General features: G+C 39.0%; 5 protein-coding genes and 1 long non-coding RNA gene across 18 annotated transcripts; 3 read left to right on the forward strand and 3 right to left on the reverse strand.

Moving 5' to 3' along the window:
• Positions 1–31,206: 31,206 nt before the first annotated feature.
• Positions 31,207–37,728, reverse strand: TEX36 (testis expressed 36). 3 transcript variants are annotated; one of them, XM_083844480.1, is made up of 4 exons: positions 37,012–37,728; positions 36,088–36,219; positions 33,413–33,493; positions 31,207–32,071 (listed from the first exon to the last, which is right to left on the reverse strand). In XM_083844480.1, the coding sequence occupies exons 1-4, from the start codon at positions 37,384–37,386 to the stop codon at positions 31,823–31,825; spliced, it is 837 nt and encodes a 278-aa protein (XP_083700606.1). In that variant the 5' UTR covers positions 37,387–37,728; the 3' UTR covers positions 31,207–31,822. The 3 variants fall into 3 exon arrangements, with proteins under 3 accessions (XP_083700606.1, XP_083700607.1, XP_083700608.1); XM_083844481.1 differs by lacking the exon at positions 37,012–37,728 and adding an exon at positions 36,396–36,995; XM_083844482.1 differs by lacking the exon at positions 37,012–37,728 and adding an exon at positions 36,474–36,993.
• A 2,921-nt stretch (positions 37,729–40,649) lies between these two features.
• On the forward strand, positions 40,650–72,036 carry EDRF1 (erythroid differentiation regulatory factor 1). 7 transcript variants are annotated; one of them, XM_083844587.1, is made up of 27 exons: positions 40,650–40,829; positions 40,947–41,155; positions 42,186–42,252; positions 42,579–42,704; positions 43,222–43,346; positions 43,748–43,907; positions 45,138–45,239; positions 45,544–45,665; positions 46,638–46,749; positions 47,412–47,559; positions 47,643–47,751; positions 47,862–47,973; positions 48,734–48,994; positions 50,465–50,536; positions 50,649–50,799; positions 52,744–52,932; positions 53,969–54,169; positions 54,499–54,717; positions 55,641–55,864; positions 56,871–57,029; positions 57,287–57,436; positions 58,431–58,584; positions 58,833–58,948; positions 59,754–59,917; positions 62,740–62,903; positions 63,618–63,676; positions 71,826–72,036. In XM_083844587.1, the coding sequence occupies exons 1-27, from the start codon at positions 40,761–40,763 to the stop codon at positions 72,012–72,014; spliced, it is 3,933 nt and encodes a 1,310-aa protein (XP_083700713.1). In that variant the 5' UTR covers positions 40,650–40,760; the 3' UTR covers positions 72,015–72,036. The 7 variants fall into 7 exon arrangements, with proteins under 7 accessions (XP_083700713.1, XP_083700716.1, XP_083700717.1 ...); XM_083844590.1 differs by lacking the exon at positions 71,826–72,036 and adding an exon at positions 68,108–69,404; XM_083844591.1 differs by lacking the exon at positions 71,826–72,036 and adding an exon at positions 63,962–64,676.
• On the reverse strand, positions 66,875–86,043 carry UROS (uroporphyrinogen III synthase). Of its 4 annotated transcripts, XM_083844602.1 has the most exons (11): positions 85,861–86,043; positions 84,894–84,985; positions 80,168–80,257; positions 79,339–79,422; positions 78,303–78,399; positions 76,355–76,429; positions 75,039–75,113; positions 72,043–72,126; positions 71,469–71,554; positions 69,452–69,550; positions 66,875–67,677 (listed from the first exon to the last, which is right to left on the reverse strand). In XM_083844602.1, exons 3-11 carry the CDS (start codon positions 80,228–80,230, stop codon positions 67,510–67,512), a joined length of 831 nt encoding a protein of 276 aa, XP_083700728.1. In that variant the 5' UTR covers positions 80,231–80,257; positions 84,894–84,985; positions 85,861–86,043; the 3' UTR covers positions 66,875–67,509. The 4 variants fall into 4 exon arrangements, with proteins under 4 accessions (XP_083700728.1, XP_083700729.1, XP_083700726.1 ...); XM_083844603.1 differs by lacking the exon at positions 85,861–86,043 and having other exon boundaries at positions 84,894–85,004; XM_083844600.1 differs by lacking the exon at positions 85,861–86,043 and having other exon boundaries at positions 84,859–84,985.
• On the forward strand, positions 84,861–95,749 carry BCCIP (BRCA2 and CDKN1A interacting protein). Of its 2 annotated transcripts, XM_083844598.1 has the most exons (9): positions 84,861–85,001; positions 85,594–85,783; positions 85,900–85,938; positions 87,692–87,766; positions 88,397–88,477; positions 89,639–89,731; positions 90,206–90,393; positions 91,749–91,929; positions 95,344–95,749. In XM_083844598.1, exons 1-9 carry the CDS (start codon positions 84,988–84,990, stop codon positions 95,512–95,514), a joined length of 1,032 nt encoding a protein of 343 aa, XP_083700724.1. In that variant the 5' UTR covers positions 84,861–84,987; the 3' UTR covers positions 95,515–95,749. The 2 variants fall into 2 exon arrangements, with proteins under 2 accessions (XP_083700724.1, XP_083700725.1); XM_083844599.1 differs by lacking the exon at positions 85,900–85,938.
• DHX32 (DEAH-box helicase 32 (putative)) lies at positions 95,409–120,210 on the reverse strand. Its single transcript, XM_083844604.1, has 11 exons — positions 119,213–120,210; positions 116,350–116,543; positions 114,628–115,000; positions 111,885–112,130; positions 109,672–109,771; positions 109,415–109,573; positions 100,331–100,522; positions 99,363–99,512; positions 98,109–98,299; positions 97,055–97,236; positions 95,409–96,166 (listed from the first exon to the last, which is right to left on the reverse strand). Exons 1-11 carry the CDS (start codon positions 119,480–119,482, stop codon positions 95,974–95,976), a joined length of 2,250 nt encoding a protein of 749 aa, XP_083700730.1. The 5' UTR covers positions 119,483–120,210; the 3' UTR covers positions 95,409–95,973.
• On the forward strand, positions 100,519–104,970 carry LOC310902686. Its single transcript, XR_014586898.1, has 2 exons — positions 100,519–102,834; positions 103,559–104,970. It is a non-coding gene; the product is annotated as an uncharacterized lncRNA (long non-coding RNA).
• Positions 120,211–121,896: the final 1,686 nt, after the last annotated feature.

The following is a 121,896-nucleotide window of genomic DNA, read 5'->3' on the forward strand; positions in this document are numbered from 1 at the left end:
TGTCAGTCAATTTGACATCTACATGTTGGAGTATTTTCTCAAAGTTTTCTCCATGTGACCTGCAAGTTAAAGATCAGGGAGGTTACCTTCATCCAGCCCATCCATGTGTCAATCATCCCCACCTAAAAATGAAAGTTACAAATAAACTGCAGCTACTATTTATACTCTGCTGCCTGTCCCATCTTTTACATGTCAATCTTGCCGTTTCTCATTACAGCTACATCATGCCTCCCCCCAGCACTTCTTCTTTGTGTATCCCAGATTAAGTTTCTTTGTTTTTCTGCTGCTGTCCTTTTGAGCATGTAAAGTCCTTAATGCCTTAGCTCTCTATTTTTTCCCCCTATGATAACTTTGAAAGGAAACTTAGGAAGATATTAGCAGCGGTCTTTTAAAGAAATGCACGGCTGCAAATCAGATGCAAACTCTTTCCTTTGCAAGGACCCCCAGGGTGCCGGGGAAGAAAATAGGGAACACTCTGCTGCCACCTGAACCCTCTTTTCTGTGCAAAGACGCAAAGCCTGTGGACAGAGCAAGCTGAGAGCCCTGCCAAAATAAGGAGCCAGGACCTGTCTATCGTCACCATCCGGGACACCCATGGGTGACCTGACGAGTTGTGGGGACGGGACTGCCAACTGCGTTTCATGAGGTACTTCTCCCACTGCCCTGTGGGTCCCCACGGTAATATCCACTCAGGAAGGCTTCATCTGCAAGGGACCTGAGAAGGAAAGGGCTTACTGCTGTATTTGGGGGGATGAGCTCGAACTTGACCTTACGTGAGGAGACAAACAGCTCAATATTTTGAGATCCCTGAGGCTTAAATTCCCTGCCTTTTGAGGTGCTAAAGCAAAAAGGTGTTTGCCTACACCATTGGTGCATTATTGTCGCTGCCCATTAGAAATGAGGCCTTTCATACATGCAGAAAGTTACAACTCAAACAGAATTACACCAAGGAAAAGAAAATATTACTGAAAATCTGCTCCCTGAGGGATATTTTATACAGCTTTGTCCAGTCTAATGCTAAGCAGCTTGCTGTCAGTGAAGTTTCCTTCTCTTCCCTTAGGAGGCTGCTCCAGTTTATTGCTCAACACTGCTAGAAAACCTTGCCCAACATTCAAATAACTTCTCATACTTAAAAACAAACAAACTAACAAAAAATTTATAAAAACATGACCTCTTCTTAATTAACGTAGTCAACTACGTCCCCAGCCTCTGATTACTGAACTCAAGAATATCCTAGGATCTCCACAAGGAATCCTCAAAACCTTCAGCTAGACTAAAACCTGATGGGAATGTAAGGGGTCACTCCTTTACTCCCAATGGCTAGGGATCAAATTCCTTGTACTACCTAAGATCTACTCATCTGAAATGCTCCCTAAATTGCAATCTAGATGAGAAAGACTTTAGAGCTAGGAAACAGCTCCCTGTTGATTACAGAATGGGACTGTATGATTATTTTACTTAGTGTTACCAAACATCTCACTTGAGTGGAGTCCCCATCCCTGGAGGTGTCTAAGAGATGAGTGGACGTGGTGCTTAGGGACCTGGCTTAGCGGTGGACTCGGTAGGTCAGGCTGAGTATTGAGTATTGCACTGAGTATTGAGTATGGAGTATTGTGTCCAGTTCTGGGCTCCCCGGTAGAAGAGGGACATAAAACTACTACTACAGTAGTTGGGGTAGTTTTCCTTAACGGTGGGAAATGCATACTCCTTCTTCTCAGGCAGAGAAGGGTGCTGAAACTGTGTCTGCTTCTTTCTTTACAAGCACTTCATGAGAAACTTCAGTAAGCGGGCTGGAACCACCACTTCCCCAGTTTCTTCTTTGCTTTCACAGATTTCATTTGAAAAGGGGGAAAAAGACCCCCACTAAAAAAAAAGGGGTGGAAGGGGGTTGATCAAACCTTTTATTCCCCTCCACCATTTTAGTCTGGCTGCCAAACTGGGGGCAGGGAGGAGGTCACCCAGGCAGAAGCACAATATGTTCGCTCTGCAGAGCTGTGCTGCGGCTCCCAGGGGATAAGTGCCTTTGGGCCTGCCAGATGGAGCTCCACACCCTGTGCTGAAGACCCTCAGGCCATATGCCAGGGCTGACCCTGTAGCTGTGCACAGCCCCAGTTCTGCTCTTCATCATAATCAATAGAAACATTTTTGTCTTTTATTTTGGGGCACCCATAGAGAGGTTCTTCTAACTTGTCCCTTACCCCAGAGCACGAAACAGTCGCAGACGTCCTCTGTCCTCTCACAGGCCGTGCTCAGCACAAAGCTGAAATGTGTCTATTCCACTCTTACTGACCCCACAAGGACAGGTTGCAAGGAGCACAGCCTGATTAATCCTTAAATTTCATGTTCACATAGCCACACCATGTAGCAATAAACTCCGCAGATCAAGTTGTCATTCTTTCTTTGGTCATTCCCACCTAGGTCAATGGCCTATGGCTTGCAAAGCCATCCCAAGAGCTAGGTGTCCTGAACCCACTCCCAGCCTTCAGGAAACATCTTTCTGGAATACGTGCACACAGCAGGCACCTAATGCCTGCCGATCTGCCGCTCCTGTGGTAGCCCCTCACCACTTCAGTCTGCTCCCAGAAATGCAGAGGGAGGTGAAATGCCCTCCCTGCTTGATCTTGCTTTTGTTGAGGGCAAATTCCTTGGGATCAAATTCCTTGTACTACCCAAGATCTACTAATCTGAAATGCCCCCTAAACTGCAATCTAGATGAGGAAGACTTTAGAGCAAGGCTTTAGAGCTACAGAACCTGAGGAATTCCTTCTCTTTTCTGATACAGCTATCCACCGAGGATGGTATTTTCGTAAGGTGGTTTGTAGAAACCGTGGCTGTATGAAATGACGTAGTTTACAGATATTTTCACCGCCTTGCTGTTTACACTTCAGACTTTCAAACCTACATGAAATGGACTAAGTTTTTCGTTCAGATAAAGAATGGCTCCTGGAAATCTTGATTTAGGAAACCCAGAATCAGCGCTTACCTTTGCAGCCCAGGCTTGCTGAGTGGGACTGGCTGATGTACGCTCCCAGGAGGGTTCAGGCCCAGCACTCCCTGACACACCGACTGCCCTCCTCGTTTGCTTGTGCCTCAGATGGAGCACAGAGGAATGCACCGAGAAACAGGAGGAGTAAAATATTGCAGTGAACTTTTAAACTAAAATAGCAATGGTGAGTTAGATAATTAAATGGGAAACCAGACCCAAATGTCAAATAAGGAGGGAGACATCAAAGAGAAACAGCAATCTCTGATAAAGATCAAGAGAGAAAACTAAAATTTTTATGGCATATGCTGACAAATGGCTGAAATAAAATATAACAAAGTAACTTGGTTTAGCAATATTCCTACAGATTGTCTGAACTACACTGCTGCAGAGATCAAAGGATAGAGCTGGAAACAAAATACCAAAAGAAATGACACACTCCCATTCTACCTTCCCCCCCTTTTTAAATTCATATTTCAAACCTAAGACTCAGAGGTTGGAAATTTGTAAAAGTTTCTGGAAAGGTCACTCCATCAGCTGAACAAGTAGGAACATTTTATTTGAATTTTTTTTTAATTTTTTTTTTTTCCATTAGAAAGGTGTTCAGAAGGCAGGTCCAGCCTGTTGCTAGCTCAGATCTCCTCTCAGCTGAATACCAGATTGCTCTACAGGATGCACAGTTCTCTTTGGGATTTTTGTGTATGACTCAGTCACACGTCCTCAGCAGATGGGTTTTCTGCATTTCTCCCAACAATACTCCCATTGTTGTTACTGAAACTTTTCCTCATGCGTTGAGCATAGTCCTCATTAGGTGCAGATTAATTTGTTAGTTCTGATGACCAAGTGCCCCTATCAACAGTTGCAATTTGTCTGCATCCCATGCAAAAGGAATAATCTCTTTTTTTTTTGCTTTGTTGACTTTTTCGCTTTATCATGTATTCTAACAATATATTTGTCAGATGAGGCGTTTTGAACATTTTGATAATACAAAAGCTACCTGTAATGCATTTGAAGATTATTTGCGGTGGTCATAAGTGCATGACCTCCTCCAATTAAATTTTTGCCTGTATTTTCTAATTACCTGAAAATTAAAAGTTAGATTACATGAAGGAAAGAACACTATTTTTTTTTTCATTCTAGTTGTAAGTGAGGCCTCATGATAGCTACTCTTCCGTAATATCAAGAGAATGAGAGATAAAGATTATCTTTGACTGTATATCCTCCTCCTACATGAGAACAAGGGCTGTTTTAATAAATGGAACTCTGATTCTTCCTTCTAAATGAAAAAGAAAAATTAATGCACTCAAAAATAAGATAGCCAGGTGAAATCCTGCAGTGTTTGTTATATGCAAGACTAAACTAGCAGGGTCTAATGACCCTTTCTGGCTTAAATGAAGCAACAGATTTGCCGGAAGTAGCATATGGGCCATCTACTTTCCACAAACGCCTGATAGTTAAAAGGAAATTGCAAATACATTGGAGGGCAAGGTTTAGCCATTTGACAGGAGGCACAAATGTTGACAGATAAAGTGGTTTAGCCACTTTAAAATGTCTACTTAGTTTAAATACAAAATTACTCTTCAGTCAGTACTTGAAAGCTGGAATAGAGTAAAACACCATTCTGCACCATAAATGTGTACAAAATGCTGCAATGTCTGCGGTGGAGCTTTTGTCATTTTCTGTTGGATCTCTGTGTTTCACCTTGTCTGCGGAGTTAGTAAATACCAATTCCCATCACAAGCTACACGAGAGTAAGACAGCTACAAGCTGAAGACAGATCACAGGGCCAAACTCTTGATAGCAGGAAGAGGATGTTTATTGCTATCAAAGCACCTCCGTTGGCAAGAGATGTATTATGTGTAACTCAGTTTAAGATTAAAAAAACACAACATTATTCACATTAAGGGGGCTGTTCTGAACCACACGTGTTAATTGCTGTGGTTTAGAAAATGCATGCATGTGAAAGAAGAGGTAAATAATTGCACTGGTGGAAACTCACCATAATATTCACCAATTCAATCTTTATTATCGATGCTAACAGAGATGAAGTGCATCCTAACTCTTTCCGATCCTTTAACTTACATGCCAGCAGTGAACAAAGTTCAGCAAAATAAACTATTGATTTTAAAAAGCTATTAGTCTCTATGTAGAATATATGCTGACATTTTCTTCCCGTTCTTTTGCCATTCATTATACTCATCCATGGTGTCTTTGCTCTGATATTTCTATATTCAGAGTGCCACATCTTCTATTTTTTTCCTAGTCTCTTAAGACTGAGGAGTCAAAAATCAAACATGGGGACGGAAGAGACAACTGCAATTAGATTTTTCTAGGCCTTCCTAATTTGCTTTTCGATTCTTTTCACTGCTTGTCTAAACAGCCCCTCATTCCTTGAGAGGCATAATTCCAAAACACAGCACAATGTACATGTCTTATGTGAATTTGAAAGGACTTCATAACTGGTTCCTGTAACTGCTTGCGATAACACTTTGCCTTACCTGGATTACTTCACCTTCCCACAAGCAAGCTGCCTGGTACACACCTCTTTTGCTTTCAAGAGAAGCTGTCTTCTCTCTAATTTACTGTTTCTATAAGATCAGTGGTAATTAAATACTGCTGCTGAGCCTACTTAGGCTGATGAAACACCCTGGTATAAACCCTTATCTTACTTGAGAGGTATGAGCTTCAGTTTATACAAGATATGCATGAGATCAAACTTTGATGAGTTACTGCTTAATCACAAAATAACAGAATTTTGAAGGACCCTTCAGGGTCATTTAGTTCTTCCCAAACCACAGACAGAATCATGATACCTAATAACTTCTGAAGCCAACTAGTTCCACAGATGGATACACCACAACCTCTTCACAAAATCAGTTCCAAGGCCTTGAGTCCTTTATAAAGTCCTTTATATTTAAAATGACTTATAATGAAGCTTCATGTGAAACTGTGCATTCCAAAATAGACAAAACTCCCACTAATTAAAAAATAAAAAAAACGCTTTGGTCTGTGAAGAAACTCTTCACTCATGGTTGTCTAGTGGAAGAGATTTTCAAAACTCTAAAAGCGAGAATCTATTTTTACTAATGTAAAGTAATGAGCATCCTTGGCTAGACAGTACTGATTTTTATTTTAATTCCCTGTGACTTCAAGACACACTGTATCAAGTGTTTTTGGTTTCATACTTCACTACCATAGCTTATTTGAAATAGAAGAGGCTGCATATAAAAATACGCAATATTTCAGGATGTTCTTCATGAACAGGCAAATCCAAAATACCTGTCTGGAACTCCGTAGAAAGTTTCCTACTTAATTTCTACACTGAACATGGAGCTTAGTACATGTGTTGTGTTAGAGAAGGACAAGTGGTGGGATATTGTTGCTCAGTGGTAGCAATTAATGGTAGTAATTAAATTTCCAGATTATAAGGCAAATGATTATGAAGTGTGGATTGTTGCAGATGAAAGAATGAGTGTGGCACTGTACCCAAAGGAGAGTTACGTACCTGAAGCTCTAACAAACACAAAAATTCATATATTTTTTTTCCTGTTCTTCTTTTCCACTTAAAACAACTCAAAGAGAAACAAGATTGAAACAGATACCGATCTCAGTTCCATCATCATTGAATAACTTTAATACATAATTAAATCATTTTAAACCAGTTTTAGTCATTTTATTCAGTTTAAATCAGTTTAAAACAGTATGAGTAAATTGAAGACTGGTCATTAATCTTGTTTTCTGATCAAATTAATCACTGATGAGTGCCCATCTACAAAGTTACTCATTCAATTCATCATTGACCAACACTGTATTCTTTCCTCAGCTTTACCCATTTTATATTTCAGCCAGAACAAAGATTTTCACATGCTGGCTACTCTTTGGCTACATAGGGATTTGTGATTCCAATGTCCTTCAACACCCAAGCTAACATTTGCAGGAATTATATGAAGTTTCAGAAAGGAGAAATACCCCAAAATGAGCAACTCTCAAAAGTTTACGGGAAAAATAGAAGTGGGAGAATGGACGAGAGAAGAGGAAAACAATAAATTGACTCTAGGAGATTTCAAAAAGCCTGATCTAGGGCTTTAAATTTCCTTCCCAAAGGAGAAAATTGCACCGTGCCCCAACACACCAGTGTAACCACAACGGCAGCCCGCTGGCAGAACGGACCCTTGCACACAGCTGCCTTCCCAGGGGTGAGCCCCAGGAGCTCTGGGCAAGGAGCAGGACATGGAGTGCACACCCGGCTTTGGACCCCGACCTTTGGAAGCTGCTTTTAGGGGCAGGGGAGAAGAGATGGAAAGGCTGAACCATACCATGCACAGAGGCACAGGAGCAACCTGCCGCCTTGGCTGCTACGTGACCCCTCTGGGGCTTAAATCACCACCACCTCAGGACTGGGTTTCTGGTACCACCTGGATCAGTCCATCAAAGATGTGCAGACAGCAGAAAGGAAGAAGAAAAAATTGCACAGAAAATGTTGCACTTGAGTTTAAGCAACGCTTTTGCTGGTTAACTCTCCCTTTTAGTCGCCACAGTCGATGATAGAGCAGTCCCTGCCTGACATCGGAGCGCAAGGAGAGCTGCTTATCCAAGCAGGCAGACCGCCTCTGCAGAGAGCCCTCCTGCCACAGGTCACCAGCGAGGGAGGCTGGGGGACTTCTCCACCTTTTGTGACGCTTGTGTCTATTCAAAGCCAGATAATGAGAAGGTTGAGTCTCATGCTCCGGGCCGTAAGGTGATCGCCTGCAGGTCTCATGGAGGAATTTTCCCACAGAGGCATCCGCGAGCAGCGCTGGTGAACAGTCGGAGCACTGCGGTCTGCTTGCTCTCAATTTCAGATGTTGAATGGTAACTCCTCCCAGGGACTGGTTTGCAAACTGGAGGGATCTCCAGTCCCTTCCAGCGTAGCCACTGAAGCCCTACAGTGACTATACAGTACATTGCAGTCGGGGATCACAGCCGATGTCAGTTATTCCTAAAAATAACTCTGCGAAGAAGCCACAGAACAGCTGTTACATATTAATTACTGATTTGATAAACTCGGTACATCAGGAAATCAGCATATACATGCACTAAGGAGTTATAATTAATCTCCAGCAACTGTTACCTGAACCACTAACCAAGGGGCTGTTTAGGGCAGAGGACCTGGACACACTTGTTCAAAGATGGTGAAAGAGGAAAAGCCTTTGCAAGAGCCTATGTGTTCTCGTACACACATGCAATGCCCTTTTTAACCATTACCTTCTGTAAACCAAATGTCAAGATACTTAGCTGTAAATATTCAAAACTTCTGCAACAGCTCTGCACAAATACAGGATTGATCTGAAGTTCTTTTTTTTTCCCCCCTCTGTTTTATAGACCTTCACAGTAGACTTTTCTTCATAGACACAAAGACTTTATTTCCTCTTACTTTATTAAACAGAAGCTGAGACTCTCAGAAATAAAGCAGGAATTTAAAAACCTGGAATGTGAGCAATGCAGCAAATAGAGCGAGGCTTGCAATGAAAAGTGTTAGCACTGCCAGTAGCATGATTGTCTTTGAAGACATAAAGGCAGGCTGCTATGCAATGAAGAGGGCACTGAGGCAAACTCAAAGAACACATTCCCCGTGGAAAAAAAATCTCAAAAAACAACAATACAAATTTTAGGTCAAGAACTTCATCTAAAAATACAGAAAACAGTTCACAAGGAGAAAAAACAAGAGATATTAAGAGGAAACCTACAGAGGAATGTAGCCTACAGTAGGATTATAGGCTTTTGACTCTGATTCTTACCATGGGTAAGGATTAGCTTTGATTACACAACAGCTCTGTTACTATTAGCGACTTGCTCACTTGCCAGTTTCAATAAAAGCAATGTACAATATATTTAGTTAATTTTGACACCAGAAATGCAGCCACAGGGCAGGTATTTAACCACAACTATGGCGAAAGAGTCCCATTTTTTGTCACCTTCCAGAAGGAGATGCAGAGTTCAGCTTGTACGAAAATCAATATCATTATTCATGTATTGCTATCCCTTCTAAAATCCCTATCCCCACCTCAGATAAATAGCAACAACCAACTCTCTAGCCTCCACCTTTTAAGCAATGCTTCCAAAGCACAGTTGGTCTCAAAAAGTCCCTGTTCAGATTGAACCAAACCCTCTTTCTACAGAATCAACCAACCCCATTTTTGTACATGTACTTCTCACATGGGAGTGCCTGAAACTTGAGATTTCCAGCCGTCTACTGTCCTGGTAGGTGGCTAATTCAGCTGCAGTGCAAACACACACACACAGCAGCAGGAAGTTAACCGACAGCATTCATTCTATCCACGGGCTTGCTGTATTCCTGGTCTGACCGTATCACTGCCAAGGATCATAAGAAGACAGAGCTCTAGATTGAAAATAGTATGAAACTCAGATAAATGCACAAGTTGTGATCCCTCAATAAATACTTTAAGATCTGATGTAAGGATTAATAGGATTTGATATCTTTCCAGAGATACAGAAACTCAATATATAATAGGTTTTAGACTGCCTTTAGATCATCTCTCCTCTGTATATTGAGCCAAACAGTCACTGAATTTAAGACAGATCCCATTCAGCCCTTTCCAACCAAGTGTCCTACATACGGAGTTGGACTCCTATTAGTGTTCACTGGACTAAAGGTTCTTGAAAAGGAAAGCTGAGTAGTACTCCTGGCCCATCCCTCTACAACTCAAATAATTCACGAGAGAGAAGAGATCTGAATTTCCCTATCCAAAGGAGGAAATGGAATATACATCACTCGCTATTTATGTAACACATTACATTTATTTATACAAGTACTTTTTATTTGTAAAAGTACTCTAATCACAGCTATTTGCAAGACATTTTGGTGTTCAGGTCACTTCCCTCCTTCTTCTGTCTCTCCATCCTTCCCCAGCTACAGCTCTAAATCTTTTTGAGGGATCACATTTGAGTTATGCTTGGAGCTTTTTACTTGGTCTTGCCAAACCTAATACTCAGCTCGAGGAGGATTCTCAGGCAGTTAGTAAACAAAGATAAGAAACAAGCGTTTAAAGACCTGGGCATCTTCAAGTCGATATAGCCAGAAGTTTCTTTCACTAACTCCATTTTGGAGTTAGTCAATAAATTTTACTTGAGAATAATTTTTAGATGCTTGCGGGTACAGTGTGACAGCCCGTGGAAGCACACTTAAGACCACGTTATCTGTGAAAGGGGTGGTCTTGACCTTCCTTCAGTCCTGAGCATGCATCTCTGGTGCTTCCTTAGTTTCAGCTTCAGTGGTCCATGCAAGAAACTAACCTTTCCTTCTCCCTTCTCACACTTGTGTTTGCAGCAGCAAATTGCATCTTGCAATTCCTCAAGCACTGCTGCCAGCGCTAGATAGGCCGGGACCACAGGCCTGCAAACCAGGAGAGAGTCCCGACCGCTCCTCTTGGCAGCCTCACGGACAAACCATTTTAATCCAGCTGCAAAATACATCATTAACTACATCTGTAATATTGGCCCGATCCCATCAAAGATAACGAGGAGATGTATACGGAAGTCTCCCTTCGGTGTGTTGGCTCTGCCTGTCTCTGGGTTACTCGATGCAGGCAGGCCTCTGCTCCCAGGTCTTGGTGGCACTCAGCACAAAGTCTCCCACTCCCCATGGAAAGAACGCAGAACTCTGTATCAGGAAGAAGGCGGTGAAAATTGTATCATGGCTTTTGCTTTTTGCTTCATTGCCCTTGTTGCAATAGGCATTTCAGCAGGGAGGTGAAAGTCCAATTCAGTTTCTGATAGGAGGTTTGTTTGATGTGATGTACAACAGGACCTTATTAGTTTTCATTTAAAATCAACATATCGTGCTAACTTTATCTACAATAATTGTTAAAGTCTGATGTAGATGACACTTTAATATCTACTTTTATATACTTTGCAGTTCCAAACCCATCATGCTTCGAAGCCCTTAGGAGGAACTGGATTACGTGCTCCTGGTGGTTGAGGGCAGTGCTAACATCTCCCTTGACTGTCCTGGATTTTAAGAGAAAGATTTAGATACTGAACTGAAAGTTTAACTCTTGAACCAGTATTGTAGAACTTCTTCCTTCTTGTGTGGCCAAGATAAAATTCTTAATTACCAAGTAAAGTTCCAGAGAAAAAGAATTCAGGATGAGAGCTTGGTCTAATATCATGAACCTCATGTTTTTTCTTAGCCTGGAAGCCTGGAATCACAGGCTAAGAGAAAGACATGGGGTTCATCGCAGAAGAACTGTAAATAATTACCTTTACAGAATCAGACATAAGGATTGCAAGGACAGATGCTCTTCAATCCCTCTATTTTTTTTTACTTTTTTTTGTACACCATACTATAAAGGTAATCTGATCCCATAACTAAGTGAAAGGAAGCTTACAGTATCTTTTTTTTTTTTTTTTTCCCTGATGAACTACTACAGATTTATGAATAGTTTGTTTATATTGATTTAGTTCTTTTTTTTAATGGAACTTCCTTCCGTCCTTCGTTCCTTCCAGCAAAGGAAGTGTTTATTTGAAAGCATCAAGATATATGTCTTTCTGATCTTAAATCATGGAGCCTGTATATTGCTGAGTAACTTTTGCGCCGCTTTACCTATTAATTGGCATGGGTAGCTATAATTACAGTGCTCAAAGCATGCTATGCTATGCTAAGTAAAAGTACATTTTTTTTATTTCCATTTTTTTTCCTGGAGTCTTTTCAGCTTGAAAGCCCTCCTTGGGAAAGTCGTGATAAACACTCACATCCTACGGCTGTGTGCACATGCACAAACCGCCCTCTTTGTACCCACCGAGGGATGAGTTAGACAACAGTTTACAGCAGCACCATCTAGTGGAAAACTTGTAAAAGTTTGTCCTGCACTAGATTTACTCTGCATATCAAAAAAGGAAAGAATGGAAAAGTTGTGACAACAGTTTCAAGGGGTAGACATTGTCCACTGTTGTAAGCAGTGCTCAGAGCAGATCTCATGAAGTCAGTGCAACACAGGGAACTCCTCTCTTCTTAGGCTACTGCACATCACTGCACTCCCCCTTGGTCCTTCAGGTTACAAGAAAGGGAAAGACAAGCAACACAGTCTCCTTTCACTGCAAGCAGGTGGCAGAGAAAATCCTTGCTTTAACTACAAGCTGATGTAGGCTGAGGCAGATGCAGTATCTGTGTGTTTGTGGCAGGAGAGGGGGAAGCGTGGCTGCATCAGGAGATGTAGGAACATCCAGCCCAGATGCTGGGACTAATAGCTGGCAGCTTTGGTTCTTGAAGAGTTCGTGTTCTGTGGAGAGAGATTGGGAACAAGCAACAGATTTGGGCTCTGCTCTGAACACACATTTTTTGAGCTCTGAACAGTCACTGAAATGCTGTGCCTAAAAATTTGTCTTATATAAAGGAGCAAAGACAGTAGAATGTAGATCTCCAAACACTGAAACCTCACAGCTTTACTAGATAAAGCAAGTCAATAAAACAATAGTCTCTTGATCCAAAGGATCAGTCAAATAATTAAGATAGACTAAGGAATGTGGATTGGAGATAGAATACAGATATATTAAAAGTTCTTAAGATGTATACCTACAAATGTATCACTATTACCTAATTTAAGGGATTGAGTTCTGCTGGAAATGAACTTGCGTCTTCTAGGATGAACTGTCCTCCACTTCCTCTATATCTCTACCATTAAATTCCAAGGCAGGAAGGCTGCTCTTTAATGGCATTAATCTATTTATATCTCTGTTCTTAAATAACTGCAGAAATCTTTTCTGTGTAAGTAGGAGCAGACTACAGAATATTTGTAAATGCTTGCAAGCAATACAATGCCTAATTTGGTTCTGTGCTTTCTGAAAGTGTCATCCTCTCAGGTGGAATTAGTGGGATTAATTTAAGGACCATTAAAGGACAAAGCCCTCCTTAAAAATGGAACCAGACCAATTTGCCTTTTGGTTGCCAAGAAATACATTTAGGAAAAATCAGCTACTTTGCATTTAGAATACGAGATAATTTAGTAATGTCAACATCCAGCAAAATGGACTGAAGTGCTGAAGTGATTACTGCCATTGTGTAATTAAGACTCCAGTCTTAAAGGTTATAAAGCAGATATACCTGTACTCCACTGGGGTTGACTCCACTACACAGCCTAATTATTTCCTACAAACAATGGCAAACCATGTCAGACATCTTGCTGCTGATTTAATAACATTAAGCATCTAGGAGACAAACTTTATCTTTCAGTTAAATCTGAAATAGCAAACGAGGTATTTAAAGAAAGAAAAGAAAAAATTGTAGCTATTCGCCTTTCCTTACACAAACACCTCAAAGCACATAATACAATCCACAAAACATCAAAGAATCAATTTGAAGAAGTTTAAATATGTGTACACCCACACAGGAAAATGTCATGAAAATTGCATGGTTGTTTTACTAAATTTAACAGGTTTTGTTCGAATTATTTTTGAAAGCTTTTTGCTTACTTGAGTTTATGTACTACTGAAATTCTTTGGGGAAGTTTTCCCACAGCTGTAATAGTACATGTTAGATGTTCTATTTCCACAAAATCTTTTCTGATACGGGTTGATCAGAAACTAGTAGAGTAATTCAGGTTATGCTGTGCACAGAAGGCGGCATTGTAACAGCTCAGCTTTACTTTTATGCATTTCTTCAGACAGCCTTATATTTAACTGCTGAAAGTTATCCTTCTGAATGGTTATCTGTTATTCTTCCTGCAGGGACTTCTGGGTCTTTCTCCAGAGGGTTTAAAAACTGTGTGGTTAGTTCTAATGATTTCTTAAAATGTACTTTAATGCACCACCTAATTTAATTTCTTTTATGATGTTCAAACACTGATATATGTTGTTTTCCCCAAAGTTTCATCAACCTCTCCAGCCTTTAGGAATTGGGCAATTTGTTTCATCATACCTTATCCTGAATGTTAAGAGATTGAATGAGATGTAATATGAATCTCTGGGATCTCCCTCCACCCCTCTCTTTCTTACTTTTTTTTAATAGATACTTTAGAAGTTGACTGTTGCTGTGAATATTTTTTTTTCTCCAGATAAGAAAGTAGTTATGGAATTGAAAAAAAAAAAAAAAAAAAGAAAGAAAAGCTCAAAGAAAAGCTCTCTCCCTGATAATTTAGTTGTTCTAGCAGCTTGTCATGCCCATTACAAAGTCTAAGTGCATTGTTTTAAGTAGGTAACCATAACAAGAAAAATTCTACTAGACCAGAAAAGAATTATTTCCAAAGAAGCTGTATTTTTCCCCAAATGTTTTCTGGTGCAGTTAGGATTACTTCTGGTTGGAAACAGGATTTTTTCCCCAAGAACATCTTAACAATTTTTTAAGACTGAAATGTGAATTTTTCATCCCAAACCCAAACATTAAATTTTCCAAGGAGAGGACCTTGATGGGGCTATTGGAAAGGCTGGCAAGAGTTGAAATTTTCCAGTGGAATACAAACTGCTTTGGCACACATACAGATAAGACTTAGTCAAACAAAAAAAAAAAAAAAAAAAAGGAGGGGGGCAGTTGAAGGTGGAAAGCAATTTTTTGTTAGCTGAAAAAGTTGTATCATTCCTATTTATCATTTCAAGTGACATCCATGTACAAAGATAGGCTTACTTAATCACTTGGGTATTTTACTTAAAGGTGCGCACAATTTTTATTGAACTCTCATCACACAGCAAGGTAACCAGCAGGTAGGAAGGTCTGCATGTTTTATTTAACAGTTCAAACATTTAAATGTTGAAGTCCATCTAGTTCAGTTTACTTGTTGTTTTTCATTTTTGTGGTTTATTTCAGCTCTGTCATGTTTTTGATATCAATATCCAGCACTGCCTTTGTATCTTACTCCCTGCTACTCTTACTTTTGGTGTATTTGAAGTCATTCTTGTTTATCTTTCTGTCTTCAGTTATTTGCTCTTCAATTTCCTTCCTAGGCCTGCTTGACTTTTTCCTGTAATAGTTTGTTCCTTCTATTGGATCCATTTGGGCAGGATTTTCGTTTTCTCTGTTTGGCTTGAATAACCTCTTAAACTTTACCAGCAGAGGAAAAATCTGCTATTCTGATTGAGCAATTAAGATTCTTTAGGCATGTTAATGAAAGGACACTGACAAGTGACTGAGCTATATATTATCATGGCCTTTTAGAAAGTGTCACCAGAAATCCAGGAAAATAAATTCACTAATACTAGGTCTTTTAAACCCCATTAGAGAGCAAAGTCTATGAGATAGTCTGAACATCTCATCAGGTCGCCCAGGTTCTTTCCTGGTTTTATCTTCATGATGAGCTTCTCATTGCCACATGTGAACTTTCCAGATGAGATTCACTCATCTGATTATTTCCCTGGGGGATGGGAAGAGCACAGCCCTAATTAGTACTCTGCTTTGATATGAAATAAATATTAATTGCCTTTTTTAATACGAAGGTGTCTGCAACCCTTGCCTTACGCTATTAACCAGAACCACATTCTTTTCACTTACTTTTAATCTCAGATGTTTGTTTTGCTTTCACTATTAAATAGGCCTTCAACTTGCCCAGGCAACATCTCACAGATAAAGGCTTGTCTTGTGCTATTATTGAGAAGGCATGGGGTTTTTTAGTTTATTCCAAGGCTGTTTCAATGTGGCTGAGCAATATTATGTCTCAACCTATATAACCGGGCATTATATTGTATTGTTATATCCTCCTTACCCATTAGGTTTACTAGGTTTCCATTAAAGAGAGCTTATCTAGCAATGATAACTGCTTTGGTTAGAAACAGATGCAAAGCTTGGAGGTATTTGGACTCACGGCATCTCTCAGCCTACTGTTCTGATCATTAATTCCAGATCCCCAAATTCACCATATACTTCACACTCTTACTTTCAGTACACATTATGTGGTTTATTTGCCTGGTGAGTACATTTCAGGTAAAAAGAATGAATAAATACATAAATAAATAAGGGCGTGTAACAAAGACTGCACCAATTCAAAGTGTGAAGTCCATAGGAAGAGATAAGAAAACTCTGACAGGTGTCAGCTATCTCATTAAGGTATGACTCAAAAACACTCACTGTGGTAATAAGGACGTTAGAAAAATCACCAATAAACAGAAAGTCAATTTGTATCCTCGACTTTGTTCAACTAATATTTTCAACTAACTCTTTGTGGTGAATATCTGTTACTCACTATTGAACAGGAAAAGAAGACCGAGAAACTCTCTAACAGACTAAGGTTCCTCCCCAACTCCCCCTTATTCCTATTCTGAAACTACCTTAACATGGAATGATATTTATCCTATACTTTCCAATCTTCTGATTTCCAGAAATAGCTGTAGGATAATACTTCTAAAATAATAACCACATGTAAACATTCACTTGAACTCTTTGAAGGCAGACCAACAACAGCAAATATTAGATATAATATCTGTTTCTGACAGTGTTTTTAAATGCTTATTAAAATTTAAGAAACTTGGCTTTACCCTAGCGAAATACATATCTGGAATTAATCTAACAAGTGGCTGTTGCAACTGCTCAACATTTAAGTGATAAGGCCCCACTTATCGGGAAGTCAGATGGCTTTCTAGGAAAGCAGTGAGAAGCTCTCGGTGCAGAGGAATGATTAATTCTGAGGACAGGAAACGGACCATGGGACTTTGCCTTGGTGTGGGGAGCGGGGCCAGGAGACAAAAAACATGCTGCAGAGAGAAAATGGAAGGACTCAGTGCCGAGCTTGTGCTGTTTTTCCTAACGTGACCCTTTTGTGTGCGTGGGCGCGCGCCTTGCTTTCCTTTTTAAAACAGTAGAGAGGCTTCTTTACACAGCATCCATGGAAATTATCTTCCCACGAGAAGCAGGAATACAGTGTTAGATTTGCAACTTTCCCTCTTCAGTAACAGCAACCTGGCAGAAGTAAGAGGCAGGCAGGAAATCCTGGAGAGGATTTTTTTGTTGTTTTTATCACACCGTCGCATCTGAAATAATTCCAGGATTCAAGCCAAGATCTTTGACACAAGTATTTGTAGCGCTGAGCTGAAATACCAAACCAAAATGCAGTCAAGCTCTATTTGCTCAGTCAGAAATCTTCCTGTGGGGTTTCCAGAAAAAAAAAAAAGAAGAAATCCAGAAGTTTTTCTGAGCTGATACAGCTTCAGGTTTCAATGTGATCTGTAGACAGAGCATTTTGCAAGGTTTTTTTATCCCTGCCATTGCAGCCATTTCACTTGAATGTTCTATTTATATAGCCATGGGGGATTTTTAAGTTTGCTAAAACAACTGAACGCATTCTTCAAAACAATACAGTGGGTCTTTCTTGTGAAAGCAAAGCTAATGAAGTACAGCATCCTGTGCTATTGATGTCGGCCAGCAAGCCACTCATGGCACTACTAGATTCTCTGCTTTTAGGCCAACAGGCGTATTACAGACTGCTTTCTCCATCTGTTCTCAAAGCAAATGCCAAGATGGTCAAGGTGTGAGAACTTCCCGCTGAACACGGGATCAAAGAAGTGACCTGAGTTGCCTTGCCAGGACCAGAGCCTTTGCAGACACAGAATCTCTAGAAATTAAAAACAGCAGCTGATCTAGAAAACATTTATAAGATACTTCACTAAGCAAAATTCTGGGTGGACTTTGAGGCTTTCAAGCAGAGTTTGCAGCCCATATGAATCAATAAAAGTAAAAACAAACAGCAAAATGAGCTAATCCTTTTACAAGGCAAAGTCGAAAGCAGAAACCGTGTGCTTATCTGTGCTGATTAGTAAACCTGAGTTCTTAAAACACATCTTTTAGAGATGGTGTTGGTCTACTGCAGCAATTTTGCCTCAGTGAATAAGTGCGGAGCACTGCATGGAAAACAGCACAATGTCTGTGACTCCGTCCCTCTTACTCACCCAAGAAGCCCCAAAAGCCCTACCCCAAACACAAACGGCGTGGTTAATAAAATCAGTGCTGTGATCAGAAAGTGCTGGTGATTTCTTTGAGAGGTATGTTAGTTTTCCACATGGCTGCAGTTGGCTCATTCTAACATCAAAGATTTTCTCATTACAGAAACGAGAAGAAAGCTGGAAGGAGAACTATGGACAGCATGGGTCAGTGAGGTGATCCACACCTTGAGAGGATGCAAGAAGAGAAAAGGAGAGGGAGGGTAAAGGTGGGGGTGGCTGAGATGGATACGGTACTAGAAAGAAAGGAGAAATCTGGCAAAGAGCTCCATTTCTTTGAAGCAAAATTCACTTCCCACAAAACAAGGACTGGGTTTTGAATAAAATCTCTTCTGGAGATTTCTTAGAGGATGGAGGAAATTATACTTTGGTAAGAACAAATACCTGAATGTGGAAACCAGGAAAGAACGACGAGATGGACACCTACGTGGCTGTGCGTGCGTACCCTTGCCCTCTGTTTGTGCTCACGTTGTAGAGGCCCCTTGCCAGCTCTGGGATGCACAACGCTCTTCACCCGGCCCCGAGGACACCGCACACAGAGCACAGCGGGTGATGTGCAGAGAGCACAGCTCAACACCGAGTGCTCACGCTTCCATCTCACGTCCCACCTTTACGGAACTGGGAACAGAGTATGTCCTGGCGAGGGCTTGTTTCCCTGGGGAGCCCAAGCAGCCCAGCCGAGGCTGCCAGAACAGGGCCCATCTTCCCCCGAGCCCCAGTCCCAGGAACGTCAGACTGGCACAAGCAGGAGCCAGCAGCCCAGGCCTCAGCCAGCCGCACCGACGTGACTCCGGCGCCGTCGGTGGCTCAGCGGGGAGGGGACCCCCCCTTCCAGCAGGGGCAGGCGCTCCCACGCCGCTCCCGCTCCACTGGCGATGCCAAGAGCAGCACATCCACACGTGTAGGTCTGCCATCTCCCTGCTGCCCTCCTTTCGCTGCCCTAACCCCAGCAGGAGGGGGCAGACCCCGGCACCTCATCACCCCACGTTGAGTTTTAGCGGTGCTGCTGAGAGACCTGGACCACAGTGCCCACAGAGAAATTAAGCTGGCTGCAAAGTCATCATCTCCCAGGGAAACTCTGAACTTTTTGGTTAGTTTTCTTCTGTAGAGATAGTCAGAAAGCGCCTGTGCGTTCAAAACTCCCATTTAAATGTAAAGCACCGCATTTCCCTGACTGACCGGAATAGGCTATTACGATATGTGTATTAAAGCCTTGTGTTTTCCACCTATCGAGTGCATAAACAACAGTTTAACCTTTATCCCAAGGCATGTACACCCTTCTACTCCTAGAAAAATGAATTCATGTTAAGCAGTCAAATCAGTATCAACCTGACCTTTAAACACATCAGTGTTTCTTGGAAAAATATTATGGCTGAGATGCCTACTGTGGTAAACAATATTAGCTGCTCCAACCCATTGTTGAGCCATGCTGTGCAGAGCCTTATCAAAATAAGGGGGTGGAAATCAGCGGGGACCACAGATCTTCTGACAAACTCCACAGGATATGAAGAACAATGTAAATGTAACAGTACTGGCAGATATATTTCTATATTACTGTTCCAGAGATAACAGCTAAGGTGAATCATTTCCCACCACCTACAGTACTGAATTATTTCAAATTCTGAAGGGACCATATTTATTTCATTGGTAGGTAGCAATTTACTTAGCTGAAGATCATTATATTTATGTGTCTGTGAAATCCTCACAATAATTATATATTTGAGCTGTCTCAGAAGTGCTATATATATTCTCATTAGTCATGTACTTCCAAGGATATTATCATTTTTTTTTCCTTCAACAACCTTTGCAATCTGAGTGTGAAGTACTGCACTGCATATGAACCTCGATTCTTATAGTTTTCTTAAACTCCAGTTTAATCAAACAGCAGGGTGGCCTATATTCAAATGCAAATGCAAGGCGTGCTATGAAATATCTTCATTTCCTTAAATGACTGCACTGTAGAGCTTATTTAAAACAGACCACACTGCGCAACAAAACTGAGGATGTGAAAAAAAAAAAAAAAGATATTACTTTTGCAAAACTTTTCCAAAAAAGGTCACGAAGATGCTCAGAGTGGGGCGAGGACATAAAGGCAAGGGGGATTCCTTGGTTCCAATCCTATCCCTGCCAAGTGGTTAATTATACCTCTCCAGGGTGAGGAGAGGTCCATTTATTCTCTACAATGCACTTCAGAAGTCTCACATGAAAAATATTTTCAAAACACAAAACGCCGTGTTTGTCTAAATATAAATGGCGTTCCATGTAGCTAGAGATTAATAACCCCCTGAATATCAGTCCTCTGAGCTGCAGTACACACTGATGTTCAGACTTACAGCCCTCATACCTGGATGAGAAGATCATGTTTTCTGTTACCCTACAGCTTTTTCTCAGGATCACCAGGAAATTTCTTTTCGAATTCTCCCCTTTTCAAGTGCAACGATGAGAAGAGGTGCTTGGCTGACAGTCCTGGAGACTGAAGATCCTTGCTTGTGATTAATGGTAATACGCCGCCCTTTTTCAGAAAGTGTGAGCCAAAGAAACCCCAGAGCTTTAAAAATATGAATCACTCGAATCACAACTCTCATTATGTCTAATTTCTTATTTATTTGAATACCTTCCACAAGCAATAAGAAAATGGCCTCAGTTTTATTTTCCTCTACCATCCTTGCCAAAACCAGATAGGCTTTGTAGCTTGTTTTTCCTGGTTTGGCTGATGAATTTTTAACTTTTGAAAATAAAAGAGTGCGAAAAGATGTAGCATAGAAGTGCAAAGTGCGTCAGGTCATAACAATTACTCATTAGCCTTGGACCTGTATAAATAACAAATTACAATTAAAATCAACAACAAAGGTGTAGAAGACTACACATCTTATCTCATGCACATAATGCAAGAAGCAACACAGGAGCAGCAGTGCTGCACTACAGTCACCAAGATGAGGAAGGCAAAGGTCAGGGGCTAAGTCCCACCTCAGACTGTATAAGCAATGGGCAAAACAAACAGAAACAGCTCCCACTCCTTTTTCTGTCTCAGGAAATTGAGTAGGGAGGGGGATGCTGAGGACTGCCTTGCCATGCTCTTTGGAGTGCTGGTAGCACACACAGCGATCCTGGCGGGGCGCGCTGCTGCCTCTGAACAGCAGTGTGGTTAAAGCACAGGCAGGTAGGCAAACCCGTATTGAGCACTGTGCAGCAGCAGTAAAGCAATTTAAGTGAAGAAAGCAAGCTTCTCCACGTCACGAGGTGTTCCGGCCTTAAGCATTTGATCCTCTCGGTCATCATCCCATTGCTGCAGTTACCTTTATTCATCCCTTTGCCAAATACGCTCTGTAGCACAGGCAACTGCCATAACAATTTAAACTCTATCCTATTACAAAAGGAAAAGTTTTGGATCAGACCACTAAAGAGTCAATAAAAAAAATAATAATACCTACAAAAATTTCCCTTAAACCATTCTCGTAACAAACTGAAGTCAGCAAGCACCCGCCCTGAGGAGCTCCCTGCACCCCTCGGCTTTACGCGGTTTATCCATAACACCCCGTTGCCTTCTCTGCTCTGCTTCCACCCATGAGGAGAGCACCTACAGGTAAGATCCACCTATTTGTTTCACGTGAGCACCCATTTCTATCAAAGGCATAGGAAATTATCGTACACCACAGTTGTGAAAACAAGCCGTGAGCAAATATAAATAAGCATGGCTTGGCAAACAGACGTACCCATTGTGAAACCTATCCGCAGCAAATTAACAAGCCTAAAAGACTCTCGAAAGTTTGAAACCACGCTTCCTAATCTATGATCGCTGCCACATTTATTTTATTATGATATAAAATAAACTTCACACCTTTAAGCTTTTCACATTGTTAATAAATCAGCTCAGAGGGGATGACTCACGAGAGGATCGTGCCTGCGGTTAGCAGAGTCCCACAGATACACAAGAGATGCAATTATGCTCGAATAGAAAATTCTACAGCTCTGACACGGCTTATTATTTGACTAGCAAACAAGGAACTTTTTCAACTTAATTGCAGCCTGGCTTTTCTACCACTGATCTTTTTTGCCCTTCTTTTCCTTTAGCTTTGGCCTTCACAGAATTTTGTTTTATTTTTATCCTTTCATTACTGGTGCTCTTGTTTCCTGGGTCCGTGGTTTGCACTTGCTGTGGATTTGTGCAGCTTCAGAACTAGGTAAGCAGAGTTGCTGATATGATTTACCCCATTACAGCTCACCCATTTGAGGTTTGTGATTCAGATTAAAGGAACTTGCAGCATTAATTTGAGCCATGCATTGAAACGAGTTCTTAGCTATAGTGGGGCAACACCCCCAAAACCTATGAAGTTAGCGAGTCTTCTGTTAAGTATTGGTTTTTGGGTGCATCTGCAGACAGTAATGTTCCTTGTATCACAACAGACATATGTTTGATAAAGAATTCAAAACTATATAGGGCAGCGCTCAGTGTAGAGCAATAATCATGTGCATGATTTGTTAGAGAAGAAGATCTGAGCCTCGACCAGTTTGAGCACTGGAGGTCTGCACCTCACCTGGGCCATGCCCATAAATATCTCAGCTGCACGCCAAGGATGCCAACCTGTCCCAACTGAACAGCACTTCTGTCCCCTTGTTATTCAAAATTTCCATTGCCCTGCACATAAGAAAAAACTGATTTCCGCAAAGTGAAGAAGTGAATGGACCCGACTGCCTGAGCTCTGGTGCCAGCAAGAATGCGCACAGCAGAGCAATGGCTTTTGCCAAGTGCAGGATTGGGCCCTGAAAGGTCGAATAATTATCAGCCTTTCAGATGCCTAAACTGCCTTTAAAGTCAACAAAGTGAAAAAAAGTATTAGGAGATTCATCCAGCATTTATCTTTTAACTTGTTATCTCTGATACATGAACTCATTCTTACACTGTTTGCATAGCAATGCATAAAATATTAAAATTAAAGGGCTCAGGGACTCCTGAGAGGAAAAAAGAGCAAAACTATTTTAGATTCAGAAACATTTCATCAATATGTAGTGTATTTGCATATGGGAATCAGAGAGTCTTGATTATGCATGTTTATTGATTTTGGCTTTGTTTTGATTAATGATAAAACTACGACATGTCTTGTGAGGTAGCAAGGCTTGAGGGAGCTTAACAACATATGAATGGTTTATATTTTAAGAAATCCCAGCTATGCAAATAAGAGGACATTCACATGCATTTTGCTCAACCGTGGTTGTAACAAAGCTCTAAAAACATTCTCTTTTATACTCAGGATAATTTGGGGAGGCATGCTTAATACAAAAATGCTGCATAACAATTACTTTTTTCTTCATTATGAATGACTTCCATTATATCACCTTGGACAAAAGAACAAGCTTAAATTCCCACAGCGTCTAATTTATTATTACTGCTGGAGATATTGTTTTGTGTCAGAGTGCATACAGTATTTCTAGAACGTATTGCAAAAATCCTACTGGGGGGAGTTAAAGGGGAGTGGGGAGAAGTAGGGAAGAAATAGCAAAACATAGCTGCCTATAATAGTTTTTCCATCTCTGTCGGCATGTTAGCATACAGTAATGCCATTCAGAAAAATGGGAGAGAGGTTTCCATTACAAAAAAAAAAAAAAAAGCTTTAAATAGTCTTTATTACAGCGCAAAGAAAATCTGAAGACAGACTTCCTACACATGGTGCAACCAGCAGACCAACAGTTGCGACAGACTTTATTCACATTAGATGCCAACATTTAGAGTACACCGGAGACCAGGATGAGATTATTCAAAGTTTATCCAAAGTGATAGACATCTGCATACCAGGATAAGTGAAATTATCAAATGGGCAGGGTTCTGACCCAGGACTTTTACTGACAGATTTCAGCAGCATCTTTGCATGTGTAACAGCTTCCATATTGACTTTTCATTTTTATTTTGGCAGCAAGATCAGAACCAAGATACTAAGACAACAGCAACCAGAGAACAGGGGAGAATGAAGGTGAGGAGGATCTTGCTCCCTGAGGTACATTCACAAAACGTAGCTTTGGGAGATGCCGATAGTCTGAAGCAACACCGGAATAGAAGGAGCAACTGTTAGCAAGGGCTTCCCAAAAAATGTTAGCAGAGGGAAATGGACCTCGGTAGGGTTTGCCTTCTGTGGGCTGGTGTGGCTGTGGACAAGGGAGTAGCACTGTGCCACATCATCCTCCCACGACCTCAGCATATTTCCTTTAGAGGTGCTTGATGCTGCCACGAATCGGGCTGAATCCCGCCTGCAGCCGTTACGGTGTATTTGCACAGAGACTCGGCCAGTCTCAGGGGGAAGAGGTGGGGTTAGCCGAGCAGCAAGAAAGGGTCAGGGTGCCTGGCAGTTATTCCTGCATCTGAAAGGCTGGATTTGGCTTAGAAATTGTGCCTCTTAATGTCTTCACCGCTTAATAAGCCTGCTTCTACTTCAGGGACTTCATTATAGAGACAGACAAAATGTTCATCTCACTCTTTGAGTGCGAGGTGGTGTGTGTTTTTCTCCATTTTCAGAAGAAGTAGCACTACCCATGGACAGCCGTCATTCTACAACCACCATGTGGTAAGAGAGGAGAGCGGGACAGTCTCTGTTTAAGAACAGTAGTGACCTAGGGACCTGTCTTTTCGATATTAGCTGTGGGGGACACCAGAGCTAAACAGGCAGACCGGGGAGATCACACCAACTTTCCGAGATGGTGCCTTGGCATCCAACAGCTTGTCGGTGGGGACCTCAGCACGAGCTCCTGGTGGCCCCTCACTGCAGCGGGGTCCCTTCCAGTCCCAAAGAGGGATTATCTAAGCCATGAAAGTACACACACACTTCTCCCTCTAACTAAATAAGTTTCATTCACTTTTCCCCTCTCTTGATGAGGCAAACACGGATTGAATGGAATTTCAAATTTCAGATTTCATATGGAATTAGTTAACTCAGAGGATAAAGCTCGTTTGTATTTAAGACTGAATTTAACTTCAAGCATAAAGAAAATCATAGTATAAATTAACATGTATTGAAAGCTTGGAGCTAAAATCGTCATAAAAAGTTGAATTAAATCTAAGTAAGTAAATTAAAGAACGAATTTTGTTGATTTGCTGGATATTGTCACTCTGATTAAAGTAAGTTACTGCAGTCAGATTATAAACTCTCAAAGGCAAAACAAAATAACTATAGATTAAATAATCTTTGAACTTCGTAAGCATCAAAAATGAATGACTGGAAAAGAATGTTTAAGTCCATAAAGACATGCGACTTCATTAACTCTGCGTCTGAATCACATTGTTGCATTTCTCTGAGATGATTCAGAGCTCAAAGACTGGTAGAAATCCAGTAACTCAACTCACTACAGTAGATTTCATACTGAAGTAAAACTGGCGTATCAAAATAAAGCCATTCAACACATCTGCCCTCCTATGGTACCTAACTGTATTGCACATTACAAAAATATTTTTAAGATTAAACGTTAATTCTATTCCAAATGATAGCAAGCTTAATTTAGAATGAAAATTGTTGTCTCACATGCACAGAAAACCTTTACAGTTACGCTTTAAAGTTGCCAGTGTAGAGTTTAACACCAATAACAAAGCTAGGATTAGGCATTTTGATGGAAAATGTTTTGCTTCTGTGACAGTCTTCTCCATATCAACTGCCTTCTCCCCCCTCTGGCCCTTTTTTTTTTTTTTTTTTTTAAATCAAATCTTTGAACCTGGTACTTAACTCCATCCATGAAATATTATGCAATATGTTGATCATGCTGTTTTTTAATTTCAACTCAACTGAAGAAGCATTGTTAAAAAGAATCACTATATCCCAGGGGAATCAGGAAATTAAACTTTATTTATTGGGTTTTGACTTTCCCATAAGTAGATACAGCCATATACCATCTGATTATCATCTGAGGGGAGGCACAGCTTGAAAAAGAGTACTGCCAATGTGCCACTGGGCCATTGATTAATTAAGCAATAAGATGAGAAGGTCTGTCGCTTAGGGTCATTAATGCATGCCTAAAATGCCATTTGAGGTCTGAATGTCTGGTTAGTATTATAGACCCTGATCCCACAAGAATTTACTTCTGAACACTGTACGTGCTACTTCCGTTGGTCTGTTCATATGTAGGCACTGCTCTTTGTAGGCATTAGAAGATGCTGGACAATTTAAATGTGACTTTTATTTGGGGAGGGAGGGGTGACAGAATGAGAGAGGGAAAGTGTGTGTTCATTTAAATTTAAAATACACTCCTATTTTGGAAATAGCATCCTTCAAGTGATGAAATTTGTCTCATTCCATAGAACACTGAAAGAGCTCATAAAAGTATATACACAACCATCATTTCTTAAAAAATACACAGACAGACCACGAGGTCTCTAACGAAGCTCTGCAGGAAATCCATGCACAGGGAAAGAAGGGCGGCCTACAGCAAGAGCCTACAAGTCGAGTCCTGGCTCCATTTTATAGCCATGGCTTTGCTGCTGACTTGGGGACTTCAAGCAATCAGCCAGTGCAGCGTGCCACGATTAAGTCATCTGTAAAATGAGTACTGCTACTCAAGTACTTCATAGTGCTACTCTACTGTACGGATTAACTCATTACAATTAGTGGAGTGCTTTGTGATTGTCATTTTACTACTTCCATACGTTCTGCAGCGAGGTGAAAAAGAATATTCTAAAATTCTTCTGCATTTCTGAACTGTTTTGGGTAGTCTGGAGAAGAGACCATCCTATATCCCTTCTGCCAAAGCTGCTGCATTTTGTATGAAACGGTTAAATATTGATCGGGCTTGAAAGAAAGCACAGGCTTTCTCTGGGTCGCTCACCTGCGAGGAGGCAGACCTGAGTGCCAGTCCTTGCTTCAGATCATGTTTACTTCAAATTTAAAATCCGTACAAGGACCCCGATCCAGGCAAGCCCCTCTCCTGGGGGTGTCCTCACCCCTGGGCTGGCTCATCGTGCTCGTCTATGTACATACGTGAGCATCCCCTTGCTGATCTGATGAACATCTAAATATTACATGCATGTGAGACGGTCTCAGTAAGAGGAAGGCCAAGAAAACTTACATCACCGTGTAATAACCCAAAGCTTTCTTCCTCAAACTGTAGGAACAGAGGAAAGAATAACCTCTTCCCAATGGGTGTTGCAATAATTAAGGTTTTATACAAAGAGGTGATAATTGCTGCTCTTCTCGTAACCTCTGAAGAACTTGACATGTTTCAGCATTCCTCCTGATTTAAAGCACAGTGGTGACACAAGAATAATTAATTCACTCATCTTTTCCTGACAGAGGATTGTGCTTGGTGCTATCAAGACTAAGGCACGCAGGACTTCTCCAGAAGCAGCATTTTAGGCACCTGCGGAAGTCTTATTGGTCTCTCTAGCATCCACCATTAGATTAATAGGGGTTTAAATGAATCGTCTTGGAAAGGTCTACAGTTCCGACTTGTGGTGCATACAAAATTAGCTGCATATTCTCTATAGGAAGGAGGAGAAAAAGAAAATGCAAGTTCACTTTTTCCCCCCCATCTGTTTTACAAGCTTTTGAAAGACGGTTTCAACTTCTAGGCTTCAGGAGAGATGAAGGCTTTGAGAAGCACCTCCCGTTAGCAGGCTGAGAGATGTTGTTATTCCCTCGGTCCTGCAGGCAGACTCAGGTTGACAAAGCCACAACTGAGCTGATCCAGTGCTGGCACCGGTCTGGCCTGAGTGGGAAACAGGACTAGACATGCGCCCCGGATCCTGTTGGTCTGAAAATTACCTATTTCAAACTAGGCTCCTTTCTGTATGCAACATTTGAGAGAGGATAACCTGAGATGTTTCGCTTTCAGGTGACTATATGGAAGTACAACAAACCGGGATCTGACAGGACGGCAGCCTGACAACGTGCTTTTCATAAATGCTGCACGGCTGCCTGACTGAATCATAAATCGGGTGCTCTAATGGTTCGTTCACACCCACTATTGCCATACATCCAAATTAAGGTCAGTTAGGATTCCTCCCCTGCTGAATAGGCTTCCCTTTAATTTGATATCCCAGAGATAATGTTTTAACAGCTCATTATTTTCATACTTTGTCAGGGAGGCATGCATAAAGCAAGATGTTTGGAATATATACATATATATGTATATATATGTGTACATATATATATACATACATAGTCCTTTCTCATCCCAGGGCGGAATGGGTGTCTGTTTTGTGCCCTAGTCATCTGTGTCATCAGATGATGCAGCAGTGACAGAGGGAAGTTAAAAGCTGAATTTGCAGAGACTGATGTAAACGTATAGATGCCTAATCCAAAGTTTCTACGTGCCTCAGGAATATTTCTTGTCAGCCAGCACGGTCACTTTTCTATTAGACAGAGACCTATACTTTTGGTTCAACAATAGCACAGCTACAATTATGCTAGTATTTCACTCGGCTAGGGAAAAGCTTAACCAGCATAAGAACATTTCATAAAGATTAATATTATCTACACTAAAAAGATTGCACTTCTTGAACTATATCACTAAACAGCACCAGTTGTGGGTTTAAACAGATCTCCAGCGGAATTGCTAGCTTGGGGAGGGAAAAAATACTCATCTTCAGTGCACCATTTATATCGAGTTACTTCACTCTGACTAACCTTGAGCGCACACGCTAAGAAACCACATTTGAGCTACACGAAGGGATTTGATTATGAGCACAGTGATTCGATTAGCAGCAGATGACTTGGAAGTCAAGCTGCTGCATCCCCACTGAATTACCAGCTCCTCGGGCAGCAGCACTCCACCTCCTGCCCAACCCAGCCCACGGGGCGGGCAGTTCGGGCATCAAGCATCCTCCTTCCTTAAGCTGCTTTAGACAGCCAGTAAACAAAAGGAAAAAAATATATATTGCCCCCTATTGTAGGAAAACCAAACTCATCTGCTATCGCACCACGCCAGCGCTTTGCCTATCAGGGTGAAAATGACTGTATTTCATAGGTCACGGCATTTTATAAGTGAAACAACTGCAGAAGGAAGGCTGACATCCAGCTTACCAGAAGGCTACGTGCTCCAAGCAAACGCAGCTTGGAGTGAGACCATTTTATCAGATCTAGTTATCAGCACGTAGGATAGAAAAAAAGAAAAAAATACTTTAAACGTGGACATAACCATCCAAATACAAACATAAAATCATATTCCAATGCAGGTGACCTGACACAACTCGAGAAATGGGCTCTCTTGATTGAGGGCTCAGAAAGGTAAGTGACAAAGCTGCTGCTCTTCAGCTCAAGACATACTAACTAATCAATTTTAGCCTGTTGCCAGGCTGAGGCGTATCAACACATTGAACCAAAGGAACTTGTAGCCATGTGTCCATCCCCTTGGTTTAAACTTCTTTGATCGATTTTGCCTGAATTCTGTGAATTTAGCTAACATACCGAAATAAATGTTTTTTTATTTTAAATTAATGTGAAAGAGACCATTTAAGAAAGCTATACGGACAGTCCCCAAATTGATGTAGGCTCAGGAGAAAAAACAGAGTGTTATGACTGCTGCTTATTCAAAAGGACAAAGTCTGTTTCTGTACAGAGGTTCTGGCTGTGTACAAGCTGTTGAAGATCCTTGTTCAAGGAAACTTTGCAAAAAAATGACTTTTTTCTTCTTCTCCAAAAAAAAAATAGGTGCAGAAAAGCCCATCTGTATGAGCACGAGGTACAGCATACCCTCTGCCTCTCCAGAGCAGTATTTGGCTGAGTTAACCCATAGTGTGCTCATTGTGCTGAGCCTTCCTCCACCCATCTGATCCTAATTAACTACCAGCCGGCAGCGCTTTCCTGCACTGGCTAGGAAACCTTTATGGGAGTTACCAGACCTCCTCCACTTTCTCCCATCCCCCAAGAAGAAAAAAAAAAAAAACATATTGAAAAAGTATTTTAACTCAATAGGGACTTCTTCTAAGAGATATTATTGTGACAAGATGAAATAAAATCAATGATTTTATCCAAACTATACAAGGCTATGACTTTCTGGGGAATTTATCTGGGGCTTTTATCATTCAGTTCAAAATTCAGTGTATTGTATCGCATGTTATTTACTAAAGAAACACAGTCAGAGCATGTGGTATGTGGGAATCACCAGTTTTCTTCAACACAGCACAGTGTACTTCAATTTGTACAGAGGTTGCATGAGCTCTACAGTTTCTCTTCCAAAATCTCTGTCATAATGCTGAGAACATGTAACTAGATGAATCCAGTTACTTCTAAAAAAAAAATAAAAAAAATCTGAGTCAAAATCTGAGGAAAAAAATAGTGAAAAAAAAAGAAATCTGGAATTTCCCACTGGTGTTTTAAGGCATAACAAACTACAGCAATTTAGTTCACTATATCCAGTTGTAATGTTAAACCATAGATAAACATTACCAATGTAGCAAGAATGTGTTTCTTCCTTCTGATGGAGGTCCAAGATTGCCCTCTTGAGTACGCCAAACAGCATGGGGTACTTCATTTACCATGTGATTGGCACACATATTAGTTTTGAATCGGTTTGGAGATGAAATTGTTGGCTAAAGCTCTGGAAATTCTGACTCGAGAGTTGTCAGGCAGACAGTCTCTGAGAAAAAATAATTCTTTTTAATAACACTATGTTACTTGGCTTTTTATCTGTTTTCACATTGTTCTATGATGTTTTGCATTTCTGCGTATTGTATATGTACCCCAAGAACTTTAGTAAGGGAAACTTCATATATAAAAAGTTTATTATTTCAGCATGTGCTCATAAAATTGCTAAATGTTTGGGGAAATGTTCTAATATAATCTATGGTGATGGCACACAGAAAAATCACCCATTGCAAGCCGACACAAAAAGATGTATCTGTTTACTGAAAGGAAGAAATCATTTCTTAACATAGTTCATTTTCTGGCATCTGTTATAGTGCAAGAAATTCTAAGGGATTAGAGTTTATTTTTTCCATTTATCTTGTAAACAAAGAAAAAAATATCTTGCATAGCAACAAGCTTATTTATAGTATATTATAAGATACGTAGTTTTGTCTTTTATTTTATTGATATTAATGGAAATGATCCAGAAGAGGAAAACACATTATTTAGAGGTCTGACTCTAATGCCTCCCATAACTAAAGTCAGTAAGTATCCTGGGAGCAGAGCGCTCAGAGGATTGGTTCTGAATTCACTTCCTTAGGGACATGTAACTATAAAACCATCAGTTCTGTTCAGAGCCAGTCTACTTGAAACTCTAACTTTTATGCAGCCTTGCACTTTCAGCTTGAGCTGTTTTTTGCCTTACTGCCATGAATGACACATACATACATACGATCCCATTTTCTAGAATTACCACACAGGCACACAAACATTGCCTGCCACATCCTTTCTTTATTTACTTACGCTACTGCTGTGTTACAACAAAGCATCACAGTTATTTTGCACAGCAATCTAATGCTCAGCATCTTTGTTATCTAGTTTCCCTAACGGCTAGCAACATGCCTTCATCTCCATAAAACCTTTCAGAAAAGTTTATCTCATATCTGAACATGCAGTTTTGGCTCCCTGCTGTGGTGAACCCTCAAGGATCCAGTTCCATTATACACTTCTGTCAACACAGATGCTGTCAGCTGCTTGAGGTATAGCCATACCATTGATTCTGAAGCTGAAGGAGCTTTTGTGTGAAGATGAGGATCAACCAGTATCAAATAACACAAGTATAGTCACCACCTATGTTCTCCTAATACAGGTATTTCTAAAAGTATGTACAATCATGCTTTTCCTCACAATGCTTTTCTTCATTAAATTTTTTACAGTAATGCATGTTTTCAGAGTAACCCAGGATTGCTGACTTCAAAGAACTCTCAGCTATACTACCACCTTATTCACTTCACACGTTTATTTCATCATTCATTTGAGTGACAACTAGTTCAGATCTCCAGAAAAGGCTCTGATTATGTAAGTCAGTGCTACAAAGGTGTTTTTATAATTACGATGACTTGTTTGGTTGCATGTTTTTTCCATTCTCAGGAGCAGATTTGTCAGTGCGAGATTCTTCTGTGTGGTGTTTTGGATATCGCCTACAGAATGGGCTCTCAGTATTCTGATCCTTCACAAATGATGTCTGATAAATGGTTAAGCCATCCTCACTGCTAGGAACTGATTCGTGAGCCCACAGGAAGAAGTTCTGTGAATTCTGCTGCCTTCTCTCTGGTTCCACCTTTCTCCGGCCCATACCCTAGAAAAAAGATTGAAAGAAAAATTCATGTAAACATATGACTTACAATCACAGCTTCACAGATGAAGCTTGTAACAGTCACTACCCCACCAGGAAGTTATCAAAGCTGTTACCACAGTGATTTCAAGAACTCATGGTTGATCTTTAGCAAGTTAAAAATAATATTGCCAGACTTGCCTGTACGAACATTTCTGGTTGCATATATAATAGGAAATATGTTGACTTTCCATCCATTACTACTACTAATAAACCACTTACACTCTGCATTTCTCTGGCATACAATATACTCAAAGCTGTTTAGCTATACTTAGCTAAACTAATCTTTAGAGTAACCCAGAGAATTAGGTTAATAATTTTATGTTTGGACTGCAGCAAAGAAACTGAGACAGACTATGAAATCTGAATCTTCAAAACTATCCCCACAGAGAAACGGAGCCTGATTTTCACAGTCTGTAGCTTGCAGGAAATTTATTTGAAATTATGTTTGATTACTATCTCTAGAACTGTGAGACACTGCATGAAGTGCACAGAAATGGAGGTTACTCAGTATTAATGAATTATGAATACCCAAAAGATAGGTCTAACACAGCCCAAAGTCAGGGAGGCTTTCAATATCACAGCTTGCTTCTTCTTCCTTTATTCATTACCTTGTAAACTGCTCAGTTTCTTTTGCTGCCTAGAAAAATGTCAAAAGCTGAAAAACACAAACCTGTTGCACATACAGCAAAGCCAGAATAATTTAAAATCTCAAAGTTGTGGCTTCTGCAACATACATTTAAACAGGTCTTTTGTTTAAAGAGAGCTGAAATGGAAAATAAGGTATGAAGGAAATAAGGTATGAAGGAAATTAGGTAATAAGGAAAGGAAATAAGGTAATAAGAAAAATAAGGTATGAAGATATATTGTGGGTGTCCTATGGATTTTGTTTAAACTTATGATGAAGATGAGTCTGAACCAAATATGAAGGACTGTGAATCGTGGGGCTGTGAAGTGGCTAAGACTCCCCCAAAAGCTCATCACAAGGCAATCACTTTTAGCTGAGTAATAGGACATGTAACTGGGTACAAAATCATGCTAAGCCATACCTAGCAGAACCACTAGAAAATGCCTGTCGGAGACCCAGATCACAGAGCTTTATGTTCTTCTTGAATTCTCAATGACCATCTGTGCTGCTGTATACATGTGTCAGTCCCAGAGAAGTCACATCCCTATACTAATAAAAAGTGTGTTTTTCTTTGCTATTTGCATTTTTCTCTTCTCACAATTCTGAGCATCAATAATTTTTGCAAGGGAGAGAAAAGATAACGATCTTGCTGATTTTTCTCAGTGCTGGGTACTTACAAAATCAAAATATTCTCCTACATTCTGCAGGCAGTGTCTGTTGTCATGAGAAGAAAACGGGAAGCTGTTGTTCACTGCTCTCTGAAAAAAAAATTGAAAAAAAATATGAATTTTCATATACTTTGTTTGGAGTCTACTAGTCTTAGTTCTTATATTCTGGCAGATGCTGAAATCACAGCTGCTCCATTCTGACACAGAAATCATTTTCGTATGTTAAATCTTCATTTACACATAATTTTATTGGGACAAAATGGACCCTCTGTATTTTTCTTTTCCTTTTATTTTTTACAAAATAATCAGGAGGATTTGTGTTCCCTTGACTTGCTGCACATATGCATGATTAATATAAAAGCATGAATTTTCAAATAAGAAATGTTACATACAAGCAACAAAATATGAGATATATGTCAGGATTGCCTTGTTTGTTCACTAGCAAGCCCAAAGCTAATTAAAATGAACTACAAAAGGGACCTCAAAACTGAATTAATCTATGATTTATGTACTGAATGTCATGTACACTGCTTGTTGCAGGGGAAGTGGAGGAGGTATTAATCACATAACTAATTTATAATTCCATTTTTTAACATAATGTTCATCCAGACTCTGAAATGAAACAAGAATTTTAGAAGAAAAAAGGACAGCTGTAAAAAAAAAAAAAAAGTAATTTAACATACTTATTTTTTAAAGTTTGTTTACTATATATCATTAGCATATTTTTAAAATAGCTAAAAACTAAACACTGAAAGCTCTTCTGGACTATTAGATGGCCTCTGTTCTTCCTCAAACATTATTTTCCTGTTTCATGTTGGGAATTTTTTTTTTTTTTAATTTTTATTTTCTCTGTAAATGCTCTAGTGTTTTTTAATTTTACCGTTGTGAAATACATTTTTCATCTTCCAACTATAATATTCACCTCCAAACAGAAGAGGAGATTTTAATGTAAAATATGTGTTTTTAAATGTGTTGCAAGAATAAGTGGATTTTATGAGATAAAACCTGAATTGGTTCTAAATATAAATATAACCAAAGGCCTGCCCGAGCAAGAAGAATGACCAAATACAGAATTTGCCTGATTGCATTGCTGTCCAGTTGCATGATCATAGCTTAGGCAATATGGTATACCAGACAGATTCTCTATATTTGAGGGGAGATACCACATGTTCACTTGTTCTCTCATATAGATTCAAGCAGACCGTAGCCTGGTAAGTTCAACAGATATATTCTTCTGGATGTGCTTAAAAATAAACAACTTCAAAGTCAGTAAAATATTAGACTTACTATAATAACCTAGTGCAATTACACATCAATCTGAACATTTTAGGAGTAGTGCTCATTACTAGTGCCTATATGCTACAGGAAAATTGAAAACCAAAATGTTACATGTTGAATATCATTTCTTGGAAGGATTCCCCATATTAAGTAATGTTTACAAAAATCTCTTACAGAATAATTGCATGCCTACCACAAAGTAATAAATAAGATATAATATAAGCTTAAAAAGTCCTATGTTTCTTAGAAAATTAATTAACCTCACAGTGAGTGAGTTCCCTCATACAAAGAGATTAGAATCATCCAGCTTCACACGCAGTGTGCTTCCAACACTGATCAGCATTCTTTTTAAAATGTCACATATGTCATCTTCCTCCTCAGATTGTTCACAAGACATCATATTTTAGCCTTTGATGCTTGTTTGTACTCTTAGTACTAACCTCATTTATTTCTTTATTAATGAGAGAGAGGAATTCCACTAATGCTTTTCAACAGTGAAGGGTTGCTCAACACAAGGCATAATAACATCAGGCAGTCATACTAGTGTTGATAAACATCTATCTAACCTGTTTCTTTCCAAACAGTGGTTAAGGCCAGATGCTCCTCAGAAAGATAGAAAATCAGCATCACGTATAGTTGTATTATACTTTAATGGTCTCCTTTTCACTAGCCACAAGCTTCCCTTTTAAATATTCCTTCCTTGCCCATTTCTGCCCTTCGTTATAGCAAAATTTGTGAAATGAACTCAGTGTAATTGCTATGCTTACAGAAAATGAAAAGAGAAAATATTCTGTGCCCATAGTAAGTGTGCAAAGCAAAACTCAGTGTGATGATAAAATAAGGACATAAAGATGTGCTTATGAAACTGCAATATTTTAAATATGATTTAAAATTACTGCTTATTGCTTCTAAAATTATCTCAATTCTCATTATGAAGGAAACTTAATGTTTCAGATAGGAAGTTTCAAACTTTTTAATAAGCAAAAATAATTCTTTGTTTGAATATCCACAATTTCTGACAATTCAAAAGGAATCATCAAATTTCAATTAAATGCTTTTATAGGGCTACTTTACACACAGACTTTGGACTGAAATCGATCATAATATATTCTGGCACATAAGTGTGTCTCAAACAGCTATAATAACTAATAAAAGGGAAAAGTAACTGGCACTGGAGACCAGCAGGGCTTTGAGTATCTCAAATTATAGCCAAGTAACAGTGAAATACATTTCTCCCTTTGCACAGCCGGCAATCATTTTAATCCCTGAGGCACAAAGCCTGCCTGCTCCAACTGCCCTGCTAACTACCTCAAATCTAAGTGCTGTTCTTACTTATAACTTAGCAAGCGGTACCGTGCAGAAAGTCTGTCTGTAACGGGCTGTATTTTGCACACCCGGTAACTCACCTGCTCCCGAGCTCTGTATGTGAGCGGCAGCCTGCCCTCCATGTGCTGGGCCGCCTGCGCGTCCTGGGCCTGCTTCAGGGCAGAGCTGGTGGTTGACTCAGGTTGACTCTGGCATCCTCCAACATGAGCAAACTGGGAAATAACGAACATTGCGATCAATTAAAAAAAAAAAAAAATCAGATCAGAAATGTGGGCAAAACTGTGTTTTCCCAGTTGTTTTTGTATTACTGGTATTGGAGCAGCACCTAGTGGCCCTTAGAAGCATCGGGAGCCTCCCCCACACAATGCAAGCACTACCGCAAACTTACGATGTGGATCACTAAAATGGACAAGAACATTATTTCTGCAGGAACTTTCCGGAAATTGTTTATATAATGATACTCAGCCTCGTAAAAACATTTAACGTCTTTGTCTCTTTTTCCTTCTTTTCCCCACGCTACTCCTGCAGTTGTATGACAGTAGGCTTGAAAGCACAAAACTTTTTGGTAACAACTGAGAAATTCTAGGCTCAAGGGCTTAAGAGAGTGAAAAAAGTGCTGCGCCATCGCTGCGCCGGGAGGCCACTGAGGGCGGGAGCTGGAGGAAATGTCGGCTGGCATCTCCCAGGAGAGCACCAATTAGGACTAAATGTTAAAGACCTCAAGCATTGCTGGAAAACTGAAAAAAAAAAACACCTCAGTTAGAGGCTGCTTTAGTATAATTTCTGTGAATATGTAGGACACTTTTTCCTCATAAACACCGGGAGCGCAGAGCGCCGCTTCCCCCGAAAACACCTGCGACTCGGGAGGGCAGCCTGGGGACTCTCCTCGCTGAGGGCCAATGTCACCCTCAGCACATTGCTTTTCATCCAGTTCAAGGTTAAAAAAAAAAAGTCCTGTGTGGTTTTGTTTTTTTTTTAAGAAAAACCCTCCTGCCGCCCCTTACCCAGGCACCGGGGCGCTCTGCGCTGGGGCTGGGCCACCTGTCCTTGGGCATGGCTCCGCGCAGGCCGCTGGCCCTTGCCACTCTGGCCCGGTAGCCCCCGGCACACCGTGGTTGCCATGGCGGGTGCTTGTTCCCCTCACAGAGGAGAAGCGCCCCCAGAGCTCCAAGGGGACAGTGCGGGGAGAAAGCGGGGTGCTTTCTGCGCCCCCCCGTGCCCTCCTGCCCTGCCCCGTGCAGGGTGGTGGGGAGAGGCCCCACCATAAAGTGTGCAGGGGTCACGTCTCCACGCCACGAACCCTTCGGCCCTGGGGAAAGTTTGCAGGATTTGTAGTTTATATGCAGGAGTCCCAGCCAACAGATGTTGGCAAAGCTCATTAAAGTCGTATTTTTAGTGTTGTGCCTTTGTATTTAGCGAGACCGAGTTGCCAAGTGATGCTGGCATTTCAGTAAGATCTGATCAACAGATGAGCAAAACCACTGCTCTTACTGGTTTGCTGCAGCAGGAAAAAATGTGGCACAAGTACCGAATGCTGTCTTGAAATGTGAGAGACATGGAGTTCAGTTTTAAAATGATTTACTAATTCTTCAGCACTTCAGTGACACCTTACAATCCGAATGGTGGTAGCTGAAGAGTCATTTGGGCAGAAAAAAACAAGGACACGAGGTACATTATTTCTAAGATGCAATTTCAGGCACTTTTCAAAATTGCTTTACACACATATGCACCTCAATCATCCACGAACCATATTTGTTTAAAAAACCTGACAGCACCTGAGGGATTTTTTTTGCCTTGAGGTCTGAGGACTAACTTGCAACCACCTGTACGGTGTAATTGCCAGCACACCCAGCCCTTGAGCGCTGCTCAGAAGCGCTGGGTATAGGTCAGGGAGAACAGCAGGGACGAGTCTGCTAACGAGCTTGGACGTGGTGGATGGTGGCTTTGGGGTGATCTGCACTGTGATGCTTGCCGGCTGGCTTCAGAAGTCCCAGTGTGTTCATTCCTGTTACTGTCTCTAAGACGGGTGTAGAAGACATTTTTGTACACATAATATTTTGTAACATAACATTTTATGGAAGTAGAGAGTGAACCAAAATGTAAGGCTTCTTTCACAGAAAGAAAAACCGGGGCAGAGACAAAGCCCTTGCTTACCTCAGCATAAGCCTGTTCATGAGCAGTAGCCAAGGCAAACCTTCCCACTAAATCAGGCACAGACCAAGACTTTGTCTCCCAGGCCTTGACAGACTGTCAAGAAGATGACACTTGAATGGCAAGTGGCACTGGCCTGTTTTCCAGCATATTGATATTTAAGGCTAACTTCAGTGGGACTCAGATGCTATAGCCAGCAAATGAAATGAGAGAAAATATGGTACTTGTATTACTTAAGCATGAATGATTCAGACAGTTATAGACATTTATTTTAAAGAAAATTACAAAGTTCCTTCAGGAAAGTCAAATTTTCAATCTTACTATCAGACACAGGTAATGATATTTGGGAATACTAGCTGCCATCCTGCCATTTCTCAAGGCTTTATTCTAAATGACCTACTCTGTCTCTACATATCTGCTGAAGTTTTGGTAATAGATAAGAACAATAATTTGGCTGTTATTATTAATGATGCCATGCTATAAGTTACTTTTAATTACAACATAAAATGACTTCTGTGGTGATTTACAGATGCTAATGTAAACCTGGCTTATGAAAAATAAACTGTTCCAGATAATGCAATTGTTGTCTTCTCAGCCTTGAGTGTAATGAACTGTACTGATGCGTGCCAGGATCAGATCACAAGGCTATGCAGATAGCTCATGCTATTTTTAAGACCAAGGAAGTCAGTGACAGAACAACCAGAGAAGGATAATGAAGAATGTGACAGACAGGGAATGAAACTACAGTTTGTTTTCATTCCGTTCTACTTATTTTCAGATTTAATAACTTGAGGCCCATTATTGCAAACTCAAACAAACAGCACTTTAGCTTTAAATACCCAGTGGTAGCTCTTTATTTTTTTCCCCTTTTTTCCTTTTTTTTTTTTTTTTTTTTCCCTGAAGGACTACAACACTTACATATTTACAGCTGATTTCCACTAAGATATGGATAAAGGTAAAATACATAAATTTAAGGATGAAACTTAGACATGTCCCATCCTAACACTATAAAAGGACTCCAAAGGAACTAAGGAATAAATAATTATGTGTTCTTCCAGTCTGCAATGGCAGTAGGCATAAGTCCAATTCAATAAAGGTTTGACTGAAACTGCTTTGAAATAGTATTTTAAAGAAATGTTATATCTTCAATAAATTGTATACATATGTTTTCATACCAAAACATATTGCTGCTATTTATGGTATTATTGCTAAGAGATACACTTTGTGCTAGTAAAAATATGCAGCATTAGACTGGTTTAGCTTGGTTTACAAGGGAAACAAGGCTTATGCAATTGCAGTCTGTCAAGTTGCCTATTAATTTTCAAATCTTCAGGACATGTTCAATGAACTTTGAGAGAACAGAAGAAATTCAAGGATATTTAAGGCCACCTAAGCTCAGTGAAGATCAGTGGCAGGACAGAGAAGTAACCCAGTAAAGAAAGGCAGACCCTGCCCAGTGGCTATATGCGTATTGTTTGGGGGATGATGCCAGCCAGCCAGAATTTGTGCAACTAACTTCTCAACCAGTCACCAATTGTACTCTCTTGTGGCATGCAGGTGTCACATGAAAAACTTGTGGCTTTGGCATAGGGAAGGAACAATACCGTGCAATAGAAAAACAATGAATGATGAGCATGGAAAAAGCCTGTGGGTACTATTCATGGTGTAATTCACGTAACACTTCACAGCTAAGTCTCTGCCAAATTTGGAGTGCAAGCAGAGGCCAGCATGCCACAGCTTGCTACCCTGTACCTAAGGTGCCTGTAGGTTTCCAGCCGGTCTCCATAACGCTGAACCCTCTCAGCATAACCAAAAGCCCCACCCCATGCCCAGGCGGCCTGTCCCTTCACTGTGTTCAGTCTTGGGCCCCTCACTACAAGAAGGACATTGAGCATGTCTGGAGCGTGTCCAGAGAAGGGCTATGAAGCTGGTGACGGGCCTGGGACACAAGTCCTGTGAGGAGCGGCTGAGGGCACTGGCGGTGTTTGGTCTGGAGAAGAGGAGGCTCAGGGGAGACCTCATTGCTCTCCAAAACTCCCTGAAAGGAAGGTGCAGGGAGCTTGGGGTCAGCCTCTTCCCACAGGTAACTAGAAGGAATGGCCTCAAGTTGTGCCAGGGGAGGTTCAGGTTGGAAACGAGGAGACATTTCTCCTCAGCAAGAGCAGTCAGGCGTTGGGACGGGTTGCCCAGGGAGGTGGTGGCGTCACCGTCCCTGGGGGTGTTCAAGGAGAGGGTGGACGTGGTGCTTGGGGACATGGCTCAGTGGTGACATTGGTGGTAGGGGGTGGTTGGACCGGAGGATCTTGGAGGGCTTTTCCAGCCCTAAAGGTTCTGTGACGAAGCTCGGGACAGCGCCGACATGTGGCGACCAGACCCTGCAGCTCAGCCCCGCCGCCGTCCCCTCAGCGCAGCGGCCCCGCCCCCGCCCCCTATTGGCCACCTCCCGCCCTCCGCCGCCTCTTGGGACTTCACGGGGAAGCGCGCGAGAGGCGGCGGCGGCGCCGTGACGTTGGTGCCGTGACGTAGCCCCCGTGCCGTAGCCCCCGTGCCGCCGCCGGGCCGTGCCCCCGCCGCCGGAGGGAGGCTCCGCGGCGGGCACAAGATGGCGGAGCCCCGCGGCGCCGGGGCGGCCGCGGCTCCGCGGGGAGGAGACGCGGAGGAGCCCAAGCAGGTAACGGGGCTGCGGGAGCCCCTCGGGCTGGGGAGCGGCAGGGCAGGCGCTAATTACGGTGCAGGCGTAATTGCCGTTGTCCCAGCAATTAAAACTGAACTTCTCTCCGGGGACGAGGGGTCGCTGCCGGCTCCGGGAGGCGGCGAGGTGAAGAGCAGCGCCGTGGTGAAGTACTCCTCCGCCCCGCCGCAGGCCGCCTTCGCCCGCCTGCAGGAGAAAACGGACCTGAAGCTGCCCCCCGCCAACTGGCTGAGGGAGAGCGCCCGGCTGGGGCCGGCGGGCACGGCCATCCTCGGCAGCAACAAGAAAAGCACGCCTTTCTCGAGGTGAGTCCGCCAGGCTGGGCTTTTTTTTAATCTATCTTTAAGGCTAAATCTAACAGTGAGCTCAGACCCTATGGAATTCCAAGTAAAGGCTTTTTTGGTAGCAGCTAGATACTGCTTTTTCTTGACCCTTCTTCTACTTTCTCATCATCTGCTCTTTTTTCTGTGCCGTAACCTTGTTTCCTTTCTAAACGATTAATACCGCCAATGTTGCTGATAGATTTTACTTCTTCAAGTGCGTGTTGACACCTTGCCTGAGTCAGTGACGCCGGCTTCACGTGCGTCCCTGGTTGGCTGCTGTCAGTTGATCAGAAACGAGTCTGCTTCGGCTAGCTGCCCTGCTTTCCGTGAGGGATGGAAATGGAACAAACGCAGTTCCCCTGGGTGGTCAAGGAGCCCACTTATGGCTGTTCTGGGTCTTTAGAAATTGGAACTGGCTAATTAAAGGCAAAAAAAAAAAAAAGCAGCTTCATAGTCATATCAGTGAACCCAGATGGTAATATAAGGGGCAAACCCGAAAAGTAGTGTCAGCGTCCTGTGTGGCTGTTACACAGAATGTTAGGGTTTGGAAGGGACCTTAAAAGATCATCTAGTCCAATCCCATGTTTGCTAAATAGTTGAATGCCAGTGAGTACGTGGTTTTCAGAAGTAATTCCTAAATCCATGTTGAACAAGCAAATTCGTGCTAAATCAACTAGCTAGCGAAATTTACGGTATGCAGAAGGTCTTTAAATCATAATGAAATTTTAAGTGAAACACAATATTTCAGATCGTCTTGATTTCAACAAAACTGCTTTTTAGGATGTCTTGAACTTGGATTTAAGCACTTCCAATGATATATTAGGAGAACTTGTGGGGCGTCAAAATGTTTTTGCTAACTAACTTTAGATCTCATTGCCCCTAGTAATGTTCAGCTAAATTCTATTATTTTCATTAAGAAAAAGCTTTCAGAGGTTTGACCTCCTTTGGAGAACAAGGAGGTCTGTGCTTAATGTGATGTTGCATTTATATTAACCAGTACTGTTCTCTGTAGCTTTGGAATGGCGTATGACTTCATTGACTCCATTGGAAATGATGTGGACGTTGTGTCTGATTCAGAGGTACGTGTAATTTGAAGTTCTATCATTCAAACTTCTGTGTTGTATGACCTTATCTTAAAGTACTGTCATGGCTTCTGTCGTGTTTGTATCCTGTGAGGGAAAGTGAAAGTCTATTGAAACACTTTGCAGAATTTAGATGATGCAGAGGAAGAAAAAGAGACATGTACTCACTTATCTGTGTTTATTTTGGACAGCTTTTTACTCAGATCTCTGTCCAAACTCCAGTGTTAAGAGTGTATTCTTTGCTTCCAGTTCTCTGAGAATTGTGATGTATGATAAAGTATAATTATATGGAATGTAATCTCTGTTCTCTTTTCTCCCGCAAGAATATTAAAAAGCTTCTGAAGATACCGTACAGCAAGTCACACGTGAGCATGGCAGTGCATCGCATTGGGCGGACACTCTTGTTGGATGAGCTAGATATTCAAGAACTCTTCATGAGATCATCTCAGGTTAACATTTGTGTTGTTTTAAGTATGCCATATGGTCAAAATGCATTATTTTGAGAATAGTGTAGCCAGCAAGAAAGCATACATGTATCAAAATTCCTGAGAATCATATGCTAGTACTAAAGGTCTACATGAAGCACATGCTGCTATTTTGCAGCAGTTGGTTTAACCAATAACTGCAGCAGAGAATCTGATGTCTTTCTATTTACGGTATTGTAGAATTAAAATTCCACATCAGTCTTTCCTGTAATTGCCTCTATATTGCTGTGCTATTTTACTAATTTTATCATTAATCATTTGATACTGTGCGGTGTCTTGCCATGTATCTGACTTTGTTAGAAGTTGACCTCCTTGGAATGTAACTTTCTAGAAGATACATTTTCAGTAAATGAGCAATTCAAGAGCTTAGCTGTGGAGTAATTTTTGGTGATGATGGTTGAATATTCATAAAGTAATAAGGTACTTGGTTTACTTTGCAGATCTTTCTTGACATTAATTTCATATTTATGATATTGACTAGACAGGGGACTGGACGTGGCTGAAAGAGTTTTATCAAAGGCTGATTGATCAGAAGTGGCAACGAAAAAAGAAGAGTAAAGAACACTGGTACCAGAAGGCTATACTTTCCAAATTCTTATATTACAGGTAACCTTATATCTGCATGAGTGTTGAATTCTGCACCAACTTCTGCTCCATTTCTTTTCTTGAAGTAAATGCTAGAATTGGTCTGTCTTATTTACTGCTTTGTCTTTATATGGAGGAAACTGAGGAGTGAGAACATGTAAATGTTTTTAATAGGCATTGCAGCATTTTAAAATACTAAAGTATGAAATAACATGACTTAAGGCCCTATCTCAATACTCCTTCTGAAAACTGAATTTGACTTGAAACATGCTAGGTATAGTGACAGCTGCCACAATACTGTAAAACTGGTCAATATACTAATCTTTAAGTGCATTACCAAAGCTGTCTGAGACTAACGCATCAAATTTAAATTCTGTAGCACATTCTCATTGCATATTGTCCACTTTTTAATGTTTTGTCAGCATTAATGGTGATGGAGCTGCTCAGCCTGTTCCTTCCAGTTCAAAACAGCACCAGGAGGGTCCTGTTCCAGGTGAGGGTGATGAAGCAGGACAGGCCTCCTGGCCAGCTCCATTTGAAATGCCTTCTTCATTATCTGAAGATCCAGGTGCCTCTAACCAGGTTAGCATAATAGTGTTTTAAAGGACACATTAGTTTTCATAGAGAATATTTGTGTTCCCTATAGAATATTGATTATTTCAGGTTTTCAAAGGTGCTACTATAATACTCTTGCATGAGAGACGGGACTAAGGCATTAGATCTTGTCATTTTAGCTCATGCCAGTGTTTCAGTGCTCCAAATTTCAGAAGAAACTTTTTTCTGTCATTGTAGTACTCAATATATTATGTTTATACACATTTACATATACATATATACTTACCTCTGAGAGACTACATATGGGTAAGAGTAGTTATCAATGATTTCACGTGGAAGTAAGAAAACTTGATACCTGGGTGGTGTGTATAGAAGCTTTTTAGCTTTTTTTTTTTAGTTTGCCATTAAATTCTCTGGCCCTGAATTTATTGTTGAAGAGGAAAATATGGATCTGTGAAAATATTTGCAAAACAGTGTATACAATACTTGCTGTGAGATAACACAGCTCCCTTCCATTTGTGTTATGTGTTTATACAACAAGCTGGGCTCTAATCCAGGGTTTCTCTGTGGCTAAGCTTATTTAGGAATATTGGTAATTCCCCTGTTCTTTGAATAATGCAATATAGGAATTAACATTTTTGAGAGGCCAAAATATTTGTTGTATTAAGTATACCTAGATTATAATTACTGTGCTAAACGGTGTTACCATGAGGTGTGCCAAATGATTTGGGTGGCTAAGTTATGAAGGTTCTAAGCTGCATTGGTCTTAAAATTATTACTGTATATGTTCTGATATAATATTTTAAAGTAGAGAAATAGTTCAGTACTTCAGTGCTCTTATAAAAAGGGTTACGTTTCTTTTTCACCTTCTTTAGGAATTACTGACAAAGCAGACGCTGCTGTAAAGAAGCTGTGTGCATTTGTGCAGTGCCTCTCTCTAGACTTCTTTATATCAGCCTAGAGGACTTACATTCTTGAGGTTGATAATCTGGTGCAGACTCTGGGGTACTAGTGTTTCTATAAAAACTTTTTAAGGCCTATGAGAATATAAGAAATTTTGGTACTAGCTATAGCTAAAGAAGCATTCTAGTCACTGACTAAAGGCTTTTTATAGTTTAATATATATATCTATTTAAAGATGGTAGAGGTGAAGGTTTTTGCTTCCTGTGTTTTTGTTGTTCAGAATATATAATCTTTTTCTATGGCCTAGCTTTACGTCAGCAGCAGAATCACTCCTTATCCTTGTGCTCTTCACAGGGAAGTGTGCCTCTTGAACCCTCATATATAGTGGGGCATGTGGCCTCAGCCCCCAAAGAACAAAACCTGACTACTTTGTTCAATGACGGGGAAAACAGTCAGGTATGCTTATATGTGAAATTTGAGCTCAAACACAACCCCCCCTCCCCCCCCCAATTTAATCCAACACTTTAAAAAAATTTGGTCTAAATTGGAGCCAAGAGAAAAATTAAGTCCCCTGTAGAAGTAGCTTTTGTGGCATCTGTGATCTCAGTCTTTTAAGTTAATGTGAACGCATAGCGTAGTTCATTTTGTGCTGTCTTTTATTTGCTGCTTTTGCATCTTGCTTTCCTGTAGTTCTGCAGATTGTCACAGAGAACGTGTGTTTATACCAGTGATTTATAGACCGTTTTTTCTCTTAATGAAGGGACTTAAAAATGACTTTGTCCGTAACATCTTGTGGACCTTTGAAGATATCCACATGCTAGTAGGATCAAATATGCCTATATTTGGAGGTGGAAGATACCCTGCTGTGAGCTTACGTCTCAGGTGAATTTTGAAGTTAACAAGTTTATATGTTCCAGCCTTGACTGAGTTTTGCTTTGCTTTCCTCTTGAACTATCTGCAGGTCTTTTGGTTGATTCTTAATTTTTACGTGCAGTTTAAAGAAGAAAATTCATGCTTTAGACTTAAATGGCAGTGGCATTATGAAGTGCTGGTAAACAGGAAGTCTCATAGCTGTGCTATTGCACTGGGACTTGAAATATTCTGCTGCTTTTTCTAGCTCTAAATCTTTATTTGAAAGTAGTGGCTCTTTGCAACCTTTCCAGACGTTAGCGTGCAGTTGAATGTTAAAACGCAATGTCCATAATTTCTTCTATTGCTAGTTTTATAAAAGATGGCAGTACCATTTCTTTTACTGGAATTTTGAATTTCAGTAGCTGCTAGTTAGGCACTTCGTAAGTACTCAAAACTTGTGACAATAGTACTTCTGTGTTCTGGCTGTTTTCTGTTCAAAAATGCTTTATGTTGATTACTTGGTTATTGGTCTTTCTGTTCCTGCCTATGCATATTCAGGGAATGAGCAAAAACTTGAAACATACTTGGTGTATTTGTCATCTTTTTAAGACACATCTAGAAATTAACAGTCTTGCTTTGAAAGGAATTTTGGAAGGTCTGGGAGAAGGCTTGCACTATAATTAGATGCTGCTAATGCTGCCATTCCTTTAGAAGTACTTACTATTTTGGTAATAGTGTGACATGTAAAGCTTGTTAAAGCTTCAATCTAAGTGTAGGCAAAAACTTAAAACTGCCAAGGGAATGTGAATGTATTCTATTGGAGAGATCAGTACATTTTTTTATTTGATGCAACTCCTTGGTTGTTGTCTTAAAATATAACAATTCATGAATAATTGGTTTAATATCCTTCCACTAAGGTGACTTAAATCCCATTAGTAAACGTACCTTGTTTTCTGGAGTGTAAACAGGGACTTAAATAACAGTGGAAATACTTGTTTTTAGGGATAACAACAAGCCAATAAATGTGTTAACAGGAATTGACTATTGGTTGGACAACTTAATATGCAATGTACCAGAGCTTGTGATGTGCTTCCATGTTAATGGAATTGTTCAGGTAAGCCTGACTCTTGGCTTTATGCCTACTTCTTCAGTTTCTGAGATTGTTGCAATTGTAATAGCTCTTTCTAATCTTACTCTTCTGACAAAGATTACAAAAATTTTATTGCAAAACAAGAAACATTTACACAGTCATCTGAAAACATTTTGTTCTCTTTTCCTCTCGTCCATGCGTGCAAGATTCCTACTTGCACAGATGCTTGAAGACCAAAAAAAAAGTAGCTGCAGAAATGAAGCATTTTCTTGCATCTTAGAACCTGTGATGTTCACTTGTATGCTTTTTAAGTTTTGATTATATTTACTGTTTTACAATAGCCTACAGATACCAGCTGGGTTCATTCGTTGCACCTGGTAACATGTAGTTGCTGACTTAAGTTTCATTGAAATAGTGGGTAGATATTGTTAACTACATAACTTCTTTCTCACCTTCTGTTCTGTATTTACTTAGGCATAAGTTTATTATAGCAGTGAGTTCTCTTTAAAAGCAAGCATATCTTGATAGCACTACTCAATAAAAGGTGAAGTCATAAAAATTACTTTGACACTGTATCATAATAGTAGACTGTTTCTTTAAGCAGTTAAGAGACATTGACCTGTAGATTTGGGTGGGGTAGTAGCAGAAAAGCCTCCTAATCTTGTTTTAAAATGTATTCCTTGCAGAAATATGAAATGATCAAGACTGAAGATATTCCCAATTTAGAAAACTCTAATTTCTCTACCAAAGTGATAAAAGATATTGCTCAAAATATCTTATCTTTTCTAAAATCAAATTGCACCAAAGAAGGACATACTTACTGGCTATTTAAGGGTAAGTAAATTTAGATAAACTTTAGATAAAAAGGAAAACATTTGTTAATGTCATGCTGATTAATGAAATGTCTTGCCTTTCAGCAAGTGGGAGTGATATAGTAAAGCTCTATGACCTAACCACCCTTTGTGAAGAAACAGAAGACAAATATCAAAATCCTTTTACAATGCCAGTGGCAATTCTTCTGTACAAGTGAGTTTTTAAGTAACTTTAAAGACTTAAACTTGCTTTAAAGATTTTGTTTCCTTCTAACACAAAGAAACTATCCTGGGATCACTAATTTGTTCAACTTTTTCTTTTAGAGTTGCTTGCAATATGATGCTGAAGAAAAACCAGAACAAAAAGCACTATGGCACTATCAGAACACTGCTTCTTAATTGTCTTAAGTTATTGGACAATGGCAGACATCCTCAAGTAAGAACAGTGTGTTTGTGTATCTTTGTGCAAATACAGTGGAAAAGTCTTTTTGGCAATCAGATCCCTCCCTATTTGGATGCCTAAATCTAAAACTTCAAGCCTGAAATCTATTGCTTAAGTGTTTGGATAATTCTTGAGGTACACAGGAGTCCTTAATTTGAGGTGGAGCCTGGGAGGCATGTAATAGAAAACTTTTCAGGCCAATTCAAGGTCCAGGTGCCTAAAATACGATCACTTTAAGGCAGTATGTGTGGTGTATTTTTTTAACCAGATCTGACCCAAATTTCCTAGCAGACTTGATGCAGTGTGACTCATCTCTGAGTGTCAAAATTCCTCTTGTGATAGGAATGTGAGAACTATCTGAGCAAGAATTTAGGCTTTGAGTAAACTTGAGGTAGAAAGAAAACAGCTTGAAACTTCTTGTAAGGAGTATTATTGCTCTCTAGAAGTTGGGGGATTTTGTCTTTCATTTTCATCTGTAAGGTGGGTAAAAACAAATGTGGGCAAGCTTGACTGCAGGGTCTGTGTGCACATACAAATTGTTGACAACATAAACAAATCAATGAAGACAGTATAAGTGTTGCTTAAAAATTTAGCACTGAAACATGGTCAAACACTCTGAGAACATAATCTGAGTACAGTTAGGTAGTTGATTACCTGTAAATACAGCCTAAGACAAATTGCATTGATGTTGCCCATCAACAGAAGCACTTAACTTGAAAATAAATCACTGATTTTTCTTTCCTTATTTAAAAAGATAATTGCTTCAGCAAACTACATGTTATCAGAGCTTTTTCAGTTGGATGAACCTAAAAAAGAAGACAGTACAGACTTCCCTATAAATGGAAACTCTGATGAAAGTTATAGTGAAGAAGAGGAAGAAATGCCTGACAGTGATGAAAACGGTTCTTACAGTAACAGTTCTGATCCACCAGATGACAATAAAGCAGTGGCTATAATTAAATCTGTTGGAGAGTTATCAGTACCAGAAAAATACAAGTCTGTTCATCGAATACGTGTAAGTGAAGTTGTGGATTTTTTTAAGGGGTTTCTTGAAAGCGTTGAGACAGCAAGGTTTGTTATCAAAATTCAGTTACCTGTTAGTTTTGTTTTAAGCTATCATTGTAGGATTTCTTCTGTGTGTTTTTTTGATTTCAGGTTAACAGAAGTATGAGGCAGAAGGGAAATAAACCTTTCTTTAGCTGTTCATAGAATTTGAGGCTTTTACATTAAACCTTCTGTATTGTAAAACTTCTCCTCTACTGTATAGCACCTGTTTTTGTGGGGCATGACTCTGCATTACTAGCTACTAAAACATAAAAGTTATTCCTCTTACAGCAGCAGAGAAAATAGTCAACTGCAGTCATGTTTAACGGTTGCAGGTGACCACAAGTTTACATGGATAGTGAGCCTCTTCTAGTTCCCCCTACTTCTGGAGCAATATTAAGTTTTTGTTTACTGGAGCATCAGCTTAGATCCATGGGGTTAGTCTCCGATCTCCCTCTCTAATTTGTAGGATACTTGGTCAGGATATGGCAGTTTGATTGCCTTAATGTATGTCATACTCCTCGTATACATATGAAGAATAAAACTTCATGTCTTTTTGAATCTTCTTCCTAAGGGGGCAGCTGGATGTGTAACTATAATATTCCTAAAGCTTCATTGGCATAAGTATGCTTTGTAAATGAATGAGCAGAAGTGTAACACTGCTACCTTTAATGTATCTTATGTTCATTATTATAGAAAAACAGGAAAGTGAGAAACTGAGAAGACCAATAAAGAAACTGTCCATACTGTTTTACTTCTGATATTTTACTTATCTATTATGTAAGATTACAGAATTGAATGACTCCCATCAGTCAAAAACTAAACCTGTTCTTCTAATCTCTGTGCTGAGTAGCAATGAACAAACATTCCTAAAAAATTTGTGACTCTTCTTACCATATGAATTTTTAACACTTGAGGGTCCATCAGCTGAAAACACAGGAACTGATACAGGTGTAGAAACACTAAATTTCCCATTTCCTCTTCCCCTTCTACTCCACCCCAGAAGAAATCAAAGACAAACCAAAAAAAGCCCTGAGCTACCAAGCAATGCAAAGATGTTGAAAGTGCTGCTTCAATTTATAGGCTGATGGAAGAATTTCCTTATGGTATCAAATCTGCCTGGGTTGCATTGCAGATTATCTGTGGATACTTTCATAATTAATGTTAAGAAATAAATTCTCTTCCTCCTTGCTTTGTCTCTTGAGATTACTGAGAGAAGCCAAGTATAGATGTTAAAGCAAGCAGTGTAGTGGTAAGCAGTTGTATTAATTGCTCTCTGAGATAACACTGTGGTGCTTTCCAGTGTAGGGCTCAAATGTTTCGTTAACAAGTTTTTTTACTGCAGTCTGTCACTTGTTTCTTCTGGCTAGTAACTTTGATATTTTGTATTTTGAACTTCTGTTCTTTTCCTGTTTCTCCCCTGCTGCCCCCCTCAAACAAGCCTAGCTGTACATTTCCTGTCTGCCACGGCACTGAGGAACGCTGCCGGCTGGTGCTTAGCTATGTCCTGGAGGTAAGCTTACTGTCACATTTCTAAGGGTATTTCACCTGGTACACAATTCTTGGTGTCTTCAGTATTTGTGAAGTATTGCTTTCAAGGTGAATTAAAGCATTTCTTCTTGTAGGGCTTGAAGTCTGTTGACAGCAGCGTTAAAAAAGAGAGTGACCTTCCTGCAGCTGACCCCAGCACGCCAATCCCTTTGAAATATGAAGATGAATCCACCAGTGGTGGTCCTGAGTGTCTGGAAAAACAGATGGCCTTATTTTTAGACAAAAGTAAGTTGCATTGTTGTGCAAATAAGACCTTTCAAGTACCAACAGAAACTGCTGCTACTTTGTTTGTCAAAACAGTAGACTTGTAGGTTGCTAATTACACTATTGTATAAGCAAAAAAATATATATACTCCATAAAAACAAAATTAGAGGACGCAGTATCTCTTTATAAGTATCTAGAGAATAGCACATTTGGGAGACTTTGCATATCAAAGCATCTTTCTGTATTAAACACATAATGTTGCTGGATCTTAGTTGTGGCTTCCAGATGATTTCCATAAGGGCTTAGTAGTTTGGGCTTCAGTAGATTTGGTGTGGGGAGCACTGTAAGTTGTCTGTAGGGTGGGTGTTGTGTTGGGGCTTTTTGGGGATTGTGGTGTGTTTTGTTTAGTTTCAGTAGTCTCTCTTCTTTGTGACTTGGAAGCTTTCTGAAAGAGCTTTTCACTTCTTCTGGCAGGTTTCCCTGTTACACATAGTATCCAGCAGCAAGCATATAAACGTTGCAATTAACGTATACATATTATACTAGGATTATATTATACATGTTATGTATTATAGTAGACATACATATTTATATACATATTACAACTAGGATTTTGGGTTTTTCTGCTCTAAATTGTGGAAGGAAGCAGGAAAGAAATGTGCTCTTAAATACTCAAAGTCCAGAAGCTTCAGGCTATAGCCAGCTTTTATTTTGCTCTTGAGTCCCATAAAAGAGTCTAGGAAGGACTCCTTAAGAAAATAGTTTTCTGCAGAGCGATAAGTCCTGTAAGCAAAGAAATTTCAGTCTTGTATATTTTTAAAGTTCTTTATTCTTTCATTTTTTCTTCCTTTCCCCTTTAAATCTCTGAACAACAAAAAAAATCCAGTCTTTGAGTTTTATTGAAGTGTTCTGATGTTTTTTATTCTAATTTTGTTTCTCATGGATGTTAATGACCTGGAGATGTACTAATGCTTTCTTAGTTTATATCAGATATGTGACCACAGAATGCAGCTTTCTGATAGAGATGTTGAGCTGTGTCAAGCTTGCATGAATTCCGCACAGTACTGTTAATGTGGAATGTGTGATTAGTTTTTACCAAGATCTACTGGAAAAATGTGACTGGGGTCAGCTCAGTAAGAACAGTGTGCTGATTTCAGCTCTGCTGCAGCCAGGCTCTATCTTCTGTCTCTGCTGTTTGGAGCTGATGACACATTGCAGCTGCTTGCCAGCTGGAAAGGAGAATGCCCACATAACTTTTTTATTTAGAAACAAGTGTTTCCTGGGTACTGTAGGACGTAAATATTGCAAAGATCCTCAATATTTTACTTAGCCTCTTACTCTGCTTCAGACCTGCTTGTCAGGACAGCAAAGTTCTGTCCCTTGGCATCAGGACCTCTAATGTGCTTAAAGTCAGTGGCTTTTTTTCTGGTTCCATAATAACAGCAGCACCAAAGAAGGAATGTTCTTCATCTTATGCTGAGGATATCTTGGAACTAGCGTGAGAAGCACATTGGCCTTACTTCTAGGAATGACTAGGTTATCAGTTCCCTTGGTGTTGGAGACTTCCTTAGTTTGAGACATTAATACAGAACATACCGTAGGGATTTGGCAGAAAACGTGGCAAATTATGCCTGTGACTTACTTATTCTTTGCTGCTACCAAATGGAAGAGCCCCGGTTGTTGCACCAATGTTTCAAAAGCTGTTCAGACAGTGGGAGGTTAGCTGCGCTGGCACTGTACTCACTGTATTCCAACATCCTGCTATCAGGTGAAATAAGTGGAAAAGTTCCAAGTGCTGAGTCCGTTCTGCAGAAGAAAAATGCAGCAGCAGGCAAGGTGGTATCCTCGTGTAGAGCTGTAATATGGCAATTTACATCCAGTCTGTATACTGGTGAAGTTGGGCCACGCCTGTGGCTTATGTTATGGCCATGACATTTACTGATGAGGTTCTGTTTGTGTTACAGTGGGCTCATTTCAGAAGGGTAAGCATTCCAGTCAGTCAGGAATGATTCCTGGATCATGGCAATATAAAATGAAGCTCCAGCTCATTCTGAAATCATCAAAGGCTTATTATGTCCTGTCTGATGCTGCTATGATTCTACAGAAGTATGGGAGAGCGTTACGATACATCAAGCTGGCTTTACAGTGCCACGGTAAGTTGTTAGTTTGTCGTCAGTGCCGCTGACTGTACGTATCTTTCACAATATCAAACGCTTCTCTGCATGATTTAGCCTAGTGGCGTGCAGTGACAAGTCTGACGCCTCTGTGTTTAAGTGTGTAGCTCAGTGCTCTGGAGAGAAGGCTGTAGTAAGAATAACTCGCTCATTTCTGTTTGGAGGAAAGGTTACTCCTATTTTGATGCAGTGAAAAACTTATAGCACAGATCTTAAATTTCAGAGCACTGAAGGTGGGAGCATTCAGCCTTGGTCCAAGACAGAGGTAGCCTTCTGTGTTCTTAGTGCTAGCACTGCAGGCAGATTACTCTCTGGAATTGCCTGCTGGTTCCCATTTCATCTAAATGTTTACCAGATTTTTCAGAAATACAAACTTGTTCACCAGCTGAATTGGACACTCCTCTAAAATGAATTACACCCTGATGTATTACCAAGGAAAATGGAAAAGGGGAAATCAGGCTGTTTGGGATATTAAGTAATCAGAAAATGTCATCAACTTACTGCTGCAGTACTGCTATTTTGCTTCCGTATTTGTAGGGTGGTGGGCGTGTATGTGAAAGAACACATACAAAACAAGAACATGATCTTTACTCAAAGCATCAATATGCTTATCAGTAACTCAAAAAATTCTTCAGCTTTCCAGTCCTTGGAAGACTTGAAAATTAAATTTAAGCTGTGCCGTTTGAAGATTCATTTTTCAGGCTGTATCTGACTTGAGTTGGTCTGTAGAAATTTGGTTTTCCTTGGTTTTAGACTGAAATCTGAAATTAGTATTTGTAATTTTCAGTCGATGCTCATCTTTAACGAACCAGTCTCTCTTCTGAAGCTGTCAGATGTGTAGAAAAAGATTTTAAAATAAGTTAGTTCTTCTTAGGAGGACATGTGTTGTCTGGATATGGAGAATAAACGTGACAAGTAACATAAAACCAATTACACTGTCAGACCGTGTCAAAACTTCTGAAGTGTGATTCTCTTCTCTTGCCCCCTCCCTCACCCCTGTGCTCTTTTCTAATAGATACCTACTGTTGTCTCTGTGCAAGCATGCTTCCTGAAGTATTAGTATTTCTTTGTCAGTGTTTAACGCTTTGTGGAGATATCCAGTTAATGCTTGCTCAAAATGCAAACAACAGAGCAGCGTATCTTGAAGAATATAACTACCAGACAAAGGAAGATCAGGAAATACTACACAGTCTTCACAGAGAATCCAGCTGCCAAGGTATGAAACCAATATAAGATAACTGTCATGATCTAGCTGTGTGGCAGACAAAGTAATTTCACTCTTCATTATGTTTCATTGTTTTATTTGGGGAAAGCTTATCTCTGTCAGAAGTACAGAGGTTATCAAGATACTGCATGACATGCCTGAGCTGTAAACTAACTGAAGATGTAAATTGTTTACCTATTGGATAGATCCTGCTTGGGTGTGGAAATTGTGATCATCCTGACATTGGTCTTATACTTTAGTCATTTTCATCTAGGCTGTCACAGACCTGCATTTATTTGGAAGTACTGTTTGACAGGCAGGCTTTGTTTTTTGTTTTTTAGTGTTTGCCTGGGCTACTGACTTGTCTACAGACCTGGAATGCCAACTTTCAGTCAGCTGTAAATGTTATGAAGCAGCTTATGAAATTTTACTCTTCAGTAATTTAAAAAAGCAAAATCCTGAGCAGCACATACAGGTGCTGAAGAGGATGGGTAACATCAGGAATGAAATTGGAGTATTTTACATGAACCAGGCTGCTGCAGTGCAGACTGAGAGAGTGGGTAAGCATTCTTTTTCCACTTCATACTGTACACTGTTTTACTGACCTAGAACAATGATTATGTTCAGTAGTAGAGTGGGAAATCTTAAGAATTCCTGATTATAAAGATGACATTTGAAGAGCTTTGTAGTAAGTATTTTTCTAAAAACGATGTTAGAGATTTAATGTCCATTAATTTATAATGGACATAATAATTTAATGTCCATTATATGGTCTAGAGATCAATGTAGCTTGTATACTTCATTAATTGAACCTAAACTGAATAATGGGATGCCTTGGAGAAATTCTTATAGGATATGTTGAATGCCCTCCAAAAATTTGTTTTTTTTTTTTTTTTAGTGGTTGGCTTTTTTAAAAAAAAAAAAGTCTAGAAGTACTAGTTATTTAAACTGGAACGAACTAGACACTGGTGGTTCAGTGTAAATACTCCTAAATACTGGCTGTGTTCTGTGACCTTTGTCTAATTAATATTTGGAGCAGCTTGTGTTAGACTTTAATTTGGTGATTGTTCATCATCACCATGTTTTTGCAGAACTGCTATTTAGCTGAAGTAAAAACCTTAATACTGAATTTCACTTGTCTGTAAAAATCACTTCTTGCTTACTTCATACTGAAGGTCCGTAGGAGCAATTGTCATATCCCGAATATTACTGTAGTGGGGGAAAAAGCATTTATAATCTGTTTTTATTCTGCTAATTTATGATTTTTGTCATGTTATCATAATTTTTTCTAACATGTACTGTGTATAGTGCACTTCTGGTATTAACAGAGGTTATTTTCCATGAAATTGGGTTTTCAGAATATTTTACCACATTTTAGTTCTAAAAGACCATCTTTATAAACTTGTGAGAAAACAATGGAAATGTTTGTTCAGTGTTTTTTGAGAATTTAAACTGCTGATAAGCTATATGTTTTTCACTTCAGTGAGTAAGAACGTATCGACGACAGAGCAGCAACTCTGGAAGAAAAGCTTCTCTTGCTTTGAAAAGGGAATTCAGAATTTTGAGTCAATTGATGATGCAACCAATGCTGCTCTCCTGCTGTGCAACACGGGAAGACTCATGCGAATTTGTGCTCAAGCGCACTGTGCGACCGAAGGTGACTTCAAAAGGGAGTTTTCCCCAGAAGAGGCCCTTTATTACAATAAGGTAACGTACTACTTCCGACTTGTTGGTTAAATGTAGAGGGGAAATTGCATACCTGAATGTTTCCCTTTGAATGTGTAAAAATAAGGAGCGAAGTAGCTACCCCTGGACTTCTGCCCCAAAATAAAGGGGTCTCCTAAACATGTTTAATACGTAAAATAAAGTAAATACCTGTAGTGAATAATGTAGCACACATGGAAGTTACCAAAAGCAAATGCATGTTTCGGAAGTACCTTTGTTTTATTGTGATGAGTCTTAACGTTATAACTTGATCTCTTTTTGTTTCCTGTGTTTTTTGGTGTGTGGGGGAGTGTTTTTTTCTTAAAGCTGCCTCTCTCATGTTGCAGTGTTGGTTTGAGGAGGTTGAGTTTGTTTTCCTAGAATGTCCCCTGTGGCATGTTTTTAATGGCTAGTCTTCCCTCCCTATTACAATGTGTCTAGGATGCAAAACCACATAATTTCTTTTTGGTTCATTTAAACTTGTATTATGCTTGAAGGAACCATATAACTCCTTAGACACGGATTTGTTTCAAATAGTGTTTGAGTAGTTTTGAATGGTCCTTGTTGGCTTATTACTGAGGAGAGTGCAAAAAGTAATTAGTGTACCTGGGAGGGACAATTGCAATAACAGATCTGCAAGTTGGCCATTTCCATAATGTAACCGGCACTTCTGATGTTTTGGCATTTATCTTGAGAAATGCTTTCTCATGGTTTTTAAGATTAAATAGATTCTGTTTGTCAGTGTTTAGGTTTGATTCCATTGCTCTGATACACAAAGTGCTGTGACATTCAGATCTTGATATTTAACAGATGGCAATAGCACATACAAAGGAGAAGGGAATGCATTGGTCAGGATTAAAAACTATGACCAAAATGGGTATAAGGAAAATACTAAAGAAGGCTCAGGCGTATTTTGAAATCATTCCTTGAGAACAGGTAAAAGGAAATGAACTTGTATTTATAATCACTACAAGCAGTAACTATAAATGCATTATTTTACAATCTGTAGGCTATTGACTACTATCTGAGAGCATTAAGATCACTTGGCAAGAGAGACATGCATCCAGCTGTTTGGGATTCTGTGAACTGGGAGCTGTCTACGACATACTTCACTATGGCAACTCTACAGCAGGATTATGCTCCCTTATCTAGAAAGGCTCAGGAACAGGTAATGAAGAGGATTTGAGACAAAATCTGATAAAATAAGCTATTTTCTTGAAAAACTGAACAGCAGGCAGCTGATACTGGAATAACTTGTAAACCTTTATTAGATTAAAATCTTGTATGAAGTAGTTCTTGCAAACCATAAAACTTGAGTCATATAAAGTTTTTAGGTTTTGTTTAATAGATTTAACCCTTACACTTCCACATAGTGTGATTACTTTGAAACTAGAACATGACTACGTGGCTTTGTTTTTTTTGTAGATAGAGAAGGAAGTTAGTGAAGCCATGATGAAGTCCTTGAAATACTGTGATGTCGATACAGTGTCTCCACGGCAGCCTCTCTGCCAGTATCGGGCTGCAACCATCCACCACAGGCTTGCTTCCATGTACCACAGTTGCCTGAGAAATCAGGTATTAGTACAAACTGTTCACTTTTCTGTATAGGTTCCATGCTTAATGTGTAATATTTGTGAAGACTGATATTTATCTGTCTACCTAGAGCTAGAATATCTTCATTTAAATGATTTAACCAGAAAGATGTATTTCACGCTGATCTGCAAATAAGCTGTTACTTCTGACTAGAATAGAATAGTTCAGTTGGAGGGGATCTATGAAGATCACTAAGTCCAATTGCCCAGCCACTTCAGAGCTAATGAAAAGTTAAGGCATGTTATTGAGGGTATTATCCAAATGTCTCTTGAATACTGGCAGGCATGGGGCATCAACCACTGTGCTAGGAAGCCTGTTCCAGTGTTTGTCCACCCTCAAGATAAAGAATTTCTTCCTAATGTCTCATCTGAACCTCCCCTTGTTCAGCTCTGTGCTGTTCACATGCATTCTATCGTTGGCTACCAGGGAGGAGAGACTGTCACCTCCTTCTTCATTTCCCCTCTACAGGGAGCAGAGAGCAGTGAGGTTGCCCTGTAGCCCTCCTGTCCTTCATAGTGTTTGAGCTTTGTTACAGTCTGACTGTGCAAAGCTATCTGGAATAATAGAGGCTGTTGATGATGAGTGTTATCTTCAGTTTGGTTTTGCTTCCAAGTCACTCCTGTGATACTTCTGCTAATGATCCATCAGAAGGCTGTCTGCTAATGACTTATTAAAGCCCTAGGAAGCAGTATGCCAGTCTACATTGCCGTGCAGTATCTTAGTTTTTTGTTTTTCTTATGATTAACTTGGTTCTACTTCATGTGGATTCGTTAGTATTAACTATGAAAATACAGTAACTTCAGTGGTGGTGGGCTAGTGATGCATTCTAGAAGTGTGCAGACACTTAGATGAACAATTTTGAAATGAGATGAGGAATGGTTGGTACCTAACACTTTGCATAACACTTTTTTCTAACGGGTATTTCATGAACATACAAATCATCTGACATTTACTATGTACCCTATTCGGAGTGCAGGTTGGTGATGAGCATTTGAGGAAACAACATCGTGTACTTGCTGATCTCCATTATAGTAAAGCGGTGAGACTCTTTCAACTCTTGAAGGATGCACCCTGTGAGTTTCTTCGTGTGCAGCTGGAAAGAGTGGCATTTGCAGAATTCCAGATGACAAGTAAGTCTGTCTTTCTGCAGTAGTCCTCTAAAATCCTGTTAACTTATTTCACTTCTAAATAACTGCATATGAAAGCAGGAGTAATCTGCTTCTCAGAATAGTCCTGTTTGGAAGAGGAGAGGCTTTTCTTTTACTGTTTTTCATTCAACTAGAACAGTATGCGCTTTTTTAATGAGAATCTCAGTCTTTGGAAGAAAGAAAAAGCACAAACCAGAACATAAGCCATTAACAGTGTCCTTGATTTTCAGGTCAGAACAGCAGTGCTGGAAAACTAAAGACTTTGTTTGGGGCCCTCGATATAATGGTTAAGACCAAGTGTGCGTTCCAGCTCATCAGAAAAGAGCTTGCAGCAGAGAGTGAACAGGTAAACAGAAGTCAAGTTATCGATTGTCTGCTCCCTTGTCTGGTGCATTTGCATAAAATCGGTCAATTGGTGATTAAGGTGTGGCTTGTCTGCTCAGTTGGCTTAGCTGCTTAAATGATATAAACAGGGTTTGAGCCTACTGTAGTGTAGTTCTAGCTGTTAGGTGGAATTAGATGAAAAAAATTCTAGAACCTGCCTATATCTGAGTGTTGTCAGAAGTTCCACCTCTTCCTGCAACACTAATAATCCGACATGGAATGGAACCATAAGTTCTTGGCTTTTAGAACAAGAAATCTCTCCAAGACTTTCCTTCCCCTTCTATCTTGCTGCTTTGATGTGCTGATCTCTGCATTCAGAGACTTTTTTTCCTCCATTTAACCTCTGTAAAAAGCATTATATAAAATGCCACTGAAGTTTAGATTTTTTTTATAAAATCTATGTAATATTTCAGCATTAAAACGTGGAAGGCTATCTGTAGGCAGTGTTCTTGATGCCTAGATAAACATCGACTCATATTTGCTGATGTGATCATCTTTTACTGACAATTTGAGCAGCAGATTGAATATTCAAGTCCGTATTTGCCTGGTATTATAATTAAATATTAAATACATTTAGCATAGGTAGTTGTAATAACTTGTGTAGGTGTGAGTACAAGCCAATTACTGAGGCCTTATAACCAGCAATTGTGCAGTTGGTACCACTCCTGTAAAGTGTAAGCAGCCCTGCAAGTACGGTCATCTGACTTAATCGCAGTTCTTCTAATGGTGGAGTTGGGTGAAATGTTTTTTTGCTTTTCTTTTTGTAGATAAGTAAAGATGAGAGTAGTACTGAAAATACATCACCTAATGATTCCTCCACCACCCTTAACAAGGAAGAAGTACTGAAGCTACTTAGTATTTTTGAGTCTAGAATGTCATTCCTTCTCCTCCAGTCCATTAAACTGTTAACTTCAACAAAAAAGAAGAGTGGGTAAGTTGAACCTTGATATGTGTTGTGTAGATGTGCTGTGGGTACATAATTTGTACAGACTGTACATTTCTAGGCATGCTAAAGTGTGTGATTCTTTTCTGGGGGAGACTTCTGGTGTGTTCATGGATCATCTAAAGCTTGAATGTTTTTTGTGTGTGTGTAACTGAGGGTATGACCAAGAAACACCTTCACTGTGTGTGCCTAAGCTCAGCAGTTTTTTCTCTCTCCTTTCCTGATAGGATTCCGGGACTGAGAACAGACAAAGTATTAGCCTGAATGGCCTCTATTCAAGAAAATAAGTTGTAATTTTTATATAAAAAGCACAATACAGTTAAAAATCACAGATATCAGCATAAAGCATCTAGCTTATCCTTCGTAGAATATAAATCTCCTGTTCTTCATAGGTGTAAACACACACACAGAGCAGTTTAACCTGTACTGCCGTAAGCTGCTGGCATACTTCTCACTGTCCTGATTCTATTTATTGTAAATAGAAGTGTTTGTTCAGTGCGTTGGGTACGTTTATAATGGGGTCCTCTGTCTTACTGATGTTGGTATTCATCTGTGGCAGGATACCTCAAGGTTAGTGAGGGGAGAAGCTGCTGTGTAGGACTGATCTTTAGATAGATTTTGATAATAAAATGTACCAGTGACAACATTGAGCTCACGTTGAACATTCTGAACACTTCAGAATAAATGTAGGTGTACCAGTAGTGCTGTAAACGGAAGGATGTATGTGGGGAAAATGCTCATCGTTACCTTTCTAATGCCAAATGGAGTGCAAGAAGAAACAATCTTCTGTCTTGTGCTGGAGCTTGGAGCATGCCTGGCTTATCTTCTTTCTGTTGACCTTGAAGTGTTGCTGTGATCAGGTGTGGCAGTGTAATTTGTTGTATCATTGCTTCAGTTGGTTAGATGTGAACGTGTGTGGTGTTGCTTTGGGGATCCAAAGAACACCTTTTATCCCCTCAGCTGCAAATGTGTCATGTTGCTGTAGCTTCTGCAATCTACAATTGTTATTTCTTTTACTAGATGAAGTTGGAAGTTGTTAATCATTTGTGATGTTAAAATGCTGCTGATGTTAAGTGTTATTTTGAAGCAGTAAGTTGCGAGATGAATTCATCTTGCACAATAAGTTGTTTGCTGAGAGGAGACAAGTAAATGGAAAAACATGAGACTTAGTGATGGCTTAGGTGCATTCGCTTAGAGAAAAGAGCTTCCACAAGGTGGCAATCTGAATATGTGAAAAGCAGAGGATTAAAGTATAACCTGTATGTAACCAAGTAGATGTCCCAGGTAACTGACTAAACTGTTCCAATTCTGTGGCTTCATGACCTGGCTAAGTGTTGTGTAACAAACTTTTCTCCATTTACTTCTTACCATTGAACCTCTCTTGAACGAGGCTTTGTACTGAAGATTTCACACAGGGAACAGGTTGCAGTTCAAACTTGAGTATTGTGAAATGGGAGTGTTGCTGTAACGTCTTAAACTTCTTGAAACAGCAGAGGGTTGAGGCTCAGCTTAAAACTACCTTTTTATTTATCCTTTTTAGTGCCTGGTACATTGTATAGGTTTTCCATATGCTTCCTTAGTTCTGCTTTACAGAAGGAGAAAATGATGCCTGTCTTGGGTTTTAATAAGCAAGCTGAAAAGGGAGGAAATTAGAGCTCATGAATACTATTTGAGTCTTGAATGCGTTTTGGCAGAGAACAGAAGAACATGTGGTAAAGCCGTTTGATAGTGAAACTTGCAGACTAGCAATAAAACTGAATGAAATCAGTCTTACCTTCTAGAAATTAAATGCATAAGCATAACTGAACGTGGCTATGTAAATTGGAGGAAAGAAGTAATTGAAATTAATACTTTGTTCTGGGAATTCTTGTAGCTTATCCTAGAAATACTTTGCATTTCAGTGGCTTTTATTATTTTTGACTACCTGTTCTGTTTAATAAATAAATCTGATTTCTGCCAAGTGTTACAAAAAAGGTAAAGCAAATTAAATTTTTAATTCCTGAAGCATTTATAATTAAACTGCTACTTGTATGCATGCACACTTGATTTATTTGTAATACCAGCAGTAGCGTTTTTAGTTTTTTCTTTTTTCTGGTTTGGGTCATTTATTAGTCTCGGATGTTAAACGTGGGGTGGCACAGAGGAGGGGTGACACTGCTGAAGCAGTAGCTGGCACTCGTGTGACTTACATCAGTTTTCTCCTTTTGACAAATATTAACAGGAGCTTTGACTGCAGACTGGGAAAAGAGGAAAAGCTCTTGTGTAAAGGTTTTGGGCATGGAGAAGTCTCTATTGTATGGAAGTAATTTAGGTGTATGGAACTAGAGAGAATGAGGCCAGATCACGGGCTTCAGACTTCAACAGGAAGCTGATGTCCGTAGTGGTTTGTAGGGCTGAGCGAATGGGAGGCAACGGCACAGGAGCAAATAGCATCTCACAAGTGCTCAGGTGTCTGTTTGCATTTGGCCTGATCAGATTAGCCAAACTTTGACAAAAGCACAGAGGTTTGGCACAGAGACATTGACTGGAGGGTTTACAATGTGTTTTGGGATTATAACTTAATAAAATGGCCAGGCTGGAGCTGAAGAAAAAGCTGGAACTCCTTATCCCTCCTGCAGTGTAAGCAGAGGCTCTGCCTGCAATGCTGTGGAATGGCAGGAAATAAGAACTAAGGAAATAAGTTTCAAATCCAAGCACCAACCATGTGGTTAAGAGACAATTATTACACAATAACCTTGATGATCGTCTTGATAATTTGCAGAATTAAATATCGTGGTCAGATTAATAGCTTTTATCTGTTCCTTTTTCAGGGCCATTAATGAAGAAGAAATAACTCTTAAAACAAATAAGCAAGTTTACTCTCTTCTGTTGCGTGCAACTGCTAACAAAAGCATGACTCTGCTGGAGCGGATAGAGGTAATCCTAAATCTGCTGGAGCAGCTGACTCAAAGTAGCGAAGCTGGTACTGGAGGAGGTCAGTGACTTAAGTGCTGCCAATGAGCAGAAATAGTGCCTTGCATCTGCGTGGGAGCAGTGGTATTTTTTTCCCATGTGGGATTTGGATTTATATTTGGATTTATCAGAGGTGATAAGAATATTGTCTACATTGTTACACAGTACACCTGGGGAAGAACAGGAGATCCTTATCCTGTGATAGCTCCGTAATGGTTCGGTTATTAGCGTTTCGTTGTTTGAAATGCAAAGTTGGGGTTCTGGATAAAAACTTAATTTCTTATCTTGGAGAAATGCACATTTTTTTCTCTTAAAGGTAATGGGCTTGGCAGTGATGCAAATATTTTGCATTAAAATGTAATCTCACAGTTGCTCTGGTTTGATTTTTAATGAAATATACTTTGTAAGCAAAGCTTAATTGGAACACTTTAACCTGTAACATGAACTGAAGTTGTACAAGGAGATTCCTGTTGAATATGTGGACATGTTTCTCTTATTGAAGTTACTGTCCTGCACAAAATTGGGTGCCTTTCTAGCTTTGCAAGGTCCTTGCAAATATTAGCCATCACTGGTATTTCTTTTACAACAGGAAGTGAATGGTTTTAGCTGTGTTTTGACTTGATGGAGAATAGTATTATGTTTTTCAGACTTGAAACTGTGAATAAATAAAAGCATATTTTTAAATAAAATTTTTATTTATTAAATAAACCTATGAAACATTCTGCTTTGTTTTTAGTGGTTGTGACCTTTTTACTTTTGTCAGAAGCAAACTGCTCAACTGTGTGTCTGTTCCAGGTAAGACTTGGCAAGGGAGGAAGGTGTTGTCCAGTGCAGGAAGGGCAGCTGCTATTTTGAAACAAGGAAAGGGGGCTTGCTTCTTTTGTGTTTTTTTTTGTGGGTGTTTGCTTATTTAATCTTTTCTTCTTGCAAATGAGAAGTGGAGCTCATTTTAGGTGGTAGGAGTATATTTGTCACTTAAACATATATATAGTTTACATGCGTGCTGCATAAACTAAGCTGCTTGTTTTGAGGCAGTGATACTTAAGATCAAGGTGAGAGAAATGATTTTTTTTCATATAGGGCAGGTTCTTTTCACACAGAAAAAAATAACCAACAGTTTATGGAAACCTCTAACAATTTAATGTGGTTTTACAATTATACCTTGGATCTGTCTTCAGAAGACACTGATGCAACCCAGAGCCTGAATGCATCTGAAAGAAGGATGTACACCTTGTGAAAGGATGGAAGATGAGAGGCTTAACATACCTGATTTCTGGTGCTTCCAGTTTTAAGTGCCTGATGTGAAAGAAAGGGCAGACTGGGGGCGTGGGTTTTGGTGTCCTTTCCTGCTTTCCACCTGGGGTTTGCCTGTATCCATCACCTCTTAATACTGCCTTCACTTTTTGTGAGGTGAAAGCTGCGGAAAATTGAACAGCAGGTTTCTGAGGCAAGATGCCTAAAAGCACTGTGCTTGAAATTGGTATCCTCAGGCAGCCTGGCAGTGCAGATGGGCAGGAGCAGTATGTTCATGACAATCTCTTCAGAGCTGAAGGTAGTTAAGCAAGACTGCTGAGATCAGTAGCAGTCTTGGGTGCAGAGAACAGACACTTAGTCTTGGCCAGTGAATAGTCTGCTGATCTGACTGGCACTGGCAGGTTCCTTACGCTAAGGGAGAAGTCCCCTGAAAGCCACTGAGCAGCTCTGATCATGCAGGCTAGCTCAGTGCATGCACTGCTGCAATTTTCACTACAGAAGTCTAAAAGGTCTGTCCCAGAGAAAAAGGACAGACTACAGTGTCATCTCTGGTTATCCTGGGAGGGCAACATGATGAAATGGGCTTTTTCAGACAGGACCTTTCCTGACTGTGTTTTACTGGCACCAAACTACACCAACCTAGGCTCAAAGGCACTGCTTTCTCCAGCATCATTCACATCTCCTCCATCCTGCTGATTTTAGAGGCAGCTGCTCACAGAGATACCAGCATGTGCTTCTCTTGCAGCTCTTAGTATTTGGCACACCCCTGTCAGCCCATCTAAGAGCAGACCCTCAGTGTAAGCCCTGAGAACAAAGAACTTGCTGTATGTAGTTAAGCCTCATACTGCTTATTTTGGGGGAAGTTGTGTAACCTCTTCTTGCTTTCCTGTCACAAAAGGGAGCTGATGTCTTAGAATATTTCACCAAGACACACAATACATCAGATCTGCAATCTGTCAAGGGGCTTACTAATAAAATGTTAAGCCCTCACTGGTTTAAGAATACTGTAGTGGTTGAGTAAAACAGCAGGATGGTTCTTGGTGCTTAATTACAGAGGCAGACTTGCTATCACAAAGCCCACAACTAGAAGAGTGGTTTCTTCCTTAGGCAATGTTTGTCTGTAAGGAACAGGCTCATGCCATGTCCTAGAGAGAGGGTGGCAGTGGGTAAGATAACCACCGGCCCATTGTAAAGAAGAAATCCTAATCCCCAACCTGGGAAGAACACAGTTGGCAACTGAGCCCCAGGGAAGGGTTGTTTCAGGTGTGGACAGGTTCCTTGGATAAAACCAGGCCTGGCCCTCAGCTGACCTGACTGGAAAGGTCACTCAGCTGCTGCAATTCTATTCCCTTTTCTCTTTTTAATGAAATATATTAAGTGCTACAGTGAACCAAGCTATAGAGCTGGTATTTTCTGCTCACTGACAAACAATGAGTATGTCTGGATCTGAAATTCAGACAATGTCAGCTGAGTCACAGCAATTTTGCACAGCCTCCCACTTCCTCAGCAAATGCCAGTTATGCCACCCTTAGACCAACCTCACCTATTGCAGATAAGTCTTCCAAGTTATCTTCTGTTTGCCACAGGTCAAGGAGGAGCATGCAGTCTGATGTGGCAGATGTAAGGCAACCCACTTTCCTGGTAGAGAACTTTGTGATTTTTTTTGTTATATTAAATGCTGTAAGGACGTGTTACGTGGAAGTCATAGGAACAGATAGTGTCTCCTGGAGAGACCTGTAGAAAGGGCCTGAGCTGATGAACAAGGCAAATAATTAGATATCCAAAGTATTTGCTATATAATGCAAGGGAGCACAAGCCCATGTGAACACCTTCTGTTTCCAGTTCTTGCTCTCTTCTCTGATTGACCCTACCACTCCTCCTGCCCCTAAGCACTAGCTCACACAAATCTTCTCCAGCTGTCTTCTATTCCAATGCTACAGATGTGAGCAGTACTGCAGGGGACTTGAACTGACTTCCAAATCCCCAGTCTGCTGCAGATTTATTTTTGAATGCAGAGATGAACAGTTCTGCACACTCCATGTTATAATGGCACTACCCAGCTGTATCTGAATGTTAAACAGCTTAACTTCAATCGTCCTTAAAAAAAGTGGCAGAGAAAGTCAACAACTGCTTCTTGTTCATTCTCTTCCTTCTCTCCTTGGGGGCACATCTGCACGGAGTCCTGCAGCTCCATCCAGTTACCATAGCGATCCCAGGATCCTACAGGATGTTCTTTAATGATGAAATATTCCTCCCACTGCTCAACATTATCTTCCAGCAATTAGTATACTTCTGAGATTCTATTTCATCTCAAGAAACCAAACTGCTTCATAAAGCAAATGGTTGTTATTGTGCCCAGTGTGACTGGTGAACCCACATATACAATTTGAAATTATTTCCGTTTATATGAACATAAATGGGTTCAGATTAACTCTTATCCTAGGTACAAAGCTTCTTACCTAATTGGAAATTCAGGTCATATACTCAGAATTAAGCTAATATAAACTTAGAGCAAATGAGGATTTCTGTCTGTTATTTTATGAACCTTAGCATTATACTAACAACACAAGTGACTTTCATGAGGATTATAATTGAGTGCATTATGATTTAAATCTATGAATTTCATAGCATTGGCTGAAGGTAGCATTAATGCTAAATAGGATTACTTTTTCTCCTTTCACAGATAAACAATTAAAGCATAAGCCACAACCAAACTAGACAACTCTAACACCATTATTAACAATGACAAGACAGTTTATTTTTGTTAATAAATCCTCCTCCTTTACAGAAACAGAAATCAAAACCTGATTTTTAAGACCTGTACTGTAAGGATATTAAGTGTCAATAACTGACCTGCTATCAGCTCCACACAGTGCAACTTTACTCCAGGAATTGTCCTATTCCATTGAGGATCTACGATCACTTTAATATAAATATTTGAAAGCAAAAAACAAGTAAGCTTTAAAACAACAAAAAGAATACTTCATTGCAAGTATGAAGTTTTTACAGAAAAAATAGAAGATGTGCATGTAAAATTGATGATTCACATTCCTGATACACAGGAATGAAAACCTGTGTACTAGGGGAAGATACCTGAGGTAACACACTGAACCTGAATTGTCAACATAACACTGATGCAGATTAGCCTCTTGCAGCTAGTTTTCTAGGAATGCCCGCATAAAATATTTACACTGCACACATAAGATGAAGGGGAATAGCCAGAGGCTTTAAGACATGCTGGACAGATTCTGATTTCTTATTTAGATGCAAGCTGCTCTTACAAGCTGCTGACAAGGACAGCATTGCATATTCCCAAACAATACTTTCTTGCAGGACAAGGTCTGCAAAATTAAAAACCTTCTAGAGAACCATATTCAGCCTGAAGTATGTGCTGTGTTCTTAGATAAAATGCAGTTCTGTAAGCGAAGTGCTTTTTGGATCCCAGCAGCGAGGTCTTGGGGAGTTGGACTCTCTGCAGTACAGCTTACTGGGATTCCTGCTGCTTCCATGGCTTCAGCAGTTGTTGGACCGATAGCAGCAAACTGAAATGACATTGGTTGCAGTTACAATTAGTGTAGGCAGGTATGGTATGAGCTCTTAACAGTGACTTAGGTACACATCCTGCTTTATTTGCTGACCTTGTCAGTATATCAACTTGTATGTCTGAGCTTACTGAACTGTACTAACCAGTCAGGTTGAAGATCTTCAGTACTGAAAACCAGCCATCAGTTGAGCTACTTGGAAATTACTTAGGAAAGATTATTTCTTCCTTCATTACAAACATTTATAGTTGTTCTTTCAAAAAGAACAGGAAGTGAGAGGAATTTTAATATGCTTAAGCCTGTAATTGCTGACTCAAGCAAGAGCTAATCACACCTTGACTAGAAGATAAAGCCTTTACCCAGTGGAAACTGGGCAAGGTGTTGGGAAAAAAAAATCTAGGTGAAAACAACTCTATTTTTTTTGTTAAAGGGTTCTCAGCTACAAAATAAGATAGCATGCCAATAAGAAAGCAGAACAAGTGGAGGTTACAAGGAATACACTGTGAACAGCTTGATGGGTGCAGGTGATAGCCCATCTGTGGTTAGGCTGAACACACAAGCAAGGACAATCGCATTACAAGCTACCTTGTACTGCTGAAGACAGAAGTATTGTGTGCTTCCTTGAGAGACAGCCATTGGCCTTACTTCCCCCCACACTGAAATCAGGCTGCTTTTCCACCAACAAACATGTAAGGTACGTGATCAGTAACTGCCAGTACCAGCTTCAGTGATTTTCTTTTTACTGAAATTTACTGGAACAAGTTACAAACTAGCATTCTTATCTGCTATCACAAGGGGATTACGCTTTCTTATGTAAATCGAAAGTTCAAAAATCCTGTACAATAAGATGTTTTTCTTCTTTATGTTGCAATGAGAAGCATGGTTATATATTCATAACTCTAAAGGACATGAGAACTGGAATTATTTATTTCACATCTCTAATTGCTATTAAGAAAGTCTCTTAATTAGAATGATTTGTTTCCTTTTTTCCCCTAGAATTTCTGTACTAATTCCTAGGATCACTAAGATGTGTCAATGTGTACTGATGCAAACTCTTCTCCTTTGAGCCTAAAACAGTTCCTAATTCAAGAATACATGCTTCTTCTGACTCTTTAACTAGCAAAAACATTAGCTTTTTCTCTCATTCTATGCAATACTGTGACAGAACATGCACAGACTTATTGTCTTAAAAATGTAAGTTAGAAAACAAATTCTCGTATTTCAATTTCTCAGGGTATTGCTTTGTTAGACTTAACTGACAATTTTTTTGAAGTGAATTATTCTGTGAGTTTTCAGATTGTTACTTCACATTTAACACAGATATCTGATCACTTACAAGAAATAAAGCATTCATAATACAATTCTCTTTGACCTTCTCTCAAAGTTTAATATTCTTATATCATGTATTCCATGTGCTTATTTTATGATGGCTGGTTTTGTATTGCAAGCAAACGCAGAGCATTGTCCTCTGTACTCTCAACGCAAAACAATTTTCAAACAATTCCCAAATTTTGTGTTCTGCAGTCTCCACCTAGGTAAGCTGCTGCTTCTCTACAGACACTTTGCACTCTTAACCTCTATTTAGCTTGCATAGATTGCTAGAGACTACACTTACAGTCCTACCCCTTCCAGACTTTGTATTTTTCTATTTTTTTGGTCTAAGGCACTCTTGGTCAAAGTTTGTAAAGGGTGCAACAGCTTTCCTCTCCTTCAGTCTCCCAACCTAAGCTTACACCCTATTGTATCTCACCACCATTTGAAAAGAAAAAAGTACCTTCACGTGGTTGATAAAATCCCCAGATAGCTTCTGAATGTGCTGGAGGCAAAACTTGACACCAGATGGACTGAAGAACACAACACTTGCTGGGATTCCCTGAGTAAAATAAACCACAGGTTGGCACAGATTTCTCACATTTCCAGCATAATATCAATACACTTTCATACAAGCCTCTCTAACTGTCTCTACATGGACATGAATTTTTGTTGTTGATGAGAAACAGATGTTAAACCAACAAAGAGGGTTTCCTGTGGTGCAGATAGCTGAAATCCAGGTGCGACTTTAATTGAATACTTTGTCACACAAACTGGTGATAAAAGTATTGAAATTTTTCTGCAGCCATACTCATTTTCCTGTTTAGAAAAATAAACTCAACAATTTATTTCCCTAAATCCATTCTCAGTCTTAGTTCTGGACATTTTCTCTGCTTCCCAGCTCTTGTTGTTTATCCTAAGTTCTGCCCACCCAGAGATGCTGTGACGAAGATGAGGTGCTGGCTTAAAACTGCACACCACTGGGAGGGCTTTCTCTCCCAGAACAAGGCTGTCTTAAGATAGCAGCAGAAACATTCTGTAGCCAAAAGAAAGTTCTACAAAATTCTGTCTGGCGTGAAGGTCCCAAGCTCCCGACCTGCAGACCCAAAGCACATGCCTTCTTTATCACGATTTTCTGTTTGGCTAGAAGGATATGCTAGCTCTACATCTGCTGTTATTTTACGGTGCATGACTTGGAAGCTCGCCTTAGCTCATAGAAAAGAGAATGATAGTTTAACACAGTGCTGTTCATTGTCTCACAAAGTGAGAAACACTTGTCATGTTGTATCAGCTATCCAGGCACTATATAACCATAATATCATCAGTTAACAACCAGAAAGCTCATGAGAAACATTTTAATAGCTTCACACTGAAACTAACATACTAATTGCAGCAAGTAAGGAGTTCCATAAAAAGAGTTCAGGAAGCTACAGAATATGTATTTACTACTGACTCACTTTTATAACTGGTATAAACTAAGTTCTGTGGGGATTAGAATTGTAATATCCACCTAGGAATAGCAGGATACTGCAATGTATCAGCTAGACAGCTGATGCCATAGCCTTTTAGGACCTCTTGAAAAAGGACTTTAAAATCAATATGTGATTTAACAAGACATTAATGCATAGATTTTAAAAAGAGGTGCAACATGCTCAGGCAGGCCAAGTTTCTCCAAGACAGAAAGGCTGCATTTTGAATAAAATTAATCCTAGATATAAGGTAGACTCTTACAAATGGAAATTTCACAAAGCCAATCTCAGCAAAATAAAGTCAATTATTACTAGCTTCAAATCTTTTACTATGTAATGATCCTTGCTTAGTGACATTTGACAGTTTTCAAAGGAGAAAATAAGAATTCTAGCAAATAAAACTCAATACATTTGTCAACATCATGTCACTTAGAATTTAACACTTAAACTAGACTCATATTAATAAATCGGATAATCAGAGAAGGAACATGGCCTTATCTTATGAAGGAGAAATCAGTAGTAGTTTTCTGCCCCACAAAATTTCAAAGCTGTCCAGTAATATTACAATGACAATAATAATTAAAAAATCCTGTTCAAAGAGTAACTTCACTAAATGTAATATTTTACATGGTATTATCTAAAAAGCATTCATCCAGCTCAAAGGAATAAACCGAATATGTAATTTTTTATGCCATTATTTCTCAGTGATTCTGAAGTTTATCTATCTTCTGGAAGTTAGACAAGGTGTGAAAGGTTTTGTTTTCTTCTTCCATCAGAGGCATTGTGACTTTTATAATTGCTGTAACAAATAACTGAGAGACTTATGCTCTGCCTATAGTGTTTCCTGAAGTATTTTCTTGGTAGTCAGCAGGATAAGAAGAAAAGAAGCCTATATAGGAAATCCCTGTGTCACCACAACTGTTGTTTGCAGACACATGATAAAAATTAGTATATTTTGCCAGGTTTTATCACAAACTTCAAAAATTCTCAAGTTACATCAGCATCCAACACCTGTTGTGAGAAATAACTGCTCAATGATTCCTGGAGATTGGTGTGTTGCGTTGTTTGATATACAGTAAGGCTTTCCAGAGGTATGCCTGGAATCAGAATAGACACTCATTACTAAATAGTATTTCATTAATTTCTATTATTTCAGTAAAACACTCTTAATATACTAATTGCACTTAAGTTTCAGCCTAAGAAGGTTAAAAAGATACAGAAAAATTTATGTGAAGGATTCTTAGATTATTTCTACTATCAATTATACAAGACAATAAAGCTTTAGTAACCAGAGGACCTTGATGCATGTTAAGAAAAACTGGCAAGTCTTGCAACATTTCTGTGAATAAGTCTTCTTCCTTCTCACAGGTGAGAACAAAGGTGATGAACAAAGGCAAAGAACCTTGCTCAAGCCATACTACAACTCAGTCCCAGCACTGTGGACAGCAACCTCAGTTTTTACTCCCATCTTCTACACAAGATAATAGAAAACCCAATTTTTACTTATTCAAATTTGGTTCAAAATCTTTAGATACAAATTCTCTCACAACTGACTAATTTAACAAGGCTCTAATGGAAGTTCAACCTTTTTCTTTAAGTACTGTAGGAAGTACTTCTCTTTTCAGGGCTCCACAAGGAAAAAGCAGGCATGATGAATTAGGTTTCTCTCCTGTAAATACACAAACAAGAACATTTCATTAACTAACATTTTTAATAGAGAACAAACATGATAGATTTAATACATTTTAAAGGTATCAAATGTTGAACACTGCTGCAAAGGCTGCATGTTTCATCACAGACAGCTCTAAAATAGCTGAAAACATTTGCAGTGCAACTGCATCCACAATTCAGAGGATAGAGCTACTTAGCATGTAAATTAAAAAATATTCCATAACTATAATATGAATACATTGTCTAAAAAGATCTTGTGAAAGACAAAGTGCATTTCTATTCCCCTTGAAAGTCTACAAAGACAAACAAGCACTGCACAATTTATCTCTTCTCCCTCAGAGAGGCAATCTTCCCCAATTCTTACATTTAAAATTTCAGTCCCACTTTGTACATAACAGCTTTCTCTCTATAAAAGAATATTCAGGAAGTTAAAGAAGAGGACAGAAATACTTTGCTGAAAAGTTTCGGTATATCTGAAAGTCTATTTTCCTACTTCCCCAAGGAAAAATGATTCTACTTCCAATGCTAGAGTGGAAGTGGGTATCCTCACATCCTCTTATCCTTTACTTCTTAAGATTAGAAAAGAAGTAATTGTTGCACTGCCTACACATGAAAGCCCCCTGGTTATTTTGAAAGGAGAACTTTTCTGGTCCTGTTTATAACTTCTCTCTTGTAGAGTATGACACACCTGGGATGCAGTTTTCACAGGACTATGTTTCTAATAAGTTATCAGAGGAAAAAAATTCTGCTCAAAAAATATCCTACCAGATAATGCTATTCACATGTGTCTCTTGGGTTACATCTCTATTCCTGCAGCCATCCTAACTCTGTACACCCTGAGTGCACTCACATGAAAGGGAAAACACAATAATGATGGGGAATGCCAACACCAGGCTTGGGAAGAATGAAATAGCACCATCTATATGAGAGTCTATGAGATTCTCAGTAATTTGCTGATTTTAGGGCTCTCACATGAGTTAATTATTTCGGAAAGCTTTTCGTTACTGTATTTTATCTAATAAAAATGAGTATTAGGGCTCTGCAAACCGACAAAGAACATTTTGAATCAAGGAAGGATTCAGATGAAATCGAATAGCCTAGTGAGATCGCATTTCTACATGAGAAAAATGGTAGAGTGAAGACACTCAAATCTAACACAGTTCAATCAAATGTTGCAGTATTATAGGATTAATTATCACAGAATCTCAATTATTTTCTTTCAAAATTGATCTGGAGTATATACATGCTACTTATGATTTCCTTGGTCACACTAACTGCTACCACTTCTTGAAAACTCAAAAAAGATTTTAGTCAACTTGGAAGTGGTCTTAGAAAAAAGTGTGGGACTGTTCTGAAGATTACTACAATGTAAGCTTTTAAACACTGTAACACCATTATCTGACAATTGTTTTTATACAACAGCAGTTGCAGCTACTTCCCCTAGTAAAATTAGATGCCCATACAGTGATTGTTTTAGGTGTACTAACTGTTCAATGCTTATTAAAGTACATTGTTAAAAATGTTGTGTAAGAGCAGTTCTGATGAGCAATAAATGAAACTGAAGAAATAGTTTTCTTTAATGTAAACTGAAACTCATTATCAGTAATCCTTTACCTTTAAAATACAGATAGAAGCTCTGATGGTTTTGGACAGGAATTAAACAGACTTTCTTTCCAGAGAGTTTGTCTTTTCTTCAAACAAACAGAATTTTAAGGTGAAATTGTATACAGCTGCACACAACTGTGCCATCATCTCTCACAATAGTTTTTCTTAATGTGAGGAACTCCCATCTAAGAAAACTACTTGTCTTGAAAAGACACTAAACCTCACTATTTAATTAAGTAAACTCCTTTGTTTCCCTTAAGTTGAAGTTGGTACCAAAGCACAGCAAGTAGCAAAAGAAATATCATTGCTGCAGATTTTATTTTTATTCTGACAATAAATTTTATTGACATAAAAGATGTTAAGTTACTCTTTTCATTTACTTATGTTAAAACAAAAGAATAAAGAAAAATAAATTAATACAAAAATAAGGAACTTGATATAATTTAAGCTGTACTTCAGAGGTTCTTAAAAACCACTTAGTGTATTTTTTCTGTAAGCCACTTTTATAAATTGTGAGGGCATAAATATGCACCATCCAATAAATCTCCAAGCACGATTATATGTATCAACAACAAACAATCTCCAATGATTGAAAAATCAATGGTTGGTTATTAAAACTGAAGGGTATTCAAAGGCAGTCATTTTTGTAATGATAATGAAAATGCTAAAGCAGCAAGTTAATTTCTGTAGTTTTCCAGTGTTGTAAGAAACTGTCCTCTGCTCAAGATATTCTATGTGAAAGGCTGTAAACCTTTTCTTTCCCACTAGCGGCTATCAGAACCTGCTGCTTCTTCAGAACCACTCCAGAATCCCCCTCCTTTGGTGCTGAAAAATAGCTCTCTGAAACTGTGTGTTCATTCTGAGGAAAGAAGTTCCCCTCCTGCACTTTGAATTATGGCTTGGTGAAAAACGCCCAGCATCAGCTGGTTTGAAGCAAGGAAGATCAGGTCATTCAAAGTTCACAGAGAATCAGCACACCTACAGTCAGAATCATTTAAATCATGATTAAACAGCAATTTCAAATCATTACAGCTCTGACCACTAATTAAAAAAGCACTTTGTCTACCAGGTCTTATAGTATTCAATTACAGAGTCCAAGATTCCATGTAAGTTAGTATTTTAATAGGGATTTCAAAATATTGTCTTTTAGAGATAACACTAGTATTTTCCCAGAAGCTGAATTCAAGGACTCTACATATGATGAATTACGTAGTATATACTTTTCTGCTTCAAGGTACACCTGACTTTATATGTAATAAACGATGCACATGAGCTTAATTTAAGTAGAAGATTTTAGATACTTACTTGAGCAAATATATTCAGCTAATTTTTCAGCATTTCCAGTCTTTTCTCCTTGTGGGGAAAGGCCAATTTCTTCCACTATAACCAAAAGCAGCAAAACAACAGCAACAATTCAATAAGAGCAATTCAGATTCAGTCACAGAAACATGTAGGTTGGAAAGGGAGACCCAATTTGATCTAAGCACACAAACACTCCCTTGAAAGCAAAAAATGTGAGCATTTGAACAAGTAACATGCTATGAAAGATTCAATTTTGGCTCTAGAGACACACATACAAGGAGTACAAATGAAAAATTCTGGGGATGGCTGAACTGTTTTGGAGAGTTCAACTCTCGCACCTGAAGTGGTGAAGCAAAAAGCACTGCCTGACCATGCTGAATGGCCTGCAATTCCTGACATGGTCTGATTGGAGCTCACTTCCCAGTGAGGCTACTGCTGTTGTTTGTAACAAAGGCAGAAATCCCATCAGAAAATTGCAGAGTTTAACGCTGCTGTTATTTAAACAAGTTAATAGGCATAATATGAATCCCTGACAAGTTAACTAATTTGGGTTAGACTCGATTGATTCACAGTGCTTGCTAGGTGTCACCATTACATGATCCAGTATTGTTAGTAGCCTGCCTGCAAAAACATTCTTATGAAGGTAGCCAGTACTTACCCAGATTATTTTTGGACTACAGGCAGAAAAACACCAAGACTTTTAAAATTCTCAAATGCTATTGGTTTTTGTGATGTTTCCTGCGTGGTTCAGTGGGAAGATAAAAGCTTTTATGCAATTTTACAACAAGAAAGTCTCACATGAACTAAAACCTACACTGAATTTTTATTTGTGCACACCAAATTTATATTGCATTGGATTAAAATCAGTGTGAAGACAAATAAAGCAGCTGGCCCACTGAAGTAAAGTGATTGTATGCTGGTGACTTCTGTTTGGCAAATACCCGACAGAAGCAGAAGGAAAGATGGGCCAGTGCATCAGATTTCCTACCATCTCAGACAATTATGCTATAATTCCTGTTGCCCGATTTCATTTCCGAAAAGAATAAAGAAATAATCTGGGAATTAAGAACAGCATGCGTTTTTTGACCAAATTTCTGAAGTAGTTACCATCACATTACAAAAAAGGTACTGGGAGACCAGATGGTGATCTGTACGTGCTTACTTCAGATAGCTGTAGACACATTATCTGTTTTTCAAAATATCAATTTATAAAACTTACCTATATTTTTTCCTGAACACACTTGAACAGCTGCCAATTCTCCAAAAATTGTACTTAAGACAGATTTATCTAAGACGACTTCTTTCAAACTCCAGCTTACCTAGAGAAGCTGTAGCTTTTCCTACCACGTACGCTGGTTTGATATTCCATCTTTGTCTAAGAGATTTTGACCAGGCTGTAAAACAGTAAGTTTAACCATATGACAACAAAATATGAATGCTAAATGTGTATTTGGACTTCTGTTTAAATCTACAAGTACAGCAAAATACTAATACAGCACTACGTGTTTCAGCAAAATCTGGGGATGTATAAAAATGAATTTTCAATATATTCTTTCCACTGTGTAAATAGCAGTCAAAAACACGTTTTTAAAAGCTCTATTTGAGTAAATAGCTCTTATCTGCTTATGTAAAATAGCACTTTTAATGCTTATTTCACCTTATGTCAGATCATATGCAACTTGCAATGTTCATTTATATTTTGCAATGTTCATTTATATTTTGTATTAAGAATTTTTAAAAGCAACAAAACTTCTGAGAAAGGACAGCAGACAGTACAAAGCGAGATTTCAACATACAAACTGGTGAATTTCACACTGAACATTACAACTTGCAAATACAGATGTAGATTTAAAATTGAATTGTTTGTTAGAATAAAATCTTCTCTAACACCAAAAAAGGGTAAAAATGTATATGTATTCACTACATACTCTATAAAGTAATTCTTATTCTTACATGTGGGAAATGTAGAATCTGATTGTATGTTAAACATACACCAAAAAAAGCTATTAGCTCTGAAATAAAATGTACCAGAGACCACAATTACTAGAAAATGGTTTTCCATCCTTTAGGCGTTAATCAATTCTTGAATCCAGGTACCTTATCCCTATGCCTGAAACTCAAAGGGATCAAAGCTAAATAAATTAAGTCTTACTATCATGTCTAAAAACCATACAGCATAGGACACTCAGTTCTTTTCTAGCATTCTCAGGAAAGAAAAAAGATATTAGAAATAGAAGCTACAACAACAGTAAAAAGTAAATCAGAGGAAACCTTCCTAAATGAGTAAAAAAGTAGGAAAGATAAGCATTGAGTAGCTTTAAAAGGAACCCGAATAGGAAATGAAGATTCATTTGTTTAAAGTATATACTTCAGCAACTTCCAAAAGCCCTAACCAAGATTAGGGGATGGTATCTGTATGAAAGACGTCACATTTGATCCAAAAATATTGAAATATAGCCCTCTGCTGTTGAAAATGCTAAAGTAAGTGAACAGTATCAGTGTATTTACCACTTATTCAAGAGGTTAACCTCACTCACTGTACATTGATTACTATCACTGCAGCCCAAATATGGAGCAGATAGTCACGAAATGTAAGGGTACATAAATATCCATAGGAACTCAATGCTGGAAGTTATCACTTCTCAGAAGAGTTTAGAAGAGTTCACAAAGATTTGATAGCTCATTGGTATGCCAGTTTGTATTTAGTACTCTGCAGGATTCTTCCTCACAACTGATCTGTTGGTTTCTACGTACTACCATTTCTTTACTGCTTTTTAGCTAACGCTTAATTCATTTTAGAAATTTTATATGCAAGACAGAAATAGCTTTTTCTGTAAGATTTCAAATGAATTACATGAGTAGCAGCAGTGGTCAGTTTCTGTAACAAGCACCTCCCTTAAAGGGAGGATAGTGTTTAGTAAACAAAACCAGGCACTGCAGCAAAATACTGCTCATCCACGAGTTTGTTTATAACTTTGTAGCTTCAACAAAGATAACCACAACAGATTGAGGAAAAAGCCCACGTTAATTAGTAATTTACACCAAAAGCTTTATCCTTTTCATTTCTAATGGCATCTTAAGTGCAGAAAAACCAACACTCAGTCCCTTAAAAGCTCCATTTAGCATGAGGCCTTTATGATGTCAAAAGAGCTATAGGATGTTTTTTTCAAAAGGAGTACTCCAAACAGCTTCTGATGGGTGAAATAAAGTGACAAACTTCACAAAATACTGAAATTGAAAGAACAAGGAATATAAATATGCACTTACCTTCACTTTTACTATTCTCTTTCAAACAGATCTTGATGGCTTCTAATGCTCTTGGACTGGTAAAAACCAGGCCCCCATAAGATTCTGGATGAGAGAGCTATTTATAAACAGCAGATTTAAGAAGTAAAAGTGAGCATATATATTTAAAGAAATAAGTTGATCAATTCTGTATAATCTTGTGAACAACAAAGCAGCTTCAATAAATATCTGAAACAGGCAAATATTTGATTACTATCAGTAACCAGGATATTTACATGATAAATGCATACAAACATTGAATACTTTGTGTGATATTAATGCTGAAAATCAGTAGGAGCAGACAAGGTTCCTTGTCACTGAAATGACCTTTGGGATAGGGGAACGACATGGGAGGTATTCCAAATTCACACAGGAAAAATCAATTGTTTTTCCAAGCTTAACACTGTGGTACTGCCCAGCCAGCTCCTTGTTGCTTGCCCTCTGCTCACTCAAAAAACAGTTAAGGTCACCAGCATGCTCTCAAAGATCAGTACAAAAAAAGAAAACTGTTCTTGGGTCACTTGTAAACGCATACTGCGATACATTCAAACACCTAACAGAATTAAATGCTGCTGGAGATTTTCAGTAAAGGTAACCTCTCTCAGAAAACCTTTTCAACATATGAAAATGAATAAGAGTACAAAGAGACCAGCAATTATGAAATTTTATTCCATGCACGTAGGAGATGCAGTACACAACTTCAGCACAACGTAATGGTGAACCTCAGGTAAGCTTTAGTTGTCCCAAGTCGTCTACTTTTTTATTGTGACAAAATGCTACACCACCCACAGAAATCTATCCCTTACTATTCTATCTAACTTAATTCTTTAGAAAATATCAACAACATACTTGTTATTGGGTACAATACTGTATTGTATTACCAACATCTGTTTGTAGAAAAACAAAGAGGTACTAAAACAGGCAGCAGTATTATTAAATCAAGATATGATACTGCACCTTGGCAATTATGGCCTAAATTTTGTTGAAAATAAGACAACCCAAATAACTCAAAACTTACCTTTTCAAATAGGCTTTCGAGAGATACAAATTCAAATGACAAAACTGGAATCAAAGTTGCTTCAAGTCCATATAATCCTAATTCCTATGGAAAAATATGTACAGTTCTTGAAATAAGTTTCTACATTTTAAATATTTTTTCAAAAAATTGACTAGGTCAGCACAAGTATTTTTTCCTAAACTAAAACACAACAGTATCTGATTTGTTTTTGTTAGTGAATCTATATTGGTAGATTTAGTATTACAGCATGATTCTGAATAAACAGCTGTGAAACTGAGGTCTCCTACTGTGTAGTTACAGTAGGAATCAGCACATAGCCCTGAACTCCCAAGTGACAAATAATCAACTAACCCTGCCAATATCCTTGAACATCTCCGTAATTCCTTGAAGTCAATAGAACTGCTTTCACAAGCAAAAACTACTCCCATCAATGAAGTCTACAGAAGAAAGGGCAACAGCAACACACAGCCTCCTTTGCCCATTACATTTTTGGTTGAAATCACCAATTTATTTTGTAATCATAGAACTATCACATCAACATAACCACTATTAATTAATTTAAATGAAATTGTCTTAATATCAGCATTGTCTAAGAATTTTAATGCTGAATTCAGTACAAAAAATTTCAGTTATGGGAAATTTGTAACAGCCAATTTTCTAGTTTACTTTTTTCCTTAGAAGATAATGTAATTTCAGACATGTACTCCTAATTTTGCTTGAGCAGCTTTTTCACTTGAAACAATTAGATTCATTTATCTTAACGAACTGGATGACAGTATTATATAATAGTGAAGTGACACAATTGTTTACTTTTATTAAGTTTACTCACTTTAATATACGGATCTGGTCCTGAATCTTTGTCTTTGGGGTCCTTCAGTAACAGAACCTTCATTGTTTGCCAAATAATTGCAAAAGAACTCTGAAATACAATAAAAAAATCTAAATTAGATCTAGAAGTCTTTTTACTGAATAGCAACTTTAATAGCTCAGCTTCAGAAGAAACTGGTCCGCTAACAGTTGCGCTGCTGTCTATACAATGAGTAAGCAGTTAATGTACATTCTCTGGGAATGAATATCCACCCTGATAAGACCAGCAAATAACATGCTGGCTTTAGATAACACCGCCTAAGGGAGAAACTACAATGAAAGTCATCAAGGAAAGTGAATTTAAAGAAAATATTTTGTAAAGGAAGTAACAACCCTTAAAATGCAGTCACATTCAGCAATATAATGTGCTCCTATCTGTAACAACGTTATCCTGTTCTATTCTGTTTTATTCTATCCTTTTCTGTGCCAGTTTCAACCCTATGCTCCTCATAGGGAGTCTGCACGTTCAAGTGATATAACTGGGTGTATTTGGTCTATCACCCTTTTCAGGGGGGCAAGCATGTGCAGGACAGCATTTCATTTTTTTTTAAATGCAAACACAGGTATAAAGACATACATATCTGAATATAATGCACATAATTCATATGCCTTTTTTTGATACATCTGTAGTAAACAAGGCAAGACTGAAAAAATACATTCTGCCATTAAAATGGAAGATAGGAAAAATGCAAGAAGGTTCTCAGTTCCTCAAAATTTGACTCTGGTGCTGAATTCAATGGTGGTTTACAACCCTTAAGCAAATCCAATAAGCATCAAAGTAAACAAATGGACTAATAGAAACAAACAAATCTATTCTCTAATTGCACATTTACCTTAATTACTCATGTGTTATGTTCCTGCTAATTCTCTTTAAAAAGAACAAATACAAATATTCAGATGTATAGAACGTCTTAAATTTGATTCATGTGCATGAAATGCATTGAAATCCTCAAAACTTCAAAGACCAAAAAGACCTGTTTGGACAAATTTCTGTCTTTGAAAAAATATCTAAACACTTCTCTGGAAAGGCAGCTTAAGACAACAGTAAACAGATTGGGTGCAAGTAACAAGCATGGCATCACACATTCCTCTACAGCCAGAAGCACTGCAAAATGCAGGTGGTGTAAGGGCACCCAAAGAAAACCATCTCCAGCAACTCAGTACCTGACTGTCATAATACAGTCATTTTGTGGATTTTAAAATTTCCTTTTTTTTAAACCAAGGTTAATGTTGTTTCATAACTGAGGTGTTTAATTCCATGCACCTTACTATTATACATGGAAGTTCCCATTTCTACAAGACTTCCAGTACTCAAAATTGGCACGATGGGAACCATTTAGGCTTTGCAGTTCTGAAATACCCCATGAAGTCAGTGGCAGCAATTAGAAGCACATGCAGAAAAAGAAACAAGGACTTTGTTGAGGGATCATATTCTTGAAAAGCACAATTCTCACTGATTTCAACCTATAGCAAATGCTAAAGTAGATCCCATGGCTTTCAAGATTTAGATTCCCAAATACTTCTGAGTATCCAGTTGCTACTAAGCCTAAGTAGCCCTAAGAGACTTTTCTCAGTCACTAAGATTATAACAGCCTGTAATTAAAGAAATCCAACATCCTTGTAAACAGTTTGCAGGCAGTTTTTTGTAGCCCTGATTGTTGTGATACTGAAGTTACTAACAATCTTCACTACAACTCCAGCTGCAGTGCTTAGGCTCTAAACATCTACAGGTACCCTTAAAGTCTATGAGTACCATGGAATCATTCCGTTTCCACATTCAAAATTTTCACTCCAATCCAACCTTCCTATTTCCAAAGTATATATTGCTAATATATAGAGTTTAATAACATTATGAAGTCATCAAAATGTAAGCATATGGAAAAAAAATTAAAAGTCCTTCCAAAGTATACAATACAAGATTGTAAGTCTTTTTGGAAAGAATGATTTCCAAAGGTATTGTAATAAAAACCCCAGATAACATGAAAGTCTATTCAGGTTCACCCGGGGAGAGCAGAGCTCTAATTATTTCTTTAGTTAGTTAGAAATGAACTAACTTCCCATCTAAACCTTATTACCCATCTCTTATTATTCATTATTTGCCACAGTAAATATCCACACTTAACAAGGTGAGTTACAATAATCAAATTAATTTTACTTAGATCCTACATGGAAAACATACTGAAACCAAAAAATTACAAAATACCATGAACTACTACTGCAAGGTGCAATTAGCTAGCTGTCCCCTCTACAAAGAGATCATACAACTGCCTTTTGGACTCAGCCATCTGGCTTACTTATAAAAGGAGCAAGACTGCACTACCACTAGAAGGCTGCTAGAAGCCACTAGCTTATTTTCATTTCTGCCAGAAGGCAGCTTGTTTATTGACTCCAAGAAGGGGCTGCAAGTGCTCAACAGAAGACTGAATTAGAGCTAGGGAATCCGTAAGTCTGTACAGTCATGAACAACATTTGTTTTGATCAGCTAGTACCCCCGAGAGCTTCTGGTATTAATGCTGAAAAATTAGCGTCCTTTTCAGCAGCCATAAGCCTCTCAGGCCATTCTGTTCTTGCCCAAGCAGTTCAGACAGGTTTCTGCAGATTTGGTAGCAGGTGTGACCATACAAAAAAGTGGAACACACCCATTTCCAAAAGCAGGGCTGGCACACAAAATGCTAGGGCCACAACCCGTCCAAACCCACTTTCTTACCAGCTGTGCCCCAACACTGCTCACATCGATGTGAATCCAGGTAAAATGATGTCTTAACAGGCAGGCAGGAGAGAAGGCTGACCAGGTCTCAGAGGAATAGACGCACCCGGTCAGTTTCAAACCGAAATACGTCAATTTCTAGGGTGAAGTTAAGACTCCACTAGGGAGCAACACAAACTGGATGATTGTATGGGGAAAAAAATTACATGCAAGTTCTTATGAACTGCTGAAAGTGTATTTTAGAGATCTTCTATTTTAACATATACATTTCATTTTATATATTATTATATTTCATCAAGAGAGGAATGCATAAACTTCTAAACAACCATAAAAAGTTTCTACTTAGAGCAATGCATGGACTTTGCAGAGTCAAACGGTGCCCAGCTTACATCTGGAAATGAGAATGCGTATGAATAACCTTAGTAAGTTTTACACTGCCAAGTTTATAGGATGCTGCTGGCCTCCCACTTTTGGCTCAGGAAACAAGCACATTGTTTGCTTGTGTGCCAATAACAACCCTGCAATGATTGCTTTTCAAATGTTAAGAAAATACCATTTAAAAGCCATTAGGCTTGCAAACAGCTAATAAAAGGACAAGAGATTTTCTGTCTTCAGCAAATACACACACAAAGATGGAATAAACTTGTATTGGCCAGTCTGAGGTTAGGGAACCACTGAGGTAGCTCTGATAACAAACCAGAAGAGTGATCAGAACTTCTGAGGCATTTCTTTGTGACCAAAGACTCAAACTAGTTTGATGCTATTTCTCTTAGTCCACATTACTTAATTTAGAAGAAGGGTACTTTTGGGTCACATTGTGCATTCAGAGCACTATTAATGCTTACAGACATCATTGAAATGCTTCCCATTCACAGCATTGAACAGTAAAATTCAACATCACTGTGCCTTCAGTTAAAATACAGAGCTGATTACTAGCTGTGTATCTCCAGGTTCCTGCTCCCTTAGAAAAGTATTCTCTCCTATTAGAGCAGCTTTGCCTTTTTTTTAAAAATATAAAACCGTGTCTACAAAGTAAAACTCTGCAGGGCATTTTCATTTTAAAAGCTCTCCCCAAACTAATTGTGAACTAACTAGCTTTAGGACAGAGGACAGCCTGCAAAAAGAAATAAAGGGGTCCTTTTGTTTCTGCTTTTAGGTGACACCAAGTGCTGCAAAATATCTTAAACTCTAACCCTACTTTGATTGTAAGAAACTGTATGGGCCACACAATAAGGTTTGATTGCCAAGTGTAAAAGGAATTGTCTGTTCCATCATAAACAGAAACGGAGATGAATTTGGAGACACCCTTGACACGTTAAAAAAACTCTGAAAAACCTTGGGCTAGGATTTTTGATACTATGTATTTATTACCAATATTCTTTTACAGAAATTAGCTGGGTTTAATAACCAGAGAAGGAAAAAGGATTACTTGTAAGGCTACTGTGAATCATATTTCACAAATTTACCAAATCATAGTTAACATAACATACATACACCATTAAACGCAAACAGAGCTTTTTGAGAATAATTACTGCAATTTAGATGTCTGTTATCACAAAACTTGTTCCCTGACATGCCAGTCCAGGGGAGCTGCAAAGAACTCAGACCTTTGCACTACATCATGGATTTTTACCAGGAGCAATGTTGATAATTAGCATGATTCTTGACTGATATAGTTTCAAAAATACAACAGAAAACTGTATGCAGATATATATCGCATGCAGCCCTGTACCCCAGTACATATGTACTGCAGCAAAGGGTTTTGCCGATATATCTTTTTCCCACACTGAATTCTCTCCCTACGGATCAGCATTTATATTTTGGCAGCGCTCCAGAGCAAATACAGCTCCGAACACCCCCACCACACCAAAACACCAACAACCAAACAACCAGAAGCGCCCACCACGGACATGCCTGACACCTAAAAGGGACAAGCAAATTCTGACCTGTCCGGATTGTATGTACAAAGCCAAAATTAGACCTCAGGCCTTGTGCTTCTGGTCAGCAGCAGCCCAGTCCTCTTCAGACAGCTTCATCAGCACCCATCCTTCTCCACGAGCTAGACCCAAAGTCCTATGCAGAACATGAGGTGCATTAAAGAGGTTCAAATGTTAGTGGCAGCTTTCATACTTCTGGTGAGAAGGATTTTTCAATGCATTTTCAGTTTTTTATTATTGTTTAGGAAGACCATATTTCCATTGTGTTTACACTTAAATTTACTACCTTTTCTGTTCGTTTGCCTGACATTACCTCTAACTAGCCTAGGAATTAACCTTTTTAAGCAAGCAGGAAGCACTTGATTCCTCTGATTCTGCGGTCAGCAGTTTCTTTCGACTAACACCACAGGTGCCACGGCCTCACTTCTGGCCCCAGACCCCTTCCCACACGCCGGGCACCTGCCAGGAGCCGCAGGAGCAGGCCAAGCGTGGAGGTGGTCGGTGCGCAGGGGACACGAGGACACATTTACGGGACACCTCCGGGTGCCTCAGCAGAGCTCGGGCTCGTTCTGAGCACACATCCAGGGCCTCCAGGAGCGCTGCCCTGGGCACACCCGGCCCCAGCAGCACGAGGGGGGCACCCCGTGGGGGAACCCCAAATCCCTCCCTCCCGGGCCGGGCCCCGCTACCCTCCCCACACCCCCGGCCTCCCCCCATCACCGCCCCGGCCCCTGCCCACCTCACCCGGCCCCGGCCCGGCCCGAGCACCGCCCGCCGCCTTCCGGCCCCGCAGCGCCTGCGCCGCCCCGCCATGGCCACGCCGCCCAAGCGCAGGGCCCGGGCCCAGCCGCCAGCCCCGGAGCCGGGCTCCGAGTCGGACTCGGGCTCGGAGTCCTCGGGCGGCTCGGGGTCGGAGGAAGAGCGGGTGGAGGAGGTGAGTGGGGCCGGGGCACATCGGGGGGGCTGGGGGTAGCGCCTCGCCCCCGGCCTTGGTCCGCCTGTAAGCCTTGCCTTTATCCGGGCGCGCTCGGCTGAGGTTTGTTCTTCCAGGTGAGCGATTGTCGCCGCGTGTGGCTCGTCGTGACCGAGGTGAGCTGTGGAGCTACAGAAGCGTGTGCTGGAGCCAGCAGGACACCGCTGTGGACACCCCCGTGCTCGCTGGGACCGCAGCTGCAACGAGTGATGCAGCGACCAGCCGAGCTCCTGCGCGGAGCCACAGCCAGCTGCTTAAAAGGAGTGCCTTCAGCACACGTGTGCTCTATTTGGCGTTAATATCTGTGTATTTAAAGAAAAGAAGAGCCACACCAGGCATCAAGATCACATGTTGATTTCCTCCCTGAGCTCTCTGTTTATGTGGCTGTGCCTGCACAAGCAGGGAACGTGCCGGTTGTACAGCACGGCGCTGGGCAGGGGCTTCTTTCTGGGAGGATGGGCCCCAGATTTCACCGTTATTACAGCCTTAGGGTGATAAGGCCATTTCTCATTTTCATAGGGTGTAAATGGAGCAAAAGAGTAGAAGTATCCATGTTTTTTTGTTTTTTGTTTTTAACTCAGTATATTTCAAAACATATTTCGCTAACTTTATTTTGTTCACTAGGATTTTACTTTGAGTTAATTAACTTCTTTTTTCTTAGCTAAGACCTCAGTTAGCTTGTTACCAAATAAAAAAAAATACTTTTAAACTGTCACAATAGAAAATTAGTATCAGTTATACAATGTGACAAAAAAGCACATTTACCACTTACTAGAAATACGTGCCACGTAAAATGGGTATTGACTTAGTTTGACCTTACATATTTTTTAAAGTGCGTTATGTAGCTTTCCTACAAAATGTTGGTAGAACAGTGGTTTATAGGGTGGTGTTTGTGGATGAAGTTTCTTGAGCCTCGGAGCACTGTTTGAGTGGCAGGGGTTTTGAGGGTGTTTTCTGTGTGTCACCTACCTGTGCTAGACCACAGAAGAATATATGTGATAGTGAGCGTCCTGATTTTCATTTTCCCCATTTCAAAATTAGTTGTGTACCTGTTTTCTGCATTGTAAATATGCTATTAAGGCTGTTCTCCCAGCGGGCAGTCAAGTCCAGGACCTTGATTTGGGATTAGAGAGAGTTGTGGGTCTTAATGGCTGAAAAAAGTAAGGCTCGGTTGTTTAAATCGTTCAGAAAGTGGGATGAAACCCAACAATTAAGTAGCAAAGTCAGTTTAGATGATCTTGAACAGTGATTCACAGAAATATAAGTAGACAATACAGATTTGACAGGCAGTACTAGTAAAATAGAATAACAGTAGAACGTTTGGTGTATGCACAGCGTTTGCTCTGGAAGAAGGTACAGGTCACATCCTTTTTTTGCTCTGTGTTTCATTGTGTGTCTACTAAACAGACTTCCAGAGTGGGATAACGATTCCGTTGATATTGGAGGAAATAGCAGAAGTATGGTTTCGGATGTAGTAGTCTGAATGTCTGCGGAAAAGTTCATCTTTAGCCAAGGCGTTATACTCCAATCCTGCAGTTTTAAGAGTTTAAGTGGCTGGGTCAAACTTCTTTACGCTAAGAGTGTATGTGGTTATAGTAAGCATAATTATGGGAACCAGATTGGGGGAACAAAGCATTGAAGGTTTGTTTACAATGCAATTTTAAGTTAATTTTAAAAAAAATATTTCACAAGCATGCTCTGAAGAATACAGAAGAAATGATAAAAAGTGTAAAATTGATGATTTTACTGAAAGATGGAAATAAGATCAACTTCTGATGTTGACTGCTTCAAGTTTCTTATAGTCTAGCTTTGTTTTCATATGGTTTCCAGCAAAGTATGTTTGATTTTCTGCATTTTGCTTCTTTGTAGGAAGTGAATATTGAATTTGAAGCACATTCAATATCAGACAATGACTACAGTGGGATAAAGAAGTTACTTCAACAGGTACTTTGGTTTCTTGTTAGCTTGGACGTTATTTCTGTTAAATAGTAGAGTCACACAGAGTCGTTGATTCATGTTATTTGTATGGGATCATAGTTTTACTGTGGTTCAGCTCACGAAGATTAAATACACCCACATTTTAATAAATGTGTCTACTAAACCACAGTTTCAAGAACTTTACCCAATGAACCGTAGGCCACAGTGTGTATAATCCTTCCTTCTTCATTGTGTTAGTTGCTGCCTGGAAAACCTCATTCAGTGTTAATCATCTTTTTGGAGAGCTTTTTATAAATTACAGCTCTAAATGTGTGTGTTCAGTGTGGCAGCTTCCAGTCTTCTGTTGGCTCTTTTTGTTCTTGTAAATTTAAGCTCAGCAACTGTTCAGATCGTACCAAACTCAACACACAAAATGCCAGCTTGTGAAGAGTCAAGGAGCAAGCACTTTAAGAAGCTGCTTTTTGGTCTTTATGGTATCACATTGTAGGAATAAACAAACCCCACTAAATGGAAGTTAAAGAAGGTACACACCATTGCATAACAACTTAGAGAAATTTCTAATTTTATTTTCTACTGAGTGGCCCGCGATATAATATGAGGTCTAAAACATCTTAATACTTGTTTCTTATTTTCCAGTTGTTTCTAAAAGCTCCTGTTAACACTGCTGAATTAACGGATATATTAATACAACAGAATCATATTGGAAGTATTATCAAGGTAAGATAGAAATCACTTATGTAAATTAGGCACAATACCTTTTACTTTAAAATGAAATAACACATCTCCAGAAGCGTCTCCTGTCTTTAATGTTGTTTGTAATTTGCTTGCTTTCTTGCTTTGAGAATAATTGTTCTACGGGAGGTGAGATTTTCCATGTCTAGTTTCAGCCAAATGAGGAATTTGATTTACTCTTTCGATTGCTTTCTTTTCACATACAGAAGTCTCTTCAGTTTTCTTAATGAGTTTTGGTGTGGTAGAGTCATAACGCTGAAGTATCTCTGTTACATCTCAGTAAGAAATAGGACCTTATAATTTCCGTGCATTCTCAGGATATAGAGAAGTATACACCAAAAATACTCCCATGCAATTTCTTCTTGTGGTTTCCTCAGTAGTCTGCAGAATTCTTTGGGTGTAGGAAAGGACCCTGAAGCAAGCCCTGAATTCCTTTTCCTGTGGCATTGGAGCACTCTGCAGAGACTCCTGAGTTACTGCTGGCCAAGGAAGCTGTTCAGTACCGTTCTGTATAGCGCTCAGGATCTCATGGTGCTGTTCCTTTCAAACCCAGACAGGCTGTGGCTGCAGGGCACAGTTAATGCCATGGTACCTGGTTGCATTGTGTCATTGCTATACTTTCTCGTGTTTTCTCGTGCCACCAGTTTTTCTGCCCAAGGTTAACATAATCCTTATGTTACAACTGCACGATCCCCTATTGCTTGGCCAAGTTTCTTACTATGGAGTGTTGTTGAGCTTTTTCTTACCCTTCTTATTAAAGCTCTATTCTATGTTCTTTTTTTAAGGCTTTGTAGGTTTATTCCTCTGCATTAGAAAGAAAAAAAAAATGTTTTGCTTAAGGTAGTGTTATCCCTTATGCCAGTAAGCTGCATATTAAATATGAGCTATCAAATTTTAGTGCCTTTCAAAAGATCCTGCTGTAGAAGATGCATGACCTTGCTCTCTATAGCTGGCTCTAAATACACAGAGCCATTCCATGATGTGGCACTTCCATAACCATAACCAGAATTTGTAGGTTGTGTGTTGGTACAGATTACCTAGATGGTTGTCATCTGCAGAGCATCTTCTAGAAAGATGAACATTTTTTGCTGCTGGGAGTGGAAATAGAATGTCAAAATGAATTGTTGCTTTTTCTTTATTAAATAGCAAGCAGAGGTCCAGGAAGACAGCAGTGATGAAGATGACGACGATGATGAAGTCTTTGGTTTTATAAGCTTCTTAAACTTAACTGAAAGGAAGGTTGGTATTCATGATTAACTTCTAGGCTGTCCTAAGTGAGGCTTTCTTCTGCTTTTCTGCCTTGTATAGCAAGCCTAGACAGTTGGTTCAGTATTCTGAATTTCTTTTCTTTCTAGTCCTGCATAACTTGCTGAAGGTCAAACATAAAGCTAAGATTGGAATAGAGAATTAAAATTAGGTGTAACAAGTAGTTCCAGGGCAACTGGACTGTCATCCTCTCGTATTTCTTCACTTTCATCTTTTGCAGATTTCAGTTTTTTCTGCTGAAGGTACTGGTGTTGTAGCTCCTAGTTGCATTCCTATCAGTTAAGAACTGTTGCTTACCCTCAGCTTCAGGGTTGGTAAATAATTTCAGAGACATTGTACAGTGCTTTAGGGACCACTTAGGAAATCGTTGATAGACCTCTTGAATATTCTCTTGAGGTTCATTTTCAAGATGTGTGAATGTAAAGGAAATGTACGCTTTGATTCTAGGGTACACAATGTGCTGAACAAATCAAGGAGCTGATTTTAAGCCGGTGTGAGAAAAATTGTGAACAGCATGTAGTTGAACAACTGGATAAGCTCCTAAAAGATGATACTAAGCCTGTGGGTTTCCTACTAAGTGAAAGATTCATTAATGTACCACCACAGATTGCTTTGCCCATGCACCAGCAGCTTCAGTAAGTTGTTTTTTTTTTCTTGATGTGATGTTGAACAGTACTTTTCCTTCATATCTCTTCAGAAATCTTATTTATATAGAACTGTGTTAAGAGAACTGATACTATAGGTATAAGTAAGACATGAACTGAAAAAAAAACGATTTTCATCTCATATGAGATGAAATTTCCTCTCCTCTGTGTTTTTTTAAATACTTTTTATATCCTCAGGCTTTTCAAACAATACATTTAAGATGGTATCGCAGCACATATTTTTAAGAGATTTCCTCTAAAGAAATAGCTATGTGTGTATTATAGTTTGTCTTTGTACTGCAGATTATTTTCATGTTGATCTAGGAAAATTTTAAAATTGTAACTTTGCTCATATTGAGCAACTTGGATATTTCTGATCATGTGTTAACATCTGGCTCTGGAACGGAAGTTTTGGATTGAGGGACAGTCTTAGAAGGTGGATAAGTTCTGGCCCATGAAAACCATATGCAGTATTTTGATTAGTTTCGCATAAATGAGTGAAGCAGGTTAGGTGATGGTTGATCTTTTCTGAATTCTTGTATTTACACCATAGATTGGGTGACAGTAAGTAAATAAATCAGCTGTGATACGATGGCATATTGTTTTAATGCCACATTGAGAACCAGGAAATCATGTTGGTTAAGGAACTCTAGTAATTGAACGAAGATGTGTTGTTTTTGTTGTTTGGTTTTTTCCCCTCTCTGTGAGGTGAGATTAGAAGTCAGATTAGTTGGCTGCTGTTAGGCTCGTTCAAACAGTAACATAGCCCTTCAAGGAATTACTACTTTTATATGAAAGAAAACATGTAGATAGGGTTAGTCAGTAAGGTTTTTAAATTAAAAAACGAGGTACTCGAGGGCTTGATCTTGAGGTTTACTGCTAGGACTGCACTTGTCACAACTCAAATTCAGATCCGTCTCTCTGTCTTAATGGTTTTAGAGCATTGCAGTGATAATGTGTAACACAAGGGTGGGCAAGAGTATCTTCTGGCTGTTAGAGCTCCTCATGGAAGTGATAAAGTGATGTATTTCAAGGAGAGCTGCACTTCAAATCCTTTTAAATACTTTCTTTGCCGTGAACAATATTCTGGAAAAAAGATATGTTGGCAGAGGGAGGTGAAAAGACATCCTTATTTTTATTGATTTAAAGTGCAAATAGTGTGTTAAGTACTAGGAATGCATATACATTTTTTTTTTCTGAGGCACCAGTAAAAGAATAGGATGCAGTACAAATATACTTTCTATTCTAATACATCATAAGTTTTACTTTTACACTGCTGAAGGTTTAAATTGTGTGTGTAAACATTTATTTTTAACTTGCACCTCTAAACATTAATTTATCTTTAGGAAAGAGTTGACGGAAGCACAGAGAACAAACAAACCATGTGGAAAGTGCCACTATTACATTCTTATCAGCAAGACCTTTACAGAAGCTGCAAAGAGCAATTCTAAGAAGAGAGAAGGGAAGAGAAATCAGCAAAAGGAGGAATTAATGTTTGCAAACGCAGAGGAAGAATTCTTTTATGAGGTAACATACTCGATTCGATTAGTTCAAAATGTTTATTTTTTCTTTACAACATCTACAAAAAGGTGTACCACCATAAATTCGAGGGATATTTTTACAAAGATACGGTTACATATTTCTCCATAATAAACAACCCCAGTTCCCTCAGCAACTCTTCATGTCTTTTGTTTTCTAGTCCCTTCACCAGTTTCATTGCTCTCCTCTGAACATGTTCCAGTAACTCATACTATTCTTCTTGTAGTGAGGGGCCCAAAACTGAACAAATTGCTTGAGGAGCAGTCTCACCAGTGCTGAGTACAGCGGGACAAGCACTCCCTCAGTCCTGGGCACTGTATTTTCGATGCAGGCCAGGTTGCTGTTGGCCTTCTTGGCTACGTGGGCACGCTGCTGGCTCACGTTCAGCTGGCAGTTGACAAGCACCCATAAGTCCAAACTATTGATTAACCCTCTGCACTGGCATGAATTTACTAATGTGATTTGTATCAGGCCACAATTAGCATGATGGTAAGAATGCTGTTGCCTAGGTACTGCCTGTGGCAGCATTACTACCTGATACCAGAGCTATGAGGTTGATGAAAAAAATGTGAAGGATACCTGCAATAGGCAGAGGCTTCAAGGGAAATATCAAGTGTTATTTTCTGTGTGTCTTGGCCTCAGAGAATTAACTCCATCTCTTTACTTATGTAGCGATGTTGAAGAGCCTTAATTGAACGTAATAATTGTCAGACTTGTGAATGAAATGTCCACGTTTTGAGGATGAATGAATAAATGGTAATGAATCTGGGCATTGAATTTAACAGCGTGTCCCAGGACTTCTGAGTGTTCCTTGCAACAATTTGTTACTCATTTTTAGTTTGGGGATTGGTGGAGTTCTTGTCTTTAATCTGAATAATAGCAAATGCAGAAGACTTGCTAAACTGCTGACTGGAGAAGACTGGCTGTGAGCTTGTGAATTGCTGGTTGAGCAGGTTAGCTTTGTCAGAGGGATTTAAGCTAACGTGATCTACATAACAAGTGGTGTTTGAGAGCAGCAGCTCGAACAACAGGTATTAGCTTGCAGGGTGCTCTAACTTAATCATGTGTCACAGCTTTAAACACTTAAAAGAATAAAGTTTCCAAAAAAAAAAACGCAGAGTATTCTGTTGTTGGACTTTCAATCAGAACCTTCAGTACATGGTAACACTTAAAAACACAGATCTCATTTCCTTTTCTTCTAATGTAGTTAGACCAGTGTCAGAGAAACAGCTGTTGAGGCTTTGTTTAGATATAGTAATGCAATTAAATTTATTTCTCTGAGAATTCTTCCCAAGAAACTTAACAGATGCAAAGCTCTGCAGTTGTGTTGTTGGTATTGTGTGCAAAGCTGATGTGTCGATTTCCTTTTGGATGCTTGTTATTTTCAAAGACTCCTCAGAATATGGCCTTTGAAGATGAAAACAAGTAGACATCACTTCCCTTTTCTATTATACTCAGAACAAGTATATTAATATTAAGTGTAAAAATACTGAGATGAAAATATTACTTCTAATTTCCCAAGGCAGCCTGCCTACACAATTCTGGTCACAAGCGAAATCAAGAAAGGCAAGGATGCAGGAAATTAAATTAAAAACGTAATTTGAAACGCATAGAAACTTTCAGTGTTTTTTTTTTTTTTCTTTTTCCGAAGCTTTAAAAATGTTATTCTATAATGTTATTGTTTTGTGAAGAGCCCATTGTTTCTTCATTTCTGGCAGTGCCTACAGGATAAAGTCCTTGCACATGCATCATGGTTAATGGCACAAGTTCCTTGTGTAATCATTCATGACGTTCCTCTCTGCAGAGGCTATGATATGGCTATGATTATATTCCTTGGGAAGAAGAAAAATGTAACCGGGCACATTCTTGGATAATTATAGGGAGTACTGCTGTAGCCTCTGTGCAGCAACAAGTTTAGGGTTTTCTTTTTGTGTTTGTCACAGCAGCTTTACCAACCGAAAATGAACTCTGTGTAAACATGCTATTAAAAAAATGAAGGGGAGAAGCCTGTGATGCCCATGCGTCTACCAGGTGTTACATTCTCAAAGACCTATTTTGTGTTTGTTTTTAAGTTATTTAGAGAAGCGTTTTAAAGACTAATTGTACATTTTTATCTAAATTGTAATAATTTTCAACTCAAGTGGGTAGACTCAAACTGAACTTACTTTTCTTTGTAAGTCTTTCTAGCATTTTTAACAAAATAATTTAACACATTCTGAAGGATACTAGAATCCTTGTAATACTAGAATTCCTTCCTAATCCTTCAAGATTAGTCTCTGAACTTAAGAATATATATGTGCTGAATAAATTAGTGTTGGAGTGTATATCCTCCCCAGTCACACAACGTTAATTAGATTTCCATAAAATGGTATTAAATGCAGTGAGGCAGATACTTAGAGCTGAATAAAACAGAGAGATGCCTTCTTGCACTTGTCAGTTCCTTGGCTGTGCTTTATTCTGGTCCTTAAAATGTTATTGAGGGAGCAGAAGAAAAACTGTATTACAAACAGACTTGGAGTTGATTAAAAGTTTAGATTAAAACAATTGCTCAAATCGTTTGTTCTTTAGCAAAGCCACTCAATTAATTTGATGGTTCTTCCAGTCTTCCCAAATTCAATTTACAGCCTTGAGGTACAGTTAGTAAATAGCCAAACTACAGGGAGACTGGAACTTAACTTTCCCTGCAAGGGTAGATGTTAGATTAGTTTTTCTCCTTAGGAGTTCAGTTTATACTTCATAAACTGGCTCATGTGACTACTAGAAATGCTGGTTAAGTAAATTTTTTCCTATCCATCAGGCCTTCCACATGTTGCCTGCCCCAAACAATCCCCTTTCATGTGGGCTCCATTCTGCCTGCAGTCTCTTACTGTTCCTCTCCTCTGGGTTTTGGCGGATCTGCTAATTCTCAAGATTACACAGCTAGTGGTTTGCTCTTGTTCCAGGGTTGAAGGTCTAGTATTATTAACCAATAATATTGTTGACCATGTCTATTGCATCTAATATTAGGCACAATGGCTTCTAAGGGTCCACATTTCTTGATGCAATAATATGAAAGGAGATGCTGTTTTAAAACCATGTAAAATGAGTCACAGTAAGCAAATGAAGGGGTATTAGTTTTTCCTTTTTGTTTTTTATTCTGATGCTACCAAAATGTAATGATGGCAGTCATTTTAGAGTTTAATATGAGTTGTAAAATAAGGTGAAAAGCAAATAGTTTAATGCACTTAATAGTGGATTCTGTTGTAGGTTGTGTTGGTGGACTTTCAACAGGGAAGAAAATAACTTTTTCTTCTTAACAAGCATGTGCATGATAGGATCATTAATTTTACTTTGTTTAGGTGATGTATTATCTTCAGGCTAATCAAAACACTTAATCCTAATGCATTTATTTCTGTTGCTTAGAAAGCTCTTCTGAAGTTCAACTATTCTGTGCAAGAGGAAAGTGACACCTGTTTGGGCGGCAGATGGTCCTTTGATGATGTACCGATGAAACCTTTGCGGACTGTTATGGTAGTTCCAGCTGATGGAATTAGTGCAATTATGGATAAACTCAAAGACTATCTCTCTCCATGAACTTTCCTATAAAGTTTTTTTTTATAAATCAGACATGCAAAACTTTATATTTTTCAGAAGATTACTATGGAGTTAACGGTTTTGTACTACTGAAATGCTTCCTCTGTACACTTAAAAGACAAGTAGTTGGTACAACTAAAAATACCCATCAAATTAATATTTCGCAATATTGTATCTTACTATACTTTGGTATCATCATTAAGCAGTCAATAAAAGTCCAGTGTTACAAAAAAAACCCTGAAGAACTTCTCAAAATGTTTTTAACCAGATCTAAGTCATATATTACGATGGAACAAAACAATGTGTGCAACTCCTTTTGTTAACAAAAGTGCTTCTGTATGTTTTCTTCTGGTAAATACATTTATGCTAGAAGTTCAAAATAACTACATGAGTTAAGATGGAGATGTATAGTACATATACTGTTTTATTTATATTGATCTAATATATGATAGTCTAAAATCATTGAATAATGCATCTTTGTTCCGTGGGAGCTTGGTGATATTTTTCATTTTCTTTGTTGTCATTGTTCGTTTTCTGTTCCTCCTTCATGGCTGAAACAGGTGACAAGTGATTGATCGCTTCCTGCAGAATATCCTTACTTTCACTAGGAGGAAGATTGCTAAAATAGTACTGAGGTGTCAGCTTCACGAACCTGTTGAAGAAATAAGACAAAACTAGTATTATTTAATGAATTTTGAAGTGTTTGGATAGCTATTTTCAGACTTATACAAGAGACTATCAATACGCTGATGCATACAGCTACAAAACTGGTATTTAAACTCAAAAACAAAGCTGTCTGCAAGATGTAGTAGTGATTTGTGCTTTCAGTAGGCTTGCTGGACTTAATATCCTCTGCCTATGCATCAGGTGATTTTGGTTCATTGTGGTTCAGTTCTCAGTACTGCAGATTGCATTAAATAGTAATTTCTCAGGATTTTGAACATACTTTTTGTTCAATAAGAGTAGGAGAAGACTTTCTTACAACCACTGGAAATAAAAGAGAGGACAGTGAAATGCTTATTCTCCAGTACAAAGAGCGTTTTGCAGAGAAGAGGCTGTAGTCTTTTCTTGAATTCATAAACAGTTGGTATGGAATGATTTAGTTGGCTGGGTACATAAAACATGTCAAGAAAAAGATTTGCTGGAAAATAGCTTTTCAGGAAACAAATAATTTTCCTGCTAGATTAATCTATAAGTACACAGTGTCAACTTTTCCTTGATTTTTTTTTCCATATATATTACCTTGTAAGAGCTTTTGCATCTTGTAAGGTGTTTTTTCAGTGGATGAATTGATAACAGTTACAGTGGCAGACACTGAGGCTCACTCAGTGCCTGAATCAGTTATGAGACAAAGGATTTCTCAGCTGAACTAGAAGATAGCTACTTTTATGAAAACAAAAAAGGAAAAGACACTAGTTGATTTGTTCTGCAAGCATTGCTCTCAATATACACGTACATCCTGACCCTGTTTATGACTTAAGTTTTGTTTTTTTGTGGTAGAGACCCAAGTGAAGAAGTGGTGTCACAATTGTTAACTTACAGATCAGGGGATATCTCAGAGACGACTCTGATGAAATTGTCTTCTGATATACTGAACTCGTGGAACAAAACCCACTCAGGAATTCTTCTGGTGTTGTAATATGATGAGAAAGGATGAAGCTGGGCTACTTGCCTGTGTGCTAACATTAAGTAGTTACCTGAGCCATCTACGTCACGAGCAATCTAAAAAAGCAAAGAGTTATCCATTACTTAATTGAATGTACAAGACGCATAGATCAGTGTTTCCCTATTATATTCAATCCAGACATTAAACTTGTTTCCAGATATTTGCATGGGGAGAACATAAACCTATTCCCAAATTTCTGGGGGAAAGCTAGGGACTGAATACTGTGAAATGGGGTTTACTGTTAAGGAGAATGTTGATTTGAAAGGAAACCATCTGCAACAAATACGGACAGGCTTATACAGTAAATGTATGAACTGGGTGGCGGGCTTTGAAGGGTCTATGCACAAACAGATGTATTCTTAAAAATTGGAAGACTTTAAAAAACAATGTGTGTGGGGCACTTGAAGTAATAACTTATCTGGAGGAGTCATTCTTGTATTTTTGGGTAGAGCACAGTGATGTACAGGAAAGCATGCTGTCAAGTGGAAATAAAGCATTAATCTTTCTTATTTATGTGCACAATTAGAGTTACCTCATTTGCTTGAGATGAAGAAAGCTGTTTATTACGTATACCTAAACATTCGACAAGTGTATTTCAGTGTATTTCCACAAAAAAAATCTTCAAAAAGGAAATAATATCTGAGAAAACATTACAAGTTAGAGCTTTTTGAGGTGAAAAAATTCTTTTGAGTGAAAGGCATGTTGACAGCGTTCTTCTTGCAGCGAAGTATGTGGACTTCATGCTGTGATAGCTGAACACCAGAGAGAAGATTGGAATCAGCTAAAGTGTTTGTCTGATACGGTGTAGGAAAAGGGGCTTTTACCCTTTCTGATGATCAAAAGATTTCATTACCTAACTGAAGTTCTCTGAAAGAATTCTACGTAAGTTAACAACACAGTAAGATAAAACCACGGTATTTTTCCTTACATGCATAAAGTAACCAGATAAGAGAGCTTTCTTAATGTTTAGTATATTTTCTTGTGATCCAAAGTCCGGTTCTGAAATGGGAAGTTCAATACGCTTCATAATCTCTACTAGTTCGGCTCTGATAATTTCTGCCATCCTCAGTGCAGAACAGCTTAGAAAATAATCACGACACCATTTTTCATTACTGTAGTCTGTGGAGGGAAAAACAGTATTTTGGCTTAAAGCACAGTCTTACTGATAGGTACTATTTGCAGAGATACTGCTCTGTAAAATGCTCTGACTGGTACAATAGATTAAACACAATTTAGAGCAAGTAGCTGTGTCAGAGCTGTCCGAAATTCTGCTATCAAGAGCCATATGGACAGCTTAGGCTCACTGATCTTGTCTGTAAAGCGAGTGGGCAATACTTGATATCTTCACGTAATTTTATCAAATTTTAGCTATTTTTTAATCAAAATATTAGACGTCCCTTACTTGGTACGTAAAAGGTAATAGCTTCAAATAGAATGACTGGCAACTGTATTTCCTGACTTTCCGGATTCAGGCTGGGACCCAGAAGTGAAATCATGTTTGTGGAGCTGGTGATATCGTGCGCTGTTAAAGGACAGTTTCTCTTGGACATTTCCGACATTCAACATTACCGAACGTGAAACAATCCTGCGTTAGGACATCCTGCTGTCCTGTATTAGAAAGTGGAACTGCTGTTCTGGCATGTCTCCTGTCAGCAGAGAAGCTTCTTTCACCTGAAGAGTCCCTGAAAGTCCTTTTGTCTGCTGTATGGTTCCCTGGCTTTCATTTGGCTTCCCGTAAATGTCGTGAAAGTTACAACTTCCAATTTCTTCCCTTAAACCTTCCTTTTACTCTGACAACCACCTTAGCAATTGCTGGGCTGCTGGGAAATCAAGTCCCTCCTCAGCTGGGTTCGTGTCATTTCACTTCTGAAACCTGGGTTTTGTGCTCTTATAGCAGGAAGCATCTTTCTGTTTTTCTACGATGTCACTTCAAATGACGATTGTAAAAGTGCTAATGTTGGGTGAGCGCTATTGTTGGGTGAGTTGTGCTGTCCTAGGTCACTTCTAATTAGTTAATAGACAAAAGTTTGTTAGCAAAGGCTGCCATCTTAGGTTTCTCCTCTCCCTGCAAATTAGCAATTCTAGAAAAAATTCAAAAAGGGTTTATGAACCTAATACCAACAATGACTGTTACTTTAAAAAAAAAAAAAGGCTTTATTTGGTCTGACATGGGTACACTTACATTGGCTTGTGGAGTTTGCAGCCGCTTCCCTGAAGGCATTGAAGACATTGATAAGAGTGAAGTGATCTCCTGCAGGGTGTGAGAATTTTCTCCAGCAAGTAAGAGCAATCTCTTCTGTTTCAGGAGGCGTGTGTAAGAAGCAATTAGGAGCTTAGGAAAAAAACAAAAATAAAATCAAGCTGATAGTTATTAAGATGCTTAGATACATGCACAAACCAGGCACTCTAGTCAATAACTCCGCCTGTATTTCTGCTTTGTTTTTATTTTTCTCAGTTTCCTGTAATCTTCAATGTTGGGTTGCTGCTGAAGAACTGAGTCTATTAAGATTTCAACAGCGGCTCTTGCAAAAGGGCTAAGTTTGTGTCACATCCATGAAAAAAGTCCTCCTGTTAACGACCTCCTATAATCTAAATGTTCTGGCTACAGACTTCACAAGCACAGTGCTCGGGGCCAGCTGGTTTGTGCCACAATGCTACGTAGGAGCAGAGTGATCCACCAGGACAGGATGGGACGAGCACTTTAAGTTATGTTCAATTCATAAATTATTATATTGGAAGTGGAGACACAAGATCACAAAGTAAATATTTGTAGGTCAACAGTTCAATATTGTCTATAATTAGAAATTTCCCCTAATTTACTTCTCCACTCTGTAACGAATGTGCATGAACGTAATGAGATAAGAAGGTGCATTTGGAAGGAATGTTCTGTGCATGCTCTGACAAAAGGCTGGAAGCTAACGGGGCATCTGAAACACAGAATTGGAGTGCTACTTACAAATTTGGTACTTGTCTTTCGTTGCATGCTCAAAATCAGGACTTAAGCAGCCAAAGACACTCATTTACTTGAAAAAGCAGGATGTGAACAATACAAGTTTGCCTTTGGATTGCCCCCGTGAACAGACTTTGAAAAAGTCGACGTGTTTTTGGCAGGTGGCCCCAGCCATGCAGTAAGACCCGAATTAGGAGTACCTGTTACCATGGCTGCAATGGTGAGCATTTCATCAACACACTCGAATTCACAGGAAGCCAGAATCGACTTTGACAGTTGTGGATCCAGGGGAAATTCTGACATAATGATTCCAAATTCGGAAAGGTTTCCGTCGTTATCCAGTGCCGCTAGGTAATCGAGATCTTCCAAAGCCTGCATCAGGCTTTCAGGAGCTAACAAAAAGGAAAAATACTTCAAATTCCTGAGAATGGCTGCATGTAAATGAATGTCTGAATTCTCATTGCAATACTTCTGTTGTATGTTTTCTATGTGAAAATGATAGAAGTCAGCTTCCATTATTTGACGATGAGTAAGAAGCAGTAGTAGTAAATGAGATAAACTGAAGGCTGAGAACATTCAGGAGGAAATTTAAGGAGGAAAATAAGGGGTAACAACTGTAAGGCTGAAAATAACCATTGATCCTTATTCTATAAGAACAGCTTTTGTTAAAAGTCAAGACAATGCTGACTACAGTATTAAAAATAACAGAAATTACTCAAAGAATACGTATTTCTTTTGTGTGTATACTCTTTAGTGGTTGGTGGTCAAGTAACAACAGCTCTAAGAAGGATAACCATGAAACCAGGGTCAGGGGAGAAGACAAGCATTTACAGGAGTTGTACATGTCTTACCAATCCTGCAGGTATATGGAGTATTTGCTTTTATTTTTTTTTTCTCTTTACGGAATTTCTCACGATGCCAGAAGAATAATGGGAACATAGTAAAAGAAAATGTCTCCCTAGCAAATGGCTGTACTTTCTCACTGTTCACACGAAATGAAATGTTCAATTTTGCCTTACTGTAGGTTATAACTTCCTTATAACCTGTATGAGAAGCGAGAGCAGCGAGGCAGAAAAAATGATGAGTGAGTATAGGAAAATAATTAGGTAGGCTGAGAGACTACTTGGGGGAGAAAAAGAGAAAAATGTAGCAAATAAATGGGTGAATTTGGGCCGCATAGGGTGAGAAGGGAGCACGTGTATGAGATGGACTCAAACAGAGGCAAACATGAGGGAGATCATGAGCTAGAGCTGAATATTTAAGGTGCAAGTCTGAACAGTGACAGCAGGAGAACAAGGACCAAAGTGATGGTTTTCATATCTTCGAAGTCAGAGGAAGGCAAGTGGAGGTCTGCCAGGAGTGTTCAGCGGGGAGTTTTGCTTCTGCATACATTGAACACCGAGCTTTCAGGCTGAAGTGCTCTTTTTTCTGAAGACTGCTGGAGTATGGACACAATTTAATCAGTTTTGTTCAGTGGCTTATTAAGCTTATTCTGTGAGGATGAGAGTACCTCTGCAAGTCATAGGTGTGCATTCCTCAGACGGAAGGGGGTGAACGAAAACAACAACCCACAAGATTTGAAGATGCAGAAAATGGCTTATATGCACAGACACAATATCCCCTTTTCATCAGTTATCATTACATCTCATCGGTTACTTCTCGAGAGACAAAAAGATGGTATTTGCAGTAGCTCTTCTGAACCTCTCAGCTGCATGGGAATAAATAGCAAAGGTGCTTGACAAAGGTTCTGTTTTTCATCAAGTATCCTGCTGAATTTCTCCTTTACTTTTTTCCACTATTTTATCTTGCTTTTCTGCATCTGAAGCTGTGGAAGACAGAATCTTTTTCTGTATATCTTGGCCCCTGTACTATTATTGACTGCTTTCCCCCTACTCCAGTTTAAGAGCTCTTTGATATTTTCCCTCTGTGTTGCGGATAACAAACCCCAGTCCCTCTGAAGTTTATGGCAAAAATTGTATTACAGCAGGACTTGCCCCTTCCCCAGCCAAGCATGCACTGGAAAACTGATGACTGCACTGTCAATTTTTTCAGATCTCTGTGGGCTGCTGCCAGTTTGCATATAATTGCCCCAAAATCTCTAAGTTAAAAAAAAAATGTACACAAGCAGGCTGTGTGTTTACAGTTGTATGTTTGTTAATAGATGACTAGAAATCATTTCTTGCTTTCTTCTGCATCGTGAAGATTAAAAGCAAAGACAGCCAGTAAGGATTTGGTAGGTCACCTTTAGCCATAACACCAACCTCCAGGTTCCTGGCCTTCCTGCAGCAGTCTTGACTTTGTTTTTTTTCTTAATTGGCAACAAACTGTTTGTTTATTGTCATCACTCTGCTCTGTAATTAACTGGGTATAATGAATTAAAGAAAAAAGTGAAATGAGAAGCAAGCAAACACCTGTTGTTTTTAACTCTTTTCAGTTAATAATGTAGGAAGGGGAAAATACTTTATTAATTCCCTTTACATTTTTTCTGCTTTTGCAGAACTTCTCCAGAGTGTAAATCTGTTGTTGTTATGATTTAATCTTAAAACAGTTTCTATTCATTTTCAGAGAAATTCTCTCAGGATTCTATAAATTTCAGTCAAAACTCTTCAGTTTTAACCTGTTTAATTTAATATTAGAGTTCACATGGGTTTCTGCCTAGAGAGAACATTTATTATCAGACATACAAGGTGCAATGGAGTAAGAGGTGAGGCCTTGCAAAAGCTGAAGCATCTGAATAGAAAATACTTAAGATATTTAAGGAAATGAAAAGTAACATCTGATGAAGAATGAGAGTCACTGATAGGAAAGAGTTATCAGTGACTGAAAATACAGGGGAATTAGAGTCGTCATTCAGACATATAGTAATTACTAGGAAATCAAGGAAAACTAATTTCCAGAAATCAACAAAGTAGTTTGTGCCATAAGTTACAAAATATATGGTTATATGGCAGTCAATTTCAATTCCCTGATAGCATCAGTAATTTGCATTTTTATGCACTAGAGTTAGTTGCCTCGAGATTTATAAGCACAAATTACTTCCCAATTTTGCTATCAGTGTTACATTAAAAAAAAAAAAAAAAAGTTGACTCCTAAAGTTGTATAGTGTTAGAAAAGACAAGATGGTAAAAGTAGATTAAGCAGGTGAAGGAATAGTAAGAAAATTAAAATTGGAATAGGGGTTTCGTATATTAGTCTGCATTTTGAGGCACAAACTCAGTCAATAAAAAGCCATTGTAAAGGCAGCAAATGCTCATTTAAGGGTTCTTTTAGATATTATCCTTATATTAATACAATGTAATTATATGTAGTAATGTCATTTAATGTATATCATGATAAATAAAATTAGTATAAATGCTTAAATATGGAAAGCTTTTCTTTAAAGAACGACCTGCATTGTCTTATAATGATGCAAGCATCATTATTTTTAGGGCCGCTGCTGCCATGGAGGCAAACCGCGAGGCTTGGTGACTCAGCTGCTGCTTTCACAGGAGCAAAGTCAAAAAGAAGCTCTCAAGACACATCCTGTACTTTCAACAAGAAGCTGTCACATCCCTGGAAGTTTGAAAGTTATTTCCTTCTCCGATATTTTCTTTCCCTTGCCTGTGTTCTTTGGCTACTTATGGCTGGATTGCTCTGGACTTGTCTCAGGGAAGCTGGACCACTTTTATGAATTACACATCCTACTGGTGATGGTCACACGTGGGCTTTGTAAAGCAAATGTGTAGCTAAATGTCGTTGTTAGCATTGAAATTGTTTATTGAGGGTTTCAAGCTAACTTAAAATGACATTCTTAGTTTCACAGCTTTTTGCAGCTTTGACATGAACAGAGTAAGCTGTTTCTAAAGGTAGCTGCACCTTTAATCTTTTCTGTATCACATCCTACACGCCAGAAATTGAAGCCCTTACTGGGTGATAAAATAAATATGAAAGTGTTACTCTTGTTGCATAAGGAAGCAAATGATTTAGTGATTTGCCCAAAGTTCTACAAAGAATGAGTATTAGAGACAGGAATGAAAGGTACAGTTCATGATTATTAATAGTCCATTGAACTGGCATATCATGCTTATCTGGAGGATCTAACTTGACAGGCCCTGTGTTCTCATCTCCTACTCAGTGAAAGTTTTGAGTGCCTAAAATACCAATTTCTTGATAGATCTTCCCTTTCCACAGAAATAACTGTAGGAAAGTTAGAGCTGAAGTGGATGTCAGGGTAGCTCTTAGAAAGTTGGAGCTGAAACAGATGTCAGGTGAAGGGACGTTGTCTTTAAAGAGCTGATTCGCTGCCTGGCAAACCACAAGTTTTTCCACTTTCTATTAGGTTTAACAGCATGAAGAGCTGCCAGAGTAATTACTGCAGGGAGACCAGCTCTGGGGAATGGCGTTTTCTGTTTTTGTTTGTTTGTTTGTTTTAACATTACTCTTTGGATAACGAACTGAAGATATGGAGAAATCTAGTGCCAGGTTTTCTTTGAATTATGCAAAGATTTTTTCTTGGTATTTGTTTCTTAGGACAAGCTTCTGTGTGCAGATTTCATCTTGAATCTCTTTTTTTTCCCTGTAACTTCTGAGGCTCGATTTTTTGTATGAGTCTGTTACGCTCTGATGCTACCAATTCTATAGCTATTGTTTTGAAATTATAGTTATAATTGATCATTAAAATTCCTTTGCCAAACTCATACTTTGTAGCCTTTCTATTCCTGCTTATGTTGCTGCTTCACGCCTCCGAGCTGGCTGGTAATGGACCCTACTGTGCTGTTCTGCCAGAGGGGACAGCCAGGATATGGGGGCTGACCTGTGTTTTCCTGACATAAATGCCCTGAGTTACAGCCACGCTGCAGGGCTAACAGTGACTGTGAAGGAAGTTAGGTTTCTTTCTGCTTTGTGTCATCCTCAAGGCATGTAGATGACTGTGCAACAAGCAGTTATCCACAGAGTATAATTTAAAGTCCTGTAAGTGTGAAAAAATAATTAATATTAATAATATTTAATAATTAATATGGTTTATTTTGTTACTTTTTACTGAATGACATGAGCTTAGTCTAGCTTTAACAGTACTGGGCCACCCCTCCCCGTTTTGGGGTACCCCCTGTGGGGCAGTGGTAGCAGCTCCCTGTTCGAAGCAGGTGGCTGCATGCAGCGTGCTATGTGCTCCGTTGTTGGGTGCCCAGGCTGCAGTACAGAATGCAAAGTGTGTGGCCATATCTACGCTATCAGAAAGCTTTCCATTATGCGATATGTAATACTATTTAATCAATCAAGTTCCGAAATTAAAACATAAAAGAATCGACAACTGAGCTTCGAGTAACAAATCTGCCATGAAGTGCTCTCTGTTGAGCAGACCTCGCGTGGCTTCTGTCTTTGACACACTCTGTTTCTAATGAAAGAACACACAAACAAATTTTCTCTGAAACGATTTGAAATGATACACATTTATACAACTCCTGTTACTATGGATATTCTAGATATACCTGCTCAGTGGAGTTACAATAGCGTAGGTCTCAAATGTCATGGGATCCATGGCCATCGACAAATATTTTAATCTGAAAATTGCTTATGATAATTCTGCACAAATGCAGAATCTGCAAACTGCTTTCACCTTGATTTCTTACGGAAATTTTACATGGCTTAGTCTTTATACCGATTTGCATAGTTTAAATAAGGATTTTCCAGTGATTTACAGTGATGCATAATGTTGCGGCAATCTATGTGAAAAGAGTTCTTTTCTCCCATTATATAACACAATAAAGATCTAGCTGATTAACTGATAAACATGTAAGGACATCGCTATTATAGTGGCACAGGAATTCAAATAATGCACTTCAGAACTGCAGTGCCAAATACATTTTCATATGGCTCATGAATTCTAAAAAGGGTAACAAGTCTGCTGCATTTGCTCATCTTGATTATAGCATGAATTAAATGCAGCAGCTGTAAGCCTGACATGTTTGTTGCTCTCATAATGCAGTAATGAGTCAGAGTTAATCCAGGCTTTTATTTTTTTTCTGGAAGAGCAGCAGAAAAAGAAAACCTTGTGCATTATGTTGTTGAACAGAAATAAAATATTTTACTGAGGTAATTTCTGTTTCTTTGCTTATCTACTATATGTTCACTAATCTGTGTGCAGGGAATGGGCTGTGAAGAAGTACTTCATACAACTGGAAGAAATTCTTTCCATATTATGCATCTTGCATTTTTTCCTTATAAATGAATTTATGTGTACATTTAATTTATTTTCTGTTTGCCAGATCATGCCCATACATTTCTCTGACACTTCGGTGAAGTCATTTTCTTTAGGAGAAATTCACCTTTGATTAAAAACAAAAAAAAAACCATAAATAAACACAACCCTTCTCCTTCTTCCACTGCAAAGAAAACTTGAGAATGTTAGCTGAACAGAAATGGTGCATGGGCAATCCTGTGGCATGTTGTTTCTGGGAGTGAGCATGACAGGGGAGCTGCAACACATTTGCTCCCTCTGCTCAACGGGAAATCAAGGAGGTGAAGAGCCATTAAGTAGTCAATCTCAGGACAAACTATGCGGGGGAAAAATAGGCTATTTCTGGTTTTAGCACCTATATCCTCTGAACAGCAATTGATTTGGCAAAGTCAAATGAGAGCATACTGAAATATTGCAGTGTCTTTTTGTTTTGTTTTGTTTTCCAGTTGATCTTGTACCCTGCTTGGCTGAGGGTGGGCAAAACGGCTCTCATTTTGGGAGCTTTGTTGCTTATCTTCTCCACTCTATGCTTGCATACCATCTTGGAGACCCCTCCTCATCTTCTTCAGCCTTCCTCATCACTGCAGGTTTCAGAAGACTTGTGCAACTAAACTTGAGCTGCTGCAAAAATAACAAAGCTTTCTTGGGAAGCGCAGATCTCTTGCAGAGGAGAGGATGCTTTCCATCTCTGGAAGCTGTTTTCTTCACCTCGTCTGCAACACTCCCCTGCAATTTGCAATCCACAAAGGTCTAAAAACTACTTGACCTTATGACTACCGATGAAAAAGCCGCAGGGCTGTAATTTAACTGGGACCAGTTTAACTTCAGGGTGTGGCTTTAATCAGTCCCTGGCTCAGCTGGGTGCTGTTGTGCTGCTATAGCCACCGCGGCACCAAGCGTGCAGGTTAGGGCTCTGAGCACAGATGAGGGAACTCGGGCTTCCACAGGTACAGATCATTGACCCAAAGCTCTTGGGAGGGTGCAGGGCCCAAAAGGAGGTCTTCAGTGCTTGAAAGCTTGACATGTTTTGAGTTCGTTGGCCGGTGCAGTGAGATAACTAAATCCCCTTACAAATATCCTTACATCAGTAGTCCTGTTTCTTTCAGACAAACCTGTTTAGCACCAGGTATTTGAAACTGTCTGTATTCTGACAGGGTGGCTTCTACAGACATCTTTGGAGAGCTGCAGTAGGAATACAGCCCAAGTTTTAGTAGGAAAGAGTTTGTTTGCCCACTAAGAAGCAGAAAGCCCCAAGGCAAATAAAGTCATTGTGTGGTCTATCCTAGGATAAACCGGGAAGAGTTTTATTACACAATTAAAGCAGTGTTTCAAATGTTTGATTTTGTGGGGCCATGGGACAGGAAGACCAGGAACTTCTGCAGACTTTCTCATCCTATTTCAGTTAAGCCCCTACAGTGTTTGTGGGATTTTTTTTTTGGTCAAGCAATGTATCTAACATTCCTCACGCTGTTTCAGTAATTCCTCAAATTTCTCAATACCTTGAACTCACACTTTTCATCTAGTTAGCAAAAACTTTTTCATATTTAATGCCCATCCAAGTAAAGCTGATGCATTCATCAAATGCCTTTACGATTTTGTACACATCAGCAAGATCCTTTCTTCAGCTGCATTATCTCAAAATACAGACAAAACTTAGAATTCGTACATCTGTGAAATCCTTAAATGCCTCTAGCATTTCGTTCTTACTGAATACCAACTCTGTCTCCATTGTGCTTTTAAATCCAAAAATGCTGAATGCGTTTCCTAGTGTAACATTACTAATTCTTTCTGCAGTTCAAGAACAGCTTTCTTCATATGCAGTAAAGGCAATAATATATTTTAGATTTTTATTTCTATTTTATTTTTTAGTAAAACACTTTCTAAACTTTAGTGGAAACCAACTCTGTTCCATAACCATTTTCCATGAAGGTTTCCTGGATCCAGCACAGGAGGTGACACTCACAAGGCCAAAATACTTGCTGATTCTCATCAATCTTCAACTAGTTACTGCTCAGGAGGGCGATGTTTTTTCACAGTTCTGTTAGGTATGCTTTTGCAAAGCAGATAGACGAGGGAAAAGCAGAATAAATTCCACTTAAAATTCCACTTGGAATGTAGCACAACACCCAACAGTGGGAATTAAACTTTGTGACTGATTAATTAAGGTGCACAAGATGTGAAGGACAAGTGTTTGTTCTAATTCCATGCATGTGTAGAGGGAAGGGGAGGACAATATGAAAGGTCTTCCTATTTGCACTGGAAAATTATCATAAATGAAACTAGCAACACATCACATGATCTCCAAAGCAATTATATCAGTGGTATTTCCCTCACTGTAATTAGCTTCAAATCAACAGCATTTGCAGTGGTACTCAGATTTTGTGGTAGGTCAGAACAGAGGAGAATTTCCTTTTGTAGAAAAAGCCCCCAAATATGAAGTCAGTAAAACAAAAAATAATAATAGTAATATAAAGCAACCACTTTCTTTGCACTCTTAACTGAAAATTCAGCATATTTCCTGCCTAATATCAAGTTTATTTGGGTTTATTTTATAAATAATATTGTCCTTAAGAAACAGCTTATGGTAAATTTCAGATTGGAGATGCTCGAGGATAAGAAGATAGCTGAATTCCTATAAATGTATCCCCAAGGTAACAAGAGTAGTTTATTTGGGTTGTAAACTTTTGATTAAAAGAATATATTTTGTTAGGTATCTGTACGATGCCTTGTACAATGGGACACAAATTTTCTTTGTGGGCTCCAGGAAAATAATATGAAACCTAGATGAGAAGATATCTGGAATATTGATTTTTTTTTTTTTAATTCCAATTCCGTTCAGATACTTGATGGTCTTTTTCAGAGCAAATGGTTCATAGTGGGTACCCTTTTTCTAAGTGCAACTATTGCACTATGAACTGTTGTTCTAGTAGGTAAGTGGTAAAAGCAGTGGCAATTATATTACAAGTACTTCAATAAAAACAGTACTGTGAATAAAAGGGCAAAATTATTCTTTAAATAACCACAAAAGTAATATAAACTATATGGAAAAATGGTGCATCATCATTACCTGGCCTACTTAAGAAGTCGCAGTGTCCTAAGCCTGCTATATCCATCCTCTTCAGGAAGAGAACCATGCTAGTCAGGTTTGATTCCTGTATTTTGGCTGGTAAATCTGGTTTCATTTCTTTGTGTGTAAATTCTTCAGGATACAAGCAGAAGAGTTTTCCTGGAAGAGTTTTCAGGAAAATTACTGTGTTTGCATTGTCACATTGATCCTATTAATAATTACACTGATGGGTTTGCATTTTGAGCTAATAATTCTACCTGATGAAGACATGCCCAGAATTTGTTTATGCATCTCTTCTTGGCTTTTGCTGATTGGCTGCATTATAACAGAGTCTGCTCTGATTCTGGGATTGTACACCTTTAAATGAAAGAGATATTAAGCATCAGATAAGTAAGTGAAGACTACAGAAGTATTGGTCTGTACTGCATTTTTGTCTAGGTTATTGAATACAGTGTGTAATAACAGTTTCATTTCTTTTTATAACGTATATTTCACCAGCTAGGAAATGAGAACAGTCAACACTTTGATAAATTGACAGATGCTTAAGTTTTGCAATAGCTCTGTAAGTATTCTCTAAGATGGATGTCTTTTTCTGAAGAAACGTAACATACTAAAGCACAAAAAAATGTATCTATTGTATCACCAAGAAAAGCATCAAAAAAGTTTATTTCTTCCAAAGAAAGAATCCCAGCACTGCCTGTTAATGTTCTGTTCCGTAGCTCCAGATTTTTGTCTTAATACTGAAATCTGTCAGGTCAGTACAGGACACAAGGACTGTAATGTGGATGTGCAAGGTCCCATTTTATTTATTTTTTTCTTAATTTTACGTTTATTTTGATTAGAATAAGGAGCTGATTTACTCACTTTTCCAACCACCAGGTGATGTCCATAAGTTTCTGTACAATATGGCAAGAGCTGGGTAAGGCATTTTTCTAGTCAAGTCATCTGATTCAACCTTGTCTACTTTAAGCAAGATTTCAATCAAAAGATAAAATGTGCTTCAGTACAATGGACAAATTTATTTTCCACTGGGTAAATTCATTATATATCCCAACTGCAAGACTTATGTGGGATTTCCTTCTGCACAAACGTTTGCCTAGATTGAACTGACTTCCAGCCATATGGATTGAATGTAAATTTGATTTGCTGAGGAATGAATACTAGAGGACTGAGCTTCAGCTGTTATGACAAAGTAATCGAATTAAAGGGTAGAAACTGTGTAATTGATAAAGGTGATTTGACAGCCATCAGGACTGTGTTGAAACTGATTTGTTCCCATCACTTCATATTTGTGATTCACAGAAATCTGGAAGCACTGACTTCTACTTTAGGCTTCAAATTAAAGTGGAATTGAGATTCATCTCCATCCAACTGAAAATGGAAGTGAAATTCATTTCAGTCATCCACCTGAAACAACAACTGTAGTTCAGAAATAACTGGGTTATGCATGGTCTAATTGAAAACTGTATTTAGACTTTTGTTCCTCCCACACAGAAGTATTACCATTTTTTTTTCCTTGATTTGAGGCTGAGTTAGTTTATAACCCCAAAATGAGAACCCTTAAAAATGTCAGTGTTAGACACTTTTTCTTTTTTTTCTTTTTCTTTTTGTAATGAAAATGAGAGGTAGTGTTAGTTCCCAACCCTTTGCCTGAACTAACCCTCCAGGCTAATCAGCATTAGTCATCCCTGTTTGAAAAGTTTAGGAACACTTAATTTCAATTTGGGTGATTCAATAGCAGATTATGTACAGAACCTCTGATATTTTTCCTTTTGCCTGTTACTGGAATATTTATCTTGTCTAGCAGAAAATGTAGGGCAGTTATAAAGCCTGTAGTAGTGCAGCTTTCCAGCTCATGCAGTGACTTGTTCCTACAGAGTCACTCATTTGTCGGGACTTCACATCATTCTTTTTTATAAATGAAACAAGATCTAGTTTTGCTGCTGCAGTAGTTCTTCCCAGGATGGAATGGAAAACAAGAACTGAGGACATAGAATGAACTGTAAAAGGTCTTAATTAAATAAATTGCAATGTTTTGAGCTACTTGGATGGAAGCGCATATGCAGATGGGGCAGAAGCAACTTCAAAAAGAAGTGGTTTCCTGTCTGAGCCCCTCTTCTGTGTTACTTAATTTGTGGCACTACGCTGCTTACACAGGAATTAAGGAAATAAGGAATGAGGTTAATCTACTAAACCAGGTAAACTGCCAGCAGGTAGCCAAGAACTAATTGTATTTTGCTCTGTATTTAAGAAACTGAAGACATACCAATGTCTTTGGAAGTTACTTACCTTTTGGTAACTGAAATGTTAAAAATGTTATACAATCTGATTTATGAAAGAATGGAAATATATATATATATATTTCTAGAAATCACTTGCACCAATTATACCTTTCCTTTTCCTGCACTCTGAAAAAAAATTCTATGCATTGTTCATTTTTGGCATCCTGATTTTGATTAACTTTACTAACCTTTCTTCTTTCAACACCAACATCAATGACAAAGGTTACATTTTTAATCCAAATCAAAGATTCTCCAAAGCTTGTGGTGAGCAGCACTTTTCTTCTGTATTTTTTGTAGCATTTCTGCTTGTCTTGATTTGGTTTGGGGATTAAGTCTCTTTTTGTGGGATATAAAGGAACTGGGATGAGTTCTCCAAGGTCGGGATTTAAATTAGACTGTTCCTGTCTGATAATTTGGTAGGCTTTTTCAATTTCCTGTAATCAGGAGAAAGATTATTTTTTTATGATGAATGTGAATAACAAATATCAATATTTAAAACATTTTTTTCTAAAATGAAGTTTAACTATATATCAAACTATAACAACATTTAAATCTTACATGAATGATCATTACAAGACAAAACCAGAATGGAACAGAAGTATGTATGAGAATTCAACAAACATCTCCACTAAATGTAGACCATGGAAAATCTGGGCTGTTTTTTGAAATGTCTTTTTCTCCTGTGCAATTTCCTTAACAGCCCTCTCCAGCTTTAATCTTATCCAAACCAACCTCCAGGGGAAGGCAGATGTGCATAAATATAGTACAGGAACATCAAGAATGAGAAATTATGAAATGGCCTCTAACCTTTATGTATATAGGACATGTAGGATGCATCCACATCTGTGATTTAGTTCTGAAAAATGGTTATTTTGCTGCAAATTTGTCATGTGTGCAGGCCTGGGAATGCTGTAACAGATACTCAGGTGAGCCATTGGTGAGGCTTATTATATAAAACTTATATAAGTTTTTATAGTGTTTTCTTAGTTAATAATAAATTTTGTGAAGACTAATAAAGTAAATAAAATGCCCCTAAGGTACATTAATGGAACACCACCTTTAAAAACAGTTACAAATTCAGAGGTCAAAAACAAATTTTAAAAGTTTTTTTTTGTTTTGGTTTTGTCTTTTTTTTTTTAATAGAATAATTTACCTTATGCATGACTTTTAATAGGCATAGACTCACTCAGTTTGAAATGGATTTTTTTTTAATTTATTAGTAAAAATTTTCAAAATTGAAAAAGCACATTGAGCTCCTCTTTGAGAGTGACACCACATCCATAGTAGTTACAATTACAATATTCCATAAGAAATCTTACAAAAATATGGTAATGACATCTAATAGCAAGGCTGGCACTAAGACAACACCAAAAATGTTAATGCTCTTGGTTTATTTACATTTTTGTTCAGTAGAAAGAAAAAAGTTGAGTGCTAAGGAACAGTGAGCCATTAGCAAGCTGAAACTTTAAATCACAGTTAAGCAAGATCACGTGGGGTGTGAACTGTGGGGTAGCGATTCATAAGAGTTTTGTTCATCATGAGAGAGAAAACTAAGTAATCTCTTCTCAGCAATAAATTAATTATTATTTTAGTATTGTGTGGGGCTTGCCTGTCAGAATTGTTTTTAGCAGAAATAAAACTTTCTTCCCAGTACTTCCAAATGGAAAGACTGTGTTTTCTCTCTAACATTATGTATTGTAATCTTAGGAACTGATACAGGGAATTCATTAATGTTTGCAAAATTTGTGTCTAAGAAGCTTATAACTGATTACTAGCATCATTAAAAATGTTACATATCCATCCCCCTTTTTTATACAATGAATAGCAGTACAATCAAAAGAAAAATACAAAACCAAAACCCCTTGGGTAGTTCAAAGTAATTTATCTTTGCCTGTGAAAAGTCATTATCTCACAAATCTGGAGCTATGAAAGTTAATTTGTTGTTCTAAAGCAGATTTAATTTCACAAAGTGGAAGGATGGAGACCACTATCAGGAAATTAAAAATAATAATAATTTAAAATAATTCCAAATTTTAAAATGTTTATTTGAATATAAGTGATAGGCACATTGGTTTGACGGGTGTAAAATTTTGTGATTTTTTTTTTTTTTTTGAGAAGGACCTAATTATGCAATCCTGACAGCAATGAATTTAGAGCGTCACTTTAGGGATTCAGAGATGTCACTGTTTAGAACAGCTAAATCCATATGGATTCCTGAATTATCTGTAGCACCTCTGGAGTGGCATTTACCTCCTGCTGTTGTGTACACAAATGGTTGGGAAATTTGCAACTGTAAAGGAGAATGCAAATGGAAAGACCTTGTAGGCAGGTTTAGGGTAAAAACATTCATGTGAAGTAGGATGTTTATGCGAATTGGACGTGTCCATTCCTGCCAAAAAGGGATAAAATAAAGTGTGATAAGCCCAATGCCAGAATGGGTTGCAATGCATTAACTCCCTACATCTGTGACTCCTGTCCCTGTATGCCACATTTGCTATTTTTTGCATCACATAGGAAGAGGATGGCTTTTCTTCAAACCTACAAAAAATTGATAGATTCTTAGTTTACATTATATACATAATAATAGATTCATAGGGTCATTTGAGTTAAGACCCATAAGATCATCATGTCCAACCACCACCTAACCCTACCAAGTCCACCACTAAACCATGTCCCTAAGCACCACAGCCACATGTCTCTTAAATACCTCCAGGGATGGGGACTCTACCACTTCCTTGGGCAGATAATGAAGCATTATGCATACAAAAACACTTTTGCAGAAAAAAAAAAAAAAAACAACCTGAAATGAAGCTGTTAGCAATGTCCAGTGTCTTAAATTCTGGCAACAAGATATTTATAGGTCATATAAAAACACAGATGTAAATTTTTCTTGGTTAAAATCAGAAATCCTAGAATGAGTTAATAACTTACTTGTTCACATGCCAGGAAGATCACAATGTCACCCTTCTCTTTTGAGTGGTGTATCTCAAAGAGCAGTCTCAGTGCAGACAGAAAATGGTTTTCCTGAATGCTGCAGGAATATACAACCTCTGCATGGTGTTTGCTTTCCACTCTTATGAAGGGGACGCTGCCGCAGTAATTCTGCAGTTTGATGGACATGTGAGGTGCAGTGAGTATTACCAGCCTCAGCTCTGGTCTTGATATCAAGACATCTTTGAGAATGCCAAGTAACACATCAGTTGGAACAGTTCTCTCATGCACGTCATCCAGGATGATGACTCCATAGGAGTTCAGAAGAGGAGCAGACATCATTTCCCTTTGCAGCATATCGTCTGTACAGTATCTGCACCATGCAAACAGAAAACTGCACAAAGTTTCTTGGAATATTCAGGTTTGACTCTAAGAAATTAATTCAAGGTCTGGGGACAGCTTTGTTCTTTCTGTTCTACTAAGACAGATTTGATAAGAATGAATACTGCCTATTTTGTAGACAGTATCACAGTCTCATCTTCCTCTTTAAATCCTTTTTAAGTGGCTAAAAACTCAATGAAAGTCAATGATGTTAAATGGCACTATAGTTGAAAAGATGCTCTAGGCAAAAGAAGAAATAATTCTGCCCTAAAATCATCACTTATATTGCTTTTCATCTTCCAAACTATCTCAGCATATTGCATGCCATAACTAATCCTTAAGCTATGAACTAATGTTTTCAGATAAGGAAATGAAGGTGTACACACACACTTGATGTACTGCCAGAACCAAGACGAGAGATTAATTCATACTGTAAGGCCTTCTCCACTTTTTTTCCTATTATTCCTGCTACTCATAATTTTTACAAAGGATATTGTTTTTCGCTGTGTTGCTCAGTAGGACTTTGAATTTTCTTGAACCAGGTTTCAACATGTGGAAGGATAGGACTCGTCTCCCTTTCACATCAGGTGCAGCTGCAGGAAGGCATGCTGCTGGGTGAGGGGTACGCAGCTCTCCATGAAAAAGAAAAGACACATAAAAGGAAGAGCAGTGGAACTTGATTTTCAGAAATGGTGAGTACCTCGCCTGCACTGGAAATCAGGGGGAGCTCATGTTGCTGGGAAAAAGGCTCAAATTTTATAGTCATATATATGTTAATATGCTATATTAAGTAACCTGATAAAACAAATCTAGCTTTCAGAGTGGCTCAAAATCTGGATCCTTGTGTGGCTGCTTTTATTTATCTATATCTGACATATTATGTACATTTCTTATTCCTTAAAAATCTTCCTTAGTGCTTTTCTCATTACTGAATACACCCTTTTCTAGACATGATTTTTTTTAATTTTTTTTTCAACTAGACAGCATTTTAATTGCTTTTATATTCTGGCTTTGCTTTCTCTTATGGCTACAAACACTCCTGGAACACAGAGTAAGAAACAGTAGAAGGATACAGAGTGTACCGAGACGGTTAAAGAACTTTTGCGCAGATGCTAGCATTACCCCATTTAAATCTCTACTGCAATTAAATACAGAATACCTCTTTCAGGCCTTCTACAGTTTATTGGCTAATCGCAAAACCTCCAATAGTTATACTTTAAAATATTAGAAGCAACTTTACAAAGGACTGGGCAGCCGCCCACTGCGAGCCTTTGCAGCATCCTCGCAAAGAACCGTAAGGCACGCACTAGGCTGAAGGGCTGAAACACTAAACACACGAACCTCAGGATGGTTTCTGTTGTACAGCAGCATTCAAACGGGACGAAGTACCCCACTTCATGGCCGAGGCTGACGTCCATCTCGTCGGCTGCGCGCAGGGCCAGCCAGACGGCCGTCTGCTTGTGCACCTGGGCGCACGCCACCACGCCGTGCCGGTAGCCAGAGGACAGGCAGTACTCGGCACACCACTGGGGGATCTACGTGTAAACAAGAAAACGGGCATCTTCAGGGCTTAACACGTTTAACAGAGGCTGTAATGCAAAAGGAGAAGGCTGTGGAAGAACCGAATCGACCCGAGCACCCGGCGCTTGCTCTCTGCCCGACTAAGGGCAGATGAGCTTCTCCTGGCACAGAAATTATCCACCAGCTAAATGTCAAAAGTCTGACACTCTTAAACGGTCAAGAGTTGGGGTGACATGAGCTGAAAGGTCTATCTGGGAGTTTCTCAACTGGACTTGGATTAGTTTGAACACATTGCTGAGGGGAGAATATATTGCATCTGGGAGCAGGCAGTACGGGCAGTGTCACCGTGAGCATTTGCTGACTGAGGCTTCTAGCTGGCTTAGTGCTAACCCTGCCCCTGCGGTGCTGTATTCAGGTGCTTGGCGTGAGAAATGTGTCCCAGGAGGAAGAGGATTTCAAACTGATAAATACCTGAATAAATAAATAAATGCAACTGCAGATTAATTACTTTGCAAACAAGGTATCTGAAGCTGAACTGTTCCAGAAAGTTATGCAGTAGCTCTCTAGCTTATATATTTACAGTAGAAAATCAATACTGGAAAATACTAAATCATGTGTTATTGCTATAAGAATGTACAATTTCATTGTAAATATTATTTCAGTGAAAGTATTAGGTTTCAAATCCCTTGCTTTACTTAACATATGTAAACTAGGTGTGACAACATCAGCCACATAAAATTTATTTCTGTGTAGTTATTTGTGTTTATAAAAATGGTTAAAAAGCCAGTAATGTATTACATCTCGTTAAACCTGTTTTAGGACAATTGAAAGAGCTGAAGGTTGTCAATAAGCAGTTTATTATTATACAAAATTTGTTTTATATAAATCACAGTCAATTACAGGGGGTGAAGACTTTCCACTCCAAGAAATATTCCAGGCCTCAGGCGCTGTGTGCATTTTTAATGGAAACATGGGAATTCTCAATTGAAGGATAATGTTTCTAGTTCCATATGTGATCTCTAGCAGTGTCCAGCATCAGTCTCTGACAGGTACGAGAAGCCCTGCAACAGTAAACTATCCTATAGCTTTACATGCAGGAAAGTTTCCTCCTAATTCCCAGCCATAAACACTCATATTGTGGCTGATAATATTTGCTTGACAATTCTCTGCTTATTGGAGTAACAGACTTAGGTTGTTATATACATTATTATAACGGTAGAATTTAATAGTCCTATTGGATATGTATATGTTTGGAATCAACTGAGATCTTGGCTTTAGTGATGCATTTCCCATTAATTCTGTAAATCGTGTGTTCTTGAAAAACCATTTGCTCTTAGCTGGAGTGAGAGAAGGGCTATGGCTTCTCCCTGAGAAACAGCCCTACTGATTTCAGTCCTTCATTCCCTGAGAACTTCTCCACCTTCTCTTATGAACTGCCTGCAAATCCACTGTATTTCTTTCCTGATATAACATTAATCAGAACAAAACCATGCTTTCCAAGTACGGATATGAGCTGAATCCAACAGAGGTACTGCAGAGTTCACCATTTCCACTTGACGTTCAATGTGATGATGGACAAAAAGAGGAAGAAATGACAAGTTTAGTCAATACAAGGGAGGAGATGACAAAATTTTCCAGCTGAGCAAAATAGCAGCCAGCAAAATGCCAAAGGAATGATTTACTGACAAAATACTAAAGCAGCTTGAAATAACTCCTAGACTATTTTATACTTAGCCTTGGCCTCTCTGAAGACAGTGAAAATGCACCTGTAACGTCAGTAAGGAAGGATTGTATTTGATATGTTCTGTAACAGAATTGAAATTATACAGTTGATAGGTTTTCAAGTTGAGATGTGATGTTATCATATACGAACAAAACAAAAATTTACAGTACATGTACTGATAGATACAATATACAGTATTTTTTTCTCTCTTTATATATTTGGTTCTGAATTTTAAACTACAGTAGTTAATGTACATGTTCCTCAGCCAGTGTTTAGAAAGGGTTTGAAATTTTAAAATTTAGTATTTAGAATGTAAAAAGTTGTAGCTTGAGGTTGTTGTTAGTTGTTTTATGACACTGTAGTAGACAATCACAGGCTGAAAATTATTATTCTTCCGTACACAACTTACCCCGAAGCCTAAAAGACACCATCAACTATGTAAAATGGCTTTTATGGAGAAACATAAAGTAAGTGTCAATTGCCTGTAAGTATTTGCAGAAACTTATTCAACTATGTATTTTTATATATGCTTTACTTCTATATTTAACTGATTTTTCTGTCACCTTTAGTACTTTACTCTCTCTGGCCTTAACACCTCGGATTACAATAGATAGCTGCACATCTGTTTTTACACGCAGTATTGCTAGACACCAGTACAGCTGTGTGCCTGCACTGCAGCTGAACTCTTCAGAACTGGATGCTGTTATATTTTATATTACCATGCCACACAGCACTCAGCATAGCAACAGCCCACTACAAACCAAAACCAGACACCAGGATAACATAAATCTGGATACTGGTGCATCTAGTATAAGTGAATAGCAAATTGAACACTTTTTTTTTTTTTCTATTTTCAAAAATTGTGCAAGTAGCAAAATATGAATAGTATCTCTGAGAAGCGTACAATAGTAAGTGTTCCAAAAATAAGAAAAGCTCAACAAAGTATTTTCTAATACTCACCTGTGAGCTCTTGCCAGTCTTAGCATCTCCTGACACAATCACAATTTGATTATGAAGCAAACTTTCCATGAAAGTATATTTCACTTTCCATACTGGAAGTTCCTGTCTTTCTTTCATAAGCTTATAATAACGGGAAGAGTAAGGCAAGCCATCAAAAGGATTAAGCTGTAAATCGTCTCCAAATTCTAGTATTTCCTCTTCTTCGCCATCACTGCAGTCAAGCAGTTCTGAAAAGCAGTGCATCTCTGGAGAAAATGTTAAAAACTCCATTTTTCTTACATATAATACACTCAGCAAAAGCACATTAAGGATGACGGAGGGAGCCTTTTGTACTGATAGGTCACGCAGGCCCTGTAAGCCCGAGGAAATCCATTCCTGCTTGCTTCAGGATTAGTATTTCGGCTGAACAGTTGGGCTGAAGTTCAGTCGCGGGGTCCAGCTGCCTGCTTTGTTCTCAGATCGTCCCACTCCAAGTCGCTTAATAACACAAACAAGCCTCAAAACATATATATCTTAAAATTGGCCCAAGTTTCAAAACACCGGTGACTGCACCAAAAGACGTCTCGCAGTAGCAGTTTTTGCACTTAAAAAAAAAAAAAAACAGACCAGAAGTAACAGCCAACGTGTTTGCTGGTGCTCTTGCCTGCTGCTGCTTGGCTGGGCTGGAGAATAACTGGGACGGAGCGCGCTGAGCCTGACCTCTGTGGCTCCTGCCTGTGCCCAGGGGCTGTGAATAGGAGCCGCAGGGTGGTTATTGTCCCCGTGGGACGGTCATGTGTGCGGCTAATCCCGGCACAATGGGCCTCACCCCTGGGCGCTGGGGCCGGGAGCGGGCTGACGCATGGAAACTGGTGCTGGACGGCATCTGCCAGGAGCAGCCAGCGGTTCGATGTTATACGCAGCGCTTTAGAAAGTCCTAACGTGTCTTTGTATGTAGCCTGTGTATTAACTCTTCTTGGAAGTCCTTTAGCAGCCTTTGCTGTAATTAAAAATCTAGAATATTTTTAATACATTGTAAAAAGCATAGCGATGCCAATTCTAACCCTTCAAGGGCACCAGAAGTGGTCTTCAAAGAGGAGGGAAGCACTGATGTAAAGTAACTCCAACTCTTAGGGCTCATAAGTAGCAAAATAGAGCCTCCTAATCTTGACTGATCTGTACTGTAGCACAAATATTAAATAACATTTTTTATTTTAGTTCCAGAGGCAAGTCTTTTGTTGAACAACGATACTGATAATGTCTTGACAAACAGACCACGAGCACAGTGCTGATGCGCTTTTTCTATGTCAAGGTTTTTCTGTATTAAGTAATATAACAAAAGTTATTGCCTCTTACAGATTTTTCTTGTTTCATAACCTTGGACCATATGGGCTGCAAGGCTGCTAATGCATTCTTTGGTGACAGCAGCATAGAAAACCAACACAGAGAAGTAGGAGAAAATCTTTTGTTCAGCAGCCTGAATATCTCAATCCAAACGAGACAAGTTTAATTATATGCTGCTCACAGAACTGGCTGATTATTGGCACTTAGCGTGGCTGGCAGCAAAGACTGCCCAGTTTGAGGGCCAAAACCAAATGTGATCTGCAGGAGCATCTCTGAAAGGCAGAAGGACCAGGTGATTGATCAGCACTACAAAACAGGCTTGGACAAACCATCCGTGAGGACACACCTAATTGATTGCAACGTCTGTGAAGGTGACAGGAATCTGGTTTTCATGCTCAGTGACACTGAATTAGGTCATGTTCAGCTGTGCTTGGAAGCCACTTTTCCTGTTGTGACCTTGGTGGATCCCTTGATACCTGACGGTGTATCTGGCTTTCTGTTACATCCTTCTTTGTTTAATTTCACAAAGTTGTTGCAAACTTGCTATCTCTGCCTCTCTCAAATGTGGTTGAAATAAGTCAATAATGCCTGTGGACACTAACAGAGCACAATCCTACGAAGGCTGTGTTTCCTCAAAAGCCAGCATAAAATGACATGAAGTAAAGATGTGAATTGCTATTATCCTGCATTTTGCTCATTTTTCATATGCAATAGCAGTATATGCTCCCTAATTTCTTCAACTACAGTATAGGCTTGCTGTCTTCAAAACATGAGTTGGGGCAACAATATTTTCTGGTTCATTGAACAAATTTGTATTTCTGATCATACCTCAACATTTTTTTTCTTACTTTTTTTTTGTACCTATGATAGAAAAGAACAAATTTAAGCAAGTTACCAAATCAAGAAGAATTTTTACTATTTGAAAACAAAATAATATGAAACTAACATTCCTTTCATGATACTGAATATTTTAACGGAACAAGTTGCTAACCATTCTAAATTATTTATCTGTGCTGAAATGGGCCACGTACAAGTTTTGTCCTGATCTGCAGCCAGGTATTCGATGGAGCACTTTGAGCCTCTCCTGGCCTCAAGAGCCCAACAGCTCTCTGCGGCCAGCTTCCCTGGCAAACGAGGAGACTAATGAACGCAGCCAAGGGCTGGGCTAGGAGCATGATTGAGTATTGCCTTTGCAAATTAAGACATCCAAGCAGTGCTCGTTGCTGCTCAATATGCCTCATTGCTGCAGCTCTGCCCTTTTTTCCAGGGTATTGGTTTCTAATCTTGTCTCTCCGGTCCTTGATCTTGACCTTGGGATGTCCTTCTGTCTGTCCTGCTCTGTTGCTCCACCGTGGTACCTG

This window comes from Anser anser, assembly GCF_964211835.1.
Source record: "Anser anser genome assembly, chromosome: 7".
Taxonomy (NCBI): domain Eukaryota; kingdom Metazoa; phylum Chordata; class Aves; order Anseriformes; family Anatidae; genus Anser; species Anser anser.

What these genes read in the sequence shown, in the direction of transcription:
- TEX36 (XM_083844480.1), bottom strand. Translation starts at nt 37,386, where the DNA reads ATGAGCTTTGCCAACATCTGTTGGCTGGGACTCCTGCATATAAACTAC. An exon ending in CAGAGCGCCCCGGTGCCTGG is followed by an intron (nt 36,220 to 37,011) that starts GTAAGGGGCGGC and finishes GTTATTTCCCAG; the next exon opens with TTTGCTCATGTTGGAGGATG. An exon ending in CATACAGAGCTCGGGAGCAG is followed by an intron (nt 33,494 to 36,087) that starts GTGAGTTACCGG and finishes TTTTTTTTTCAG; the next exon opens with AGAGCAGTGAACAACAGCTT.
- EDRF1 (XM_083844587.1), top strand. Translation starts at nt 40,761, where the DNA reads ATGGCGGAGCCCCGCGGCGCCGGGGCGGCCGCGGCTCCGCGGGGAGGA. An exon ending in TACTTACTGGCTATTTAAGG is followed by an intron (nt 47,560 to 47,642) that starts GTAAGTAAATTT and finishes CTTGCCTTTCAG; the next exon opens with CAAGTGGGAGTGATATAGTA. An exon ending in TTGCAGCAGAGAGTGAACAG is followed by an intron (nt 58,949 to 59,753) that starts GTAAACAGAAGT and finishes TTCTTTTTGTAG; the next exon opens with ATAAGTAAAGATGAGAGTAG.
- UROS (XM_083844602.1), bottom strand. Translation starts at nt 80,230, where the DNA reads ATGAAGGTTCTGTTACTGAAGGACCCCAAAGACAAAGATTCAGGACCA. An exon ending in GACCAGATCCGTATATTAAA is followed by an intron (nt 79,423 to 80,167) that starts GTGAGTAAACTT and finishes ATTTTTCCATAG; the next exon opens with GAATTAGGATTATATGGACT. An exon ending in TCGAAAGCCTATTTGAAAAG is followed by an intron (nt 78,400 to 79,338) that starts GTAAGTTTTGAG and finishes GTTTATAAATAG; the next exon opens with CTCTCTCATCCAGAATCTTA.
- BCCIP (XM_083844598.1), top strand. An exon ending in TAAACTTAACTGAAAGGAAG is followed by an intron (nt 89,732 to 90,205) that starts GTTGGTATTCAT and finishes CTTTGATTCTAG; the next exon opens with GGTACACAATGTGCTGAACA. An exon ending in CCCATGCACCAGCAGCTTCA is followed by an intron (nt 90,394 to 91,748) that starts GTAAGTTGTTTT and finishes ATTTATCTTTAG; the next exon opens with GAAAGAGTTGACGGAAGCAC.
- DHX32 (XM_083844604.1), bottom strand. Translation starts at nt 119,482, where the DNA reads ATGGAGTTTTTAACATTTTCTCCAGAGATGCACTGCTTTTCAGAACTG. An exon ending in TCTTCCTGGCATGTGAACAA is followed by an intron (nt 112,131 to 114,627) that starts GTAAGTTATTAA and finishes TCCTGATTACAG; the next exon opens with GAAATTGAAAAAGCCTACCA. An exon ending in TGCAAACTCCACAAGCCAAT is followed by an intron (nt 98,300 to 99,362) that starts GTAAGTGTACCC and finishes TTCCCTCCACAG; the next exon opens with ACTACAGTAATGAAAAATGG.